At 35.0% G+C, this 113628-nt stretch overlaps 16 protein-coding genes, 1 long non-coding RNA gene and 2 other non-coding genes across 32 annotated transcripts; 11 read left to right on the forward strand and 8 right to left on the reverse strand.

Annotated features, from left to right (window-relative positions):
- The first annotated feature begins 943 nt into the window (after positions 1-943).
- LOC121266320 (trafficking protein particle complex subunit 13) lies at positions 944-14268 on the forward strand. Its single transcript, XM_041170113.1, has 12 exons — positions 944-1445; positions 1557-1641; positions 1768-1898; positions 2034-2136; positions 2796-2810; positions 4424-4569; positions 4789-4984; positions 5449-5523; positions 5772-5888; positions 11992-12036; positions 13156-13254; positions 13767-14268. The coding sequence occupies exons 1-12, from the start codon at positions 1159-1161 to the stop codon at positions 13785-13787; spliced, it is 1320 nt and encodes a 439-aa protein (XP_041026047.1). The 5' UTR covers positions 944-1158; the 3' UTR covers positions 13788-14268.
- A 581-nt stretch (positions 14269-14849) lies between these two features.
- LOC121266321 (stem-specific protein TSJT1-like) lies at positions 14850-16366 on the reverse strand. The gene is made up of 4 exons (XM_041170114.1): positions 15985-16366; positions 15597-15837; positions 15347-15467; positions 14850-15203 (listed from the first exon to the last, which is right to left on the reverse strand). Exons 1-4 carry the CDS (start codon positions 16194-16196, stop codon positions 14986-14988), a joined length of 792 nt encoding a protein of 263 aa, XP_041026048.1. The 5' UTR covers positions 16197-16366; the 3' UTR covers positions 14850-14985.
- An 8477-nt stretch (positions 16367-24843) lies between these two features.
- On the forward strand, positions 24844-26352 carry LOC121266323 (CBS domain-containing protein CBSX5-like). Its single transcript, XM_041170116.1, has 2 exons — positions 24844-25296; positions 25412-26352. The coding sequence occupies exons 1-2, from the start codon at positions 24959-24961 to the stop codon at positions 26229-26231; spliced, it is 1158 nt and encodes a 385-aa protein (XP_041026050.1). The 5' UTR covers positions 24844-24958; the 3' UTR covers positions 26232-26352.
- An 844-nt stretch (positions 26353-27196) lies between these two features.
- On the reverse strand, positions 27197-30407 carry LOC121266322. Its single transcript, XM_041170115.1, has 3 exons — positions 28372-30407; positions 28064-28154; positions 27197-27593 (listed from the first exon to the last, which is right to left on the reverse strand). Exons 1-3 carry the CDS (start codon positions 30313-30315, stop codon positions 27403-27405), a joined length of 2226 nt encoding a protein of 741 aa, XP_041026049.1. The 5' UTR covers positions 30316-30407; the 3' UTR covers positions 27197-27402.
- Positions 30408-32758: 2351 nt separating this feature from the next.
- LOC121266326 (E3 ubiquitin-protein ligase AIRP2-like) lies at positions 32759-37265 on the forward strand. Of its 2 annotated transcripts, none has more exons than XM_041170119.1 (5): positions 32759-33266; positions 34296-34452; positions 34546-34612; positions 34716-34950; positions 36761-37265. In XM_041170119.1, exons 1-5 carry the CDS (start codon positions 33187-33189, stop codon positions 36969-36971), a joined length of 750 nt encoding a protein of 249 aa, XP_041026053.1. In that variant the 5' UTR covers positions 32759-33186; the 3' UTR covers positions 36972-37265. The 2 variants fall into 2 exon arrangements, with proteins under 2 accessions (XP_041026053.1, XP_041026054.1); XM_041170120.1 differs by having other exon boundaries at positions 32764-33266; positions 34302-34452.
- A 518-nt stretch (positions 37266-37783) lies between these two features.
- LOC121266325 (sphingolipid delta(4)-desaturase DES1-like) lies at positions 37784-40427 on the forward strand. The gene is made up of 2 exons (XM_041170118.1): positions 37784-38102; positions 39391-40427. Exons 1-2 carry the CDS (start codon positions 37944-37946, stop codon positions 40207-40209), a joined length of 978 nt encoding a protein of 325 aa, XP_041026052.1. The 5' UTR covers positions 37784-37943; the 3' UTR covers positions 40210-40427.
- A 115-nt stretch (positions 40428-40542) lies between these two features.
- Positions 40543-43334, reverse strand: LOC121266328 (tetraspanin-19-like). Of its 3 annotated transcripts, none has more exons than XM_041170121.1 (6): positions 42994-43334; positions 42299-42398; positions 41900-41980; positions 41645-41749; positions 40954-41087; positions 40543-40768 (listed from the first exon to the last, which is right to left on the reverse strand). In XM_041170121.1, exons 1-6 carry the CDS (start codon positions 43149-43151, stop codon positions 40666-40668), a joined length of 681 nt encoding a protein of 226 aa, XP_041026055.1. In that variant the 5' UTR covers positions 43152-43334; the 3' UTR covers positions 40543-40665. The 3 variants fall into 3 exon arrangements, with proteins under 3 accessions (XP_041026055.1, XP_041026057.1, XP_041026056.1); XM_041170123.1 differs by having other exon boundaries at positions 40944-41087; positions 42994-43333; XM_041170122.1 differs by having other exon boundaries at positions 40896-41087; positions 42994-43329.
- Positions 43335-43947: 613 nt separating this feature from the next.
- TRNAV-UAC lies at positions 43948-44020 on the forward strand. The gene has a single exon. It is a non-coding gene; the product is annotated as a tRNA-Val (tRNA).
- A 413-nt stretch (positions 44021-44433) lies between these two features.
- On the reverse strand, positions 44434-52150 carry LOC121266324 (general transcription and DNA repair factor IIH subunit TFB2). The gene is made up of 15 exons (XM_041170117.1): positions 51820-52150; positions 51133-51300; positions 50227-50295; positions 49662-49755; positions 49431-49531; positions 49266-49311; positions 49123-49182; positions 48448-48516; positions 48104-48187; positions 47893-47976; positions 46405-46490; positions 45381-45471; positions 45167-45247; positions 44881-44955; positions 44434-44795 (listed from the first exon to the last, which is right to left on the reverse strand). The coding sequence occupies exons 1-15, from the start codon at positions 51930-51932 to the stop codon at positions 44661-44663; spliced, it is 1356 nt and encodes a 451-aa protein (XP_041026051.1). The 5' UTR covers positions 51933-52150; the 3' UTR covers positions 44434-44660.
- Positions 52151-56763: 4613 nt separating this feature from the next.
- LOC121266329 (allantoinase) lies at positions 56764-64095 on the forward strand. Of its 6 annotated transcripts, none has more exons than XM_041170127.1 (16): positions 56764-57125; positions 57255-57351; positions 57618-57738; positions 58401-58474; positions 58628-58704; positions 58941-58977; positions 59051-59136; positions 60316-60375; positions 60565-60713; positions 61231-61357; positions 61712-61867; positions 61951-62061; positions 62857-62967; positions 63269-63367; positions 63463-63671; positions 63717-64095. In XM_041170127.1, exons 1-15 carry the CDS (start codon positions 57033-57035, stop codon positions 63589-63591), a joined length of 1527 nt encoding a protein of 508 aa, XP_041026061.1. In that variant the 5' UTR covers positions 56764-57032; the 3' UTR covers positions 63592-63671; positions 63717-64095. The 6 variants fall into 6 exon arrangements, with proteins under 6 accessions (XP_041026061.1, XP_041026058.1, XP_041026059.1 ...); XM_041170124.1 differs by having other exon boundaries at positions 63463-63643; positions 63779-64095; XM_041170125.1 differs by having other exon boundaries at positions 63463-63643; positions 63784-64095.
- A 285-nt stretch (positions 64096-64380) lies between these two features.
- LOC121266331 (stem-specific protein TSJT1-like) lies at positions 64381-66427 on the forward strand. Its single transcript, XM_041170130.1, has 4 exons — positions 64381-64657; positions 65296-65536; positions 65719-65839; positions 65942-66427. Exons 1-4 carry the CDS (start codon positions 64452-64454, stop codon positions 66148-66150), a joined length of 777 nt encoding a protein of 258 aa, XP_041026064.1. The 5' UTR covers positions 64381-64451; the 3' UTR covers positions 66151-66427.
- Positions 66428-66546: 119 nt separating this feature from the next.
- LOC121266332 (glycine-rich cell wall structural protein 2-like) lies at positions 66547-67623 on the reverse strand. 2 transcript variants are annotated; one of them, XM_041170132.1, is made up of 2 exons: positions 67116-67605; positions 66547-66986 (listed from the first exon to the last, which is right to left on the reverse strand). In XM_041170132.1, the coding sequence occupies exons 1-2, from the start codon at positions 67573-67575 to the stop codon at positions 66667-66669; spliced, it is 780 nt and encodes a 259-aa protein (XP_041026066.1). In that variant the 5' UTR covers positions 67576-67605; the 3' UTR covers positions 66547-66666. The 2 variants fall into 2 exon arrangements, with proteins under 2 accessions (XP_041026066.1, XP_041026065.1); XM_041170131.1 differs by having other exon boundaries at positions 66547-67623.
- A 1207-nt stretch (positions 67624-68830) lies between these two features.
- LOC121266333 (putative nuclear RNA export factor SDE5) lies at positions 68831-76496 on the forward strand. 3 transcript variants are annotated; one of them, XM_041170134.1, is made up of 12 exons: positions 68831-69033; positions 70214-70791; positions 70891-70916; positions 71688-71765; positions 73584-73669; positions 73868-74112; positions 74592-74674; positions 74761-74817; positions 75275-75342; positions 75461-75567; positions 75655-75725; positions 76066-76496. In XM_041170134.1, the coding sequence occupies exons 2-12, from the start codon at positions 70224-70226 to the stop codon at positions 76183-76185; spliced, it is 1509 nt and encodes a 502-aa protein (XP_041026068.1). In that variant the 5' UTR covers positions 68831-69033; positions 70214-70223; the 3' UTR covers positions 76186-76496. The 3 variants fall into 3 exon arrangements, with proteins under 3 accessions (XP_041026068.1, XP_041026070.1, XP_041026069.1); XM_041170136.1 differs by having other exon boundaries at positions 68833-69033; positions 73596-73669; XM_041170135.1 differs by lacking the exon at positions 68831-69033 and adding an exon at positions 69060-69281.
- Positions 76497-78937: 2441 nt separating this feature from the next.
- On the forward strand, positions 78938-82762 carry LOC121266334 (monothiol glutaredoxin-S17). The gene is made up of 3 exons (XM_041170137.1): positions 78938-79275; positions 79404-79478; positions 81396-82762. The coding sequence occupies exons 1-3, from the start codon at positions 79105-79107 to the stop codon at positions 82626-82628; spliced, it is 1479 nt and encodes a 492-aa protein (XP_041026071.1). The 5' UTR covers positions 78938-79104; the 3' UTR covers positions 82629-82762.
- A 2058-nt stretch (positions 82763-84820) lies between these two features.
- On the reverse strand, positions 84821-87178 carry LOC121266335 (pentatricopeptide repeat-containing protein At4g21705, mitochondrial). Its single transcript, XM_041170138.1, has 2 exons — positions 86863-87178; positions 84821-86333 (listed from the first exon to the last, which is right to left on the reverse strand). Exons 1-2 carry the CDS (start codon positions 87103-87105, stop codon positions 85095-85097), a joined length of 1482 nt encoding a protein of 493 aa, XP_041026072.1. The 5' UTR covers positions 87106-87178; the 3' UTR covers positions 84821-85094.
- LOC121266336 lies at positions 86582-86828 on the forward strand. The gene is made up of 2 exons (XR_005940780.1): positions 86582-86706; positions 86738-86828. It is a non-coding gene; the product is annotated as an uncharacterized LOC121266336 (long non-coding RNA).
- Positions 87179-87925: 747 nt separating the features above from the next.
- On the reverse strand, positions 87926-89894 carry LOC121266337 (heat stress transcription factor B-4b-like). Of its 2 annotated transcripts, none has more exons than XM_041170140.1 (2): positions 89483-89894; positions 87926-88377 (listed from the first exon to the last, which is right to left on the reverse strand). In XM_041170140.1, exons 1-2 carry the CDS (start codon positions 89756-89758, stop codon positions 88033-88035), a joined length of 621 nt encoding a protein of 206 aa, XP_041026074.1. In that variant the 5' UTR covers positions 89759-89894; the 3' UTR covers positions 87926-88032. The 2 variants fall into 2 exon arrangements, with proteins under 2 accessions (XP_041026074.1, XP_041026073.1); XM_041170139.1 differs by having other exon boundaries at positions 87926-88380.
- A 2272-nt stretch (positions 89895-92166) lies between these two features.
- TRNAV-UAC lies at positions 92167-92239 on the forward strand. The gene has a single exon. It is a non-coding gene; the product is annotated as a tRNA-Val (tRNA).
- Positions 92240-98357: 6118 nt separating this feature from the next.
- LOC121266339 (E3 ubiquitin-protein ligase RMA1H1-like) lies at positions 98358-100917 on the reverse strand. Of its 2 annotated transcripts, none has more exons than XM_041170141.1 (2): positions 100715-100917; positions 98358-99255 (listed from the first exon to the last, which is right to left on the reverse strand). In XM_041170141.1, exon 2 carries the CDS (start codon positions 99208-99210, stop codon positions 98488-98490), a length of 723 nt encoding a protein of 240 aa, XP_041026075.1. In that variant the 5' UTR covers positions 99211-99255; positions 100715-100917; the 3' UTR covers positions 98358-98487. The 2 variants fall into 2 exon arrangements, with proteins under 2 accessions (XP_041026075.1, XP_041026076.1); XM_041170142.1 differs by lacking the exon at positions 100715-100917 and adding an exon at positions 100376-100708.
- Positions 100918-113628: the final 12711 nt, after the last annotated feature.

The following is a 113628-nucleotide window of genomic DNA, read 5'->3' on the forward strand; positions in this document are numbered from 1 at the left end:
TTTTTTATTTTTTGAATAAGATTTAATAATTAATAAATTAAATAAAAAATAATAAAAGATCTAATATTGAATTTATACAACTAATAAGTATAACTTCTATTGAATTATAAAATTTTAAAAAAATTAATAAATAATTAATATCTAACTAGTTGATATTTATCCAGAATAACAATATATTATATACCTACATATATTATTAATACATACACTTAATATGATAGTATATATCTATTTTATATATAGTTCCCACATATTAGTATATGAAATTATTAAATTTTATCGACTAATTATTATACAAATGATAAAATATACCTATTAACTATATTAACTATATAGATATAAGTAATTAGATTGCAAATTATATATTTAATTTTAAAAGTAGTATGCTTGTATTATTAGCTAATACATATATATGTATATATATAGGTGTATGTATATATTTATTAATATATGAACGAGTTTTAATCGAGTCGAGTCGAGTTTTGTCGGGTATTTATTTTCACATGTTGAGTTTTTTTTTTTTGAACGAGTCGAGTTCGATTTGAATTTAACCGAGTAGGCCATCGAACAGACTGATTCATTTACAACCTTAATAATAAACACACATAACTTTTCATAACACTTTACACTACAATATTTTTAAAATATGGGTATAAATTACCTTATAAAACTAACATCATTTTACAAAAATATATTTATTTTACATGTATTGTAAAATATGTTGTGAAATGTATTGCGTGGATTATCGATCTTTTCAATTGTGTCTTGAAATAATTATCATTTCTCTATAAATATTTCTTGTAAACAAAACGAATGTGAATGATAATTACCTGTCTGGATTCAGTTTAGTAGTCAAAGAATGGATTTAAAATATAATTTTAATGGATGGATCAAGGGGTGGTTTATTCGGAGTTTATTTATCAGAAATGGATCTGCAAAACCTGCCTTGATTTTAAAAAATAAAAATAAAAGTTGTTCTTCGAATGTTTTCCTAGTTACTACAAGATACTTTTTAAGAAAGAGAAGGAAAGAAAACGAAAGGAAAATCCACACGGAAGTTGGAAACTTTTGCTGAAACCTAGATGAATTCATTCATTCTTTTCTGAGCATATTGTTCAGCGATCTCGCATTTCAATCTTTCAGACAGAGAGAGAGAGGATGAGCAGCACTCAGGGTTCACACTCCCTGGCCTTCAGGGTGATGAGGCTCTGCAGACCCTCCTTCCACGTGGACCCTCCCCTCCGCCTGGACCCCGCCGATCTCATCGTTGGCGAGGACATCTTCGACGACCCGATCGCCGCCTCCGAGCTTCCTCGCCTTTTCGACAGCCACGTCTCCAACCCCACCGACTCCTCAGATCTCAGCTATCGCTCCAGATTCCTCCTCCACGACCCCTCCGACCCCATGGGCCTCTCCGGCCTCCTCGTTCTTCCCCAGGCCTTTGGGTCCTTCCCGCCGCCCTCTTCCCTCTCTCATTTATTTGGTTACTTCAGTACAATTGTGTTTAACTCTGTCTTAAGCTTGCTGGTTTTTTTTTTTTTTTGTTCTTTTCACAGGGCGATTTATTTGGGAGAGACTTTCTGTAGCTATATTAGCATCAACAACAGCTCCAATTTTGAGGTTAAGGACGTTGTAATCAAGGTTTGTAGCCATTCCATTAAATATACAGCTTGCAGGATATGTTTAGACTCTCGGTGTTCACTTCTCTCCGTTTTGCTATAGAAGTTGTACTTTATTCAATAATTACGCAATGTCGTCCATTAACAGGCAGAAATTCAAACAGAGAGACAGAGGATCTTGCTTCTGGATACATCAAAATCACCCGTTGAATCCATTCGTGCTGGAGGGCGTTATGATTTCATCGTGGAACACGATGTCAAGGAACTTGGAGCTCACACGTAAGTCGTGACTCGTACCTCACCATTGGGTTTTAATATAAGTGAGGGTGTGCATTTGGAAATTCGAATGCTGCCTCATTTTACCACCACCGTTAATTGACCCTTTACTTATCAATTTTGATTCACAATCTTTAGGTTGGTCTGCACTGCATTGTACAATGACGGTGATGGAGAGCGGAAATATCTTCCGCAGTTCTTCAAGTTTATCGTTGCCAATCCACTTTCAGTTAGGACAAAGGTATGATCCAATTCCACGTAACATCCAATCATTTTCTTTGTTTCTACCTTCTTTTTTCTGTTTCTTTCTGTCTATTGGTGGCCAAAAACGCTGCATTGGGAGCCCCCATCCACTAAACCTCCCCATCCCTAGTGAAGGAATCAGAACGCCGTAATGATGTGTGAAAATAAAATCATTTTAACGTGATGATGGCACATAGTTAATACCAGGGGCAAATCATTTTTAACGTGATAATGGTACACAATTGTTAAGGATATGATATAAATAATTAAATTACCTCTTCTCATTAGTTTAGACTTTTGAGACAGATTTCACATGGTTTTAGAGTAGAGGTCATGAATTCAAACATTGACTCTGTACTTCACCTATTTAATTAAATATTTCACGTGTTGGGCCTATATATTGAGGTCTCATCTGGCTCACACATGAGAGAGAGTGCTAAGGATATATATAAATAATTAAATCTACATCTGTCCTCTTCCTATTAGCTTAAATTTTTGGGGCAAGTAATGGTTTCACATAGTTAATACCAGGAGCACCGGTTGCTTCCTGGTATGTTATTTTGTATCTGACCAAGTTGCATTATATTGTTTTTTTTTTTTTTTAAGTACATTATGTTGTTTTTCTAAACATAATATCTATGAAATTCTCTTTTGCAGGTTCGTGTTGTTAAGGTATGTTGAGATTGACAATACTTGTTAAATGTAAGTTTAGTAAATCTTCCTTCCAGTCTTATGAGATTTTTCAAAACTGAACTTCTTTATATATATATATATATATATACACAAGATAATTTAAACAGAACAAGGGTTGGTTTGATATATTCCTTGTTTCAATAGGAGTAATATGTTGGGTTGACTTGGGAATGAAGTGATTGGAGTAAGTGTCATCAGCTCCGACAAGTTATTGGCGGCCATCATGATCTTGTTACACTTTTACTTTATCATTACCTTTTCTTCCTTTATTTTTTTCTTTAAATCTCTTTCCGTTTTGTTTGATGCTTCAACAAATGATATGGTGCCCCTTTTTAGTGTAAATCTAAATAAATAATTCAAGTGATGGTTGGAACTTTCTTTCTTACTTGTAAAAAAAAAAAAGTGATGGTTGGAACTTTGTGATTAGTGATTACTGCATCTGGCTCTTTGAATGTTAATCCAGTGAGCAATCCTGTTAGACAACCTGTTGCAAATCCTAATTAGGTGTCTCCCTTGTATACGTCCTGTGTACATGGTTCATGCTTATTTTTTTCATCAATAAAATTCTTGATTACTGTAAAAAAATGGCACTTTGACAACTGCCCAAATTTTGGATCTGGATTTCATGGATATAGCTATCTTGCAGCACTTGCATGCACGAACACACACACACACACACACACATGAAAGCCACATTCGGAATGAGCTCATTAGACAAATTGTCTTCATTTTCTATAAGTAATAAGAAAATTCTCATAAAAAAAAGTAATAAGAAAATTTTATTGGGAAGTAAATACGCATAGTCCAAGTACACAGGAAGTATACAAAAGAAAACACCTAGATACAAGTTAGGAACTAGAATAGGCTAAAAGCAAATCATGAAGATTATCTTCATTCAATACAAGAGCTTTTGCCCAAATACACAAAGTACTAAAAAAAAACTCTCTTAAGTTCTCCGATCAAGCGTTCTCTATCTTCAAAGCACCGCCCATTTCTTTCCAACCATAAACACCACATCAAACATAAAGGGATCGTACTCCATATGGAAACAATACGATGAATCCCCTTAAAACCTTGCCAACAAGCTAAGAGATCCACCACTTCCTTAGGCATCACCCAAGCAATACCCCTCCTACCAAAAATCTCATTCCAAAGAGTCTTAGCCACCTCACAATGAAGAAATAAATGGTCAACAGATTCACCATCTTTCTTTCACATAAGCACTAATCCACAACAAACAATCCACACTTTCTCAAATTATCCATGGTCAAAATTTTTCTAAGGGATGCCAACCAGCAGATAAATGCAACCTTACTAGGCACCTTAGATCTCCAAAAGCTCATTAGACAAATTGTAGTGCTTAAGTTGCACAGACCACATAGTTAAATGTCAGTTGACTCAGCCATGCCAGATCATCTTGTCTGGGACTGTTCTGTTGATACTGAGATTCTACTTTCAATTAGTTATGAAATTACGCTCCAGCACTAGGTGACATTCTTTGTGCCTTGTCATAAATGATCAAGTTTGTGAAATTGATCTGGGTGTTTGTCTGGTAATTTTAGCCTCTATTATAGCTGCATCTTTTACCTCAGGAAACTACATTTCTGGAAGCTTGCATTGAAAATCATACAAAATCAAACCTTCTTATGGACCAAGTTGACTTTGAGCCTGCTCCACATTGGACGGCAACAATATTAAAAGCGGATGGGCACCATTCAGACAGCAATTCTCAGACTAGGTGTGTGGCATATTTATTGTTTCAGGGAGATATTTCTTTATATTTCAGAGAGAGATTTTTGACTGCTGATGTGCCCTGCTTATTCACCCAACAAATATTTTTCCTTTATGCTATTTTTTTGGTCTGTGTCCCTAGATGGTATTTTTTCCCAATTATCTAAACTGATATTATCACCCTGTATTTCTTAATTATTGATCATTTACTAGTTTGAATTGGCAGACACACATTTAAGCAACCTGTCCTTATCAGATCTGGAGGAGGAATTCACAACTATCTTTATCAGTTGAAATTGTCATCGCATGGTTCTGCAGAAATGAAAGTTGAGGGTAGTAATATTCTTGGTAAGCTTCAGATTACGTGGCGTACAAATCTGGGTGAACCTGGTCGCCTGCAGACACAGCAAATTCTGGGCACTGTAAGTGTTCATTTTTCAAGAGAAGGAAACTTTAATTTATTTGAAGATATTACATAAAAACCTATCACCGGTCAAGAGGAATTTTGTACTATTTGTTGATTTTATTTTGTATATTCTTACTTCTAACTTTTTTTTATTTATTTGAAGAGTTTTTTTTTTTTTGTTGGCAGAGATATATTTTTTCCATTAGAAGTCTGTGCTAGGAGTTTAGGGTTGGAGCATGGCAGTGTTTTATATTCTTTTTGACATAGTAGTGCTTGGCTCTCTTATTTTTTGCCCTTTTTCTTCTTTTCCTCAGTAGGCATGTAACCATGTATCTATGACTTGCTTACATTAGGAATAGTAAAGTTGAACTCATGCTTATCAATATATGTTCATGTGTGTGCGCGCACGCACTTGTATAACTATATGTAAGCAAGTAAAATGATTGTTTCACTAATTCTGTAGACTCATTTCATTTGCAGCCCATCACACACAGTGATATTGAGTTGCATGTTACAGAGGTTCCATCTGTTATCAACTTGGAAAGACCCTTTATGGTAACTAAATCATTTTGATGCTTTTTTCTGTCTCTCTGTCCACACTAGGCATGCGCAGTTTAACTGTAGAATTTTAATTAGGCCGTCAGAAATTATTCACTCAATCTAGTGTCTGCTAGAAGTGATTTTGTCCATCATATAGTTTGTCCTTTTCATTATTCTTTGATTGTTTGTCCTGAAGATATTTTCTACCGAGTTAAATGACTTAAACTATTAGGAAGCTGAGCGATTGATTGCTACCTCTGCAGCTACATTTGAAACTCACAAACCAGACAGAGAGAGAATTGGGACCCTTTGAAGTTTTGTTGTCGCAAAATGGCTTGCATGAGGAGAAGGTCGTTAGGATTAACGGTCTCCAAACTACGGTAATGCATATAAGCTGTTGGAATTATTTATTGTTTTGATAAGTCAATCTAATAGATAATAAACTGTTGGAATTATTTTTTTTTTACAAGTAAGAGATAAACTTTATTGATGTGAATGAAATAGGAATGTACCAAGTACACAGGAAGTATACAATAGAACACCTAGATACATTCTAAGAGCGATGAACTGAGGATAAAAATTTATGAATATCATCCCCATTTAATACAATAGCTGAAAACCAAAGCAATGAAGTATGTAGAAAAAAATTCTTCAGCTCCACCATTGTTCGTTCCTTGTCTTCAAAACAACGCGCATTCCTTTCCGTCCAAATACACCACATGATACACAACGGGATCATTCTCCAAACTGCTGCCACTTGAGGACTGCCTTGCAATTTTCTCCAACAAACCATCAAATCCACCACCCTCATAGGCATTACCCAAGCCACACCAACCTTTCGAAAAATCTCATCCCACAACCCCCTCGCTACGTCACAATGTAGTAAAAGATGATCTATCGATTCTCCATTCTTTTTACACATGTAACACCAATCCAACATTACACATCCTCTCTTCCTCAAGTTGTCCGTGGTCAAGATCTTCCCAAGGGCGGCATTCCAAACAAAGAAAGCAACTCTAGAGGGTACACGAGACCCCCAAATGTTCTTCCAAGGAAATGGGGTGTGATCCTGTGCAATCAAGAGTTTATAATACGCATTTACTGTGCATTTCTTGTGATCCTGAAACCTCCATTTCAAACTGTCATGCTGTGCCAAAGTAGTCCCCAAGGAGTGTAGCAAGCTGAAAAAGTCTGAAACCATAGATAATTCCCAATCATGAATATCCCTATTAAACAGAATATTCCACTGATGCGAACAATGAGTAGATAACCGCACATCCGCCACTGAAGCCTCCTTATTAACTGCAATACGATATAAAGCCGGAAACACCCTTTCCAATGCTTGATCTCCACACCATACGTACCGCCAAAAACTGATACAGTTGCCCTCCCCTGCGACAAAGCGAATATGATTTATGAAGCTTGTCCACCCCTTCCTTATACACTTCCATAGCCCCACTCCATGCCCCCCTCTCACTTCTTTGGAACACCAACCACCCCAAGCAACACCATATCTAGCATCTATAGTTTCTTTCCACAGAGATCCCCCTTCCAAATGATATCTCTAAAGCCATTTCCCCAATAACGTTTTATTAAAAGTTTTCAAATTACAAACACCCAACCCCCCATTCACAACTGGGGCACATACTATCTTCCAATTAACTAAATGAAATTTCTTCTCCTCCCCTATGCGTCCCCATAAAAAAGCCTTGAAAAGTTTCTCAATCCTATTCGCCACCCCTACAGGCATAGGAAAAAGAGATAAAAAATAAGTGGGAAGGTTAGTGAGGGTGCTCTTGATAAGCGTGAGACGACCCCCTTTCGATAAATACACCATTTTCCATGCAGCCAACCTTTTCTCTATCTTCTCTACCACCCCATCCCATATTGCTCTACTCTTGAAAGTTGCACCTAACGGAAGGCCCAAATATTTCATTGGGAAAGAGGACACACTACAATCCAGAAGACTTGCTAGACTGCGTATATTAGGAACCACACCCGCAGGAACCATCTCAGACTTGCCAAGGTTGACCTTAAGCCCTGACACTGCTTTAAAACAAATTAATAATGCACGTAAAGTTTGGGCCTGACTCCTATCCGCTTCACAGAAAATCAGAGTGTCATCTGCGAATAGGAGATGTGAAATGATACAAGGGCTACCAGAGCCATTTCCCACCTAAAAACTAGATAAAAAACTCCCATCAACAGTAGCCTGCACCATCCTACTCAACGCCTCCATAACTATGACAAAAAGAAGAGGAGATAACGGATCACCCTGCCGCAAACCCCTCGAATTATAAAAAAAACCAGCAGGAGTGCCGTTAACTAGCACTGAAAACCGAGCCGTTGAAATACAATGACGCATCCAAGAAATCCACCTATCTCCAAAACCACACCTCTTAAGCAAATACAAAAGGACTTCCCAGTTCACATGATCATAGGCCTTCTCCATATCTAACTTGCAAAGAATACCTGGACTTCCCTCCCGCAATCTAGCATCTAGGCTCTCATTTGCAATGAGCACCGAATCAAGTATATGTCTCCCTTGAATAAAAGCATTCTGAGGCTTGGAAATAATATTTTCCAACACTGGACTAAGCCGATTAGCAAGAACATTTGAAATAATCTTATAGACACTACTAACCAAACTTATTGGACGAAAATCCTCAATACTCGAAGCCCCATGTTTCTTGGGAATGTGCGCAATAAAAGTCGCGTTAAGTGATTTCTCAAACTTTTTAAAAGCGTGAAATTCACTGAACACCCGCATGACATCACCTTTCACCACATCCCAACAAGTTTGGAAGAAACTCATTGAGAAACCATCCGGACCCGGCGCTTTGTCCTTAGCCATACTAGAGATGACCTTGAAAATCTCATCTTCATCGAAAGGTCTCTCCAAAACACTCACAAGTTGCGGATCAATTGCCTCAAACGATAAGTCATCAAGTTTCGGCCTCCAAGATACCGATTCGGTAAGAAGTCTCATAATAATGTGCAATATGACTTTCTAGTTCAGTGGGAGAGCATAGCACCTGAGTACCTGAATGAAGCGACTCAATCGCATTGTTACGTCGATGAGAATTAGCCACTTTGTGAAAAAACTTCGTACACCTATCACCCTCTTTCAACCAAAGGGCTCTGGAGTTTTGACGCCATGATGTCTCCTCTGCCAACAAAACCCTTTCCAACTCTGTCACAACCGTGGCTTTCCTCAATAACTCCTCCTCAGAGGCCCCTCCCAATAATTCCTTACGCTCTAGCTCCTGCAATTCCTCCAACAGAGTGGACTTTTGATTGTCAGTGTGACCAAAAACTTCCAAGTTCCACTTTTTCAGATCTTGTTTAGAGCCTTCAGCTTACCTGCAAGAATGAAGCTCGGAGTGCCACTAAACTGGTACGATGCCCATCAAGTACTCACCAACTCTACAGACCCGTTCACTTTAAGCTACATATTCTCGAACTTGAAATACCGACGACTCCCGTGAATGCCCCCACAATCTAAGAGAATGGGAAAACGGTCTGAGTTGACTCGAGCTAACTTTTTCTGACTTACTTCTGGATAGTGGGCTTTCCATAACGGCAAGACAAGGAATCTATCCAATTTCAACCACGCACGGCCATTAGACCATGTGTACTCACCACCCACCAAGGGAAGGTCCATGAGGTCCATATCAAAGATGAACTCAGAGAATTCCGTCATTGCTAGAGTGCGCCGATGATGCCCCGATCGTTCACTAGAAAAACGAGTAATGTTAAAATCACTCCCCATACACCACGGCACATCTCATAAAGAGTATATTCCCGCCAACTTCTCCCACAACCTTAGCCTATCTCTATCCATATTGGGACCATAGGACCCTGCAAAAGCCCAATCCCACCCATCGCTCACATTTTTGAATAACACCGAAACCGAAACCGAAAACTCACTAACACACTCCTCAATCGCCTCAACCACTCTTTTATCCCACATTAATAACACACCACCTGATGCTCCCTGAGAGGCCAAATAGGACCAACCCACATACGAGCATCCCATATACTACGCACCAATCTTCTATCAATAAAACCCAACTTTGTTTCTTGCAAACATATCACATCACCCTTCCACAATCTCAATAAAGCTTTGATACGAAGACATTTATTGCTATCATTGAGACCCCGCACATTCCATGATACAATCTTAGGCTTCATTAAAACTTAACTTTCCCCTCCCTTTCGGTCTAACCCTTCCGCTACTCCCATCTTTTACATCATAATTGATGGAGCATGTTAAACGTTTAAGTTCCCTGTCTTGTTTTGTAGCCGATTTCGATCGACTAGCTTCAATAGCCACAAGAAGGGGCCATAAATTGTTCCTCATAACCTCCAAAAGAGACCCCAAAGATATTTTGTAACTCCTCTACCTTTTTAAAAATCCAATTCGATGAGCAACTCCCATATTCAGAACTGGGAGGGAGTGTACACAGAGGAGTAAGAGCCCCCTCCTCACCAACACTGTTATTGGGAATCAAAATCAGTTCCGAGCCACCCAAGCTAATTGGTTCACCACTTGAGACCATATTTTTAAGAGGAATGCCATCCCCAGAAATTATCCCACCAAAAACACTCAACTCCATTGGTGTGGAACCAAACGGATATTCAGACTGCACCTGCACAGCCTCACCCGAAGATGAAATCCCATTTTCTAGCGCTATTGACTGCACCTGCACAGCCTCAGAACCTTCGACCACCACACACGGCTCAGAAAGCCCATTCTCCACCATCATCCCTAGTGACGAGGACGCAAAATCATTTCTCAAACTCTCAAGCACTAACGGCTCCACCGAAATCTCCCCCTCCTCTAAATCCTCCCGTCGGAACACCTTTACCGGCTCACCAGGGTGGTCGACGGAGGTCGTCGGCAGTTTCTGAGCCGGTAGGGTTGCCGGTAAGATGCTTATTGGCGCCACAGGAGTTTGACGCAGTTCCTGGTCCGATATCTTGGACCCAGAAGCTTGCCCCGACACGTCGGTTGCCACTGCCCTCCAGACTTTCTTTGGGCCTGAGGCCTGACCTGTACCATGGCCCAACACGAGACCCGTAGAACCAGGCCCACCCTTACGGCCCACGATATCCTTCAGCTCAGCCTTGCCCTTAACGCATTGTTTTAAGTAACTAATTTCGTCTAACACGATGCCCACCTTCTCCTCCAAGCCAACTAACATCCTCCATACACTTTCTTTATTTAACCCCAACAGTCTGCTGTCTTCTCCACCATACCTCGGCATGTCCTCGACACTGTTTGCGCCTGGCACCACGTCTCTCACAGCACGAGGCGGTTCCTTCTTTAGCACCTCATTGTACGATCTTGCACCTCCTGCCCACGACGATGGAGCACCTCCCTCTCCTCTGTTCTTCTTTGCAAAAACTGCCTGGGTCGAAACAGAGGATGAAGAAAGCTTCATTAAAGTATCTCCAAAGTTCCTCCACCCTTCCCCCTTCCTCCCTTCCGGAATCACAAGCAAACCTCTCCTCTTATCGCGACCAAATTCTGAGAGGGAGATGAAACTGCCATGGAGATTACGTCCCTTCCTCGCTATTAACACTGTGTCTCCTTTTCTACGAGTTCTCAAAAACTCATGAGAGTCCATTGTTACTGCACATTCCTTCACCATAGAACCCAGCCAACCCAGTGTTTCGACATCTACTGAAATGTATTTCACTACACGGCGACTACTTTCTATAATCCTCCACCACCTTGCGTTCTCCTTTCTGAACTCAAAAAGCTTCTGGTCAATGAACACCTCATTACACAACCCCATCTAAACCAACCCACAAACAATACAACCCTAATGTTTTAGTGATACGCTAATCCCCACAAGAAGGAAAAGCCATTAACGAATCACTACCAACAGTAAGGAAAAAGCCACAACGAAAACTGAAACTGTACGGAGAGAAAATATGACCCAGAAACTGCGTTAAGTACCTTTAACTGTTGGAATTATGTTCAAAGACATTTTACATTGGCAGACGATTTGCCTAATTTTTCAATTTTTTTTCACCATTCTGGATTTTCTCTCCGGTGGGGAACTCTCATCTTAGTATTCTAATGGTTAGATGCATGGTTGGTCCTTTTGCTTGAGAAATTACTTTCCCCTATTTAACTGGGCATGAACCTGGTGACTTGAGGTTGTAAGAGGCCTCTTGGAAGCTTTTTGTAGTTTGCGTCATAATTAAGATGGATTACATCAATTTAACTTGATTAGAAGTAGGACGAAGTTTAAAATCTTGTGAAAGTCCAGATTTATCAGGAAAATCCAAATATTGTCACATAACTCTATATGCACATTAGTATACCTATGAAAAAAAACTCTTATGTACGTTAGTTTCTTAATTTGAATTTATCAAAAAGAAAAAACTCAGTTTCTTAATCCCTCTTTTTAGGCTTATAGAAATGTTGATTGTCTGTGGTCCTAATTTGTGTTTGATATTGGTGTACAGGCTTTACCCCAGGTTGCAGCATTTAGTTACACAGACTTCCACCTGGTAAGGGAAACTGATGTGCTCCTTGTAGGCCACGTTAGTTTCAAAATGCAGCTCTACTATACACCTTCAGTCTTAGTTTTTATCTAAATATTGTCATGTAAATAGTTGTGTAGTTGTGAAGATTTTATATATGGAGCCATCTAGTGGAAAATGATACTAGAAAAAAATGTGGCAACTCCTTCCCCCAAAAGGGTGGGATCACTTGTTCAATCTTGTTTGGGTCCATGTTCTGTGCTTAAATGCACAACAACACAATATATTTGTATGTATATGTACGCATATTTATTTGTCTTTGTATGTTTATATATTTACATGTATTTATGCATATGGAGCCGTTTTGTACATGTAATAGAGGGAGTAGAGATTTTTTTTTTTTTTTTTTTTTTTGCAGTAGTTACAAATTATCCAGACCCAGCTCAATTGTATTTTAATCCTCACAATATTAATGCATCAAATATCATATAAACATACATGGCATGGACATTTTCAGTTTGCCACAATGCCTGTTGCTAAATTCTTTTTTTTTTTTTTGGGTTGGCTGAGAAATCCTCCCTATGGATCTGCTGTGAATTAGACACTTCTATAACATTATCAAGTACAGAAAGAATGGATGCTGTTCCTTTACTAGGAAATAAATAGCCTGGCATGCCACATAATAGTATGTGTCATGCTCCTGAGAGAGTTTTTCTAGTTCACAAATGTTAATTCAGCATCTCATTTCTTACCTAAACTTTGGCCTTTGGACCTGTCGATACTAAAAGTTGGCTCACCGTAGTTGGAAGGGTTGTATAGTCCACATGGTTCTCCAATGGAATAGATGTAATCGAATACTGTTGCTTGTTCCCCATCTCAGTTTTCTCCTTTGACCGTTCAACGGTCGCAGGGGTGTTGCCATTCACCCTGTTCCCTCTTTCTTCTTCTCCATTCAACAGTGGAGGTACCTCCTCCGTGGAGAAAGCTCCAGTAATGTTGATCAACTTAAACTGCTGCCATCAAAGTTTTCTAATCAATGTCATAGTTCCGACGATATACAATTAGGGCATTATTCTGAATAAAATTCTGCTCCATTGGTTATTTTCTCTCTTGGTTAATTCGATGAAGCTGTCTTTGCTAATGTAGAACCTCATTGCTACTAAACTTGGAGTTCAGAGAATCACAGGCATTACAGTGTTTGACACAAGAGAGAAGAGATCTTATGACCCTTTGCCAGACTTGGAGGTTAGTTAACCGTTCAGTTATTAACTTATTCCTGTATCTTTCAGATTGCTAATTGCTTTGGTTTTCAGTCATAGTGCTTAATGGAACTAGTGTTCATGATTTTCTGTTTTTAATTTCAGGTTCCTAGAATGTATTTAGGTTTTTCTTTCCGTGTACATTGGGCTTCACCTATTTCATTAATCTTAATAAAATTTTCTTTTTAAAAATCTTTTCATAAATGACTGCTGATGTTATTAAAAGCTTTACTGCTCTAGGTTGGTTGGACTGTTAGGTCCATTGCTGGAGTCCTAGGCTGGGCTTAGATGGTCAAAAACTGATTAATTCTAGGAAGTTTATCTAGGTTAAAAGCTTATGCAGTTGAACTTCCAGTCCTTGTTTAGATCACTAATTTGGTAAATCAACTCATTGTTGATGTTGTTAAATGTTCATTCAACAGTCTTGCCATTTGAACTCTATAACGCCAACATGATTTGTTGAATGACTGCTCTTATCTGTGCTCCCGAATGTTGCAGATTTTCGTGGATTTGGACTAATAGATTGGCTAATTTTCGCCTGCTGGGGTTGGTTTTGTTCTTATACTTTTGGAGGGATCAGTCTGTCTGTGACAGATGGTATCATGAGTTTTATCATCAATGGGCTTTAATTAGATCGAGCAGATGAAGACAAGATAGACACCCAAATTCTTCCCGCTTTCTGACTGTCGAGACCCACCCTTCTGAGGCTAGGACGATTTGCTGCGGTGCTTTCAAACGAATCTTTCCATTCTCACAGCAAGGACAGAATCTGTTTATAAGAGTGTTGTGACTCCATTACTTTGAGATCAAACACAGCTGTATCATCGCTTTAACATGTTAAATCTGCTCTCGCTCTCTAGTTGTGAAGAATCAAATGACTTTGTTATGTCGATTTTTTTTTTATTTTTTTATAAGTACTTTGTTATGTCGACTCATGAAGCTAAAAGACTAGCAAATGAGCTTTTCTCACTATACAAGGAACTGTTACTAGCTGTTTTTAGCTGTTTCGGGTTTTTAGCTCCTTTCTTTTTTTATGCGATTTTTGGATACGAGGTTAACTAGCTTATAGTTGTTTCCAACACACAATAATTAAACCACACTGATATTAGAAACTGGTTTCTTGCCTTGCCTTAGTATATGCAAATGGCAGAACGATTGTCCTCTTCGTCATTGGAAGTAGAGCTTAGAATCTATCCATTCCTCGACTCTTGACTCAATTTTTTTTTTTTTTTTGGTTTAAGCTGACTCTGAGTCAATTTGGTAAATGTAAAGTAATTCTTTTCTTCTTTCGGTCTATCTATCCTATCTGACTTCCCTTATGGCAAAAAACAGTTTTGTCTTTTAGACCTCAAAATAGATCATGATTTCCAACTTTTGAATCTTGAACACTTGTCATCCTCGTGGAGAACAGAACGATGTCAATGGGCCATTGGCAGTTGGGGGACACTTATCCATTTGACCTTTTTAATATTTATTGTTCTCTCTCTCTCTAACGTGAGTACCAGTTCAACAAGTTGGACAGAGAGAGAGAGACAGAGGTTGGTTTATTTTGTCAACAATGTAGGCTTTAGCCCCAAGTCATATCTAAAACATTCTTTTATCCATATAAAAGAATTGCAGGTCACTGCAACTCGCCAAGATAGACAAATGTACATACAAACGCGAATTAACTAGGAAAATAAAACAGGTGGAACTGTGGATTGATTTCTTCACGTTATTATCCTGTCCTAAAAATCTCGTCAGAATTGTGAGAGCCCCATATTGCCCAGTTGGCTTCGCTTCCAACACGGGGCATGCTGTGAATCCTTGATTGAACATCAACCTTGAAGTCGGCCCCACACATGACCCCCTCACTGTCAATCCTAGGCATTGCTTTGATTTTCATTCTTGGGTGCTCGAAGCTCATCAACCCATGCTCGCTGTGGAACATGCACCCTGCATTTCAACCCACCAAAATCGGAGGTTAGATTTTGCTTCAATGCAATCGAAAGAATTGACGGCCACGATCATTTATATAAAAATAATTTATTAACCCGGAACGTCCGATTCTTTAGGACAAAAGCACATTATGTACATACCAGTAGGGAATGGTGCAAATGATTTAGCACAGCTTGCTTTTATGACCTCTAACTTGTCAGAAATCACCACAGACCCATCAGCTGAAATACCCCAGAAGAGCCTAATTTCTTCATTTGCACCCTACACAACCAACAAAAGCCGTAAGCAAATGAACTCATGATCATGAGGCCGTCCACAGAAACATGCACCCTCCTGTACATTTTAGAAGTTTACACTCGATGTTCATTTTAGAGCTGGAGGAAGATTTACCAGTGCAGCAAAGACTGTTTTTGCCTTGTTATCGTAGATCACAAATCCAAAGCTTCCATCAAGATCTTTGAGGACCTGATCGGCTGGGTATGGACCTCGGTCACGGAGAGTCTTATAGGCCTCCATCACGAACATGGCCTCGTTTGTGCCCTTTGATAGGCCGTATTGCTTGATGAGGCTGCACAGATTGTTTAGGCTCCCCAAGAAAATGCAGTATATTTCATCCATAGCACAGAACAATCTGCAAAATATCAATTTATTAATTATTCTGCAAATCAGAAATAAACCCAGGAAAGAAAAAGATGAGATGGCTGACAAATGAAACTAGAAACAAATGGGTTTAAAGAAAGCATAGATTGGACAGAGAGAGTCGAGATCAGAGACGTACCTCTGATGAATGGAATATGGTTTCTCGGGTGGAACATAAGCAAAAGAAGTCGCATTTTCAAAGCTTATTGAGAAGGCATTGCCAGATTGAGAAACGAAGTCCTTCAAAATCTCTGGTGAAAGCTTGGCCGGCTTCACAGAAGAATTCAGTGGCGCCGGGCTATTCAGCTCCTGAGGTGGCTGAACCAAACCTTTGTTGAATATACTCAACATCTCTTCCTGCTCCTTCCAAAAGAAAAAAAAAAAAAAAAAAATCTTCCTAACAACCAATAAACTTCAAAGAGTAAACCGATCAGATACAAGAAGCCGATCGAGAGAGTTTTACAGTAGGAGGTAGGTAACAGATATTGATGCAGAAAAACATATCTTGTCCGGATCTTATATAGAGCGTGAGACATGAGAGAGGGACAACGTGTCGAAGTTATCCAAACTCATAGATCGAGGCTTGAAATTGGAACACGCGGAATACCCAGATGGAATGAAATGATTAGTTAAAGTTGTAAATTCTGCTGTCAAAATTATCTCCAAGTATATTCTGACATTATAAAGCTAAGACCTTATTTGAGTATCGAGGTGGAATTTCTTATTATTTATTATTTTATTATTATTTTATTATTTATTATTATACAATATTTTTTTAGTATTCACAAAAAATTTAAAAATACCTCACTATTTAAATGTAATTAATATTACTGGACTACCTGAGATTTATTGCTCAAAGCTGTATCATTGGGTATAACGTTATTTATTAAAAAAAAATTAAAATGAAAGGACATTCAAAAATATAAAAAAGAGAATGAAATTCTAAATTTTCTCTATATCTTTTTTTTTTATTTTTTATTTTTTCAATAAATTTAACATAATATTGCCATGTGAAGTTTCATATAATCAAAGAGGAGGATTATTCATGCAGTTAAATACTACCATCAGATATGCTTTATTAAACGTGAGAAATGGTCAAACCGCAGAATCTTATCCACAAGCAAGCATTAAAAAGGGTCTGGTCAGAGTGAGTGACAGTGTTCCGAGTCAGCAAGATCATCGTGGTTGGGTGACTTTCCTCGTGCCTCTTTGCGTGCACCTGTGGATCAAGATTTTAATGATGTTTCTACTTTGTAGATTACTTTAGAATCGAGGATATTCGGAGTATCTTATTTTTTATGTACTATATTTAATTAAAACAGTATTTGAGAGACACATTATTTTGAGAATATTTAACGTTGTTAATTGATGAACGGTTAACTTTCATTTTTCCTCTTGACACGTTCTTTTTTGCAGCTTGAAATTAGGTAATATGAGACCTTTCATAAAGATACGACTTGTTGCAATACCTAGTGTTCGTGTTTTGACACAATGCTGCACATTTGGAAGTTCCTGCAGCTTGGTATTAAAATATTCCTCGCACCATTTTTTATGTAAAGATCCCAGAAACCATGCTTAACAGAAACAGTGATATAAAGGGGCCCGGATATCAATGTCAAAAATGCCGAACAAGGAAAACAGAAGCCTCATCAATACCATACCAAACATGGGCTTGGCAAGATCCGGATCAGCATATTTCCCGTCGTGCATGCCAAAAATGGGCTTGGAAAGACCATGGAAATACACAGGAAAATGGCCCATCAGAAAATAAAGAAATTCTTGCGAATATACATATCTATTTAAGGCCCCTCAAACCAGGCCTTCAAAAGATATGTCTTTATATATCTTGAAAACATTCGGTTGGGATACCTCGTAGGACCGACGATCGACGTTCAGCCCTGGCCCGACTCCACACCCCTTGATATAATACATCCGACACTGTCTGCACTCATTTGGGAAAATGACAATTTCTCCAAAATTAAAGTGCGCACTCTGGCGTAAGGAACACATCTAACATGCTTGTTGCTTAGAGAAAAAAATTATTATTCAATTTTATTGACATCTTTATTAATCAGAAAACTTCGGTGCGACAGATAAGATTTCCTCTCTTCTTCTTTTTTTTTTTTTTTTTCAAAACACTGAGCCCATTGCCAATGCAGTGAGCCGAAGGCCCAAAACAGATTCTCCTATTACTTGTTGCAGAGTACGCTACAGTCCGGGCCCACTAATTCTCTCTCTCTCTCTCTCTCTCTCTCTCAAAATATCAATTAATTGAACAGTTCTTCTACGTCAATCGCGGTGAGAACCGTGGTGTAATCGGCTAATAGCCTAATACCACATCAGATGATATATTAATAAAGAGAAATGATATTTGCAGTCGTGAGTATGCAAGCGTCGTGCAGTCGTTTTGAAAAAAATGAATAAATATAGGATCTACATGAAAAGAAATTAATTTTTTAACAATGGACTCTATTATTTTTCAAAGCGACTGCGTGGTATTTGCGCATTTTACGACTGTATGTAGCATTACTGTAATTGAAATACTGCTCTCATCTACGGTTGGATTCCGAATGAGTTGCGACAATTTTTTTTTTTTACTTAATAATCAAATGAGTATTTTATAATAATTTTGTAATATTTTTTTAAATGTTCAAGGGTATAAAAAAATAAAAATAAAAAAACCTTTTTACTTTGTCGGGACCGTCTCGTGCTTCACCGTCGGTGTAGCACTGCTCTTTTTTTTGTTTAGCACCATAAATAGTCCGTGACGGTAATCGTACGTCTTATGGGTTAAGTTACGTGTACGGACAAAACTCTATTCGTTTTCAGCGGTTGATAGTGAGTGGCTGGTGTTTGTCCTGAAGCTGAAGGCTTTGTCCCACATGAGGCCGGTTGCCCTTTCCAAGCCTAATCAAACGCGGCATCGACGCGAACAGATAAGCTCGCTTTGTTGCTTATCTATCACCACTGTCACTACACTTATCAATATTTACCGTCTTTTCAATCTCTTTGTTTTTTTTTCTTTTTTTCCCCTTTCTTTTTTCTTCGGAAGAATGAATGCATGTCGAGTTGGCGACGCAGCTGATGAAGAGATTTTGTTTTGGGTCATTTGGCCCTTTGCATGCGCATGTGTTCTTTTTCTCATGACTCTGAGAAATGGTTATTGGGCCCTTCGGCCCTTGCTGTTTTCGGCTATCCGTGCCCTTTTTTCGGCTTTCTTCTGGATCCTCATGATTCTTGTTGTGTACTTGTAGGTACCTGACCTCGTGGGTATTATAATTATTTTATTTTATTTAATTATTATATTTTTTAAAAATTTTCATATAAAATAATTAAATAATTCAATTTTTTTAAATTTTAAAATAAAAATAATATTAAAATAAAAATTTTTAATTATATTTTATTTAATTTTTAATTTTTATCCCAATTCATTATCTAAAAAAGGCGTAGATCATGTTGCCGGTCGGACACAAAATATAAATGGTTTTCCACTTTGCAGATTAGAAATTAGCACCTTGCAGGCGGGACCCATCTAAGATATTGAGATCCATGTGGGACATTGATCATCAACCATCAACTTCACACACATACAAACACGCGCACACACGTGTGTGTATATATATATATATATATATATATAATATATATACAGATTGACAGTATTCAACACTTCTATGTTGATGGATTGAGAAAAATCGAGATTATTCGAGCAAAAATACAACTTTGCTTCTTCTTAATTGGATACGAACTTTATTTTATCATGTTGATGTTTCGATGATTCTAACTGTGGCAAGGAAATATCCAGCTCGAGGACAATGACACCGCAATCGCGGATTCACAAAAATACATACAAAACTAATGAACAGTCAATTATTAGGAGCAGAAGTTAATGTTTCCTATCACTGTATCAGAATGATCTTTCAGAACTTGGTATATATAATTAGTTGGAAAAAATGCAACTAATTATATACCAACTTATTAATGAGAACAGCAGCTACATGTGGCTCAAGATAACCCAAACGTAGGTTTGGGGAACAAGGGCGTGGACCCCAATATCATATATTCAAAGATAATACCAAGTAAATCATCATGATCCTCAGAAAATCTTGCGGCCGTGTCTGGCTGATCAAATAAAAGTTGGTTTCGTTCAGGAATATCTTATATAGTATCCCTGTCTTGGTTGTTGGCGAATTACAATATCTATTGGTGTTATGTGAATGAATTCAAATAGTAATATAGAGTTTTGCTACATGCTTGTAACTTTAATTTTGTCAAGTAGCTTAGCTTGAACGTCGTGACATTATTTTTTCCTTTTTTGCTGTCTCTCACACGCGAATGCGCATTGACAAAACGTAGACTAAGGGAGAAAACAAAATATTTAAATGGACGTGGGTTGGAAATGGTCAAGGAAGTCGGCCGTCGTACGTCGTGGTTGTCTGCTTTCGTCTGTTTCAATCATGGGAACGACATGAGCACCATTTCTCAGGCTGGGCGGCTAAATAGATCAGCACCAGATATTACTAGTTCATGCACTGTTTTTTTATGGATCTATTGCGATGGCTGCCTACCTTTTCTAAAGTTTTCCAATAAAGTGGGCTTCTGCCGGAGAGAATACATGCATAACAGTCATGCATACGTTGTTCAAGCCCCTTCCCGGGCGCCAGCAAATGCATTTATATATATGTTTACAAATTCAAAAGAAAGGAAAATATACACATATATGGTACTGTAGCATGCACGTGGCGCTATTAGTTTCAACTTTCTGCTGCTCTAATTTAAGCTAGATAGAATAGATCAGGATCGATTAATACATATATGTCCGCAAAGGCGATAGGGTTTGCTCAATACTAATTATATATCGACCTATATATATATAAGATCAGAAGCCATGCGGATGGAATTGATCATCACTACTTGGGATTCTCCTTGAAAATGATCTTTAATTTAGAATTCTTATACAACAGTGGCCGTTCTGAGATTGTAGATAATTCGTACGTCATGACTGATCGTGACAGCCTTTTTTTTTAATTTTATGAATGATCATGTAGAGATATATCTTCATTCGATCGATAGTATAACTACTGAGAATATTGACCGCGTAAACAATATTAATGGCTGTAGGCGTAAAAATAAATTTAAAAATTAAAATCTCTTACCATTCAAGATTATATATATATATATATATATATATATATATATATATATATATATAGACTACTGCAAAGACGGTGGAATAGATTTCCCCATTAATGGACAGAAATTCAATATTTCGTACGTGGAATTAATTTTATTTTATTTTTCGGAAGTAATTAATAAGTTGGTGGAAATTAATGTCGCTCGATCGGAGAAAATAAAATGGTTGAGAATCACTGTATGATCTAGATGGTCTATAATTATATATATATATATATATATATATAGACTACTGCAAAGACGGTGGAATAGATTTCCCCATTAATGGACAGAAATTCAATATTTCGTACGTGGAATTAATTTTATTTTATTTTTCGGAAGTAATTAATAAGTTGGTGGAAATTAATGTCGCTCGATCGGAGAAAAGAAAATGGTTGAGAATCACTGTATGCTCTAGATGGTCTATAATTAGGAAGTTTGTTTACCCTTATAAATAATGGCATCGATTTCTTTCATTACTCTCAAATACGTATATACTACACTGCCCATGAACATATATATATATATATATATATATATATATATATATACTTACTAACAGTACTTGATTCCAGGAAATAAGTTGTACGTACGTATCTATTTCTGCAAAGCTTGGAGCTGGGGATAGGATTGTGGATTATTTGACCCATTGTGTTGTAGATTATAATAATGTGAAGTACTCATGCATGCATGGTTGAGAATTTTCTCTATTTTACTTAAAATTGATCATATTTCTTTAGTAAAAATAGTGAAACTGATAATATTTCTTTGTTCATTTTAATTTAGGTGAAATTAATGTTACTCCTGTTAATTTTATACAAAGTTATAGATAATATATATCCAATTAATTACGTGAAATGGAGATAATCTTATTTCGTATCAAAGAGAATTCCAATAAATGCCTTTTTTTTTTCTTTTTTTTTTTTTTGGATTCAAGAAATATTAATTCCTTAAAATATAATCCTAATGTATTGATCTACTCTTTTAACGTACAGTTTCATTAATTACATAGTTGATACGTAATTCAATAAATAATAAATTTTCTATTTCATTTTAAATATGTAATATTAATTAGTGTTTTCATTTTACAATTTAATTACTAATATTTCTTACAGATACATCGAACAAATTGAAAAGTTAGAAATATACAGCTCCATGCTCATGCAACAAGTCGATCAAGGGCACGTTTGGAGTTGCATTAGAAATCTTAAAAAATGATTAAATAGCTTTAAAAACTCTTTAATGAAAAAAATTAAATTATTTGGATATTGCATATTAAAGTACTTTTTACTTTCAGATAAGTTAAAAAGTACATTTAAGAAAAAACATCAAATGTGTTTTTTCGAATAATTCGGAATGTAATTTAAATTTTAAAAAGATTATCAATGGGTGAAAATATATAGCCGTATAACTTTCAGATAATTATAAATTTCAAATTGTTAACGATATGGTCTAGGGGTGATACCCGCTGCTCACCCCTAATATGGTCATAATTTTTTAAAAATCAAATGATTGTCATTCTTACATCATAAAACACTTTTTTAATTTGTTTATAAACAAATGTAACATATTTGAAATTTGAAAGTACTTTAAACTTATTATTTTTGAATAATAAATAAATTTTTAATAGTAAAACTTATTACTTAAATTATAAATTATAAATTATAAAATTATAAGCTATATTTCCTATTGTAATTCCAAATATGCACCAAATGGTCAAAAGAGTAGTACTGCGCGTATGTTGCAAAACTTTATATGTAAGTACTTTTGATGTCAAAGCTTCTTAATTAATCAAAAAATAATATGATAGCATCATATATTCCCATAAAAATATATATAAGCTTTTCCTTTTTGTTTTTTGAAATTTTTTTAAGGAAATTATTATCCATGTCCCCGTGGGCCGTTGGCATTAAAAGGACGTAAATGGACCAATAGGAATCTCTGCAATATATGTGGCTGAAGTTTGCTGATCAAGTGTTGCCATGGAACACGTACGTACGTGCAGGTCGTGGTTGTCACAATCTCAATTCTAAATATATATATATATATATATATATATATAGATAATTCACAACCATGCTTATATATAATATACGGGAGTATATGCCTGATGATTTTTTTTTTTTTTTTTTTGGTGTCACATTCACATCACATGAATGCGTACAGTTATTTGCTGAAAATATCCCCCAATTCCATAAATGAAAATTAATGACGATCGAAGAATATTAATATTGGATTCTTGGTTTTAATTTTTTAGAAATAAGGAGGAAATTGGGTTAAGATTCTTGGTTTTAATTTTTTAGAAATAAGGAGGAAATTGGGTTAAGATCATTGGTAGTTGGATTGGTACTATATTTGCTTTTAAAATCTTTACCATTTCCGGAAAGTATGGAAGGAAAATTATTATATTGGGAAATAAAAAATTGAGGAATATTAAAAAATATCTCATTTTAAGAAATGGATAGCTCCGACTGTAATATCACTATAAGAAAAATGAATATTTGTGATCAGATTATTTGTTATGAGAATGATTATTTATGATAAAATATTTATTTTTATAATAAATAATTATTTTTACAATAAATAACTAGTCATAAATAAATAATTTTTACAATGAATATACAACTAGTTGGGCAAACTATAACAAATTTTTTTTAATTTTTATTTTTGCGAGCAAGTCCATGTGATCTCTGTATAATTTTTTGTGGATATAAAGCTAAAATTTGCCGGTATCATGCTAATACGCAAGGGCATATATATAGAACTTAGAGACATCATTTTTAATTACAAAATGATATGTCGTAAATTGCAAATTAATATTAAAAGATAAGTTATTAAAAGTATATTTATTGCATGACGTGAAATTCTCCCAATTATGTTGGTATCAAACTATCACTTTTGTAGTATATGTTGTTCTTTTTTAAAATGTAGATTCTCTAGATTTTATATTCAAATCATTTGAATCTAGAATGAGAAAGATAAATACTAAAGTGAGTATTACGAAAATACACACATAATTCTAGATATTAACAAAATATGCTTGATCTGTTTATTTTTCTTTTTACATTATAAACTTATAAATTGATATGATTTCATATGTTACGTTAGATCTATTTACAATAAAAAATAAATTTATAATCTAACGTACCACATTAATTTATTTTTATAAAATCTTTTTTTGGCTCAAAACATTTTTCTTTGGATAATAGAGATCTAATTCCAATAACACATTAATCAAAAGGAAAATGATAGACATATAATACATTTTACAATCTTTTATATAATTATATTTTAAATGAGAGATATTTGTATAAAAATAATTTATAAAAATAATATAATTTATACAAATATTCTTATTTTAAAACATAATCATATAAAAAATTGTAAAAAGAATTAGAGAAATATTTTAGTCACAAAAAAATTACACAATAATAATCTTACAAATTAACATGATTTGATGTGATTTATCATATTATAAAATTATTTTTTTTATTATAAAATAAATTTAATAGATCACATAAAATTATGTTAATTTATAAATTTATTTTTATAAATCTATCTGCGTCATTTCTTAAAAAATCATACTCTAACCAAAATGGCTTGCTGTACGTACCCCAGTTGCATATGGAAGTACGCAATTAATCCTACTTTCTCCGGCACCTTTTAGCTTAGAATTAGCTGTCTTCGAGACCCGTACGCACCTAACCGGAAAACGTTGGGCGCCGCTCCACTACACGGTCCTTGATGAGCATCGTACTGTACGGTGTGACCGTGGTGACCGGCTATTCCCTGTAAGGACCTTCTATATATATCAGATGCCAGCATCAATGCTTCAATAAAAATAGGCTGTCCTCTCCATCTCCATAACCATCTCTCCAGAAACTTCTGCGTTTTCACCGTCCAGCTCTTCGAGCTCTCTCTTTTGAGCTTCTTGTTTGTGCATGGCAGTGAGCATATTTTCCCGGAAGGTATTCGATCTATGTCTTGGAAAGCCTGCCCTTAGGAGCCTTTCTGTTTCCGCGACAGTCGGTGACGCCCTGTCGGTCCTGAAGAGGCTCGGCGAGAGCTATTTGAGCTTGTGGAGCTGTGACCACGACAAGTCTTCGAGGATCTCCGATGATTGCCGATGCGTAGGCAAGGTTTGCATGGTAGACATAATCTGTTTCCTCTGCAAAGAAGAGAACCTAAGGTCCCCAGCCGCCGCGCTTCAGTCGTCGCTCTCGGTTCTGATTACCAAGACTCCTACTGGGATCGTTAGGCATTTGGAGTCCCACGCAAGGTTTGTTACCCATGATTCCCATCCTCAAATATCCCATCTTTTTCTTTAGACAGTTGTGGGAGATTTGGTGTCTGCTATATGACTAATTTGATTTTTTCTTATGATAAATGTGCAGCTTAGTGGAGGCTATAGATCTCATACTTGAAGGAGCACAGAATCTTGTGATACCAATACCAAGTCAAAGCCGGAGGAAGAAGCTCCTGCAGAAGCCCTCCTCCAAGTCCACCCTCCACAACAATCGGGAATACTGCTGGCTCACCCAAGAAGACATAATACGCTACCTCCTCAACTCCATTGGTCTTTTCTGCCCCACCCCCATCAACCCCATCAACACCCTTAATGTAATCGACCCAAAAAACATCCTCGCCGTCCAGTACGACGACCCTGCATTGGCTGCATTGCCCCTCATCTCCCAGTCCCTCGTCAACCACACCTCTGTTGCCATCGTCGACCTAGACGGCAAGCTGATCGGCGAAATCTCGCCGTTCACGCTCAATTCTTGCGACGAGTCTGTCTCGGCGGCGATCGCAACTCTCTCGGCGGGTGATCTAATGGCATATATAGACTGTGGTGGTCCACCAGAGGACCTAGTGCAGCTGGTGAAAGACCGACTGGAAGCGCAAAACTTAGAAGCGGCTTTGGAACTAATGGAAGAGGAATCGACAATCACATCATTGTCGCTGTGCTCGTCTTCGTCGGATGAAGAGTCTGGGTCGGGGAGGAGTAAGTCAGGAGGGTCGTATTCGGCGAGGTTGGTTAGGAGGTCAGAAGCAATCGTGTGCTACCCATGGAACTCATTGGTGGCGGTGATGATTCAGGCACTCGCGCATCGCGTGAGTTATGTGTGGGTTGTTGAAGAGGATGGGAGTTTGTCTGGGATTGTTACCTTTGCAGCCATGTTGAAAGTTTTCCGGGAACGTTTGAACTCGTTATAAGAAATAACTCAGATGATGAGAGCTCACAAGTCAAAACTGCAAGATCACCATAGTAGAGTTTGACAAAGAATCTGAATCCACAATGTTCTCTGCTATAATCGAACATTTGAAGTTTGAATAAGGTTGTGCTCTAATAACAACAATAAGCTTTATTCCTGAATTAAAACAAAGTTACAAATGGTATTCCACAAATAACGAGTTGTGCCGAGTCCGAGTCCCTACTCCTTAGACTTGGACTTAAAAAGTGCAAAACGGAGTCGGTTTCGAGAAATATTAGGCAGGGATAAGTAACAAAATGGAGCTTCAATCGGGCCATAAGGTGATATTATTCATTCAAAAAGTGCCCGCTTAACATCTCCTTCGACAAACCATCTAACATCATAGCACAATTATCTGCCACGAGATACTTATCAGGAAGATGTGGTCTTCAACGTGTATACGTGACAAGCAATCGCGATTAAAGAACATCAAATCTGATTTACCAGTCATCCCTTTGTGTTATTACATTGGATCACGCTTTTTATTTTTTATTTTTTAAAAAAATTTTTATCTGGACACTGCATTGGGATCTAATCCTCTACAAAACTACCATAGACCTTGACCTTGTGCTTGTAAGTTGTCAGGCAAACAATAAATAAACCGCCTACGCAAACATTATAATGCAAGCTGAAGTTGCTGCTCGTCAATTGTAAAATAATATACACGCTTTGGAATGCAAATGGATGCAGCCGCGGGGCAATTCAGCTATGAACCCTACGCTTAAGAGAGCAGCCGGCTGATATAAACTGACCCAAACAAAAACTTCATTCCTACCAAGTTTGATCAGCGACACTACAAGCTTTGCGATAATATATCATCCACCGTTTCCAGTGAACTTACACAGAATGGAAAAGCATTGGTTGGGAATGAGAAAAATAAGGTATGGATCCAGTGAAATCAATAGCTCGAGTGAGCAGACACTGAGCAAGAAAAACGGGTTTCTTTCATATTATTACATCAAAGCTATTCATAATACGAAAAAAAAAAAAAAAGGATATAAGAGGCTATCCATCATGCATTTTGCACCCTAATGGTGGAGAAGGGACAAAACTGGGAAAAGAGAGACCAACTGTTGATAATAAATCTAAACACAGAGTGATGCAACAAAGAGCAATATGAGCTGATTCTTTCGTCAAAAGTGCCTAAAATTGAGTTCAGATACACATGTTGATAGGGCTTCTCTTACTTGGAGATTGTCGGAGTCCATGTGGAGTGCATCTTCATATAGCCTCTTTGCCTGCTGCAGTAATTTCACTTTCTCTTTACTATTACGTGGGCGTAAGCGAGATCTTTGCTGCAAAGCCACACCCCATCTGAACAAAGCTGAAACTCGCAAAATGAATTAAATGAGAATCTCACACTTGGTCAAAATGATGTCTGAATTAAAAATTGGAATGGCAAAAATAAGCTCTGTGCTTCTCTCTACTGCATGATTTCATGTATCATCCGGCAAAAAATGAATGCTCTATGCTTTCACTTCAAAGCATTTTTATGAAAGCAGAATTATGAAAATGCAGCCAAGTATGAAGATACAAAACCCATCCATTCAACTGTTAGACTTGTGTGCAAGTTTTACCCTGGTACGTTGTCTCATTTGTAGTTCAAGGCATTGCATAGTTGTTATCATTGTCATGCAACACATCTATTTCATAATCTTTACAGTACCAACACTGTATGATGACAATAGATTCTGTCTATGCCAGTATATGCAGAATTTGCAATTGAACCATGTAGATGCAACTGAAATAAATATTCACATCACGAACCCAGTTTGACTGGCAACCAAAACTTACCATCAGGTGCATAAACATTGCCTTTGGACATCATAGCATCAAATTTATCAATTGCAGCCAAGAATACTTCATCGGCCTCAAAAGCAGCTTCCTGAAAAGATTTATTTCAGAATTAAAATCCAGCAGCACACTTTAAAGTTTAAATTGATAGTGCATATCAAATCAAAATGTAACCAAAACCAACCTAACAATGTAGTAATGAAAACTTATGTCAGGTTAGGAAATATATTTCTCTAACTTCCACACCTCATTCAGCTGACAATATGAGGACTCCAAAACTCGAGTTTATACTAAAGAAGAATGCCTACCGGTCCAATATCCGCAATCAATTGAGCACGGAAGGAGAGAGCAAGACCCCAGTTGTATAGGGCTCTTACATCATTCCCATCAATAGATAATGCCAATCTATATTTTCTTCCTGCCTCCACGAGAAGTTCTTCACACTCTTCACACACATTAACAAGGACAGATGCAATTTCATCCTTGCCAGTGATTTGATCACCTAATCCCTTGAGTACTCCATTTCGCTTCTCAATAGGAAAAGGACCACCCCCCAAAAGGAGAGCTCTCAACTCACGACTCATCTTCAATTTTAATTCCCCATGAAGAAGATAGGTGTTGCCTAATTGGCCCACAGCCAACAAACTCACGGGCTTCATAGCTATGGCTTTGGAGAGTAACTTGGCAGACCTGTACAATATGATCTCAGCACACTCCTTATCACGTCTACTCCTTATATACTCTTTTGCTTGTTTCAGAAGCTCATTAGCTTCTGTAAAATACCTATCAAAGACCACATCATCAGAAACCTTTGGAGATGAAAAGGAATCAACCTCACTCTCATTTGAGGACAGCTGGTCAGCCATATGAGAATCGTATTCATGATTCAAAATTTCTTCTCTAGATTGGAACCTGTATGTCTCATCGTCATTCATTTCACTGTCGAGAGAAGTTCGGTAAGCTCCATTGGATTTCTTGAGCATCTGTTGTTGAACAAAGGATGCTTCAGTTCCCAAACGTTTCGTCCTAACTCTAAACTCCTCGGAGTTAAACTTATTGTGGGATTCCCACATCTCGGTTCTGTTATCATGGCCCATCTTCAAAGAGAAAGTTTGATTATTTGTAAATCGCAAACTGTTATTCCGGTAACTATACTCTTCACTTTCAATAAATCTTTTACCACTGCCACCAATCTCCCCTTCATTCATTTTCCCCACCTTTGAGTCAATTTTTATTCGTCTACTACCATTCTCAACAAAAGCTGATGAATCTTGAGACACACCCAACTTCCCATTTCCTTTATTACCATCAACTAAATTGAAATCACTTTCTTCAACTGCAGAAGTAGATACATTCACTCGATTTTGATCGTTTACCAATCTCTCTACGGTCTGTCGCTTAATGTTATCTTTCACTTTATTAGGCTTGGAACCAACCGAGTTCTCCCCAAAGAAACTTCCAACAGACTGCAAGAACTCCAACCCAACTTCACCAAGCTCTTTCTTCCTTCTGCTTGGCTTCTGGTTCTCCACCAACAAAACATTAGAGTTCCCCGCGTTATCTATTGAAGCCTTGGCGATGTTTCTTGCCTTCGAAGCCGATGAACTAAGCGATTCAATTTCATTTACATAACTTTCCAAATCACTTACTGTGATTTCATTATTATCAATAGCTTTTTGTATATCATTCTTTAAATTATTAACCTTGACATCAAACCCGTAAAAAAAATCCACCAAGTTACTCGATTTATCAGTATAAACCGTATAAATCTCCTCTTTTACCCTTTTCTTACCACCATTTTCACTCACCTCACTGAATTTTCCGGCACGAATAAACCCAAACGAAAAACCAATAGCAAAAACCAAAATTGAAGCTGGAAACATAACAGTCGAAGAGACTCTAACTCTAGAAATGGCTAGGGCGCACACAAGCCCCAAAAGGAACACGAATATGTGCTTTCTATCTTCAACTTTAACGGAAACCAGAAAGTTTCGAAATTGATCCGACTCACCATCGCATTCCGAGTCGCCGAAGATTCTAAACTCGTCCCACCCGCCGTAATTCGCTGAGCCAGAAGCACAACTAGCTCTTACAGAGATGCTCTTGTGGGCCACGTGAAGACATTTTCGGCGGGAAAAACGAAGACTTTCTCGGCTTCCTCTCGAAAATAACGGAAAATCAAAGAGAAAAACTGAGGGTGCAAATTGAGGATTCGAATAACTGATGGGAATCGCGAAAATTTGGGTTTCCATTTGGGAATCGATCGGAAACGAAAATGTCGCACGGACAGGCTCACCTCTTACCGCTGCAACACCAGAGCAGGTGGACAATCCAGGCTTATTTACAGGTCCAGCTATGAACCGGGGTCATTAAATTTGAGCTAAGGGCTGAGAATCAAGGCTGTGGGAGCCTCATTGACGGCCCAATTTCAGTAGGCCGAGAACTCAAACCAAGCCTGCCCAAAGTCCAGGCTGGGCTCAGACCGTTGGAACCCAGTGGCGATTTCTATACCCAACCCAAAAGTTTGTAAAATGATTTTTTTTTTAAATATGGTTAGTTGAATGATACTAATTAGTAAGGTGGGTGAATGTGATTAATTATTTTTATTTCAATATGTCATTGATATATATATTTTAGGAGCGGGTAAGGATTGCCGGCTGAGTTGGAGAGCATCATTTTTGTTACCTAACCCATACCATGCTCGCCGGGTTTCCGGCCCCACCTACTATCTTTTCCCACTTATCTTTAATCCTTCCACAATTACAAACCAGAAATTAGAATAATCTTCGCTTCAGATTCATTGAATCCCACCTTCTTCCTTTAAAACACGAGAAATGATACGTGTGTAACTGCTATTCATTTTTTTTAAAACTAAATAAATATATAATTTACGTAAAAAAATTAATTTTTTAAGAATATATTTTATTATTTTTTAAAATAAATATACGATATTTATATAATTTATAACTTATCTAATATTATTCAATTTTCAGTAAAAAGATTCAATAAAATTCATATATATATATATATATATATATAACATATAGTTGTGTAAGATTCTGTCCTGCACAAAATCAGTTTAGGTGATGTCTGTTGGCCGTTCAGACAACAATTTTTTTGGGAAAAATCATTCGTAGACTTTGGAATTATAATTATATATGATTGCCTCACACTCAATAATTACCAATGATAAAAGCAATTAGAGATGTTAAAACAGGATTTTGCAATTATGAATGAGTAAATGAATGTTGTAGGAGTATCTACCATCTTATCTTATATTAAAAATAAATTGTAAATAATTTATAAATTATAAAAAAATTATGATTGAGCATATACATGACATAAAGTATTTAATTATTATTTTTTCCTTTACTTTTATTTACGCTTTTTTTTTTTTTTTTTGGTGGAGTGGGGTGCAAATATCTAAGCAAAAGATTTGATATTTATTATTTTGTGGGTCTCTGTTATAGGTTTCCAGTGGGCTTGCTAGGTGATTGATGTATTACATGCTGGTACCTCATACGTCTTTTGTATGTAAATTTGGAATATGAAAAAGTGTTCACACCTGATTGGCTATTTGTCAATCTCAAACGACATTATACATGCATGTGATGTGGCAAATGGCAATGTACATCGGAATAAAAAAAAGGGAGCAGAAAAAACTCAAAAAGAGATTGACGTGCATGCATAAAATTTGACACCATGATATCATAATGACGGTTTTATCCTCCAAAGAAACAGAAACTCTTGGAAATTCCATACCATTCTGTCGATCTGTGAAAAAATATTTTTATTTTATTTTTTTATTCGGGAAGAATCTACCAAAAATTCATTGATTTGGATTCAGAAATGAGTTGAAATGGCTTGAAATAGGTTGAGATGGTTTGTGAATAGTATAATAAAAGTTAAATTATTTATTATATTTTATGTGGAAATTTGATAAAATTTTTTTGAGATTTGAAAAAATTGAATTGTTTATTATATTTTGTGTGAAAATTTAGAAAAGATGTAATGATGAGATGAGATGAGTTGAGATAGATTTTAAATGCAAACGAGGCCTAAATTGTATCACACAACATGATGGTATTCATCCACAGTCATCAGTCCCGTAGTTTATTTACTAAAATAGTTATTCTATTTTTAAATCGGCATGTAAAATGCACTTCATATTATTTAAATGATAAAATTTAATTTGAAAATTTTAAATTTGAAAATTTATTATATTAAATCAAATTTCAACACGTAAATACTTTATTAAATAATTCTATACATTGGCTTGAAAATAAATTTTTTCTTATGAAAAATATTTGGGGATGAATTTCCCTCTACATAAATGGATGCAAGACATTAATTAAAATCTGATAATAATTGAAATAATTTTAATAACCATTAATTGGTGTTAATACAAAAACAGATAAAGTTAATATTTGAATTTATAATTTATTTAAGTAAAATGGAAATAGATGGATGAAGTGAGCTACAATATTTATATTTTTTATTGTTTTTTGCACAATACTAAATACAAACAAATTTAGTTGATAATTAAGCATACATATTCAAGTCATTGTCGTAAATAAAATGGAATGACGGGGGCAAACTGCAAAGTGTATCGAAGGGGATGGTGTGATGATCATCACTATCGGACTGCGTGGAGCGAAAGCAACCGAAAGAGAAGGAAAAAGTGGCAGACAAAAAACACACCAGAGAGAGAGAGAGAGAGTGGATAAGGGCGTCACGGGGCTCGCCATTTCGTGCATCTCTTTGAAGCTCGCAATTTTATTTATTGTAATTGCTCTCTATTGAGGCTCCACGACATCCGTCCAGGTTCCACGTGTCCTCTCTCTCTCTCTCCCCCGTCTTCGCTTTCAAGAACAGAATGGAATAGAACTATAGAAGCCACGGACCGCAAAACACTGAAAAGGAATTCCTCCAGAGACGACTCTGTGTGTGTGTGTGTGTGAGACAGAGACAGAGACAGAGACACTGAGATAGATAGAGACTCGGGGGGGTTTTGGGGCTCAAATTAGGGTTTTTGGTTTTGAGAATCGGTTCTGATTCTGGGTTTTTTCTCCCCCCCCCCCCCCCCCCCCCCCCTCACACATCGTGAGTGAAAAAAAGTCCAGATGTATATTGCTTCTATGAGAAAATCATTCAAGGACTCTCTCAAAGTTCTTGAAGCTGACATTCAGCACGCCAATACTCTGTAAGTTCATGAGGGTCTCTCTAAATTTGGTTTCTTTGTCCTTTTTTCTTGTAAAAAGTCTCATTTTTGTCATTTTTAAAAAAAAAATTGAATATGCATGCCATCGGTTTGAATTTGTTAGGTGCGTCGTATGAAATGTGAATTTAATGTTCTTGGGTTTTCTGGTTCTTACATTTAATTTTTTTATTTTTTAACAACTACTTAGCGTGTATATTAAAAAAAAATGTGATTTTCTAATGGATTTGAATCTTACAGGCCAAACTCTCTCTCTCTCTGAAACACTTCGGTGGAGAGGAGTTAGCCTACTTTTTTAATTCCCCACATGCAAGTTTGGTTCCTTTTTCGCTTGAGTTGGGTTTTCGATTTTTTTTTTTTCTTTTTAATTTCCCACCATATGTTGCTCAGAAGTCCGAACCGTAGCTTGGTGTTATCTCAATTTTTTAGTTGGTAAGACACCCATCCAAAGAAAAAAAGGTTGGTAAGATGATGCTAAGGATAACACTTCTTTTGTGATATTGAACCACATTTTTTGCTCTCTCTCTCTCTCTCTCTCTCTGTTTTTTTCTTTTTTTTTTTGGGGGAGGGGTTTAATGATGCCAAACATCGAAGCTTTTATATTTATGTCTTCACATTTTCTTTATCTTGATAACATGCGTTTGTAAGCCCATGTGGCCAATGGGTTCCACCAGTTTGGGGAGCTGTATCATTGATCTTGATGTGCTTAAATTATTAAATGAGTCAGGTTACGGATTGTATTGTCCAAACTCCAATGTTTCAATAATTCCATTTTCATGTTTTTGTAATGATTGAATGGGCATTTATCTACATAATTGGGTGTTTAAAAATGATTAATCTAAGTTGTAGAAAGTGGGAAGCTGAAAATTTTAATGGCATGTTATTTGGAATTGAAATGCTCGATACGTCTCACTTGGGTGCCTCATGAGTTTCTAATGTTTGTGATGACGTTGCTAGCTTAAACTGATCATCCATTTTCATCTTTCTATTTAAATTCTTATCCTGCAATGCAAGATGCAGTGCGTCAGATTTTCCAAGGGAGTATGATGGTGCCTGCCTTCAGATGAGGATGTCATATAGTCCGGCAGCACACCTGTTCCTCTTTCTGGTCCAATGGACAGACTGCCACCTTGCAGGAGCCCTTGGACTGCTAAGAATCCTCATTTACAAGGTTGCACTTGTGTTCCTTTAAATGGGATTTATGCCTTTGCTCATTGTCCAATCATGGAGATGGCTGACCTCCGCACTTTGCCTTATGCTTCAGGTTTATGTGGATGGCACAACCACCATGTCCACTCATGAAAGAAAAGCAAGTATAAGGGAGTTCTATGGTAACTTCTGGAGTCAGCATATTTCAAATTCGGGTTTGGAGTCATTAGCTTGCCTAATTTATTCCCTATTATCTTTCTAATCTGTGATTCTTGTTGGGATCAGCGGTCATTTATCCCTCGTTACTGCAACTTCAAAGAGGTGTTACTGATACAGAAGATAAAAAGCAGAAGGCAGTTTGTGTGGAGAGGTATCGAAGAAGAGATGATGGGGAATATAGACAGTTCTCAGATGTAGACGATGAAAGAGAGGAAGAATGTGGAATATGCATGGAAATGAATAGTAAGATTGTATTGCCCAACTGCAATCATGCCATGTGCTTGAAATGTTACCGTGAATGGTACCTCCAAGTTTCTCTCTATCTCTCAAGATACTTTTTCCTTGGTTCTTGAACTCAAAACGTTCCACAATTTATTTAATCTTGGTCTTGGGTAAATAGTTAGTAGATAATACTTGCTATGTGATAATTAGTATATAATATTTAGTACCTGCAAATGAAGTTAATTAAGGATGCACTGGACAATTCATGGACTTGGGATCGTTTTTTTATTATTATTAATTTTGTATCTAATACTAGATAATCAGGTCCAGCAAGCCCCTTCTTCATTGATTGATTGCCCCATTTGGAGTGATATACTTGTACCTAAATGTTTGGTGGAAAAGACAATTGAGTAATTCAAGTAAATGATCAACCACGATCAGGACTCGTTGTGGTGAAGTCTTAACAACTTAAACAGTTACAAGCAATATAAGTCTGTCTTGGATTGAGGTATATGTGCATATGCATTAATGCACTCTGTGAACATTGGGTTGTCACTGGATTATGTTAATGAGATAGATGTACCTGTGCATGAATATGAATATACAGAAACATCATTTTTTTTTTTCAATTGGTGCATATGAATATGCAAGATCATAAACATTATGTGCATATTAATTGTGAATGGGGTGGGCCTGTTGTTTTTCTTTCTGCCAATAAAAATTGAAGCCGTGATCTGTGTTTTTATTTTTATTATTCTGTTTCCTGATATTGGAAAGATTATGCCTATGATGTATTAGGTTTGAATGTGGGATGCTTGGAGTAATTCATTGAAGTGTGCTAATTATATATATATATATATATATATATATATATATAGAGAGAGAGAGAGAGAGCGGAAGGGAATGTGAAAAATCTAACTCGTACAAGGTTTAGTGCATTTCATGGTGCTGTGCTACTCTATTGACTTAGTTCCTTGATTCAAAGGATAGTAGCCCATTCCACCTGTCATCTACTTTCCCCATGCCTTAATAATACTAATTCCCCATCTCCATCTTTGGCTGTCTCAAGACATCTGTACATTGCCAAAACTTCAAAGCTTAAATTTTACAATTTTCCACAATCTCCGGTTCATTGCATTTAATAGCAGAGTATGCGAGATTCCGATAGGAAGCATTTGGAATTTGGTTTCTTAAATTTCTTTTTTTTAGGTATTTTAGGGACTGAATTTAGGATTATCAGCATAAAATTGATATTTGACTTTTACTTCGTTGACTGTGCCATCTGAAGATACAATCCAGTAGTCCTGAATTTTGTGAATTGTCAAGCATCGCGTGCAACCATGTGTGAATTCTGAATTTGAAATGAAAAGGGAAGGAAATATATGTTGCAATGGAGGTCCCCGCACAATTTAGCTTGTCAAATGTAATGGTTAAATGATCGCTAGGGCTCTAGCATCTTGTCACAGAAGCTTCTTGTTCCTGATGAAATGATCTTGTCAATTTAGATGTCTGGCTTATTATGTTTTTATTTTATCTTCAGACAATTCGTTTTTACTTAGATTGTCTGTCTCACATACGATTTTTTTTCTTAAACACGTTAGACTGGAAGGAACAAAATCATAATAACTTGTTTATGTGAACTAACCATGTTGGCGCTGGAATGCTGCATTTTGATATTGAGTTCCTTTGCAGGTTGCAGTTAGTTTCTTGTTTGTGTATAGCTCTTGTCGTTTATGTGGTTGTAATGCATTTCTTTGGTTGTCTACCTGTATTCTATATTGGCTTTTGAGTAATCTAGCTCATTTTCTGTTGGTCCATGCTATAAACATTTGTTTGTTTATTATGCAATCAATCTAAATAAGAGTAACGATCTGTTGCATTTAATGCAGGCGATCACGGTCGCAGTCATGTCCCTTTTGTCGTGACAGTCTTAAGAGAGTGAACTCGTGTGATCTCTGGGTATTCACCGACAGCAAGGATGTAGTCGACTTGGCAACGGTAACGAGGGAGAATCTTAGGAGGCTTTTCATGTATATAGATAAGTTACCGTTGATTGTGCCCGATACTCTTTTTGATACTTATGATTCTCACCTAAGGTGATGAGTATAAAAAAAAAAAAAAAAGCAAGCCCACTTTCCCTTGTGGTCTCTAAATGAACAGGTGTCCCTTTCTTCTTGGTTTCATAAGGACCATAATTTATTCGGCAAATTTAGATCAGCTGAAATTGCAGTGCTTTCTTCCCGCTTCTGATCAGAAGAACCCAGCCTGAATTATGATGGGCTGGTGCGTGAAGTTTGAGAGTCTTCTAATTTGGAGGGTTCATCGATTGTATTTAAGAACCATTTGTATATGTCTGTACAGCTTGAAGCTTGCTTATAAAGAAGCATTTGAAAATGTCTTTTCTTGTTGGATGGCTTTCGTTGTTACACCGATGAGCTTCCTGTTCTTTTCTTCATGGCTTGCTTTGCATGTAATTTTGCAAGCGAGCTTCAAGGTGAATGCCTTTTTTCAAACATCGGGATAAAAATGATAAATCACATATTAATTAGATTGAGTTGTTTTTTATGCCGAAGCATTACGTGCGTTTACATGGAATGCTGAGCTATTATTGGCCTTTTCTTCTGTTTTTTTATGGCTTCTCATTAGGACAACCTGTCAAGCCTGCAGTGACTTATTTAGAAAAAAACTTATGTTATTGATAATTTTGTAATTATTTATTATTCTCTATTTATTTGTCCATCATTTAGCGATATCAATGTATGTTAAATGAAACATTTAATTTTTTCTTTATATTATTAAATATTTGGTAAAATAGGGCTCTTAAAAAAAAATACACATACATAAATAATATACAAGGAAACAATGGATATGTTATTAGCTGTCGCCAGAAAGCCACTAATCCGTTAAGCTGTACGACCCACGTGAATGGCCAATGGGGTCCAAACGAAACGCTCCTCTATGGATTCTTGTCCGCACGGTCGCAGCCTCACAGCTCATTCATTCGGATTCACCTTCAAATTTTTGAACTTGCAAAACAAGTAAGCGTGAGGAGGAGAGGGGAAGAGAGAAGAAATGGGGCGCAAAGGGGAAGACCGAGCGGAAGGGGTAATGGCTGCAGACTTCTTCTGGTCGTACACGGACGAGCCCCACGCTACTAGGCGCCGCCAGATTCTCTCTCGGTACCCTCAGATCAAGGATCTCTTTGGCCCCGATCCCTGGGCTTTCCTCAAGGTTCTCTTACTCTTCCTGTCTGTTGTCTGTTTGTGTCTGTATCGCTCTGTGCGTATATTCTGTTTAAATGTGATTTACGCGGTTGTTGGATGCTTCTTGATAACTTTCTTTTTCTTTTCTTTTTCCTTTTATGAGATAGATGCTTCTTGATCTTTGGATGTCGGTTAAGGATTGCATTTTCTTGAAATGACTTGTGCGGTTTGGCCGGTGTTGTTTCTTAACCGCTGTCTTTTAAGTCCACTTTTTCCCCCTTAATAGAGAAACTCAAATTGAACTTTCTTGGTTTTGTTACTTATGCCATTATGTCAATGCAGGGTTGTGCTTGTTTGGATTATATTTAAAGGTTTCTGCATTCTTCACGATTGGCGAAGCACTTTTAATATTTGTTCCTAATGTTTGATGACTTCTCAGGAATCCGCATTTTTTTGTAATTGTAAATTTGGATCTGATTTCGTTAAATTCTATTCTAAGTCTCACATTTCCAGCATTAAACTTCCTGTTAAAAATTTATGTTTGGTGAGGTCCGTTTGCTGATATAAACTGATTAATTATGGATTCTAAATCAGCTATCTATGTAATCTTCCAGATTCGATAACACAGTTAATGCATACTGGCATCTTCTGTTGATTTGCTCTCCTATCAATGAATTTGAATGACACCTGTTTGTATTTCATATTCAATTTTGAAGTACAAAAAGCAATTTCGTGATACGATTAGAATGCATTATTCCTGCTGGGGTAGGGGTAAATTTTTCCACCTTTACCTCTGTTGGTTGGGCCGAATTCCGGGGTCATGCTGCTCAACCCTATGATATTGACAGTGTTACCTTTGTATTCATCAAAGTCTAGTTTCATGCCTTTGAGGCTGTGTAGAAATTCCAAAAGCTACTTGTCCATATTTGAAATTAAACGACATTCTTTCCTATGAACAATCTTCTAAACCCCTGTGGGTATGCAGCAAGAAACATGAAGTAGCAAAATTATTGGCAATTGTTGGAGATGAATATGCTCTCATGTGTTGTCTTTCGCCACTGGATATCAAGATTTTCCCAGTTTGCTTTTAAGGGAATTTCAAATTATGAGAAACTATTATTAAAAGCAACTATGAAGAATATCATGACTGTGTTTTGGAAACCTAGTTTTCTTTCTGGTGAAGGACAGTTTTCTGCCTGTCCTAATTTCATTATTTTTGCAGTGGTAATTTGATGTGGCGACTGTTCTGCACTATAGTATTTCAGTTATTGATATTAACGATTCTGTTTCATGTCCTTGTAACTGTGGTGCTGTAGGTTTCCACAGCAGTTCTCCTTCAGCTATGTACTGCTACTTTGCTCCATGATGCTGGTTGGCTGAAGATACTCATCATAGCCTACTTCTTCGGATCTTTTCTCAACCATAACCTTTTCTTAGCCATCCATGAACTCAGCCACAATCTTGCCTTCTCAACTCCAGTCTATAACCGTTGGCTTGGGATTTTTGCCAACCTCCCTATTGGTGTACCCATGTCTGTCACGTTTCAAAAATATCACCTTGAACATCATCGCTTCCAAGGAGTAGATGGTATTGATATGGACATTCCAAGCCACACTGAAGCCCATCTTGTGACAAATGTTGTCACTAAAAGCATATGGGTCGTCTTCCAACTCTTCTTCTATGCTCTCCGGCCTCTCTTTCTGAAACCAAAACCTCCTGGTTATTGGGAGTTCATCAATTTATTTATTCAGATAGCCCTTGATGCAGCCATGGTTTACTTTTGGGGCTGCAAATCTTTTGCCTACTTGATTCTTTCCACATTCGTTGGGGGTGGATTGCACCCAATGGCTGGTCACTTCATTTCAGAACATTATGTTTTCAAGCCTGACCAGGAGACATATTCTTACTATGGCCCCCTGAATCTTATGACATGGAGTGTGGGATACCACAACGAGCACCATGATTTCCCTAGAATTTCTGGGAGCAAGCTCCACAAGGTGAAAGAGATTGCACCAGAGTATTATGAGGATTTAGAGTCATATAAATCTTGGAGCCAGGTTATATACATGTACATTATGGACCGAGCAGTGGGTCCATTCAGCCGAATGAAGAGGAAGGCAAATAAATCTGAATAGGTGTGTTTAATCTATACTACTGGTTCGGTTTTTTTTTTTTTGGGTTATTCCCTGGATTTGTAATGGTTATTGCCAGAATTAGCTATTATTTGTATCATTTTTGTGGAATGATATAGTTTTACGATGAAAAGATTGAGTCATTTTTTTTATTCATTTACAATGCAGAAGTCCTGATTTACTGATTTATGTGCCAATTAGTGGATCATATTTATACTTTATTCTCTCTCTCTCTCTCTCTAACACTCACAACTACACGTTTCACTAACTTGAAAGATTTTACTGAAAATAACTTGTTCGGACTCTAGCAGAAAGAAAATAAGCAAGCATCAGCAATAAGAACAATAGCATAACATGAATGTGTTACTCATGCATAGTTACAGACATTTATAAAAGCCCTGGAGGGCGCACATACAATCAATTTTTCATACTCGCTTATAGCAGAGTCTCCACTAGCTTTCATAAATTCCTCCTAAACATCAACTCCTCAGCAAATACGACACTGACAGTTGCATCTCTCATATGTGAACAACATTTGACACTGCTCCCTTCACTTGTTTGCCTGAGAAGGACAACAAACGAGACAATATAAAAGAAAACATAAGCCAAGAAAATCCTAAAACCTCGTTGAGAAAACAAAACTAAAAAAAGTGAGCTATGGATTATGGAAGTTGAGAAAGAAAACTAACATTCCAGGTGCTACTATTATTGGTGGCAAAGTGCGGGTCGGATATAACTTTAACATACGGTGGCGGTTGGACTTTGTTATTTACGAGCGGAAGCCTCTCGGGAGCATAATCCTCGTCAGTATCATAGTTATAATAGGATCCCTGATTTGTCCCAAGAGTTCTCAGAGCCACGGCCAGCAGAACTGAAAGTCCCTGCAGGTGAAGAACATGTACACAGGTCTAAGGAAAAAAAATTTTGAACCAGTTGACATGAAAATGGCACACGAAAAAAAGTCTCAAAATGCATGTTGGTTTCACATTTGCCTTTAAACGTCTACATAAAAAGCCTGGTTGAATAGGTCTCCTGCTTTTGCTTTTGCTGATAGCACTAAGAAATCAAATAATGCAGTAAGACTCGGCTTTTTTTCTTAAGAACTTAAATTAATGCTCCAACCCAACTTCCATTCGACTCAGATTGCAGATTCGATCAAAATCATTGGTTAAGATAACTGATCCGATCAATTTTGGTTTAAGAGTTCATTAATACTTTCACCCAAGCTCAAAGTCAGCATGTCAGAAAACTCACTAACTTAACTGATTTATACAGACAAAGTTATCAGAAAATTCTCATCCCAACACATAATAGAACAAATTAATCTCAAATTTTTTTAATTAAAATGGAATGATAGCAGTGATCCAAATTCCTTTCCCTAACATTTTTGCTGCAGCTTCTTGTTAGTATGCAAATTGAAAGAACAAGTTAATGTTACCTGTGTTAAGGTGAACAGCAAGCCTATCCATTGGAAAATATCAAAGTTTGACTTCACAAAATCTTCAAAATCATGTAACCTCCCAGTTGGATCCTCTGGCAAATCCTGATATAGTGTATCATAGCATTTCAAGATAAGAGACAAATTTTCGCATGTTAAATTTGGAAAAAAAGAGGCCGAGAATATATTATATATATATATATATATGGAAAGAGAATATGGAAAGAAGTAGGATAGAAATGAAGATAAAATCACCTTTTCCCAGTCAGAATTCAGGAGCATGTCTGCTGTCATTGCAATCTCCAATAGGAGAAGCAAACTGATGATCACCACATACTTTGTTCATTTAAGGCGAGCAATATTGAAGATACACGAGCCATAGACACGTATTTCAAATTTTCAATTTTCAATGCTTGTGAGTAGCATGAGTGCAGCAAACGATGGAATTTTTAAAAAAATATATATATATTTTTAAATGTTCCTGAACACTCGGAAAAGAGAGAAGACTGCTAGTATATTGTTCTAAATCTAATATCAGAAAAAGAGTTCAGAAAGTATACACATATATATGATGTTTTCAGGAACAGGGACCCATTGACATCCACTTCAAAAACATGCTATCATCTGCAAAGGATATGAAGTTTAGAAGGATACAAAAGAAAGGCAACAACCATTGGCACTATCGGCAGCAATGTGGCCTAGACAAGCTATTGCACCCAAGGCAACACCCATTCCAAGAAAACTGTATATGAACCTGCAATTTCAACAGGATATACGTTTTCAGTAGTCAAAATGTATTGAACAAATTTGTCTTTCTGAGCATAAGTTTACCAAAATATTGATCAGGTTTCATGTTATTTAACCACGGAATGAAGGGAGGGAAAACAAATCTTTTTTTGATAGGTAATCAAAGATATTATATTCATAAAGCCCAGGTATACAGAAAGTATACATGAAGAACGCCTAGCTAGAGGTTACAATAGAAAGAAGAAGGTCATTGACACTTAGTGCCTTACAAATTATGGCCCCCGCCCATAAGAACAATGACTTAAAAAAGAAAACTTTTAGCTCATCGATTGTTCTCTCTTGATCTTCAAAACTTCTAGCATTTCGAATATGATCATTATGGGGGTGATAATGAAGCTTCAAAGGAGCAAACAGAGTGTACTGCTGTGCTCTTTCTAATATAAATACCCGTAAATTTCTTCTTCGAAAACATGGCTAAAGCAAGAACGGACGGGGGATGACTTATTTAGTTTCAAGTAAATAAAAAGGTACTATTTCTCTATTTTTTGAAGAATGAGTAGACGGGGAAAGAACTCTACAATGACAAAGAGCAGGTACCTTACCATGGACCAGTAGAACTATAATCAACATATGATGAATCTCTCTGCCAAACTCTAATCATCCAACAACTATACAGAATCATCGCAATCCCAATAATACCCATAACGGAATTCGCAAGTTTGAGCAATGACCGTAGGCAAGTCTTGGCAATTCTTCCCATTTTTTACAAACCCAGGAAAATTTTCAGGCACTCGGAGAAAGAGAGGAACACACAGTAGTTAAGAGTTTACAACCAACCCTCGCGTCATACAAATTTAGCCCACTCAATATATGAAAAACAGACAAAAGACAAAACTCTTTTTTTTTTTTTTTTTTTTCTTCTTTCTCGACAAGTAAAGCATTTATAGATAAATACACAAGTTTGGTAGGGTGGGGTTTCTTGATCATAAATTTTAAGAAACGAACATATTGTTTTTCAAAGTTTTGATATGAAAGCAATTCCATATCACACATGTCATATGCCACTGTGTCTGCCTCAGAGATATATTCAAAATATGGATCTTATAAATATTTTTTGCAAGGCTATTATACTTTTAAGTTGGTGTGTAAATTGTAGAACATATCATCCTCATCATTTCAAATTTAATTTGTATAAATTTAATATTAAAATTTATCTTTTTAAATTAAATTAAATTATTGTAATAATTTATTATGTGTTTATTCTTATAAATAGAGTTTTTAGTATCTTAGTACGAGATATATATTGGGGAAGAAATAACGAGAGCCGCGCCGGGGTGGTAGGAAATTTCTTAGAAACCGTCTCTATTATGTCTTCTTATGGGTTGGTCCTACAGGATTTCCTTTCGGGGAAACGAACCATTGACATCTCTATCTTGTCTTGAGGTGGAAAGAAATTTCTTTCCTCTCAACTCCTGTCGAGGTGGAAATGAATTCAAATCAAATGATGTTTAATTTTTAGATTATTAATTAAATGTTAAGAAACATGAACCATATCTGTTGCTGTGGTGTAGTGGTTATCACGTTAGTCTTACACACTAAAGGTCCCCAGTTCGATCCTGGGCAGCAACATTCCTGGTATGTTTTTCATCTAAATTTGCAAGTGGAAAGATACTTTTTATTTTTGCTGTCGGGAGTTTAGCTACTTCAGCTGTTGTGCTGGCCAATAAGTAATAAGCCTCCTCTGCCATTTATCACCCCTCATTGCCCCTCCACCTTCCTCGGTCTCTGCTTCTCTTTCACCATTAATGGATTTTCTGCCCAAGTAGCGAGGTTCTTAGGTTTTTAGACGTCCGTCGCTGAGTGAATACATTAAACATTTGCTGCCGAATGCTGGCCTAATGAAAACAAAGATTAGTACTGTGATTTCATGTTTGTCATGTTTCAAAATTTCAACCATCTTTAAAAGGCCATGCACATGTCACGACCATCTTACAAAAGAAAGATGAGTGCACAGAAATGATAAAAAAATGCTCGAGATAAATGGAGAAAATAAAATATATATTTTACAATTTTAAGGGGAAAAAACTAAAAAAATATATGATACATGGAGATCCTTTGATTCAACAATTCTAATTAAAGAGGACATTATACTCCCGTGATCTGTATTACAAGAGATAGGCCACAGCATGTTCAGCTGCCTGTTGCTCTGCCTGAAATCGATTGTTTCCTGTTATCTTCATCACGGATGGATTAAATAATATCCGAGCTACTACTTTTGACGGCGTAAATGTTCACGCATATGGCTGTGTATTTCTGCTTTGACTACTATACGCATGCTTTTTGAATCTTCCCATAGCAACCCATTCCACTCTCGTGCGTAATCACAAGCAGCCTCGAAGACATCCTGCATGACATAAGATACAATCAGATACAATATGAGAAAATGTAGTCGTTGCATGTCACTCATTAAGGTACCAAATTATTAGTACCCTTGAAGGAAATTCATCGTAGTAATGTGCAGGACTCATCTCAACTCTATTAAGATCTGATTCCCACAGCCTAATCTGTCGAAGACATCAGAAAACAAAGAAAATCATGGAAAATAAACAAACAAATTTTTAGGGCTCTGTTCATAGATAAAAGAGCACTGCCAACTCCAAGATCAAATAGAATCACATAATTTAGTCGACAAGAAAGGAGCTTAAATATATATATATATATATATATATATAATATATGTTAAATACAAAGATGAATACTGAGAAAAACTGAAACCTGATCCGTGACATTTTCAGGTACAGATGGTATTCTCTCTGCTACACGAGGATGGGCATTCTGCTGAAGAAAGGTAATTATCTGCAAATATTGTTCAGGAGTTAACCCAGAGAGGCTCAACTTGCATAAATGGATCCATGTAGCGGGTCTAAAGCTTGATGAAGTTGAGTTGTAAACTAGAGGGCATTAGAGCAGACTAGAAATCTACACTTGCCTGCTCTGCTGCAATACCATTTTCAAAGGCATTATATAAACTTTCTTTTGTGATTGCTCCGACTATAAGATTAGGAAGTTGATACTCTATCCTGCATATGCAAGCACAGCATTTTTCATCTAAGAAAGGATTAAGAAAATATAATAATGCCACCTGGATAGCAGGAAGATGGTAACAATAACACCGAGCTAGATAGCAGTAAAGAGAAAGTCTACTGTAAAGACGATATAGGCATTCAAGACATGAATTCCATGACAGATACAAAAGAGAAATACTCGATTCTTTAGATATAAAAAAAAATATCGATATCATATGGAAGAATTGACATAATGTTGGCACTTTGTCAATACTATTGGTCTGTTTAGAAACATTTTCAAATATGAATGAGTTCTAGTAATAAAATATTTAGAGACCTGTTTAGAGCAGTATGTAAAGAATTCACTTTAATGTTCACCATTCAGATAACCCAATTCCACTTGATATGAGAAGCAACTGGTTCCCGATTTTCAAAGAATCACTTCAACCAAAACTGCCATATATGTAATACAAAAGAGGGATCACTTGAAAATCACAAACTACTGATTCTTATGCTTATAATCTTTATGGTGCTAGTCTTGGATCTGAATAAAAATAACATTCTGAACTGAGTAGGTGGTTCTATCGATGTCAAAGTTGGAAGATAATAAAAACAAGAAAAAGGTTCTCAATGAAGTTTAACCTTCAAACTTTTCCAAAAGACTAACAAAGTAAAATATCAAGCCTTTCACCAAAGAATGCACCTCTCAAGGTTCTTCACTGAGATAGTTTTTCTTTTCAAATTCCTTTTATTTTGTTACTGCTTTATCATGTTTATGCACCTCCCCATTATTTTAAAAGATAATAAGTATCTCACAACCACATCAAGGCCTCTCCAAAAGTCATCTTGACAAATTCAATACCCACAAACAATTAGCTCGTTTAAGAAGAAGAGATTGACTAAAAAAAGAAGGCCAACAAGATTCTATCACCCAATTGGCTTACATACCTTGAGAAAAGACGTAGAACTTCAGAGTGCAACTTTGAAGAGGAGTACGCATACAATCTAAAATTTGTTTCCACGACCACAAACCCCTGGAAAAAAATAAAAAAGAAAAAGAAAAAAGCAAGAGATGGAATATGTATTAACAAACTTATAGCTGCTATACACGCGCGCACACACAATTCTTAACTGGGGAAATATTGCAGAGAAGGAAGACAGAAAGAATCAGAAAAAAAAGGTGAGACAAAAAGACTATTATTACAATCTAAACAAGGAAAAGTATTAATCAAAGTCATGACAGGTGAACCGAAGATTGAAATTGACAGTCAGAAGCACTCAGATGAATCACTCCCTGAGTGAATAAAATAAGTTAAAAAAATCCGATTTATCCTACAAATGACAGTTTTCAGGGCTGTTGACAACAAAACAACCCAAAAATCCAAAATTGCTCAACAAGTGATAAGGGTATGTTAAATAATGCAGGCATATAAATGTGACAGCCAAAACCTTGCAATTAATGGACCACTATATTTCATGATACCAATACCATGCAGATAAAATAATTTGCTTGTTTAATGTCCAATTTAAACATACCAACTTATGCTTGTTTTTTAACATATGACCTGTAATGACCACATACTAATTTTTTTTTTTGATAAGTATGACCACATACTGAAATTAAGTTCCAATTCAGCTTTAGCTGATAGTAATTACGAAATACTACAGAGACAAAAACCTAGGAACTGTTAGTTAAGAACATCCAAATCCTGGTTCATATAGACATAGAAATTGTTATGAAAGAAATTGTCATGAGATATCTTTTTGACAGGAATTGTTATGAGATATCTACTCCCACCTTCTTCAAGAAGTTAGCAGCATTGTTTGTGGTTTAATTTTACAAAAGAACTGAAGAGCAGAAACAAGCAGTTCTTCTGAGGCTCCATCAGAAAATAGAGCAAAACTTTGGCTAGCTCCTGAAGCTAGTGGGCCAAGCCAGAAAGAACAGGTGTGCACATTTTTTATTTTGATCGGCAAACAAGATTTTATTGATCATAAGAATAGTCAAGAGCCCAAGTACACGGGAAACAGGTGTGCACATAATATTACAGAGTCCAAGCCAGCAAGAGTATAAAGGCTTGCATTATATTACCTTTGGCATGCACAAAAATGAAAATACCAATTATGTTCGCTGAAAGACTGATTTGTCTTCCCCTCAGGAGTAAGGCCATATACCGTGGGGCAGTGATATCACAAACAAACAAGAGTGAAGATAGGAATAAAATGCAACCCCCCAAAAAAAAGAAGAAGAAATCAACTGCAGATTTAAAAAGTCTGAATCTATGGACTGACCAATAATTCAGGCGAATAAAATGCAACCCCCCCACCCCCCCCCCCCCCCGAAAAAAAAAAAAGAAGAAGAAGAAATCAACTGCAGATTTAAGAAGTCTGAATCTATGGACTGAACAATAATTCAGGCCTTCCCAGAAGACATACTTGTTTCCGTGATGATGAATCTGTCAAGCTTACTGAAAGATTGGTAGCTAATTTAGTAGGTATAAACCAACTCTCTTTCCTGCCCTGTAGATAAGCCAAAAATCAAACCTATAGGAAAGCAATACTCCAACTATCATCTGAGGGATCATTAAGATTTTTTTTTTGATAACTAATAAAATATTCTACACAAAGAAAAGAAGAACTAGAATACCTGCTGGAGTTTGACCAATCCCAAATCTGTGAGGTCCTTAATCAAACTCCTCTGAATCTCAGTCAACGTGTTACTATTATACGCCTAAGACATAATGAAGCAAACGACATCATGCCAATGAAATATCCACAATAAGCAAGAAACTTCCTAGAAAGCAGGCAGACAGGTCTCCACACATGATACAAGAATGAATTTTTCTAACTGGTAAATGTAACTCACCCTCCTGCATAGGATTGAATCCAGGGCTCACCCTTTACTATTTGTTTATCATTGGGTTAAAAGAACATTGTCGGAAAGATAAGAAAAATAGTTAAAGCAACCTTTCAACAAGGCATATCCAATACCTTGCCAGTGACATGAAAACTGAGCTCTAGTAAGAATGAAATCAAATCAGCTGGATCCACGCCTCGGTCCTGGAACAAAATTAGAAAAAACAGATGTAAAGTGAATAACAGCATCAAGCAGAAAAATATGAAGCTGTGTTATCCTACCTAGTCAAACTAGAAATAAGTAGTAGAAGGCAAGTACCTATTTCAAGAAACACAACACAAAATATCATTGAACTTCCCTCTATAACTCATTCAAAAAAAAAAATACAATGATCCTTTTGGGAGTAAAATCTTTTGAGAAAAAAAGGTCTACTTTGGGAAGCATAAAGGACAAGAACCAAGAGAGACAAAACATCCTAACTTTGGCTTTGTTCTCAGAAAAAAAAAATGGTTACAATTTTTTAATCAAACAGGGAAATTGTGAGCATCTACTATGCAAGACTCTAGGGTCAAATGTTTCGTTCGTTGATAATATAACCATAAAATTTCTACAATCATCAGTAAGCACCATTAAAAAAAAAAACACACAGAGAGAGAGAAAGAGAGAGAGAGATTTGGTGAGAAACCAATTCTAATGATGCTGTTGACAAAATTTCTGAAGAGTGTAGACGAAACACATATACTTGAGATGGGGACCTACCAAGGGAAGTGGGAAAGTGAACTATGAAAAGAAATCTCACTATCTCATACCTCAGAATTAGAGATGTACTCTCTGATGATGTACCAAAGTTGTGCGTTTGTGTCCATCAGCTATAATTTGTACAGATAAAAGATATTTCAATTAAAACACATCATAAGAAGTGCAAGCAGATCATGATTCATATGATGCATACCAAGAATTGAAAACCACTTTCAGTTAATCGTGGAGCTTCCTTCTCCCTGTAATAATGCACATACACATCACCATACCAAATATGAGATACAGCATACTTGTGTATACACAAAAGATAAGCATACATACGATTACAATAGATTATATTGATGCAAGAGAGAATGACCTTTGACTCAAAAGGCCTCGCTGGAAAACTTTCATCATAGAAGGGCTTATATTTAATGGCCTTTCAGCTTGAGCCGAGTTTATAAGTTGGAGCAAAAAACACTAATTTAACAAAATAGAAAATAACAAGAGTGTAGTCAGTAAAATGAACAATGAGTAGTTGCAATCACAAATTTCTTAAAAAACATGGGAAAGTAAACAGACAATGGAAACATATAGACGAACTTAGCACCTCCCATTGTGCAAGGGCATAAACCTCAAGATCCTCCAAGCTTGGGAGCCTCACTGTTATGTCAGAAGGCATTGGTTCCCTTGGCAAAACCTCACTGTCATATTAAACGATGTAGTCATATCCCAAATAAAGTTAAAACGTCTTGAACATTGCAATAACCGAAACATCATTGACTGCATGATCATGTTTTTGTAGTTTTTTCATGACATTAAAAAACTGAAATAATAGGCATTCAAATTACACTTATACAGCAACTCTAATAACCTATGCATTCCGATGTCATAAATTAAATACATTCATAAGAAAACACCGCAGCATATGATGAAGTAAAATAAAAATAGAATTAACCTAGAATTGTTTCCTTTAAAACTCCATATTGGAACTAATAAAGATCATGTAATCTCTCCACGAGTGACTTATAGAATACTTGAACCATCGTAGATCCATTCCTTTTTCTGTAATTAGTAGACTCCCAACGACCCACAATCCAAAGAAAAGAGCAAGAAACACATTCATCAAAGCTAACTAATATAAGTAAAAGTTACAGGAATGAATCTAAACTCACCCAAGTGTTACAAGCTTTTGGAGGTTTGTCTGAAATGTTGGATGAATTCTGTAAGTTGTTTCCCTTCTCCTGCCAGCAAAACATCAAAGTTCATGGTAAAAGGCCAACAGAATATGGGCAGATTCAAAACTGCAGTCCAGTAATCCAAACATGAATATTAGAATGATAATAGTGATGGCAGAATGTCATCTCAAATAATGTATAAAAAATGTATGGCCTTTATACCAAAAACAAAAACATACAATATTAGTAATTAAGAGATTGGCTAGATGTAGCATTTTGGAAGTTCCAACAATATGCAACTAAAAGCCAAATATACTTTTAATTCTTAAAACTTTTCGACAAAAAAAATGAAAGTGGAGAAAGTTCAGAGGTACTCATTATGAGGTGGAATGAAAAACTTAATTCCAGTCTTATCACATAAGCATGTACAATAATATTGCATAGCATGAAGTCATTTCATCCAGTGCCATGCAGTCCACAGTAGAACCCAGGATCTTGGAAAAAACCTCAAAACTTGAGTATGTTTTCTATCCCATATTCCCATAAAAAAGTATTGCAATCGGATGGGCAGGGGCATGGATGCCTGCTCAAGCTAAGTCAAGCTTCAAAGATATGACAGCCTTGTTGCAAGCTCCATAGGTGTTTTCTAGTGCAGAAAATAATTTTATGCTAAGGGAGGCAGTATTTCCGAAGAGAGTCATTCCTCATTTCCATAGCTCACATCATACAACCATTTTGGTTGTCGTTGCAGTGAAAAGTACTTTAAAAAAACGCTCTTTAAATGGTTCATCTCCTCCTCACTCTATGTATTTTATTTTTAATTCATCTTTTACACCTTCAAAGGAGCAAAAGGATTTCTTACATACATACTTCAATCTTTGTACAAAATAGAAAGCCATTAACCTGTCAACAGTCTCAGTGAATATCCTTAATTGAATCAATCTATCAATTGCAACTCTATGCTTTGAGGACCCATCTGGAAGCACCCACTCCTCCATTGACTTGGCTGTTATTGGAACATCAATGTACAACGTTTGCAAAACATACTTCTTGGCCAGAGGTGGCAGTGACCTGAGTACCAAAGGAAAGCCACAAATGCTATCACAATATCTCAGAGAACTAACTTATTAAAAAAAATATCTCAGAGAACTAACTTAATGCAATAAGTCTCTAGGACTTCCACTGTATGTATGTAAACCTAAGTGATGCTGAAAATTGAACATATAGCATCTCAGAGTTTTTTTTCCTTCCAGAAAAAATCAATATCAATATTCCATCACTAGGAATTGATCTTCAAGCAATTTAGCCAAACTAAAAATCTAGAAAGGAAATAGATATCAATTATGATAATTTACAACAAAAGATCACTCCGAATAAACCATCATCATTGACGAAGAAGCAACTAGCGTACAACGATGCATTTATTAACAATTAATTAGTCCAGCGGTATTATAAATGAGGATGAATAACAGGAAATGACATATAATTCATAAGAAAAAGGACACGTATATACATACATTAGGGCATAAAGGATAGAAAGAAGTAATCATAAAGAAACAGGAGCAGTATAGGAACAGAATGACTGAGGACCTGAGAATGGCTTCGCAGATGAACGCATTCTCGTACAGTTTATCCAGCTTCATGGCGGGCAAGGAGGACACCATGTCCATGAAATTCTTCGCGATTATCTTCACCTGAGGCATTTCGAGTTCGATTCCTTTTCCGTTTTATTTTTTCTATTTAAATTTTATGTTTTCCTGAATCCGACTACAATCTTAGGGCTTTCGGCTTTTCGATTACAGAGCTTCAATCAAGCTAAAGATTCAAAGACGTAAACATCTCCGAGATTTTACAGGGAATTCACTGCGAACGAATTGCGACGTCGTTTTATTACCTCGGTGGGTGCTCCTCCGAACAGCGTGAGAATGTCCCCGGGCCTTACGTCACTTATGGTGAAGGTAATGAATACTTTTTCTTTTTTCTTTTTTTGTAATGATACTAATGAATACTTGTACATAGTTACCAGATTTGCAGAATAAATGCTTGTGTAACGGCGCAGTCCGATGTCTGTGACCATTCAATTTTTGTAACGAGGTCGATTCTGAAGGGTGGATGATGTGCATGTGCCTTGGCGCCCAGTGGGGAATGAGCATGATGATGTGCTTGTGCCTCACAATGTGAAAAATAATATTTTTATTTTTTAAAATTGAAACAAAAATACATCACATTTCTAAATTACTAATACTGAATGTACAATTTTATTCTTCATATTTTTAATCGTAGGTGATAATATGTCGTATTTCAAGTTATGAATCACTTAAATGACAATCATTAAAATAAAGAGGAGCAAATATAAACAACACCAAATCCGACGATCTGATATAATACTTCAGAATCTTGTCTTAAAATTAAAAAAATAAATAAATAATAGAACCCTCTCTTCTCGTAGCTAGGAAAATTAATTGCGGCTCCTCAATCATTGGATCGGTTTTAGGTCTTGTTTATTTTTACAATATATCTTGTCTCCTCTCATTTATGTTATCTCATCTAATCATTACAATTTTTTTAAATTTTTATATAAAATAAAATAAATAGTTCATCTTTAGAACAACCAACTGATTATAGGTGAAAAACAGTCCACCAATAACAATTAGACACGTAGAAAAATGGAGAAATATACACTATACAATACAATCAGATTCTTACAATACAATCACAAGGAGAAAATCTCAGCCTAGTCTACGTGACTCTAGAATCTTTCAGTAGATGAGCTGATTTGGTAGAATCTTGCTTAATCATTTGTGAGCTGGAGATGACCTGTTCAATAGAAACAAGACATTATGGTTTCTCATTATGTTTGGCTTCCCACTAATGTGTGGCCAAATGATTCTCATTATGGTTTCAACGATATATTGTCATACATAAGTAGCACAATGCAAATTGAAGAACAGCAGCACTAACTAAGAGAAAAGCAACAAAAACCTAGAGGACTAGAAAAGCTTAACTGTGAATAATACGTTTTATAATTCACCCAAAGAAGCCCAAAACAAGAACCGGTAAAGAAAAATGAGAATCCAACCACAGTGAATATGACAAACACTTCAGAAAGAAAGAACCAAACAGAATGGGATAAGAACGTCTTCATCTTAACTCAATCAGTAAGAATCAGTCAAAATGTTTGAGATAGATATTAAAAGTTTAGGGCGTAGATTTCTTTCTACTACTTGCATGTTGTCATCTAACACTGAAGAACTAATAATCCATCATCTATCAAGCAATTTTACATAACATGCACTCAGTATTACAGTGGATCCTGCCTACGATGCATTAATTCAACTACACTGACTTCTAAAAGCTGGAGATTCCAAGAAGAGAGAGTTTGACTACATGAATTTCCGTTGAAAGAAGCGGCAGTTCATTCAAGACCGTCGAGGGTGCTCCACGGTGGTATCATTGCTCCTGATGCATTTAGAGGGGGAACTTTTCGTAAAATCTTTTTTTTCCTTTGAAGTTCAGTTGATCTAAACGTGTTAGAAATTTCCAAAGCTAAGCAAAGTTGGCCTATGCGCCCGGGTGCTCACCGAAAGAACGCCAGAAGGAGTGAAATGGGTAAACATTTAAACATTAATGGGAAGAATTTACCGGTACTAAAATAAATAGAAATTCAAGAAGATTATACTATGAACGAATAAACAAATCGAGCCAGGTACAATACACATTAGCCGACTAGGTTTGCAAAATGTACAGGATCGATGTTCGGAAAGAAAACACAGAGACAGAACTGAGAAAAGAGTCTTACATGGAATCTGCATCAGCTTTGCGTACTTATTCGTGCACTTGTTTCTGCAAGGCGACGCCCACTATTGCAGAATCATTTTTTCTCACTCTCCCCTCTTTCTATATGTGGTTAAGAAACAGAGTATGAAAATTGATGCAAATAAGCTATGGAAGAAAATTGTATCGAAGAACAAACTTTACCAGACTGCAAAATAGTGTTAAACAGATTTTCAGTTTGTTATGGCAACTGGCATAAGAAATAACTACTTCTAACTAACTTGCCGAGCGTACAAATACATTTGATTATACGTCACATGCCAGTGTGTAAAGACTGGAAGGCTGGGAAAGAGGGAAATGGAAAGAGTTGTAATTCTCTTGGGGGAAGTGGCATGATGAATTGCCGAAGAAAACTGAAGAAAAGACAAGACGTGGCATCAGTTCCATGTTCGCTCGTCAGTGATTCAAGCGAATGTTCGATAAAAAGTTTTTGCTCGATTAGCCGTTCGAGCGAATCTTAAATATAGAATTCGTTGGACTAGCCGCTCGAGTGAAGTTTGGACAGAGAGTTCACAACATTCATTCGACTAGCCGCTTGAACAAACTTTAAACATACAGTTCACTTAATACATGGCTCGAGCGAGACATCAAGTAAAAAGTTTGCTGGACACCTTGACTGACAATTGCTCGAGCAAAATACCCAAGATTTTACTTTGACTAAAGTTTGGACTCTTTGAAATGGGATGACATATAAAATTCTCTTATCATCTCGTCATTACACGTTTTTTAAATATTCATATATAATATAATAAATAATTTAACTTTTTTAAATCTCAATTCATATTTTTTAAATATTCATACATAATATAATAAATAATTTAATTTTTCTAAATCTCAATTCATATTTTTTAAATTTTTAAATAATAATAATATTAAAATATAATATTTTAAATAAAAAATAAAAAAATAAAATTCTCATCTAACTCCAAACCTGCCCGATACTCAATCCCAAGTATAAATAGAATAATCTGCACGACTTCCTATTCCTATGCATGGAGAGAGGTCAGAGCAGTTGTTTTTATTGTGTTTATGAGACAAAAACCTTTGAAGATTTGCGCAACCAAATATCATTATTACATTATATATGATTTATTATTTTTATTATTCTATTTAAATAAATATATAAATATAAATATGTATATTTAAATAAACTAATAAAAATAATAAATTATATATTAATGTGTGGCTTAAAGAATGAAAATTATAATTTTTCTTGTGTGAATGGTCCCTGACTCATCGGAAAGAATCTCTCCACCATTATTGTCCAAAATATTCATTATTCAATCTGGAAACAAACAAAATATACAGCTATGCTCCACTAGAGCGGTCCCACAAACCAACGTGGCACTGTGAAATTTCAAATTGCGATGTAAATTTTGGTCGTTTATGGAAAAGTTAGGAGTTGACAAGTATAAGATAGAATAGAAATCATATTAAGTAGTAGACTGTGTAATTATCAAATAATTCTTTTAAAAAATATAATAAATATGAAATTTATATAAAAAAATTAATTTTTTAATAATAAATCTATAATATTTTTTAAAACGATTATATAATACTTACACGCTTCACAACTCAATGTAATATTACTTTAACTATAAAATACAATTTTTATTGAGTATTTATTATGAAAAATATTATATGTATTTAAGAAAACATTATGAATATTTACTTTTTTTATATATCAGTTATTAATATGATAAAAATTATAAATTATAAATTTAAATAAAAATTGATAAAATGAGTTTTAGAAATACAATTTTAGATATCGAAAGACACCCTTAATGAATAAATAATTTCCATTTATTTATCATAAAATTTAAAGAAGTAAAATGATAGTATGTTCATGATTTTTCTTTCTCATTTTGACTGTTTATATATTTATTTTTTTAATTTTTTAATTTAATAATTAAGAAAATGATTATTAATGTATTATGTATTTTTTTATCTATTAAAAATATTTAAAGATATTAAAAAAAATATAGCACTTGGCCTAAGAGCATCTTTAATAGATTAGTTAAAAGTTAAATCTATTGAATACTTAACTATTAGAGAGTAAAATATGTTCACAATGAATTTATTAAATTTCAAATATTTAGAATTTAGCTCAGTAACTTTCAAAAATTTTTTCAAATTTAGAAGCTACTGTACATATACAAAATATATATTTTATTAATTATTTTTCTCTCCCTTTCTTTTTATCATATATTTTATTACAATTGGTATATTAATTTGAATTAGTGATATATTAATTTAATAAGAATATGATTATTAATTAATATATAATAAGTAGAATAGTAAAATATGATAAAATAAAATAAATTAATAATTAAAAAAATTAAATAATTTTGAAATTATTAATTGTTTATTATTATATAATGAATAAATAGATAAAAGATTTAATATAAATAACTAAAATTAAATATATTTTATATTATTTTATTATTATATAATAAAAAAATAACTAATATATTGTAGAGATTTATAAGAATAGAATAGAATAAAATAATTAAAAATAAAATTTATCTTGTATTCATAAAAAAAAATATCCTTTAGTTGATGAATGAGAGTGGTCACCGCTGGCCGGCAGAATTCAATGTTGGGTCTTATTTTCCAAATTAAAGCATCCAATTAGACACAGAATCAGAGAATACAAAAATCTCTGGCTCAACACATGTAAGTAGGGTCTGGTAGTTCCCTGAATTCAAGAAGATTATTGCACTGCTAAATCTGAGTATCTAGTCGTATCCCCATCACGTCAAAAAATCAAATGGGTTCTGATATCATCAACCGGCTGTGAGGAGCCGAGGGAGTGCTGTGACATGGATTTTTTCCCCGGCGGGTAACACAAGTAGTCAACTTTTACAAGTTCGTGAACCTCGAGGAGTTCCTCCTTCAATTGGCTCGTTTTGTCTCCTTGAACTGGGTGAGCGTTTGCGACTGTGTGCGCTCGTGTGGTAGCAGAGAAAATGGAGTATATGCTACTATGGAGGATGTTACCTCTGCTGACGCTGGGCGCATCTTTTTTGTTCCTGTTCTACGTCCAGAACTACTCTTCCAAGGTTTCTGGTCATATTGAGTAAAACCTGAGACAGTAGTAATTTTTTGGAATGGTCTTTGGCTTATGGAAATTTTAGTATCTTCATATTTCGAGTGAATCTTATGCTGATGGAGTTTGACATTCCATGTGGCAGTTGCCTCACAAGGATTGCAGCCTTCTTCCTTACCAGCGGTATTGGATAGCCAGCAAGCGTATTGTGACACCACAAGGGGTCATTTCTGGTGCAGGTCTGTTTAATTGGTATTAATCTAGGAAAAATTGATATTCATCGTACTTTTAACCATATGATTGATGTATAAATAAAAAAAAATTAACAAATAGTTTTTCAATCATTTGATTCCCATTGAAGGAAGGAACAAAGAAGGATGTTGGTTAAAAGATTATGATTCATGAAATAGCATTACTGAACTTTTGTTAAACCAATATTTTTTTTAGGCTTATCATTTAACCACTTAGTTAATGCAGTTTTCTTGATGAAATCTGTAAATGGCAGTTGAAATAAAGGAAGGGAAGATTGTATCCATTGTTAAAGAAGAGGATAGGCAGTGGAATTCCAAGGAGGGACATGTAGTTGATTATGGAGAGGCTGTTGTCATGCCTGGCCTGATTGACGTGTAAGCCGTGAATGCTCTCTCTTCCTTCTTGTATATTTCTTCACCTTGAAAGCATAATAAATGGTTGCATAGATTTGGTGCCGTATTTTGGGTTGTGTCTGGCCAAAGACATTAATTTGCAAAGTTCTTTGTCGAATTATACGTGACATTTTTGCACTGTATTTTCATTTACATTTTGGCTCAGAGTGTAAGGTACTTCAACTTTGATTATGTCAAAAAGCAAAACAGAGTCCATTCAAATGTTCTCCTTTGATTAGTGTTGATTATAGAGCCAATGATAAGGCCACGTCGAACTGGATTGCTCTGAATCAAAGTTCAAACATCTGAGAATCCTGTACAGAAATTGTGTTTCAGATGTAACCTTAGCCGAGCCCTTTCAAATGTATTTATTATTTGATGTACATATCTCTTGTAGCAAACTCATCCTACTCATTACGCAATGATATGAAACCCCATGACCAGGGCACCGATGATTGCATTAAACCCTATGCTATATTGTTGGAAGTTGTTTATCATGTAATTCTTTAGTTGGGCTGTAATTTGCAGTGCATAAGAGGTTAGTCAATTTGATTGTATCAATAAGATAACTTGCTTGCAAAAATATAAATAAGATATTATTATTATTTTTTTAATGTGAACTTCTTTGGTTTTGTTCATGGAAGGCATGCACATCTTGATGATCCTGGAAGAGATGATTGGGAAGGATTTCCATCGGGGACTAAAGCAGCCGCTGCAGGTATGGCAATCTCCCTCATTTGTACCTGTGTTCCGAAGGTCCTTCTGTTGGTTATGAATTTTTAACATGATTTCTATGCGATACCAGAACTTTTGACCCTTCAATATTGATCTCCTCTGTTCTTATTTTGCATCATCACTGTGTTTTCCACAGGCGGTATAACAACATTGGTTGACATGCCTCTGAATAACTTTCCTTCAACCGTGTCTCAAGAGACTTTGAAACTCAAGGTACCAAATGATGAGCCAGAAATTTTGTCTCAATTACATTCCTACACATCACAAAGCCAACTATTTCTTTTAACTTTTATTTTTTTCATGTTCATTTGTGTGAGTTTCTTCTGCTGTCATATCCCATCCATCTCTTTTTATTTAGAAATGAAGCTGCGAATTTATATGAGGTTATAATTGCAGATCAGTTCAGTTTACTGCTATCTAATTCTGCCATTTATGCTTCTGCTTAACAGATTGAAGCAGCAGAGGAGAGGATTTATGTTGATGTTGGTATGCTGTTGAATCTATAAATTAGCCTAATGAAAATTCAAGGACTATTGTTTCTAAACTATGCGACCAACAGGTTTCTGGGGAGGTTTAGTTCCTGAAAATGCATTCAACTCAAGTGCTCTTGAGGGTCTCCTAAATGCAGGTGCTCTTGGTTTGAAGGTAATCTATTTCAGAAGTGCTGTTGGTTGTCACCGATCATTCTTACATAGCCTGCATAGAACAGGGTTACTGTTAGTTTATCAATTCGGTAGCACTTGCAGTATTAACAACTCGCAAACTCTAAAACCGTTTATCATCCTAAAATATATCAGTTGTTCTCAGCCACACAAAAACGTGTGAACCATTATGCTCAGTTTTTTCCTCTTTATTTCAAAGCATGCGTAGGATTGGGTAACTTTTCTTAGATCAAGAACTAGGGGGAGAATTGCATTCTATTTTACTAATTGGAAGCCATTTTTCCACCACAACCACGCTGTCACTTTTGGATATCTCAATTTCGATCATGGTGCTTGTGTTATTCCGCCAGTGTCTTTTTTGTAATTGCTAGAGATGCATATGTGTAATTGCTAGGATCATGGTGCTTGTGTTATTCCACCACTTCACACATAAGTGTAATTGCTAGAGATGTATTTGTTGCTTTCACGGCACTACACATCCTGCTTACATTTGAAAACGTGGATGGAACAAAGTTTACACTGGTGATAATATTTCCCTATTTGAACAACAGAACCTCCAAATCCTCATTTCTTCTGACTCTTGATTTTCCAATGTTAAATTTAGCATCCTCACATATAATTACTTTCAGAGTGTAAGCTAATTTAGCAGGCTTTTGAGGGATTCATGCATAAAGTATGATTGTATCACTTCCCCCCTTTCTCTATCAGTTTATTTAGTAACCTAATCTTTCTAAGGTAGATGAAATAAAGCTCTCTAGCAACTAAGGACTGCAACATAAGATCTACCGTCAATTTGTGGAACCTAAGTTTCAGGTGTGGTTCTGTGTTGCTCTTGAACTTATAATAGTATCAACTACCTGCTTTGGCATGATAACAACATGAATTGATTTTTGCCATATTCTACTTAGCCAACTTGCTAAAACTGGTTCTACAGGGTAAAACTGGAACATTTTGTAAATATCACATCATGTGGGTTTTTTATTCATCGTCATCTTTGAATTTCTATTGATAAAATACGCATGAAGAAGGCTTATTATGCGATGAAAATACAACAACATAAAGTATGCATGTATTATTTAGATCATCTTGACTCAAGATTTTCTGTTTCTGATAAGTATTCTATTAGAGATCATCTGATAAAGTTCTCTGTGTTTCTTTGTAGTCCTTCATGTGTCCTTCAGGGATCAACGATTTTCCCATGACAAACATCAGTCATATTAAGGTTTGTTTCCTGATACTCAATCCAAATGTTCATACAATAGTCCAACTGTTCTTTTTATCCAATTATACAATATTCGGTCATGATACAGGAATAATTGTGTAGGTTGCCTTTACGGCTATAATATAAGCTTGCATGTATACTCACTATTTTAGCATACTTGCATCAGATTTACAATTCTTCATTCCTCAGGAGGGACTGTCTGTACTGGCAAAATACAGAAGACCATTACTTGTACATGCTGAGCTTCAACAAGATTCTGAAAGCCACTTGGGTATTAAAGAGGGTAGTGATGATCCTCGTTTGTACTCAACTTATCTTAAGACTAGGCCACCTTCATGGTAAGATATTGCATGTGACTTTGTGAACAAGTAATCAATCTATTGAGTTATTGCTTGCTATGTTCTTATCCTCCAGACAAAAGTTTTTATGAAATTAATTTATTTCTGGTGGTTATACATATTGGTTCTGTCAATCATCCATTCTGGCTTGCACCGGGACATAGTGCGTATGCATTCTGCTTCAACCTGGCATACGAATCACGAATCAACTCATTTTGTTTTCGTTCCATGAGTAATGTTAAAACATTCCAATACCTGATGTATTAGCCACAATATTTCACAAATAAAAGCCATAAACACATAGGATCCCTAGTTTTGACCACCTTTTTTTGGCACCAGTAACTACTTTCTGAATTTTCAGGCCCCTTGAAACTGAGAAAAGTAGTCATTATTTTTCTCTCCAGTAATTATCAAAAGGAGGTACCTTTAGCATTTCAGGGTAATCATCTTTAGTTGGAGCGATCTCTATCAATGTCATTTTACATTATTTGTGATATCGTTCATTATTCCAAATCAGGGAGGAGGCAGCTATTAAGGAGCTTGTAACTGTCACAAAGGACACAAGGAATGGTGGCCCCGCAGAAGGAGCTCATCTTCACATCGTTCACTTGTCTGATTCAAGTTCTTCCTTAGATCTTATTAAGGTATCATACACGTAGCTCCAGTGGGGCATAAATATTACTGAAGATGCCAAATTCTTATTGACCTTTATACACATCTACTTTGGCATAGACTTGCACCCATGACAAGATCAATAATCAGAATTATCTGTTCGTCTTTTAGTTTGAAGCCTTTTTTACTGTTGTTCTCTTCCTCATATCAACTTCCTTCAGTGGATCTTCAATTTCAGCCAACTGAGAATGGCTACATGAATTTTCTTAGAGCCATTTGCCTCTGTTAATCCTTTCAAACTTTACTTCTCTCATGGAAAGCAATACTTGTAAATGCTTTTTTCTTTTGACTGAGAATGTTAGTCTCATTTCTACATTTTGTTACAGGAAGCAAAAGGTGGTGGTGACAGCATAACTGTGGAGACATGCCCCCATTATTTGGCTTTCTCAGCAGAAGAGATTCGGGACGGAGATACTCGTTTTAAGTGTTCTCCACCCATTCGTGATTCAGCCAATAAAGAAAAACTATGGGAAGCTTTGTTGGTATTTTCCATTCCATATGACTTAAATTCCATATTTTTACTATACACCACATATGATTCTACATGGTTTTAATGTATTTTCAGGAAGGACATATTGATGTGTTAAGTTCTGATCATTCTCCGACACTGCCAGAACTCAAGTTGCTTGATGATGGCAACTTTTTGAAGGCCTGGGGTGGCATATCGTCTTTGCAGGTTGGTGTGTTTACATTTAGTATAGATAGATAACTTGTCAAAATCTATGGATACCATGGGACTTGACTGAAGAATACCATAGCTTGCAATTGTTTATATAGGATGCTACTTTGAGGGACTCATCTTAGAAGTTGCAGCAAGCTTTTCATGCAATTGATTGAGCACTGTACCTAGCTACATCTTTGGATGAGGGAGGTTTCACGTTAGTGAGCATGGGACCTCATTGTCCTGTTCTGTGTGCTTGCATGGTTTTAAGTTTTAACAGGGAAAAGTTACCACACATAGACAGCTGAGGAAGCTTGTCTATATGGTAGATATATATATATATTTTTTATTGGTATGCATAATATTTGTCTTTATCTTGGAGGAAATTAAGAAGAATAACAAAATAACGGAGACATGAGAACTAACTGCTTGGATATATATGTAGAGGCCTAGGTGTATCATAATATGTTTAAGCATTATGATAGCCAAATCTATACATTGTCCTTTAGATACTCTATCATCCAACTGAAAGGCGAAGTTGTCATTTCTAATCCCATTTGATGCCAGAGGTTGAGGATTATATTATGGCCATTGGACAATTTGTTGCCCATAATTAGGCATGCTCCATGGGGGAATATTGAAATGATGTACTTTTAAGGGACATAGAAATATACATTAAACTCGTGATTTCGAATATGCAGAGTAGTGTAATAAGGAAAGTATGCTCCAATTTCTTGGTTCAATTAGTTTGACAGTCTTTCGGTCCTTGGTTCTAAGAAGTAACTGCCATCCTTTTGTGAGTATCTGCAGTTCATTCTTCCTGTGACGTGGTCATATGGGCAGAAATATGGGGTAACTTTGGAACAGTTGGCTCTATGGTGGAGTGAGCGGCCCGCCAAATTTGCCGGACTAGAACTAAAGGTGATATTACTAATTCTTTCATATTCATCATTGTGATTTAAACATTTAGGAATAAATAAGCATTTTGCTTTGTTTGTAGCCATTAACATGCACATAAATGATAAAAAAAGAGCGACCTTGGAGAAGTCATCAATTTGACCTTTATATACTATCTTAACGTTTCTTGAAGTGACATTATTAACAAGCTCAAAACAGTGGCTTGCTGGAATCAGTCCAGTACATGCAGATTAGACAATTTTGTAATATTTCCTAACAATTTCTTGCCCAATCATAGTGTGTGAATTTTGATTCTATCATCTAGGGTGCAATTGCTGTGGGAAACCATGCAGATATTGCCATATGGGAACCAGAAGTGGAGTTTGACCTCGATGATGGCTATACTGTATACCTTAAGCATCCTGTATGTCTATGTTATTTGTCTACTATCAATTCTATTATGCATACTCAGATTATCTTCTAATACAGTACTTACTGCTGTGAACTTCATCCATATAGAGTATCTCTGCCTACATGGGATCAAAACTATCTGGAAGAACGCTGGCAACTTTTGTAAGAGGGAACCTTGTCTACAAAAAGGAGGAGCATGCTCCTGCTGCGTGTGGTGTTCCCATCCTTGCAAGATGAAAAACTTAATTTACTAGTTGCTCTTGTATGTAACTGATTCTAAATCTCAATGGTATGTGAAGTTTTCATCTTTTTACTAGTTGCTCTTGTATGTAACTGATTCTAAATCTCAATTGTATGTGAAGTTATCATCTTTCTCCAATTATGGATTTTCTGACAATCCCTTCAACTTTTGTCCATTACCTAGCCTAGTTTCAGTCGATCGAGGGTGGACCAGTTACTGTTGGGTGGGGGGCAATGCCATTGGCGGTCCAAACAAGGGAGTCTTCATCAACCAGAAAATTTTATTACAAACAAGGGAGTCTCGTCGGACTGTACCTAAATTTTTAGTGAAATGAAGTCACTTCTAATATGAGATCAGTGAGAGAAGAATATTAAGATCGTGAAGACAAAGATGTAGCAACTTTTGCATGAACAAAACAAAATTGTCGCATCCAAAAAACAAGTGTTTGGTCTCGCATTAAAAAATAATAATCATTATATAATGACTGAATTCGGTAAAAATTATTGCTGATTTCGATAAATATATACTTCAATTATTTTGCTCTTTTTTTTCTTCTTTTTTTTTTTTTTTTCTTTCTCGAGAAGCGTTATTTGAGTTCGTCTTTGTTATCTTCGATGAATTTGTCTTAAACCGACACCTGAAGCATAAACCAAAAAACTCTAATTGGCGTTATGCAAGCCTGCATGCCAAGCCAACCATGCACATTACACGTATCACCCGAACGACCCTTGTAGCTGCCACATGCATGCATACCTCCCAACACAGCACTCTTGCAAGCATAAGCATCCGGAAAGCTCAACGACATTCGGTGCACCAAATTCAGCAAGCTGGGAATTCTTGGAAGTATTGCCTGGAAATGTTGGCTGTGTTTGAGAAAGCAATAGGAAAACCACCGGAGGAGCTGAAGCTTCCTTCGATGGGGACGTTAGAAAATATGAAATCTAGGCAGGAAATAGCAGAGATTGTCCGGTCATTGTGGCCGGAGTCTATGGTCATGTACAACCTTCCAAATGGGAATTTTATGGCCATGTCACATGAAAATGAAAGTCCACTACAGCCCAGGTATTAGTTACTTGTTAAATGATCTTATTTCTACTGCTATAGTTTTGTGTGGTTTCCCCATGTCTGATACGTTCGAATTGCACCAAAAACCAAGTGAAGTCGCCTTCAAATCTTTTTTTTTTTTTGAAGTTCCAACATGTCTACAAATTGCCCCCCCCCCCCCCCCCCCCCCCCCCCCTCTTAAATACATCACAAAGCCCTTAAATCCTGAAATCTTATGAAATTCTGTGCTTTATAAAGACCCTAAACGTTTCTATGTCCTTCACAATTGGCCAGTAAATCACAAAAATTTCTCAATCTTGTTCAATATATATGCTAACTTTACATATAATATATATAATATGGTACTACTCCATATATTTAGAAGTAGAAGTTCCACCGTTCATATAGACAAGTAAGTACAGGGGCAACATGTAAAGCCAACTTCTTGTACGATTCCTAGCTATTAGCTGAAAGCGATATTGAGTGATTTTCTTGCTTTTAAGTGAATTCCGTGTGCTGAAGTCAAGATTGAACTTTTGCTAGAGCTACTAAAAAGCCCTGAAATTAATTTATAACCTAAAAGAAAGCATATATGAAATTATGAAATGAAGTGCGTGCATGGTGCGCTAAACTGTCCCTCATTTGCATGATGATAGGTCTAACGTAGTAAAAGACGATATCTTCTGCATTTTCAATGGGATTCTAATGAATACTCCTGAACTTAGACGACACTATGGCCTTTCAAGACAAGCTACAGAAGCCATGATTGTAGTTGAAGCCTATAAGGTTCTGAGAGATCGAGCACCCTATCCACCTGATCAAATCATTAAAGATCTCGAAGGAAAATTCGCATTCATTATCTTCGATGCTACATCTGGAAGACTTCTTTTAGCCAGGGTGAGCTCAAGCTAGCCTGCTTTTATACGTTGGTTTCTGGAATTCACTTGCTCCATTGATTTTGGAATTTTTTTTCTCATACAAAATCAAACTTTGCGATAAAAAAAATGCTAGCTCGTGAAAGGAAAAATATTTCTACCATTTTTTTTTTCCTTCCGAACAATTATTGCTACCATTGTTAGGACCGTGAAGGACGCGTAGAACTTGAATGGGGAATGGGCAGTGATGGGTCCTTGGTTTGCTCTAATGATCCCAACCTTATAAGAGAAGCCTGTGGAAAATCTTGTGCACCTTTTCCTCCTGGTTAGTTCAGCTCACTTTTCCCCCCTTCTCCATCTTGGCTGCACAACAAGCGAGCTTTATATGCTGATCAAAAATTGGCTTTCGTAATGCTATGACATGCAGGATGCATTTTCATGAATGGAAGTGGGCTTTTGAGCTTTGATCATCCACTTCACAGGGTTAAAGCAATTGTTCGTGAAGACGACAATGGACACATCTGTGGAGTTATCTTTCAGGTGGACCTTTACACACGGCTACCTAGCATTCCACGCACAGGAAGTGCAGCGAATTGGGCAGATGCCGCTGTCGCTGAGAGCGAGCAAAGATCTTAAGATCATGCAAGCTGGTGCGTGGTGAACATTATCAAGCTTCGGTGTAATAATCACTGAATACTCTGGAAATCATGTGTTAGTGGGTTCGTGCTTGATGAAGAAATGGAGGACCATTTCAAACGAATTATCATTTCGCGTAGTGACACTTCAAAATCGTAAAAGCCTCTCTGTATGTTGTTTTCTAGAAACGCAAGTTTCAGCAATGTTAGTTTGTGTGTTAAAATGGCCTGTTTCTATAAATAATGCGTAAAAATGAAGCTGATATCCTTTATTAGTAGTTTCTCATATATTTTTTTCACATCTATAGGTATACTTCTGATCCTTGATTATACGCTTCTTAATCATGGTATTCTGACTGGCAATATATTCCAGACACAATATCAAATATTGGGTGCCATTAGAACAGATCGGTCTGAAAGTTTTATTAAGGTGTGTGTGTATATATATATATACAGCACATGTTTTATTGAAGTACGTCCGCCCTGCAGCTGATCAGCGGACTTGCCCCAGGTCCACCTAGCCTGACTTTGGGGCCATGGCATCTCTCATGTGCTTTTGGTCACGATGATCGAACTTGTGCTCTACAATATCCTCGCCATGGCTTTCATCTGTGGACCTCTTTACGCCATTATGGTCCTGATCATGATCATGATGGCCGTCGCCTTCCTTGCCGTCCTTGTGGTTGCCATAATCGAAGTACAATCTCATTGAACCGCATCCATCACCGGGACAATTAACCGGTGTGCACTGGAGACCACCCCATCCAATACCACCGATAGTAAAACCAGGAATTTCGAACGATGGGATCCAACCGACTGGGCCACCGCCATAACCACCTCCACTTCCTTGGCCAGAGCCGGAGCAGGAGCCGGAGCAGCCACCAGAACCAGAACCACTGCCCCCGCCAGAACCGGAACCACCTCCAGAACCTCGTCCACCACAGCCGCTCCCAGTGCCGGAACCACCTCCACTCCCTTGGCCGGAGCCGGAGCCGGAGCCGCCACCAGAACCAGAACCACTGCCCCAGCCATAACCAGAACCACCTACAGAACCTCCTCCACCACAGTCGTTCCCAGTGCAGGAACCGCCTCCACTCCCTTGGCCAGAACCGAAACCACCTCCAGAACCTCCTACACCAACCCCAGAACCCTGAACGGTACCAAGATCAACGACGGAACCAGCAATATTCCCACCAGCAACGCCAAATCCAGGACCTGAATTGACACTAGCGCTGCCAACTCCTCCAACGGCGCCGCCATCACCGCCGCCTTTTCCCCATGACCACATTCCTCCTTGGATGCCATGGCCTTCTTGTTTATGATCAGCTTCTTGATCAGGCTTGGGAGGGGGGAATCTATAAGCACCACAAAATCCCAAGCTAAGAAAAAATAAGTAGGCTACGTAAGCACATTTTGCTACTGCCATGTTGTTGGGCTATATAATATATTCAATGCTTCACTCCCCTCTTGGGGTCTACTACATATTTATATGTCGACTACGTACCTAGCTACATGCATGGATGGTTTGGTTTGGAGGAAAGTGGCGCAAAGGCTGGAGTTGATTGTGGAAGGTCGAAATCGCATGCATTTATTTTGTTACGAGAATCAGGTACACATGCATGGTGCTTGTGTGAACAAACGCCCGTCATCTCAATTTGTTAAATTAGTAAATGCACAAGGGATCGAACCCTTTATGCATGCTTCCCTCTCATGAGGAGCAATTCTGTTTAGAGTAAGCGTGGTCTGATCAGGCCGAACACTTCGCTACTCACTTGTTTTGTGTTTTCCTGATCATCGTGATAATCTTCTACAATTAATTCTTTTATTGGGGTCGAACCCTCATATCCTCTTGTAAATAAGTTTTTAATTATCTGATGATGATAATGACTTAATATTCTTCATGATCAATCTAAAACAAATGGAGGTGCAAGTTGGTAGGTAAAGTAAACTTTCTCTATTTACTTTATGACCGGAGACCCAAATGATAGCAAATCAAATCCCACAACAAGATAAAACTTAACGGGGTTTGTCCAAACCCTAGCTTGCTGGGCCAAAGCCCAATATGGAGTACACGATGTAGACCAAGACGTCGTCTGTTTAAAAAATGAACAGATTCCACAATAACTAGTCAGTTGTCACGTGCTTTCGATGATTCATAATCTTGTTATGAGGCTTGACCGTTCACTACCACCTCAATTCGAGTATATTATTTATATAAATGATCTGTGGCCTAGAGATTTTAGAACGTTAAATTTATTCTGCTTATTTAGAATTAGAACAATGTTACGTACAGTTAAAATACGTAATTGTCGGATAATTATTTTAAAAAAATTAAAAATTATTTTTTAAAAATTAAATTTATTTTTTAATATAAATTTCGTATTTACTCAATTTTTTTAAAAAATTGCGTGAGGGTTGCATATCACTGTTACGCGAGTCAAAATTATATTCAATAGTGCTAATTATATTCGATAGGCAAAGATCACACAAATCCATCCGTACTTTCAAGTTTCAACCGTTGGATGAAGCCAGAAGAGATCGGACATGGAATGAAACTTCCTAAAGCAGTATCCTATTGGACTTATAACCTTGGAATTGTCATTAATAACGAAAATAGCATTGGCAAACTTAATGAAGAAGTCGCGTGGAAGAGACCGATATTGGCTACGAGGTAGAGGAAGGCATCAAGATCTGGCCATGCGGCTCAGACAGTGCTCAGAGGCGCCAAAAGCATCTCCCTCCCGCTTTATTTTATTTTACTGTATTGTCGTATTATTTTTACTTTTAGTTTTTTATTTTCAGTCATTGCTTTTTTTTTTCGTCCTTAAATATCGCAAACTCGGTCTCACACATTTCGTCGAAGACCCTCATTTCGTCTCTCACTGTAAGTGCCTCAAACTCTCCACTCTTTGGACTGAGTTCTGTCTGTGAGCTTGAATTTCGATTTATCTTCTTATAATGCTCAAAGATTGAGAAACTGATGACGTTTCTAATTGCTACTAGTAAGAGCAATGAGTTTTAAAATTCACGAGGAACCTCCGAGCGGAATGCATTTTTTGTGTTACCAAACGCGGTCGTGTTTGTTCTTGCGTCGGAATTTGATTCGATTGGGATACTAGTGAAAATTGATAGGTTGATTGAATCACCCTTGCATTGATCTTAATACCGGTCTTGCTCTCGCTGCATTCTTGTTCTGATTGTGTGGTGCCGATTCACTGAGGTGGTTTGGCTTTTTAATTAATTTGGTTTCTGTTTGTTTGATTTCTTTAATTATCCATTTGTTTATATGCGGAAATATATTGATATCTCTCTCTCTCTGGCTCTTTAGTCTTTGCGTTTAATGGTTCTGCAGAATTATTTGACTGTTTGCTGCTATGGTTAAGTGGTTCGATGCTTAATTATTGAATTGAAATAAACGCAACAACCGAGCCGCGAAGAGTGATAGTTTGTATTTTGATAACTTTCATTTTATCTTTTTAAGAAAAAACTCTGAATGATTACTTTGTCATTCTTTTGCGTAATATTGATGCATTTTGTTATGCTTATCGACTCTAATATTTTCTTTTTGATGATTTGCACTTATTATTATTATTTTTTTTTAAATGTTCCGTGCCAAAGTTGGTTGAAGACCATTGAGAAGTCCTTGTTGGAGACACCGCACACTTGTGCCTCTAACATTGACGTCGTCCTTCCCTTGATTAGATTCTTTCGTTTTATTATTTTAGGCTCTTTTTTTACTTTGAAAGCATGTATGCATTGCACGGTACTAATTGTTTGTTTACCTCACCCATGGAAGATGAAAATTCTAGTTGTATATCAAATTGAGATGACGGATCAACATCTTTTGTCTGTTGATTTTTGGTAGTTAGCTGCGCATCAAGTTATTGATGCACCCTTTTCTTTTTGTTAATTTTCTAGTGAGAGATACTTTTTCAAACCTCTCAACTGTGGTTTATGTTCTGGTGCAAGTTCACTAGTCCTCAAGTAATGAATATAGTTGCCTTCCGGATTTGAATTTTGTAATGTTGATTAAACTCTTTCTGAACCTCTTTTGTGCTGTGAAGCTTCACTGGAATGGAAGCATCTGGCTTGAATGTGCCACAATATGACGATGAGGAGAAGGCACTGAAGGGTTTGCTCGACGCATTTAGTTCTACATGTTCTCTTGATGAAATAGCTTCTGCTTATTGCAAGGCTGGCCGAAATGCAGATTTGGCTGCTGAGATTCTGTATGACATGCAGGGAAGTGGCTCTACATCTACTGCCAATGCATCTAATTTTGAAGTAAAGGGGGAAGAATCTTCAGAGTCATCCTGTGGTAACTTTTCTGAGAAGTTGGGTCAAGAAAATGGAAATCCTAGAGCTCCAAAGCAAAAAAGTTGTCCAGTTTCTGGAGGTACTGTTTCAAGCATTCTTGGTAAGGACTATATCAGGTCCACATCATCATCAAAAGGGTCTTATAGGATGAGCAAACCATCCAAACCGGACTCACCGGTGATGCCGATGTCTGAACTTCCTGAAGTTGAAGCTAAGTTAGGTTCTCCAGTAGATGATCCAATGCATTGGGACATGGAAGATTTTCTTTTCAAAATGCTTGGGGATGGGTTCAAGGTGGATAGGAATGTGATCCGAGAAGTTATTGGTAAACCATTTGTTACATCTAATTTTATTGATGTTAATTTGACAGAATTGTTTAGACTATGTCTGTGGCCACTAACCAGGCTTCTTATTCAATATGCAGATTATTGTGGACCTGATATGCCAAAGGTATGCATAATATACTGTTTATGTTGTTTTCACTTTAAAAAAATCCTTTATTTTGTGATAAATTTCAATAATAAGTTACTAGAGTGAACTCTGTTATGCTTTTGGAGATGTTCATACAGTTTGTTGACATTAAGTGCTGCTGATTTCTTCAATGAAAAGTTAATAGAGGAAATATTGTTGGCGGTTTATGATACTTTACTGAATAAGTCTATTTAAACTGAGAAGATCCTAGCACTTCATGGTTAACCCAATTATCCAAGGGTCTGAATACTGTGAAGTACGGGCCACAAAGCGTCAGCATTTCCGTGAAAAATTTATTATAACATCCTTAGCAAACTAAACAGACGGTGCCCGTAGGCAATAGGTGGCCTTTATGGAATCTCAAGCATGAATAAGATATAGAGACTAGTAGTTTAATGAAAATGAAGTGAGGGCTTAAGGTGAATACTGAAAGGTAAATAATGGGACAAGTATCCCTATTCGAAGAGCTATCACTCCAAGAAATGGAAATGGTGCTCTAATAAAGTCTCTCTGAAATAAAAGAGATAAGTTATATGCCCTTGACAGACATCCAATTTAACTGTTGTAGTAAATCTAGATGGTAAATCGATTCTGCAAGTGATAAAATGTAGTTTCCTTAGTGCTGTCTATGTCATTTTCTCATCCACGACATTCTTATGATACATGTAAGATAAAAATCAAAAATAATAAAAAATAATAAAAAAAAAAGCATCTCTAATTACAAATTCCTTTTTCTCTCCAACTGTTCAGTGCATGGAGAAATTACTTGAACTATCAGCAGCAAATTTAGGCACAAGGAACAATCTTGTTATTGAATCTACTGAAAAGGTTAGTATATTACCAGTAATTTTAGAAAGCAGTGGCCGTTTAGATTATATATGCTTCCTTCTTCAGTTAGAAACTGATGTAATGCTATAATTAGTTACTATAAGTTTTAAGAAACTGGCGATCCTTTTTTTTTGCCACGTAACTAAGCTTATGCGAGTCAAAGGCATGAAGTATTTATTGGAGTTGATATGACATCACGTAAATGAGATGGTCTGAAATCAAATTGGTTTTGCATTTTCAGTATTTTGCCAGAGGAACATTATTTTCAGCTTGATTAAATATTTAGCATTTTATTTTGATTAAAGCGAAAGGAATTTATTGTGAATATTTACTTTTCACAGGCTGGAAATTTTTTATATTTGCTCATTGCATTGATTATTTTATTGTAAATGGTCAGTTCCTCTCTATACTATTGATGACAACATGGGAAGAGATGATGACTTTTATATTCATGTCTAATGGAGTTATCCATGTGAATAGAGAATATACAAGAAGAAAATAGATGATAACAATTATATCTTTGTCTAATAGGATTGTGCATGTGAATGGGACTTTTCAATGTGAACTGAAAGTTTTCATTGAATGCAATATCTTCCGTAAAACCTTTGGCTTGTCATCAAGTAGCTATATATAACCTTGGTTGGAATATATAGAGTTATAATTTGGCTAGATGAGATGTCGATTGGGTTATGCTGCAGAGGCTGTTTATCTCCTTTGTTGTTTGAGGATCAGTCAAAAGTCCCAAATTTTGGAGGCATCTGTTCATTTGCAATGTTTTAGGTTATTGTAAAGAGAGTAAGCCATATTTTGAACATGAATCTTTGAGAAGAGAGGCTCTTTTTTTTTTATAAGTTTTTCAGCATTGTCTAGGGTGTGAACTGAGGGGCACCAAACTGATGACCCTGCCTCCTGGTTTCTCGAAGAGTGGACCCAACTGAACCACACAAAGAGAGTAGGTCTAGTTGGCTGTTGCGTGGGAGAAACATAACGAAGAGATGAATTTTAAAATGAAAAAGGAGAAACATGAATATTAAAAAATAAAATAAATAAACTCAGGGAAATTAGAGACTAGATTAAAAACAGATTCAATCTTACATCAAAACAACAATCAAACTAAGTAACAAACAGAAATGAAAGAGGGAATGACTGAATAGGTGTGGGCTGAGAGAGAGTAGCTTTGAGAGAGTGGACGTAAGTGGTGAGAGAGGGTGAAGCGGTGAATAGAATGGCAGCTACAATGACAATAGTTGGGCTTTGGGATTGTGACGTAGAACTGGTGGAGAGTGAATCATACTAGAAAAATTATAACCCTTGGTGACCATCGGGCTCTAATATTTAAAGGATAAAAGTAAATAACTAAAAAAATCTAGTGCACGTAAAAAAAACTAAAAGAATACAATATATTTAAAATTATATATTTATAGCTATTGTTTGGTTCATTCTGGGTGAACCAAGCCACTTTGACTGAAGACAACCAATAATCTTTGGTTTGATATACAAGCTGCTGGTTCTGGTTGGTCCCTGTATACACCCTAGTGTCATCGTGTTACAGATGGTGAATGTTTTGCATGCCCTCTGCAAGGACTGGATGGTTTGTCCTGAAAAACATAGTTCCTTATTGTTTCTTTATGAAATAAGCTACATTGCTTTATGTTAACTAACGATCTTGCTTAAATTCAAATATTTGCGTTCATGTAACGCGCACACACGCGCACACATGCACACACGTTTGCTATTAAGACTAGTAATTTACTGATAAAAAAGACGAGCAAGTTATTGTGGTTTATCATACATTATGTTTTTTCTTGCTTTTTTGAGTTCATCTTACAGTTTGCAAACAAGGGTCAAAAAGCTGAAGTACCTTCACATCAAGGAAAGCTGCAATATGTAAATCATCCCAGAAGGTTTGATTGTTTCCTTTACATCCCTCAATAGCTATTGATATACCATTCTGTTTTTACTATTGTAACTTCTATTTTAAAACGCACGAGGTGGGAGTTCTATTGCTATTTAACTCCCCTCAACCCCATGCTCCAGGGGAAAATTAGCTATTTATACTTTTTCTTCTAGGTCTTGCTTAATCTTTATTTGCATTAATCCAGCAATGGAAATGGAGCTTCATCTATAAATGAAGTAGAACCACCTGGAAAAGTTGAAGAGAGAAATGGTCTCCAGAAGGAAGTTTTGGTTGCTTTATTTAATGCTCCTGGGAGACATGATGAGTTTCCTAGAAGAACAACAAAGGCTGTGAAGAGATATGCAGCACTTGAGCAAGTGGTGGATGGACCTATAATAGATGACCTAGAACACAAGAAGACTCTGACATACTTGCGGAAAGATAATGATGGTATGTACTCTATTTTCTAGGAACTTGATTTCTTCATTGTCCTGAATCGAGTTTGTAGAGAGGTTTAAAATATTTAGAAACACACTCTAATTTTTTGTGGGTTACAGGAGTCATATAAAATTTTGGAAGGATGGCCAAGGAGAACTTTTTAGTGGGTCAAGGAGGGGGAGGGAATTTTTGGAGGGGGAGGGGGGGCATAAAGAAATTTTCTGATTTTTTTTTTTTTAAATGGGAAGGGTGGAAAGGTAATTTTCAAAACTTTGGGTACCCCAAGTCTACACATGGCAAAAGAGAATGGTCTGTGGAACAGTTGATATGTTGTTAAATGTTTGGGAAACATGAGGCATCATTTTGTTAGGAGAAGTGATGTATTGCCCTCGCAGTTTCATTCACTGCTACAAAAACAGGTCTATTCCTGTCACATGGTTTTTTCGAGTCATATTTTCCTTTGTTTACTAGAGTTTGTCTCTCAATTGCAGATATAGATGATGAGGATAGCTACCAAGTTCTTCGTAAAGCTGTGAAGGAGTATCGGGGCACCATGAAGGAATACTATAAAGCTGTAGGTCACCACTTAATAATTTCCTTTTTTATGCCATCTATTTTATCTTTGAACATTACAAAGTAAGGACACCATTTGCTTCTCAGGCTCTTGATGCATTTTCTGAGGGTGATCGTGTTAAAGCAGGAAAACTTCTAGATCAGGTAAGAATGCCATCTTGACTAGAGTAACAGTGGTTTGATGAGACTAGAAGCACTAGTGTTCTATTTGTTCTACTTCATTTAATATCTTTTGACTAAACACTGTTGCAAATTAGCCCTATTTGGATTCAGATATGAGTTGAGATGGTTTTAGATGAGTTGAATAAAATATTGTTAGAATATTATTATTGTTTTAGGATTTGAAAAAGTTGAATTGTTTATTATATTTTGTGTGGGAATTTGAAAAAGTTCTAATGATGAGATGAGATGAGTTGAGGTGAGTTCTGAATCCAAACTTAATTGTGATTGTGGCTCTTATTTTCAGTTACATGGAGATTTTTCAGATATCTATAATGTATCTGGACTAAAAAATAGGAGTTCTAAAAGGAATGCCACATGGTCGAATGCCCTTACTTGGCCAATTTTAAAAATGTTATAACAAATGCTACGGAAATTGCAGGGACATTTTTTTCATGAGAAGGCTTGTGAAGCAGATGAAGAATCCAATAGAAAAATTTTTGAATCTAGGTGATTTCCCTTTTCTTTACATTGTGTGTGCATTTTGTCATATCATCTGTTTGGTTGGATGGAGGGTTACACAAACGATCCATATAATTGTAATTTACCTCTGTTTGTTCATTATCAGAAATGATGAGGCACAAGATGAAATGACGCTTGACTTGCATGACCGTGGTGCCAAGGATGCAGTACGCCTTCTGAAATGCCATCTTTCATCATTTTCAGGCATCCCATGTAAGTCGGTATTCTCTCATTTGTAATTTTCTATCAAATTGTTTACAGTAATTGAAATAACTGGCATTTCATTGTCGTTCCCTTCAGCATTCAAGTCCCTTAAGGTCATTTTAGAGACAAAGGATGAAGATGCCACAAAAGGATCTCGTAGACGACTGGTAAGAATGGCTGATTTTTTTCATCTTAGTTGGATAATGCTTCTCCAATTAACAACTTTATAGGGCTAAGGTAATAATATGTGGAAAGAAAGTTCTAATTCTGTGAAATTCAAAAGGCAGTTCAGGAATCACACCTGAATGATTTTTTGTAGAATGGAGCATTAATTCACATTTGAAAATGTTGATTGAACTATCCAGGGTTAGAATTTCCCTACTTGTGAAGCATCTTTTCTTTCTTTTGCCTTTCTTTTTTATTCATTATTTGAATTTTTAAGCACCTTTGATTTTCCTTCACGGTCCCTGGTTCGATCCGGTAACTATCCGGTTTCATTTTGGATAGGTTATGAAAATATTGGAGAAGGAATCCATTGCTTGGACTGAAGAAGAAGAAAATGCTGGAACAATATTAATCCACTTGAACAGTATCAACCGAAAACGTTTGAGTTTTGTCAAAAAATAATGCCCCAAAAAAATCATCTATTCATATCAAGGTAAAATTATCGATTCTTGAAAGGATGAGCACTGTAAGCAATAGAGGCTATACGGTGGTAGAGGAAAAAAATTTGTTCAACAGTTTGAGGGCCTCGCGTGTTTATTGCTGGCCAGTTCTTCGTTGGTCATAATTTTATGAAACTTTTCCTGTTTTAGCCTTACTGTTGTATGTAAGCTACTAAGCAATGCTGCAATGAGTAGAAAGTTTCTGAAATGTGATGACTGTTTTAACGTGACATTTAGTATTTTTCATCAAGTTTTGGCATGTAATTTCGTTTACCTGCCTTGTCTTTACCTTTTATTTTTTAGGTTTGCTAATCATCATCTCCACATACCATACACTATATTTATTTTTATTTTTATTTTATTCTTCTTAAACTAATTGATTTTTTCTATTTATCATATATATACCACACAATTGGTAAGAGAAAATTAAAAAAAAAAAGTGTATTGAGTGGTGTGAGAATGATGAGTAGAATTGTTATTTATTTTTCATTATTTCAAGAGAAATGTTAATCCCAATTAAAGGGCATACATAATTTTGAAACAAAAATATATTAGTGTGTAGCAGGTTACCGTTTAATTTGAATTAGGAATTTAATGCTTGAAGAAAAGCACTACTAGATTGCTGTATAATTAGCAGCAAAGGCAGTGAATATTTTCATACGTTCTGATAGCCAATAGATGTTGAGTTTGATGTTTAGGGATAACATTCTCTTGACCATTGTGAGGTCACGCCTGAATTTCCCTATTAAACCCTCACCTTAGGACTAACCAATAAACATATTTGAAATGCATTGTCTGATAACTTTTTTTTTTTTTACCTAAACTGATTGTCTGATAATTTACTGCCTCTCTTCTTAAACTCCACATCAAGATTGAGTTTAAGTATCACCAAATTACACATAGTTGCACTGCCGAGTTGCACAACTTATTACCCACCCCGTGGCCCTTTTTGGTGAGATTATTAAAAAAAAAAAAAAAAATCAAATAAACGTACCTGCATTTTAGTTACGAGCTTTGCTACTTATTATTTTTACACATTATATACTATTTTTTTTTTTAAAAAAATTGTTTTTGGATTTTATTCTTTTTAAACTAATTAAATTCTTCTACTCATCCTTTATATACCACATATTTAGTAAAAGAAAAAAATTAAAAAAAAATGTGATGTGTAGTGTGTGAGATGATGAATAGAATTTTTCTTGAGATACTATCTTGGAACGAAATTACTTATAGATGAATATTACTAATCACACTGTAGAAGTCACGATCTATCACACTCATTATCATAATTTATTTTAAATAATTTTTCATATTAATAATTTACATTATCCAGAGCTTTATAATTTATTTAACATAATAAATCACATCAATTTATAAATTTGTTTTTATAAAATTTTGATGAGCCCAGTATTTCTCTCTTTTTTCCGAAAAGGAAAACAAATTAGAGGTAGATTTCGGTTGCATTTAGATGTTGAACTGAGTTGAGTTGAAATGATAAAATATTGTTAGAATATTATTTTTTAATATTATTATTATTTTGAGATTTGAAAAAGTTGAATTGTTTATTATATTTTATATTGAAATTTAAAAAAGTTGTAATGATGAGTTGAAGTGAGTTGAGATGAGTTTGGCTTCCGAACGAAACCTTCATCCCACACGCACGAGTGCGTGCACACTATTTAAGACACGTGTGAGAGGCTAAGTGCGGTAAGCACAGCCGTACCAGCTCACTTTTCCCGATTATGGGTGACAAATCATGTTTTCGTATTGTGTTTGTGTTATGTCAAGTTATAAATATTTGATTATATAGATCAATTCGTACTCAATCCATTAAACTAAACGTGTCAAACTTCTAAATTTTAATCCAATCCATTTAGATAATGGGTTGTATTGTGTCATATATTTTAACCCGTTTAATAATTAATTAAAAATATCTTAACACGACACGATTAATTTAAACCCATTTATTTCATGTAAATGGGTTAAATTAAAATGTATAACTCATTTGACCTGATTAACATAATTTCACATAAAAGTTAAAATTTATATTTATTAATAACCGCAATATCTTAAAAAATATATATTAATATTTTTCAAATTTTAACATATAAGAAAACTAATATTAAAAGAGCAGTGCTACCGCTCCAAGTGACCGCTAAGCCAAATTGATATTTTTATTTTTTTTTCAATTTTTTTATTCATACTTTTTTATCATTTTAAAAAAATATATAAAAAAAATCAATACACTAATAGCCACTTCTTTAATTATTCAGTAAAGAAAAAAATTAAAAAAAATAAAATACATGAGACGTCAAAATGAGAGGATAAGTTAAATGAGCAAAGTAGCATTTTTTATATTACAAACTATATAATAACAAATATGAGAGAATAAGTCTAAAATTATAATTCTAACAATAAAAATAATAAAAACTTAGACATATTGGAAAATATTAATATTACAACTTAATAATAATAAAATTTTAATTTAAAAATAAATTTTAAACATGTCAAAATGGATTAAATTTCATGTTAACATATTGATTCATTTATAAATCGTGTCTAATCAATCTATTTAGACCCAAACTTATTAACATTAAATCCAAACTGTATTGAATTCGTATTAAGTTTACTCCTACTCCCGACTGGTTTAGCTGAATCTTGTTATGGGAGTCAGACACGTGTAGGAGGGACCCACAAGCAGAATCCTGAACGCCCTCCACTATTTTTTCAGCTACGAAAGGAGCGACAGGCCCAAACTTTGCGCGCGTCTTCTAGGGTTTGGGAGGTGACTGGTAATCCTACTCGAGCATCAAAGTTTCTATCGCCATTCCTCTTTATCTCTCACACTCTGCGTGCGAGTTTTTTTGCGTTTTAGCCAACTATGGGTGGGTCGGTAAAGGACGTGCACTCAAAGGCGGAGCTTGATAACGTGGTGGGGAGTGGCGCACCGGTTATCCTACACTTCTGGGCTTCATGGTGCGAAGCCTCCAAGCACATGGACCAAGTCTTCTCCCACCTCTCCACCGATTTCCCTCGCGCCCACTTCCTCAGGGTTCTTTCTTCTTTCATATTTTTTTTTGTCCTCTTTTATAGCTTTCAGTGTTTTCCCAATTGTATTTTCAGTGGTTTACCATTGTTTTCTTTTTTATTTATTGAATTTTTTGGTCAAAATTATTGTAGGCTGAAGCTGAAGGGCAACCTGAGATATCTGAGGCTTATTCGGTTTCTGCGGTGCCTTTCTTTGTTCTCTTTAAGGTTTGTTGATGTACTTTTCTCATTTTAATTCGGTTTTTTTTCGAGGTCTAATTTTTGGTTTTGCAGTAAGAAGGCTGGAAGGGTATGTTGGATAATCATGATATATATATATATATATATATATATATATATATTTCTTTTTAGGTTTTTTTAGAAATTATCGATTACAGAAGTTGATATACGGGTTTTGGATTGTATTCCAGCTGTTAGTTTATTGGGACGTATTTTTAAATGGTATGTATTGGTATCAGGGATATAAACATTGATGATAACGCGTTGCGGTCATCTCTAAATCTTTGCAACTAGTATTTGCTAGTGTTCTTTATTTATTTATTTTTTCTGTTGGATGGTTTGTCTTACTATGTCAGTGTATACTTATAAGTCGGTGGTCAAAGTGTCAATATCTAGTTTATGTATTCTAACAGCACGACCAAGTATTTAGAAATTGATGAAGAATTAGTAAAAGACTGTAGTTTGAGAATTTTAGTTTGCAATACAAAAGTTTGTTAACGTTGATAAAAAAATGGTGTGTGATGATGCTAGCAATTTTGTGGGTTTTAGATTGGTTGGAAGTAGACCAGCAACTTAAATTCTAATGAGATGGATTTTAAAGGTGGTATTGGATGGATTTTTAGAAGTTAGTTTGAGTGAATACCCACGACAGCATCATCTGAGGAAGAGGGGACTGGTGGTGTGTGATGATGCTAGCAATTTTGTGGGTTTGAGATTGGTTGGAAGTAGACCAGCAACTTAAATTCTAATGAGATGGATTTTAAAGGTGGTATTGGATGGATTTTTAGAAGTTAGTTTGAGTGAATACCCACGACAGCATCATCTGAGGAAGAGGGGACTGGGGATTTACGACAGGAACATGGAACTAAGATTAGATTATAGAAGTTCCATGCCATCCCTTTTAACGAATGTAGTTTAATGCGATTTGGGAAGACATTTAGATAGTGAGATTTTTGATAAGATATGGAAGTGAATTCCTAATGGAACATGAAGAGCACTTGTGAGTGGTTTGGGTACGACACCATCCATTTGGTTGGGGCAGCTGAGATGCATCTCTCAGAAGATGCTTGAACCATCGGGTAGAGTTTTAGTTCTACGGGAAACAAGGGGTTGGGGTCGGGCTTGGTTTATTTTGGGTTGTTTTTCATGAGCTTTTTGGGTCATTAGGGGCTTTCTAATATGGGCAGGGTGTTTTCTTGTATACATTCAGTGTACTTGGTTACTCCTATTGATCTATATAATATTTTTACTTAGATGCTTGAACCAATCATAAGATCATGAATCTGAATGTTTCTATTGTATCTCGAGTAGCTTGTTGAAAAATTCATAAATATCCATGACTTTTAGTAACCAGATTTGGTGACAAAGGTTCTTCCCATCTTGTACATGAACTTTGAACGTCCTGAAATGGTGGTTGCCGGTTGGTTAAACACCCCCACCAAAAAAATGGAGTTTGGTAGCTTTGTCATTATTGTAGAAAAAAAAAGTAATCGGTGCTGTTTTTATTGCAGTATGCTTGGAAGTAATGATTATGACTAATAACTATCAATTGTCATATTATTGTGTGGTTTGATGGGCAGCTCTCTCTCTCTCCCCCCTTAATTATTATTGAGCCATTGCATGTTTTGCCTCCAGTTTTTTTAGGGGTGTGTTATTTGAAAAATCTGACTTTTATCTGTACTGATACTCGGGCTGTGAGATAATTTAGCACTTTATGTTTTGATGTTCTACTTTTTGTAACAACCCCCAATTTTTGTAACTGCATAATTCAACATCACTGTATCTAAATAATCTTTGTTAGGTGGCGTTAATCTCCATTTAAGTTTAGGACTTATGATTATTCTCTCCCTTATCAAATACTGTTCTTGTGGTAAATCCGTATTTTAAACTTGCTTTCTGTGTCAGGATGGTAAAACTGTTGATACCTTGGAGGGTGCAGATCCATCTAGTTTGGCTAATAAAGTTGCTAAAGTCGCTGGTCCAGTTGGCCCTGGAGAGCCTGCTGCTCCTGCCAGTCTTGGGCTGGCTGCAGGAGCTACTGTCCTTGAAACAGTCAAAGAGTTTGCTCAAGAAAATGGCTCTGCCAAAGTGGAAAACCAAGGGAAACATGGCCTCGGTGATGCATTGAAAAAACGTCTGGAGCTGCTGATTAACTCTCACCCAATCATGCTATTCATGAAAGGAAGCCCTGAAGAGCCAAAGTGTGGATTTAGCCAAAAAGTTATTGAAATTTTGAAGAAGGAAAATGTTAATTTTGGAAGCTTTGATATTTTAGCTGACAATGACGTTCGTGATGGTTTGAAGAAATTTTCTAACTGGCCGACATATCCACAGCTCTATTGCAAAGGGGAGCTTCTTGGTGGATGTGATATCGTAATTGCAATGCATGAGAGTGGTGAACTACAAGAAGTTTTCAGAGATCATGGGATTGATACTAATGCTTCAAATGAGGTAAAAGTGAGCGAAGCTGGAAGTGGAAAGGGTGGAATCTCCGAATCTACTGGACTAAGTTCTATCTTAACCTCTCAGATTGAAAACCTGATCAATTCAAGCCCAGTTATGCTGTTTATGAAGGGAAAACCAGATGAACCCAAATGCGGTTTCAGCCGGAAGGTAGTTGAAATCCTCAGACAAGAAAAGGTGGAGTTTGAGAGTTTTGACATTCTTTCTGATGAAGAAGTCCGTCAAGGGATCAAAGTTTATTCAAACTGGTCTAGTTACCCACAGTTATATATTAAGGGTGAACTCATTGGTGGATCAGACATTGTGTTGGAGATGCAGAAAAGCGGGGAACTGAAGAAGGTCTTAGCTGAGAAAGGTATTGTTCAGAAGGAAGCTCTTGAAGATCGTCTGAGGAAGTTGATAAGTTCTTCACCAATAATGCTGTTTATGAAGGGTACCCCAGATGCTCCCAGATGTGGTTTCAGTTCCAAGGTCATAAATGCCCTACGTGAGGAGGGTTTAACTTTTGGGACCTTCGATATATTAACTGATGAGGAAGTGAGGCAGGGGCTAAAGGTCCTCTCCAACTGGCCAACTTTTCCCCAGCTTTACTATAAAGGCGAGCTAATAGGAGGCTGTGACATTGTGATGGAGCTGCGAGATAACGGAGAGCTAAAATCTACCCTATCTGAGTAAGGATTGGTTTTATTTTTGCAAATAATGCGGGACATCTTTTTTACCCAAATTTCCGACTCTGTTCGAAGCCGTGCTTTTGACATCATACGTGTTTTAAACGTTTGCCTTACATATATCTTATTAATGTTCGGATACTCTTTATATGTTGTCTTTTTTGGGTATATTACTCAATGCTTCAATGTCTGAAAAACTCTTGCATTATTTGTGCAAATCAAAAATGTTACGAAGGTTGATAGTTGTCTGCAAAACATCCGACCTTTTCAATGGAGAGTAACTTGAGTAATTTTATGTCTTGCAATTAGCCTGGCGGGTTTACACGGGTTAGAATATAATTTGCTTGGTGTGATAAATCTTACAACTGAGAGTCAGGGTCTTTAGACTCTTTACGATGGACGACAATCAAATGGGAAGTTTTCTTCTATTTCCTGTTCATCCTGATTCCAAAATCTCGATATGCATGGAACAATTTGTACGGTTGTACCCGCCAAGGACTTGCCATCGAAAGCACACCAAGAAGCGAGTTGCTTGCTGGCAACATGTCTTTCTGCCGACATATCTGGTGTGCGGATTTTGTATTTTGCTGTGTTTGGTTGTAAGATTCAGTTGAGTTCAGTCTAATTTTGAGTTCAATCTAATATCTAAATACTCAACTCTCAAATTACTAAATTTATCTCAACTCAAAATCTCCTTACACGTGGAACTCATAATATTTTTCAACTTAATACATCTTTATACGTGAGATTTATAATTGTTTTCAACTTTTCATAAAAAGTATTAAACTTATTTTAACATCTCAACACGTTTTAAACTCAGTTTAGATGGATTCTACATAACTCATTTTACTATTTAACTCACTACTATTTATAAAGAATTGAGCTCAGCTCAACATCTAAATACAGTCTTAATCTCGAAAAATGTTAAGAAACCGAATGGTGCATCGATAAAATGCGGTGCATTTCTTATTCATCTTTTTTTTTTTCGGAAAATGATTACTAAATATGTTCATTAAATATGCCTACTCATATATATATATATATATATATATATATATATATATATTTTTTTTTTTTTTTATTTTTTTTCTAAATGGTTAAAGATGTTTTAAAAATGCTTAAAAAAAAAAAAAAAACTCATTTGTACTAATGTGCACACTTGATGGCACATTTGGTAGTCACTCTAGCATTATTTTTTTTAAAGAAAATGTAAGTATGTTTAAGGGTGCAAATCGATCGGTCTGATCTGACGATGGACTGAACATTTTCGATCCATCATTTTTCCGGACCGGACCAAACCAGACCGAACACCCATAGGGATAGGACCGAACTGTAGCTATCGGTCCGGTCTGGTCAGTCCATTCAGTCCCGCCTAATTACTTTTTTCTTTTCTTTTTTTTTCTTTTTTTAAATCAATTAATAAAATTTTTTATTTAAAATACTAAATTAAACTAAGTGACTTATTAATGTGGATTATGTAACAAACTCAATAAAAAAATATTTTTATGGTCAATGATAATAAATTAAATAAAAATTACATTATTAATTTATATAATTACTATATAATTAACCAATTGATATTATATATTATATAATATATATAAAATATTGTTAATTTATAGAATATTAACAAGTATTAATAACATATTTAAGATTTTATATTGTTAATTGTACAATTATTATATAAATAATATATATTTTTTTATTCGGTCCGATCCGGGGTGAAAAAATCGTAAACCAGACCGAAACTTTTCGGTCCTCTAAAACATGGACCGAGACCAACCGGTCTCAATCTCGGTCCGGTCCGGACCAACCATTTATCACCCCTAAGTATGTCCCATGATTTTGTCCTCTTCTTGCTTTGACCACTCATATATTTAATTTTTTTTTTACTTAATAATTAAAAAAATGTAAAAAGGACCGTAAAAGGGGCCCCTAAAATCTTGGAAAATGATCTACACATGACAACATTGTTGGCAAGTCAAAAGAAATCTATAGATACCATCACCTTGAACATACAAACGACGAGGCTATTTTGAACGTTTGGGATGAGCGGTACATTTAAGAAGGCAGAGTAGCAGGCGTTCAGCCCCTGGGCTTGCAGCCTGCAACTCGAGTAACTGGGGCTACCCTAATTCCAGGTTCTTGCATAAACGATTTCATCTGATTTAATTAGTACTTCTTTATTTAGTTTATTTCATGGAAAAGTGAGTGAGCGAGGGCGAGGCACAGGAAATGTTCGAAACAGAGCAGAGGACTGGACTTGATCCAGAGTACATCAAAACTCTATAGTAGAATGTTCTACAGAGCACTATAGTGAATGTTTGCTGTTCGAGATTCCTTTGATGAGAAGCAAAGCAGAGCTAGAATTAGGTAATTTAACGCTTTTTCAACACTCTGACCTCAAATTGAGCAAATAAACGGCCTTCAAAAGAAAATCAGCCATTATGTTCCAACAGAAGCAGTTTAAAATTTAGGTCTCCCTCGTGCCAAGAATTCTCTTCGTTTCTTCGTCTTCATCTATCTTATCAATTTTCATGCGTTGCAAAAGTTTGTCCACTTCTTTACCATCTCTAACATGTGCCTTGATGAGAGCATGATACATCTGCCTATTCACTGGGACTATGGTCTGAAGCGAGCTCACAAAAGCTTCTACATCTCCGACACTGCCTTTCTCACCAAGCCAAGACAGTATCCCTGAAATTACCTTTGGGTTGGGCTTCCATCCTTTATTCTCCGTGTGTAAAGAGAAAGCTACTTTCAAGCATTCCATGGCTTTCTCCATCTCATCCTTACCCAGGTATCCAGCTGCCACCAGGCTCCAACTGTTAGGAGTAGTAGCCTCTCCTTTCTCCCTCAAGTCTTCGAGCATGGCTTTTGCTTTCTCAAGTAAACCCTTTTCAGAACACCCAACAATGACCGTATTTGGGATTCGAAAATCGTAACAGTTCCCAGATGATTCCCACTCCTTTATTACTTTCTCAGCTTCTTCAAGCTCACCAAGCCTCACAAGAGACTCCAGCATAGTGATAAAATCCCTGTTTATGCATCTCTTACAAGCAGTTTTCTCCAGACCCCATAATCTTAAGACCTCATCCTTCTTCCCTAGTTTGGCATAAAGTGAAATTAGCTGGTTGAAGCCAAGCCCATCTTTCTCATCCAGCTTCTGTTCTGATTTCTTCAGGGCATCAATTGCCTTATCGGTCAGGCCAGCTTTTATGTAGAAATTAGCAGCAACAGCGTATGTATTCCAATCCATGACAATATAAGGTTGGCGTTCCATCTCTTTTAAAATATTTTCCATTCCCTCAAGATCAGATCTCACACCGTAAGAATTGATGCATATTCTGTAGCTGAAGTTGTCAGGGGAAACACCGTTCTTCTTCATCTCAGTTAGCACGTCAGGAATCTTCTCGTGCTGCCCAACATTTGTGTAAAGACACATAAGGTCATTGTAAGTGAGAGGCGACGAAACAAAACCCATCTCCTTCATTTTCTGCAAATGAGAGAGGGACTTCTCAGTTTGGCGCTGACGGACATAGCAATTCAGCAGAGCACCATACGTCTTATCAGTCTTATGTTGATCCTTCAAGTTACTGAAATAACTTTCTGCAGAAAGAAATCCACGAACCCTGCCTATGAGATCCAACTGCACCGCATGTTCAACCGGAGAAAATATACATATAGCCTTTTCGTTCATCCACTCAGAAACCTGCACCACAAATAAGGTGAAGATTACTGACTTAACCGCGTTAATCAGCAAATTGTTTCTTGATTAATATTACGAGCACATAAAGGAAGAGTCTCGTAAAAATCAATTAGTACACACAGAGTCCTTCAAGATGAACAAACTTAATAAACACAAATCAATAAATTACCATACAAAAACCAAATAATGAACAGTACAACAATTGAAATTTGAAACCTTTAACCTTCATTAAAAATACTGGAATTGGACAATAAATTGGTTTCTGGTCCCCTATACACAATTACCCTCCATTAGTTAAAAAGAAATTTAATTCATATTTCCGTTGCCCCAAACAGTTGAACTAGCCTCAGACGGCTGAAGGTTTATTTTCTGGACGGTTAACTAAAATTTCTTTTCGATCGGTGAAGGTTAACTAAAATTTCTAACTCTGAAATATCTTTTATTTTCCCACATTTTCTCAGCAACCAAACAGACACTAGCACAAAACTACTCCCCCCCCCCCCCCCAAAAAAAAAAAAAAGCAATTGCAAACCTCAAGGGCCTGAGAGAACCTCTTGCGCTTGCGAAGATCGCGAATGATGCGATGAAGCTCCGCGATTCGGACCTTGTTTCCCTTCTGGACCCAATCGTCGAGCTCCGGTACGACGCTTAAGCCAGGGCTTCCAAGGGGACTGAGTCTCGAGTACAGGGTCGGCTTGAGACTCCTACTCGTGTAGTACGATCTTGTTGTAATCCCACTACGGATTAGGGTTTTCGAGAAGAGCTTTGGATCCATTGGCTAAGGGTTTTAGGAAGACGTTAGAACCAGAGAGACAGGGAGACAGAAGAAATGGCGAGGAATGGAAATGGGGAAGCTCAGTAGGGTTTAAGGTTTTGAATATCGGCTTCCAGGTTGGGCCGATCGAGCCCATTATCGAATACGGGCTTGAGTTTCTGGGCTCAAAGTATCGGTTGAGTCCCAAATAATTTTTGTTTCTTTTTTTCTCTCTCTCTCTGTTTTTTTTAAAATTTATGTTAAACGATTTAATCAAAAAGTCGGAAAGAATACCAAACAAATTAACAATCATTTATTTTATTTTATCCGTTCCAAAGTCGAGACAACACTTTTCGAAGATATAAAAAAGAAGCCATTTTCCTCAAAATTGCTTGACAATGCCTCAGCAAGCTTAACAACAAAAATTACAACACTCTAACAGAAAATGATGACAAATAGAATTCTACATTATTTGGAAAGAAGAAATCATTACAATTTTAAACGATTTGAAAACATTTCACCAATTATGTTTATTTTATGACATAAAAATTCATTTGTGAGTTGAGTTTTGCTTTCCATGTTAGACCGTTACAAATTCTGTTAAGACCATTCGATGTTTTGGTTCTATATATATAGAGAGAAAATATATTTGCAACTATGAATTATACAACTATCATGTAATCGTTTTGAAAAAGATGAATAAAATATGGAGTCTACGTAAAAAAAAATTAAATTTTTAATAGTGAACCCTACTCATTTTTAAAGTCGGTGTTTACGCGCATATATATATATATATATATATATATATATATATATTCATTCCCCATGAGATAACTAAAACTGAAAAATAATTTCCACCACCCAATGATATAATACAAATTTTCTCTAAGTAGGCTATATATCATACAAATTAGCATTTGTTTGTCTCAGACCCTCTAATTACAAGGCCTAGCTAGCTTCTAACTTTGTTCTGGTTGTTGTTTCCCCCGGCCCCATGTATTGAGAGAGGCAATCCAACAACTTTAATTCCAGTGCTTTGAAATGGGCTATTTGCATCTGCAATTCCAACTTCTCCCTCCTTAGGTCCTTGTTCTCCTTCAGGAGTAGCAGACGATTAGTCTCCTCCATGCAGGCAGCAGTCATCGTACTGCTCTCTTCAGAAGCCTTGAGATATGCTGGAAAGATACTTGGCTCGCTCTTCTTCCTAGTGATCTCAGCTAGCATTTGCCTGCACCCCTTCTTGAACTTCTCGTGCTTGAATTCCCACCTTTTCGAAGATGTTTTCTTGAATCCCTGCTTTTTTTGGGGATGAAAGAATTAGCAAATTAATAAGCCAAACCCAAATTAAGACACGTACGAGATAATAGATAGCTTTCATTTTGTTCATGTGTCTTCGCTTTCCGGCTCATATACGCAGTCTCCGATTTAATTCCATGGACACAGTCTCATACTATGGATGCAACTATCAAGAACTTTGTCTAAGCTTACAACTTAAATTACCAGAACTTAAGCCCGTAAGTCTTGGACACGTTAAAAACTGTCTCCCCTTAATTTTGTCATTGCACTGTACCTCCAGTTGTAAACAAGCAACTAGTGTAGGGTGAACTTTCCCTTTCTTCTCTTTTCTTGGCAGTGTGATTATCTTGACTTGTTAAAAGAAGAAAGAAAAAAAAAAACACATTCTTTTAAGACTAGTTTGTTTTTACAATTAAGATAAAATGAGACAAGATGAGTTGAGATTAAAATAAAAAATTTAATAAAATATTGTTAGAATATATTTGTTTAATATTATTTTTGTTTTGTAATTTAAAAAAGTTGAATTGTTTATTTTATTTTGTGTGAAAATTTGAAAAAATTATAATGATTAGACGAGATGAGATGAGTTAAAAAGAGTTAATATGAAAACAAACGAGGCTATTTCCCCGTCCTGGCTCTATTAATATTAACTATGACCAATAAAATCGAATATATCGTTCATCACATCATGATTTGCTTTCACCCCATATTATGTATCTTTGAAAAAACGAGTATTTTTAGTTTTAGCAGCTTGAAATTAAAGTGCATGTATACATCACACATCCGATCGTCTTATTTCAAATGCTAAGAATAAGGGTAGTGCATGCGACCATTCAACGACGTTTACTGGCCGGCTAGCTAGATTCCACAAGGAAGGGAGAAATTCCTGGCGACCATTGAAATTCTCCACTCCAGATTCTAACCTAGAGTAATTACTTCTTTTAAGAAATTAAGCAAATATAGGAAAAATACCAAATGTATGATCAAAAACCACATGTTGATAAACTGGAATAATGGTGGCTGACCATTTACTTTGAAATAAAAGAGGAAGAGACAGAAACCCATGCATAATTTAGGAAGAGACAGAGAGTATACTGCTTACATAGGTATTCAGCTGGCGAATGAAGCTAGAGAAGTTGTTGTGCTTGAAGTATTTAGGCAACAAGAGCTCCGAGAACTCTGCTGGAGACCAAACAACAAACCCAGTTCCCTCCGCATTCCATGACACGATTCTCTTGCCTGCACGATCATGATGATGATCATCTGCTCTTCCTTCTTCTAACAAGTCATAAGTCTTTGACAAAAAGGGAGCTGGGCATCGTGATCTCGGAGATTGGCTTGAGCTAGCAGTACTCTTGCTTGTGCCCTCCTGCTCCATGGAGTGCCCAAATACCGTTCCTCGTTCCTGACCTTTCCTTATATATATATATATATATGACGTACCCTCTTAGCTAGGAAACTGCTAGTGCCGTGTACCGTGGACAAACTTCACGTACACTTTTCTTTTGGTCTCTCTCTTCTCTCTCTTTCTCTCTCTCTCTGATCTCTCTCCCTTTTTTTCTTCTCTTTCTTTAGTGCATGCAACTTTCTTAAAGGGAAAGAGATCAGGAATGTAGTATCCTAGTGACTGGTCATTTGAAGTTTGAAACCAAGCTAGCAATGGAATCATGGAAGTTCCATGAATCCGGCATCAGGCAGTGACAAGTGGCACCTACCAAGTTAGTAAGTAGCTAGGTCTATTTTACTTTATTGATAGTTTTGTTTGGTAATATAAAATCACACTATTTCATCTTATCTTATCTTATTTTATATTATATAATTTTTATAATTTTTTTAAATTTTAAAATAAAAAAATATTAAAAAATTATATTATAATAATATTTTATTCAACTTTCAAAAAAACATTTGATCTCATTTGATCTGTCAAACCAAACGAGATTTAGAAGATTTTACTCAACATATAATAAATATAAGCTTGTCTGAACCCAAATTCAAACTTCAGTAAAATCATTTTATTATTATTATCAAAATTGAGTATCTCGATTTTTCTTTTTACTAATATATATACTGCCTCAAAAGAGTTCCTTAAGACACATGCATATACAACGTACGATTTCAAATTCATGATTTATAGTATGTGAAATGTTTATCAAATCTCCGTTGTTACTCGACTTTCCTCTTGAGGATGAATTGGGCTAATTAATTTTGAAATCTTATTATTCTCAGTGTCCAAAGAAAAAACCAAGATTAAAGAAATGAGAAAAACAAAAGCAAAATATATAAGACCAAAACAAAAAAAAAAAGGATTGGAGCAGGATTTGGGTGCATTGAATTATTATCCACTCTTTTGTCACCATAACAGTCACCCGACAAGCTCAAACATGCAAGGGAATGGAAATTCAAAGGAAGGGCCGCGAACTCTGACCCAGTTTTGCAAGAGTCTAGATCGCAAAATCTGTCTATTCCCAATATGTCTGCCATGCCACTATTCTTATCGTGATGCAATAATTAGTCGATGCCATCTTATCTATTTCATGCTAATGAGGCACCGAGAACGGTAGTAATTTCTACTCACATGCATGCAAATACATAGGATGTCTCCAAGAAATAAATAAAAAATAAAAAATTACATATGAAAAAAATTTCTAACTTTTTTACTCAAATTTAAAAGTTTTGAGTAGAAAATAGATAGACACATAAATTAAGTTATACAATATCTATTGTTTATTGTTTATTTATTGTGTATATGTTTATATATCTTTCTTCTATTTGAGATTTTTAAATTCAGACAAGAACGTGAAAGTTCGTAGATTAGTGATGGTGGGCCGTGACTAATTCAATTATATAACCAATGCATGTGCATGTTAATGGGGTCACTGTCACTCATCGCGTTAATCATGAATTAATTAGAATCTCCCAGAGACCTGAGTTGTTGGCAATTATCTTATTGATATGACTCCCAAAGTGGTCAGGTGTTGGCTTAACTCTAGAATATTGTGCAAGACAGTCCACTTCTTCTTTTTTCTTTTTTAACGTTTTAAGCCGAAAGGTTTTCCACGTTCAAGGTACGTTCTGATCTTCGACAATGATAATAATAAATTAATAATAGTAATAGTAAACAACCGTATACTACAAAGAAGAAAATGCCAAGTACGTTGTTTTTGTTTCGATTTTTTATACATTTTTGTGTTGATTTACTACGGTCTTCATTTAGAGATGGTTCGTGCAGGTCTATATAATTATGTGTAAAAAAATTAAAATTACAATAATATCTTTTTTTTCTTTTATCTTTATTCATCAATCACTTAAGACAGTAAATAAAATTTCTTTAGTTTTTTTCGCCTTTGAAGATTTTTGTATCTTTCCTTATTTTTTAAAGTTATATATCTTGCACGCTTACGTACGATTGAGAGATCAGGAATGTCACGTGGTTGGAAGTGGAAATCCAAACCAAATAAGCTGGCACATAGGATACTGTCAGGATTTAAGGGTTAGTTCTTACTGGATGTTTCGAGTCTGTCTAAATATAAGTAGCTATGACGAGAAAATAGTAATGTCGCATATTAGATTGTACAATCATCGTGTATTTTTTTTTTTAAAAAATAAGATTCATTATTAAAAAAGATAATGTTTACATATGAATTTCAGATTTATTATTTTTAAAATATCATTTATCATAGAAAAAAAAAAAAAAAAAAGTTTAAGATCGATATGCTTGCTTGTGTAATGCATGTAGATCCGATTCTAAGAACTATTAATTTATCCATAGTTTTCCCTGTCACCCAAGTTGCTGTGGTGTAGTGGTTATCACGTCAGTCTTACACACTGAAGGTCCCCAGTTCGATCCTGGGCAGCAACATGTTCAGTTTTCTACAACCTTCTTCCCTTCCCCTACTCACCATTGTTTTATTGTGCTGCCGATGACTATCTGAATGATATATGATATTTGAATGAACGATCTGCTATAACCAATCTCTGCGTGATTGGTTATAACTTATAATTCTAAAGAAATTAAGCATTATCATGTACATGTTAAATTGATATTGTGGATACTGTAACTATGATTCGGTGAAATTTTTACTCATGAGTTTTTGTTTATATGGATCTGAATAATTCTACTTATATCATCTTCACATATCACACACTGCACTTATTTTAATTTTATTTTTTATTTTTCTTATAACAAATATATAATGTATGGATGATAAGTAGAACAACTCAATTAATTAAATAAGAATAAAATAAATAAATAATAATAAAAATATTAATATTAAAATATATAATGTGAGTGGTATAACATGATGAGTAGCATCTCGTATTGATTCTGTGCGCCAAGGCGTTGATTTATCACCTTTGCTTGCACGTATAGTGGGCTTAGTCCATTATTGTTTCCTTAGTATTGAATTTTCGGCTGGGCCCTATTCATTGAGAGTTTGGGCTTAAAAAGTTATATTTAGTGGAGTGGGGACTGCAACTCAATGGATTCGAGAGATCGAGAAAGATCGAGAAACAGAGTACAAAACTTGTAAACAACTCCAATATTATCTAGTTATCCAGCCTACATATGTCATGTCACTGCCAAGGATTCTCTTATAAATTCACACCTGATTTTATTCCCATCCATTTCCTCGCATCTTTGAGTCACAAAACTTGTCTAAATGATATTCTTACAATTACTAATGTCTTGAGATGTTTTTACATAACATGTTTTGTCCCCTTTTCTTGCCTCTTTTTTTTTTTTTTTGAGTTGTAATAAACATACAATATTTTATACAATACTTTTTACAACACATTATAAAATAAGAGTTTTTATAAAATGATGTTAGTTTTATAAGATATTTTACAAAAATACCCATCTTTTAAAATATTGTTGTATAAAGTGTTATATAAAGTATTGTGTGTTTATCATATTTGAGACTGACAATCATACTTCCACCCCAAAAAAGGAAGGGGTCGCGTGGCTAAAACATAGAGTGGATTTAAATGGGTCGGTTTGTAAGTTTCAAACTTTTGATCATTCATCATATAAATCGCATGCACACTCGAGTTCAGATTTTACTTCTTTTTCAGCAGCTTGCTCTTTGGTCAGCGAAAACAATTTCTAATTTAATCAGTGGGCAGTAAGTGGACCTCAATATCTGTCTCAAAGTGGCAAAATATAATGGTTATGATCACATCATGAAAGGGAATATACATCCCAATTAGTCAGAACGCATGCAAAGTCTTGCTAGTTTGTTTTCTTCCAGCAGCTTCCGATCGAATCTGATCATGCTGCAGAGCTGGCAAAAGGAAATTCATAGAGAATGACGTTGCGGCTGGGCTGGGCAGCCAGCACAGAAGCAATTATCATATCATTATCCTTATCAGTCGATGGTAGCAAATGTAAACACGGGTCATGTATACTGTCTCATTGTTCAACTAGGTAAATTGGGAGTCCGAGTCAATGTATCAAGCATGCCTAGAGTTTTGTAGAAAACAAAGAGAATCCAACAAATTATCATATCATTATCCTTATCAGTCACCGTTTAGAGAAAGAGACGTTGCATGCTGAGTCATCCCACAAGTCATCGCGGTCTTTTTGTATTTTTGGATAAGGAGAAGTGACTACATAAAAAGATTTTATAAAAATAAATTTATATAATATGTTAAATTTACTTTAAAATAAAAATAGATTTACAATTTAATGTATGACATCAAGTCACGTCAATTTATAAATTTACTTTTATACAATCTTTTATCTATAAATGGTTATTATGATGTATCATTGGGATATTCACGGTGCGTTGATTTTTCTTTTAAATCACAAGAAAGTTTAGATAGTGAGTTGAGTTCATGAGATAAAAATTAAAAGTTGAATAAAATATTATTATAATATCATTTTTTAATAATATTATTGTTTAAGATTTGAAAAAGTTGAATTATTTATTCTATTTTATGTAAAAATTTGAAAAAATTATAATGATTAGATGACACCTATTAAATGAATTAAAAGACTTTTTATATCTAAACATAATTGTCAGGTGCATAAGTGTCATGTTCTGATGAAACTTTGGCCCATCCCCCTAGGAAAAATAGCAAATCAAATATAAACCAGAAGCTATTTGTTAAACATATTTATGCAAGCTAGGTTTAGTTTTAAAAAATAAACCTTAGTACGTGCCATCATGTAGTGCCATCAAACTCACATTAAAAAGGAACGTTCCTTTTTAATGCTAACGTAAAATGTGGGCAAATGTTTCTTCTCCAAAGACAGACGTGGATCTCAACCGATAATCAATGAGGATATTTCAAGAACTCGTGACAAAGAAAAATGGAACTGATCGAATTAATAAAAATATAATAAATTGGGAAAAAAATAAGTCACAATTTTTTTTTTTTTTTGGTTCAAGATATCGACGAATCAGTCGAATATTGATTTGAAATCGATTGAACACGTACAACTTGAAAATAATGAAAACGACACATGATCTAATAAGAAATGAAAAGGTCCAATTTTCTTAGAAATTATTAATGTTGATCTGTTGGACCGTCCATGTATTATATATGCATAATTTTATATGAATCTAAAGGGAAAGTGCTGCTAATTAGCTCCTGTGGAAATCAAGAACATTGATTACTGGCCACTGGGAGTCACCATCCATGCCATCTGAAGTTACCGTTGTAGGCTTTATATATGTGGATCTTCCAAGATAAGATTAATGTTAGTTCATCTATCATATTTTCTTTCTACAAAAAAAAATTACATAATAAAACAGTCTCAATACGTCTAAAAAGCCGTTGCAAGAATCTGGTTTAGAGAGCTTCAAGCCAAAAAAAAAAAAAAACGATAATTTGGATATAGAGATGATATCATCTCATCATTATAATTTTTTTAAATTATCATATAAAATATAATAAATACTTCAACTTTTTCAAATCATAAAATAATAATAATATTAAAAAATAATATTCTAATAATATTTTATTTAACTCATATCATCTCACTATCTAAACAAACTTTAAAAAAGAAAAGAAAAAAAGAGACAAAATCTCTGCCAATTTGGATCAGAAATGGAATTGTGGTGGATATATTTTCAAACGCAAACATCAAATTAAAAATGCATAAATTTAGCTATATTTTCTCTTTTGAAAAGTAACCGAAAGAAACGGAGAGAAGTCAAGAAACTTGAACATGGTGGGACTCAAAATGAACCCATGAAAATAGACTCAAGTATTTCTTATTCACTATTCAGACTTGAGACTACCTTGGAAAAAGATTGATGCTGAGTTCAGACCATTGCTCCCTCTTCCTCCATCTTAGTCATAAAGCCATTACAGTAGGCAGTGAATTTATTATTATTTTTAATCATAGAGATCAGCATTTTATTCATTCGAGAGCAAATGGAGTGTATCTTGTATTAGCAGGGAGATCCTTCAATAATTGGCAAGGAATAAAGTTGGAGTGTTAAAGCCAATATATGAAACAAACCATTTATTGAGAAAGAATAATGTTATCCCTTCATTTTGACTGTCTATGCATTGATTTTTTTTTTTTTTTTTATTTACTAGTTAAGAAAGTGATTATTTGTATATTGGTATTTTTAAAAAATATTTAAAAAATATGAATAAAAAAATTAAAAAAGTAAATTTTGTCTAAAACGCACGCCAAACTGTTACTGCTGAGCAGTACCCTACCAGTTCCAGCACTCATTGTAAATTCTTTATGGACACAAAGAGTTAAGGAATTAATATTTCTTTTTACGTGAGCTGATGTGACAGATTTTCAATTAGTGTATCAATAAAGAGGCTAACAAAATAGGAGTCTTCACATTATCTTTAGAGAAGGGCTCACTTACAACAGCATCAAAGTTGATTATGATCCGCCAGTCTAGGCGAGCTTCCATTATTCATTTTTCTTTGGTTGGAATGCAAGAAAAATAAACATAACCCAAGGATCTTGATATCTGATAAATACGCAATATTATTCGAAAATTCATACAGATAACAATAAATTATATGATGCATATTCTTAAAACTCAAGACAAAAAATTACAAGTATCAATCCAACAGAATGTTGCAATAGAGAACTTGACAACCTTCTGCTAAATGCTGTACAGGTATAGATATAAGGAAGTGCATTTTGTAGCGATGCATAAATTCTAATGTGCCCGTGAAGTTAAAGCCGAGGGAGTCAAAGGTCAAGGTGGATCAAAATTCCAAGCATCCGACAAGCATTTCATTTTAGTACTTTTTTGTTTTTTGTTTTATATGTTTTGTTTTACATTTCGGTGTGAACGCATTTGGTTCAGATCTCTGGGAAGAAATGGGACAGATTTTTTTTGAGTTCTGACCCATTGGCCTTCAATTTTCTTTTTGTCGGTGGTGGACCTGTAATTATTTCTCTAATAATTCCGGTCCCATCCTTTCATAGACGGAATGAAGCCTTATGGACCATATAATTATAGCCAATCGTCAACTTTAAGTATTGACTTAAACAAGAAGAAAACACGGGAAAATTAGATCTCACATCACTCGTGCTTTGATTCATTTCTTAAGCTGGCTACAACTATTTAAAGTTCACCCTATATAGACTGAGGCAACGATGTTTTGAAGATCCATACATCATTTACCCAAATTGGCGTGTGAATATTGGTTTTATTTTTGTACGTAGCTGTAGACTGTTAAAATCTTGGTGTGTGATCATAGAGAGCCTTTTCATAATGAGGAGTTTATAAGGCTTAAGGAGGTAACCTAGCAATGAAAATGCCGCCCACAATAAGTAAATTTGAGAGCCACGATAAGCTGCTAGATTATGACAAGTTTATATTCGCAGAAGCTTTGTGACAGATGGAGTGCATCTAATTATCAATGGATAGATCGTATAATTAGTGGCAGTAGTTGAGTGAAAAGGTGCTTTGTGTTGTAAGGAAATTATGGCCGCATAATATGTCAACCAAGGAAGATGAGAGAGCAGAGCGTGTCCCTTCACCTTCTCTCATTTGGGGAACGAGTTTGGCCACCAATCACGATTTCATTTGCTGCTTGAATATAATGGGTGTTGAAGTTGATGGAAAAGCTTTGATCCATAACGCATATTTCCTGTTTCAAATGGGTGGATTAGTTTCGCAGCTCTAAATTATAATAAATAATAAAATCTTTTTTTATTTTAAATTTCAAAATGAATATTATTTTAAGGAACCATTAAAATAAAGGTCTTGAATTTGAATTAAAATTTGAAGGTAAGTGATTCAGGACTATTATAGCATGCGCAATTTCAATTTACCTGATTTACCAAAATAAGGTAAGAGATATTTTGGTAGTAGGCCGGTAGCCTTGGACATTCCTTGATTAGACTCCTGCCTGGCAAAAGCAAGTGCCGCAAATCTTTCAATTAACTTGCACAGTTGGACAGGCATCGAAAAAGTCCCATGGTTGGTTGGGAAAGTACATAATGGATTCTTTCTAACATTACTGTCTTTTTTAGTTCCCAACCGATGTTTCTTTTTTATTTTAACACATTATTTAAATAGATTTTCTCACTATTTTTACTCAATAAAAATTTATGAGGTTTGAAATTAAATTACTCAATCTAATTTTAAAAAATCAAAATAATAAAATATCTTAAAATATGGTAATTTAATTGTATAAAATAATTTTATTTAATAAATATAAATATAGATGCACGGTTTACAAATAGAATATTAATACACACAATATATTTTCATAATAATGTTATAAGATAAGAGTATTTTTATAAAATAATGTTATTTTTGTAAAATATTTTACAAAATTACTCCTCATTTAACACATTATTACGAAATATATTGTAAAAAATATTGTGTACTGTAACTTATCCCTCCATTTCGCTATCTTGAGGGAGGATTTCCTTCCATGCAATACTGCTATGATCAAAACCCGAGAGAAAGTTTAATTAAACCTTCAATTTTTTCCCCGCTAAAAAAAATAAAAGACATTGTCCAGACACGAGGATGAAAAGCTAAGTTAATGCTAGAAGCAAATCTAGTATATTACTGATATAAATAGTATTATATTCACATTCGTAAGCTTCAAACTCTTTCCAAATTAGTATACAACGAAACGTGGGGGATGGTAACCCAAACTACAGAATCAGAAGACTATGAGGCAAAGGAGAAGGCAACAGAAAAGAAAAAATGAAATTCTGTTCAGAGACTTGTTCGCTTGCATCTCCTGCCTTCTCAACCTAGGGCTACTTCTCCCCATTAGTTGATATGAGTTTGGATATGTATACAAGTTTGCTGAGTTCCCAAATACCCTCGCATAAACCATCTCCCCGAACATGCCAGCGACCGGATGCTGGAAACCTGTACTAGTTCCTCCTAGATTAAGCCATGGAGATGTAGAATGCTCTTCATGGCTGCCATATGGATTAGAGTCAAACTGCTGACTTTGATAAGGATTCCGATATGGAAGCTGCTGACCAGTATTATGCATGGCAGAAAGCAGAGATTGAACGCCGCATGCGGCTGGCCTAGGAGGTATCACCATACTCCTAAGGGGTGCCTTGCCTTCATCTTCAGCCTCGTTTAGGATTTGGCCCCGGCCGTAGAGCGGGACCATGGTAGTATGAGATATGTCAGCCTTACAAACTGGGCACTGAGGGTGCTCATCAGGGGCAAGGGTTGCGCTCTGGACGTGGAGCCATTTGTAGATGCAAGACCAGCAGTAGAGGTGGCCGCAGAGAGTGACCACTGGCTCCTTTGCAAAGTCTAAGCAGATGTTGCAGTCAAAGCACGCATTGGTATTTTCCGAGTCTGTTGCTACACCTTGGATAGATTTCCATTCCTGGGCATAGTAGTGCTCAAAGGCCATCGCTTGTCCTCACGACTTGCTTTAGCCACCAAAAAACCCTCGACTCTGTTACAGATAAGAGGCATGAAACAAGTTTAGTGCTAAGAATTCCCAGATCTGAATAGGTTTGCAGAGAACTAACAGAAAAGAAATAAAACTATTTGGAGTATGTATAGCTGGGAGTCTGGGACTTAGAAACAAACAAATGCACCAAACAGAAGGGTCGCACCACGGGAATTAATTTTTATGCTAAAGGGGCCAAGAGCCCAAGACCTCATCACCTCATCCATCAAAGGAATAAATAAAGTAAGAAATTTGAAAGGAACTCGAGCTCTAATCAGATACGATACATGTAAGGGTTTTTTGCTGAATCTTGATCATCCGTGCAATATGGAATATAGAAAACAGTAGCCCCGCTAAAAGTATTGGCGAATCTTCTAGATCAGATTTCGGAGAGGCACAGAAATCAAACATATTTAATAATTTTACCAAGAAAATAATGCACAAAGCTTCCGAGAAAAGTCCAACTATCCAGCTAGCCGCCCCAACAAGCATAATTCAACAACTAAACACTTCGAATGGTCAAGGAGCAGCCCACGAATATATTTTAAAGAAAAAATCTATTCATTATCTATTTTTTCATCAATCTCAAAAAAACTATTTTAAATAGTTATTGCTAACCAACATAAAGAAACTGAAATTATCCTGATCCCAACAATCCCCAACGCTTTGTTTGGCTAGAGAACTCTATATCAATGCCCAAAGTATAGGGTACGGTGATTTGTGCCGACTATAAGAAACAACGAATAGATCAAGGCAATCAGGGAAGCAAGTCCCGTTCTCATTTGATATAATAAGAGAGAACGAGAAAAAAGAAGAAGAAGAAGAAAAAAAAAAGAGGCTTCCATTTCGAAGTAAAGAACGAGCGAGCATATGATCCCTCTGGCTATGAACTTCAAAATATCAAATTCAGGGATCAAACAGGTGTTCATTGAACAAAGAAAAGCTAAAAAACAGGCTTACATAGACCCTAAATCATCTTTAAAATGTAAGACAATACAAACCCAACACGCGCTTGTTAAACAATTTCTTGAAATATGTTAGTTTACAAATTCCCAATGATAATGCCTACAATCATTTGCCCTTAAAAAAAATAAAATATAACCGTAAATATGATACCCGTTACCTCTCTGTTAGGTTTTCGAGAAAAAAATGGTAAATTGGGCGAAAATCGCAGGAATTTTTTAGCAAAAGAACCCGCTTCGTATAACTTTCCTCTGTTTTTTCCCAGAAACCAACAAAGGCCTATGTTACAACGAAAATATAATCCCACACAGCCAAAATCCCCTCTAAATGAAAGCAAACTCTAAACGCTGAGAACAAAAAAAAAAAAAAAAAGCAAACTCTAAACTTCTGGAACTCCGAGATAAGAAAATCGAAGTCACAAGATTCTCGTTTCCAGCAAAAGTAGAAAGCGTAATGGACATTGGACAGGAAAATAATATAAGAGATTTGGCATACGGACCGGAAAAAAGGTCACGGGATCAGAGGCACTGTGCCTTGTTCGGATCTGACAGAGAGAGAGCCTCGGCGAAGTTTCGATCGATTCACAGGGAGGGAGAGGGAGGGAGGGAGGGAGAGAGAGAGAGGGCGTTCCAAATTTCCAATGGGGATTAGCTGAGCTAGCATCTTTTTATAAGCGAAGGGTGTACTCTTTCTTTTCCCCGCGCCGGGCCCCCGCTGACGTGAACTCCTCGACTGTCTTATACGCGCCTCGACCAATCGGATCTTCCCTGGAAGTGCCTACACAACCTGAACACTCTCGTTGGAGTATCTAAAATTAATAGATATTTTTAATGAATGAAGAAAATTTTAATTTTTGATTATTTTATTCATATAAATTTTTACATTGAAATAATTATTTTTTTATTATATAACAATAAAACAATATAAAATAAATTTAATTTTAATTATTCACATCAAATCTCTATATTAATTATACATTTATTCATTATATAGTAATGAATAACTAATAATTTTAAAAATATTTAATTTTTTAATTATTAATTTATTTTATTTTATCATATTTTACTATTATACCTATTATATATTAATTAATAATCATATTCTTATTAAATTAATATATCACTAACTCAAATTAATATACCAATTGTGATAAAATATGTGATAAAAAGAAAGGGAGAGAGAAATAATTAATAAAATATGTATTTGATATATGTACAGTAACATTCAAATTTGGAAAAATTTTTGAAAGTCACTATTTAGAATTTAGCTAATTCATTGTGAGCATATTTTGCTCTCTAATAGCTAAATACTCAATGGATTTAGTTTTTAGCTAATCCAATGAGAGTGCTCTTACTATTCACACAACCTTCACATATCACACTTTTTTTAATTTTAATTTTTTTTCTTTTATCAAATATTTAATATATGAATAATAAATATAATAATTAAATTAGTTTGAAAAGAATAAACTCAACAAAATTTATAAAAAAAATATTGTGTGTGGAGGTTGAGGAGGTTGTGTAGCATTGCTCTTGTCAAAATGACTAATTGATGACTTCAAAAAGAATAATGATAAGATTACTACCTTACTACTATCAATTTACTATTTATTTGTATTCTATTTTTTTAATTTTTTATTTTACTTAATGATTAAGGAAGTGAGTATTAGTAAAATTATATTATTTTTTTAATTTTTTCTTAGTGATTAAGGATGTTAAAAAAATACTTAAAAGAAAATGATAAAAAAATAAAAAAAATTTGAAATACACTTGAGTAGTAAATTGGCAATAATATAGTAGTAATCCTATAAATACCCCTTTAAAAAACGTATATTTCATCAACAACTCTTGTGTTTTGATGGTTTCAAATAATTTTTTTTAAAGAGTAATGTACCCATAATTTTAATTTTTATCATCTTTTTATTATTTTATGATGTAATATTAGATGATTAGAAATTATTTATTATATTTTACTTATAAACCTATCATTTAATGCCATATCATGAGATGATAAGAAGATGGTAAAAAAATAGATGATGAGTATATTTTCTCTTTTTTGAAGGGAAGATTCTGCTCAGCGCACTTTCATTTCATTTCATCAATTTTTAATATTTATAAAATAATAAGAAAATTAAGAATAATAAAAAAGTAATAATAGATACAATCATGAATTGTGCAAACATTAAACATTCATTCTGAAAAAACATAAGATTCATCATTACAAAATTAATTTGTTCATACGTATCTCATATTTTCTCACTTTTTTAAATGGAATGCTCGACGCTTGCATAAAAGAAATATGCTATATTTATTCAAAATAACTAAAAAATTTAATTTTTTAATATTAAACTCTACACTTTTGTTTAAAAAAAATACGTTATACTTATACAACCTATAATTATATCTAACATTATTAAAATGTCACTACGGCGACGTGAGTTGGTGAAATTTGGTTGTCCCCGAAGTGGCCAAGCTCGGACCATGCAGGGTAGCCAAATCACGAGATACTTTAATCAGCCAAAACATGCATTTCATAATAATTTACAGTAGTACTCGAAGCGTTATAGGGAAAAAAGAAAACCCAAATCAATTTGAAGTGTGATACAGGATGACTCATGCTTTGCGTAGCATTTTTATTGTTTAATAATCTTAAAATAGATATTGAGAGATGGTATTGTTGATAAAGCTGATTATCTTGTTTGAGTGCCCAAAATATCCTTTTATTTAATGCCAACACATGCATTAAAGGAACATGGCTGTTGTATTTATCAAAACTTTGTAATAGAGAAATGTTACCTATTATTTTTATACTATATATTAATATGTGATTAATTTTTTTATTTAAATACATATATTTATGTATCAATATGTATGTATTTAAATAATAAAATGAAAATAATAAATCACATATTGATATCTAATTTAAAAAATAATAAATAGAATTTTTCTAATATTTAAAACCAATTTAAAGGGTTTTCCTTCTAGAATAAGTGGTGGCACGCTCTCGCTAGTCGCCAAAAATAATTTAAAACACAAATAAATAAAATAAATAAAAAACAGGAGTTTAATGAAGTAACGGCGTGTTTCGCTTTTCCAGGAGGAAGACATCTGCGCCACTATCATTACCGTAGGATCGAACTTTATCTAAACCTTCTGATTCCTTGGCACGTGGGGGGTACGTGGTGTTCTAATCTAGAAGGCCGATCGAATTGGTTGAAATTATAAGTTGCCAACATGATGCAGGGCTGTTTGTCAAATCTCAGAGCACTACGTACGTGACTCTGTCCCCCACTGGCCTCCCTTCTGACTCTGAATCCGAATAATATAGAGTTGTGATAAATACATAATATTTTTTACAATATATTATAAAATAAAAATATTTTTATAAAATGATAGTAATTTTATAAAGTATTTTATAAAAATACTTTTTTTTTAAAATATTATTTTATAAAGTATTGTATAAAATATTATGTATTTATTATTTTCCATATATAAATGCACTGCTATATTGCTCAAAACAGGAAAACAGCTTCGGGGCACATGATGCGGCTGTGCTCGGTTAATACAAAAACACATTTGGTACACGAAATTTCTACAAGTTTTAAGTATCATGGCATTTAATAAGCTAGGTAGGATATTAATTCCTTGACCATAACCTTGCATCAGTCCAAGTCTACATTCACCGTTTCACAAGCATGAACTCCTTGGTATCTTGCACCCGAAGTAATTAAAAATAAAAACAGTTTTTATCTTTTTTTTTTTTATAGAAATTTTTAATTTTGAGTAATATTTGATATAATTTTAAAGTGTAGAAGGGTGTAGAAGTTTTATCAGTCTTAAATGGGAAGTGTCATATTTTAAAGTCTTTAAAAATAATATGGAGGATACTTCTTCCGCTCTTCACATGATCGACATTACAACAAATACAACCTTTTGCTGCGATTTTTATTTTCAGTGATGCTTATTGGCCGATAAATTACAGAAGTTGCCTTTCATTTATATCCTTGGCGTCGAGTAATTGTATTGCCGTCAATTTGTTCCCTTTTACGGCGAGACAACTGCGCAGCAAAAAAAATCTCAGCAAAATGTGAGTTATATGTGACGGCTTCAAAGGCCGCCGTTAGTAAATATATTTGCTACGAGACAGTTTTTCCGCAATATCTTTATCACCCATTGACGTGTCTTAATTTATTAAAGTTGTGGCAAAAAAATATTTGCCGCGAAATTTTTTGACTACACATATACTGGCCTAAAAAATTAAAAAAATACTAGTAACTTCAATTCAACTAATCACCGCGACGCCTGGAATTTCTTGCGGTAGTTGTTAATCGCCGCCAAAAGGCATAGGAGAGAGAAATGTTTTTGCGCTATTTCTTGATGCGTCGACAAAAAAATGCCGTTATAACTCATTGTATATATGTAAAGGAAAATACTACTTTGCCTCTACTTGTACTGCTTCATTTGATCGTTTGACCAAATTTTTTTATTTATTTAATAATTAAGAAAGTATTTTTAAATGTATTGAATTTTTTTTAAAAAAAATATTTAAATATATTAAATATTTTGCCTACGGACCTTGTACGGACGTATATTTTGCCTACTTTTTGCTTGTAGTCACTTGCCCTGATACTCTCTATCTTTTCTGTGAAATTATTGCTGCCGCTCCTGTCACTGTGAGCCTGCTGTCGTGGCATCGCGTCGTCGCCAGTAAATAATGCTTCTGTCTCTCATTTTTTTACCGTCTTTTATCTCTCTCTAAATAATGATTTAGATTTAAAATGAATTGAGTTAAGATGAAATGAATTGATATAATTTATAAATAATAAAATAAAAGTTAAAATATTTTTTATATTTTATATAAAAATTTGAGAAAGTTATTTTAAGATTTAAAGAAGTTAAATTATTTATTATATTTTATATAAAAATTTAAAAAAATTATAATAATAAAATAAGATGAATTGTGTTAAATTTTGAATACAAACGAAACCTAAAAATCTCACTTCGGCACTCTCTCTCCCTCTGTGATTAATTAGCCTGGCTCTCTCCTTCAACGTAAATACTTTGTGTATGGTATATATAAGCATATATATATATATATATATATATCTTATCTTATATATAATAAGCGGCTATAAGCAGGCAGGAGCCGTATAATTTTTATTCCAATTTTACCCCTATTTTTATATTCTTTTTACGGTTATATCCTTCAATTTATATATCTTCCGAATTTGTCTTTGTTTTTAAATTTGTTTTCCTATTTTTGTCCTCATTTTTTTATACATTTACTATCTCTGTCCTTCGTTCTTCTCATAAGCAAACAGCTGTTTGTTTATTACTTTTACCATTTTTACCCTTGCTTTTACATTTATTTCTCTTCCGTATCTCTATTGTATATTTCTGCTTTACTGAATTTACGGTCTCCTGATTTTTTTTTGCTCATCTTTTCCACATCTTTCTGGAATTCTTCCTCACTATCCACGTCTTTCTACTTTTCCACCGCTTCACAATATTCATCTTACTACATTTTAATAATATATTTTACATTTTTTCTTTGTCTTATCTAACACTTTTCTGGTATTTTTGGACGAATTTTTGTTCTCCCGTTTTCGATCGGTTTCTAGATTTTTTTCCTCTTTGTGTTTATCGGATTCTAGATTTCTCTACCATGTTTCCCACCGCCTCACCGCTTGCTTTTTTGTTATCTTCATCAGATTTTGAATTAATTTATATTTCTTTACAGTCTTCGATTTCCTTTACACCGCTTTCACCGCCTATGCCACAGTATAAAAACAATTGTGTTGTTTCAATTTTTACGGATATTTGCAATCTCATAAAATCACAAATCTAACTGCTACTTTTTGAGTTCTATATTTCATCCACTCCACTGTTTCATCTGTGAATTTCAGAATATATTAGGTATGTTCTTATTTGCTTTCATGTTAAATTAAATACGCTTCTGTTAATAGAATTCTTAGACAATTATGGCTTTGATATTTCTGAATTTATTGCTTCCAGTAGTTTCCATGCATTCATAGATATGCATCTTAGAAAAAAAATTTTCAGTTGGAAAAAATAAATCAACAGATGCACATGGTAGTTGGAGTTGTGCAGAGAAATAATTTGAAAAAAATATTACTAACAAAGATGTTCTTACGTAAGAACAAACCTGTTCTAACCAAATGTAACTAACAGAAATTAACATCTATTCATTCATGTACAGATTCACAATTGATGAAAAAACAAATAAAGGAAAATCGAACATGTGAACTTAGATGAAAAAACAAACAAACCAATATCAAACATGTGAAGATCTGTTCAAATTTATAGAAAAATAAACATGCCAGATTATATACAACACATATTGGTCAAACAAAATAAAAGAACTTGGAAAAAAATACTTCATTAACAGAAAAACATAAAGCTAACAAAAATAACTGTCTACATGTTTTGATGGAATATAGACCTCTCTGTGGTTCCATACTTAAACTTAAATGCGAACTTTCCGAAGTTTATCTGGAATAGTACATGGACATGCATATAAACAAAAACAAAAAACCCATGTGAAAAAAAAAACAAAATGTAATAACAAGTGTAAATAGATATGAAACATATCTATGTACAAGTGTGCCTAGATAAGTCTAAAACACACCTACTTTCTACATGAGCCTCAAAAAACAAGGATTTATTTACACATCTCATAAACAAAAACAAAAAACCCAATTGAAAAAAGAAGAAGAAGGTAATAAAATAGATCTGGAACATATCTATGTACAAGTGTGCGTAGATAAGTCTAAAACACACCTACTTTCTACGTGAGCCTGAAAAAACATGGATTTATTTACACATCTCAGATATTTGCTTCCAGATAACAACTCTAATAAATAAATGTATACGTTCTGAGATGTTTGAAGAGTTGTTTGTTCTACATAGATCTAAAAATTTTTAACTTCTGCAGACATCTCTGAATCCATATCGCAAATAATAACAAGTGTAATAATAAATAACCCCTCCAGGGATTTACAAGACTCTAAAAAAAAACAACTTCCAAAGGTGCACATGTTCTACATAATTTAAACATGTCACAAAGAAATAAATGCCAACATATTACATGTCGCCCCTAAAACATATCAGAATTTATATTCCAAATAATAATTAATGTAATAAATTTATCTGCACAAAAAGAAAAAAACACACATGAACTACATCTATTCTTTTACATACAAATTTACAATACAAGAAAAAACAAATGAAATAAAAAAAACAAACATAAAGTAATATACTGAGTTGTCAAAAAAAAAGGGAAATCTGAACATATTTTCAAACATATCAGAATCTATATTTCCAGATAATAACTAATGTAATAAATTTATGTGCACAAAAAGAAAAAAACAGAGATGAACTACATCTATTCTTTTATATACAAATTTACAATACAAGAAAAAACAAATAAAATCAAAAAACAAACAGAAAGTAATATATCGAGTTGCCAAAAAAATTGTGAAATCTGAACATATTTTCAGACATATGAGAATCTGTTCCAATCTACGGAGAAAAAATAGCAAATAAAACAAAGAGAAAACAAGAATCATATATGAACACGGTATGTTCAGATATATGAAGATGTCTTCAGAAATAAACCCACTTTAGAAAAAATATACATCTCCTAAGATCTGTGGGAAATGATTAACATGTGTTTATTTACCTACACATGCAAGATATACGAAAAACCACAAACATGAAAAATGAAAGCCCAAAAAAAATTAACAAATAAACAAGTAAATCCACTTCACAAAAATTACACAGCCCAACTCAAATCTACTGGAAATGAAAAATATATGCTCATTTATATTTACAAATGCACGATGGAAGAAAAAAAAAACTTGCAAAATACACAAGAGCAGATAAAAGAAAAGCAACAAATCATTACAGAGAATGGAAAAAGTAAAGAAAAAAAAATCGTGAGATATGAACACGATCTCTTCAAACATTTGAATATGTATCCAGATCTACACGGCAAAAAAAAAAAAAAACCCCACTGTAAAAAAAAATAAACCTCGACTCGGATCTGTAGGAACAAATAAATTAACAGGAAAAAAATTATGAGAAAAACTTGAAGGTTGGCTCGGATCTGAAGATTTGTACATCTACGGGGAAATAAAAACTAAACAAAAATATTTACTCGATTCTGTGTGTAGAAAACGGAAAGAAAACAAAAGAACTCCAACAAAGCAACCAAAACATTAAAAAAAAAAAAAAACCCTAAAAGAGATATAAAAAGATAAAGAGATAGAGATAATAGAAATAGCCTCTATAGCCGTGTGGAGAGGCTTGTATTGCAGGGAGAGGAGAGTCAGATCTCTGGTTGTTGGGATGGCGAGCGACGGTTGGAGATCTCGAACCGAGAGGAGGCCTAGGAGACGGGAAAGGGACGAAAGGAGAGAAGTAGAAGAAGAAAGGTGAGAAGAAGAAAGAGAGGCAGAGAGATGGAGAGAGACTTCGGAAAGGCGAAATGAGAGGAAGAATGTGATAAGGATGCATTTATACGGCTGCTATTAGATTTAGGGTTTTCTGCTTCTCAAAACGGCGTAGTTCTAAATAGGGGATGGGTAAAATACCAAAAAAAAAAAAATAAAATGTATACAATAATAAATATTCTCAAATTTATTAATAATGTTTATAAAAATATAAAAACAAAACATACCCTATGAGAAAAAAATAAAAAATGAAAAAAAAAATTTGCCAAGTTAAAAAATAGAGACAAAAATAAAATTTAAATATTAAATAAAATAAATAAACATTACATGTTCTTACCCCTATATAAAACTGTTATTATTATTTACAATTAGTCACTATTTCTTCTACATTTACTTGATTTGATTTCAATATTAGACATCTTTTTTCCCTTTTTTTTTCTTAACTAGGATATTAGGCATATGTTACTAATTACGTGGTATTTCTTTATGCTTTAAATATAGATAATTATTCTAGCATATATAACTGTTACGATTTAAATATAGATAATTGTTCTAGCATTCAAAATTTAAGATCATAACATATATGTCGAAAAAGAAAACCCACATGTCATATAAAAACAATATTGACATTTCAGACTGAAAAAATCTTAGAATTAAGACTTTGATATGTCAGAAAAAGTTTAACACAGTATACATATGCGTCACAAACAAATAAATGTTCACGCCTTATAAAAATTTTATACCCACATCTTATAGTTAAAACATCTAAAATTTTAAATTTAAAACAATGAAATTCAACTTAAAATTCAGATTAGCTATTTCATACTCATAGCATAGAAAGGTTAAGTATAAAATAACAGATTTATACTTATAGTTTTTAGAATTTTTCTTAAGTCTTTGCAATACATGTTATAAACATATTATGCATAATATTTATAATTATACTATGACAACTTATAAAATGTAAGTCGTAACTTTTGAATGTATGCGACAGACTTCTATAACCGTCGAGCATTCGAACTTAAGTATCAAAGGAACTGAATGGATTTTGCTCCTATTATAACCAGCTCTATTGATATTAAAGTTTGCCATCTTGATGGAATAAATAAAGACATACATTTGACAAACTGTGTTGTGAATTGCCAAGACGAAAAATTCAAACAAAACCCATTCAACTACTTCCACAAGTAGATAGAAATGCTCGACGATTATAAAAGTCGGTCGCGTATGCCTCAAAGTTGTGCTTCATTTCTTGTAAGTTATTATGTTATAGTTATAAACATTATACATATCACATGTATGATATGTATAATATGTATTGTAAAAAAATAAATTATAATTATATAATTAAATTATTTACCACTAAACAATTTCTGTTAAATGAGAAAAAAATATAGAAAAATATATATGTATAGGCAAAGAAAACAAAAAAAATTAAGATACTGTGGAATTTTTATTTTAAATCTAACAATTTTCCATCATTATATAATTTTTCTCCCTCACTTTTATAATTAGATAGTCACTTATTATAATTAAATTTGAATATAAAATATTATTACATTATATTGTAATATGTTTGTGTAACTTTATTTAACAAAACACAAAATATTATTACAATAATTATGTAATCTTATATAATATATTTCTTTACAACAGAGATATTGCTGTTGTCACTTCCTGCTTCTCTTGCTATTCGTTGTTCGCCTATATTTCCGCTGACCTTTTATTTGCCAGTATCTCCAGGTATGTATTAATACTGTTCATACAAATAAATGTTATTTTTCTATATCTTATAATATTTAATCCATTTATTCCTACAATGCAGTTTACAAATATGTGAAATTGTGATTATTAGTTAGAACTTCTCACTATTTGCTCTATCTGTCATAAAATTTTTATTTATGAACAGTTCAATTTGATTTTAATATTATTTATATCTTTTTGCTTCTATAATATTTATTTATGTTATAAATGTTGATAATTGTACTATTTAGTTTTTCCATTCTTCCTTCTGTGCTTTGTATGTTTATGTATTTAACAAATTGTTATTAATGTCTTATTAGTTTGTAAGGTTGCTGAGCATTTCTACCTTCTAATAAAAATGCCAATTGGTAGGTCAATCTTATTTAAAAAAAATTTAATTATTTATTAAAACTTTTGTAATTAATTTATACCTAACATTATTTAAAATTAACTTATGAAGAATATGGAGAAAATGCTACAAAAAAAAATTGGTACAATGCCCAATCAGAGGAGAAGAGAGAAGAAATACGCCGAATGAAAAAACAAAGGTATGCTGAGCTAAAACAAAATCAAAATAAGAGAAACCAAATAGAAACAAGATCCCATCATATTTTATCTTACACTTCAAGAGATGATGGAATTGTTTCTATAAGAGAAATTGGATCTTCTTCAAACGCTCACAATTCTGACAATACTATGAATACAAATATATCTGCTCCTGAAAGGTTAAGGCCTTCTACTTCTAACAGTATTATCAGCATTCCAACAGGTAATACTTCTTTTAGAGGAGTACTGAAAACTATCTTTTTAGAGCCATACCATCTACCATCAATTACTTTATGCCAATATTGTGGAGTAAAAAGATTTCATCATGAGCCAAATGGATTTTGTTGTGCTGACGGGACAATAGCATTAACTTGTAGTCGGATTTCAGACGAGTTTTATCAACTGTTTACTTCTGATTGTATTGAGTCTGAAAATTTCTGTACAAATGTACGTACATATAATAATAAATTTGCTTTCACGTCTTTTGGAGTTAAATTTGATACAAACTTATGCAGAAGAAACAGAGGAATTTACACATTTAGAGTTCAAGGACAGATATATCACTACATTAACAATCTAATCCCTGAAGATGGAAATCCTTCGTACTTACAACTATATTTCTATGACACTGAACATGAGCTAAACAACCGTATAAACAATGCAGAAAGATTAGATTCTTCTATCATTGTTAGGTTGATGAGTATACTTAATGTTAATCCATACTGTCATTTCTTCCGAACACTAAACAACATTCCAAATCTAGAAAACCATACAATCCGTATAAGATCAGATGTTGATCTAGACCAGCGTGTTTACCATGCTCCCTCAGTATCACAAGTTGCAGCTATATGGATAGAAACTGAAACATGTACTGAACAAAAAGGCCGAGATATTATTGTCTTCAACCAAGCAGGTGGTAGTCATATTGTTCAGTATTATTTTAGTTGTTATGATCCATTACAATATCCACTACTGTTTCCTTTCGGTGACTCGGGTTGGCATCAAGGAATCAAAAAAGTCAAAAGAGGAACAATATCATTAAACACTCAAACATTAGAAACCTGTTGTATTGAACATTCGAATAGTGCAGAAGAATTTCTTCGGAATGAACAAATATTGATGGAAAAAAAGAAGAAAGTGCCAACAGTTTCTTGTCGTGAATATTATTGTTTTAGACTACAAATGAGAGACACATATAGATCAATTTTATTATTATCTGGTCGTTTGCTACAACAATTTGTTGTTGACATGTACATTAAAATAGAAACATCGAGATTAGATTATTTCCGTTCAAAACAACATGAAATTAGATCAGATGTATATCAAGGCATTGTAGATAGTATTTCAATTGGAGAAACTAATGCTTCTAAGATTGGAAAACGCATTATCTTACCTTCATCTTTTATTGGAGGTCCAAGAGATATGCGTAAAACATACATGGAAGCAATGGCTTTAGTTCAACGTTTCGGCAAACCTGACATTTTCTTGACTATGACATGCAATCCAAACTGGAATGAAATCTTAGAACAACTAAAACCACATGAAGAAGCTCAAAATCGTCCTGATTTAATTGCAAGAATCTTTAGAGCAAAGTTAGAAGATTTAAAAAATGATCTATTCAAGCAACAAATTTTTGGCAAAGTTGCAGCATATGTTTACACTATTGAACATCAAAAAAGAGACTTACCTCACGTTCATTTCCTAATTATACTTCAGAGAGATTGGAGAATTTATGCCCCTGAAACTTTTGATGAAATTGTTTCAGCAGAAATACCTGATAGAACAAATAATTTACACTTATATAAGGCCGTGGTTAAACATATGATCCATGGTTCTTGCGGAATATTGAATCCAACAAATATATGCATGAAAAAAATGGCATTTGTAAAAATCAATACCCCAAAGAATTTGCACCTACAACAACTATTGGAACTGATTGTTTTCCACTGTATAGGCGTCGGTACAATGGAATCATTGCTAAAATTAGAGGACAAATTTTAGACAACCGATGGGTCGTTCCTTATAATCTGTACCTTCTTTCCAAATATAATTGTCATATTAACGTTGAAATTTGTTCTACAATTAAAGCTGTTAAATATTTGTATAATTTTATTTATAAAGGACACGATCGCATTGCTTTCAATATTATAAATGAAGAAAATAACGAACAAATCGATGAAATCAAACAATTTCAAACAGCTAGATGGATTACTCCACCAGAAGCAATGTGGAGAATATATGGTTTCACACTTAATGAAATGTATCCATCAGTTTATAGTTTGCATTTACACCTTGAGAATCAACATTTAGTATCTTTTCGTGCACATCAAAATCTAAACACTGTTTTAAACTCAAGTCTGTCGAATAGATCAATGTTAACACAATTTTTTTATAGGAATCAAATCGACGAAAATGCCCGAAATTTGTTATATAGAGAATTTCCTGAAAAATTTGTTTGGAATCCAGAATATAAAATTTGGACCCCAAGAAAGAAAAAAATTGTTATAGGTCGAATTATTACAGCTAATCCATTTGAAGGTGAAAGATATTATTTGCGAATGCTATTAAATCATATTAGAGGACCAACATCGTTTGAGAAATTAAGAACAGTTAATGGCATTGTCCTACCAACATATCGCGAAGCAGCTATT

The sequence above is a fragment of the Juglans microcarpa x Juglans regia genome, chromosome 5D, assembly GCF_004785595.1.
Source record: "Juglans microcarpa x Juglans regia isolate MS1-56 chromosome 5D, Jm3101_v1.0, whole genome shotgun sequence".
Lineage (NCBI taxonomy): Eukaryota > Viridiplantae > Streptophyta > Magnoliopsida > Fagales > Juglandaceae > Juglans > Juglans microcarpa x Juglans regia.

What these genes read in the sequence shown, in the direction of transcription:
- LOC121266320 (XM_041170113.1), top strand. Translation starts at nt 1,159, where the DNA reads ATGAGCAGCACTCAGGGTTCACACTCCCTGGCCTTCAGGGTGATGAGG. An exon ending in CACAGCAAATTCTGGGCACT is followed by an intron (nt 4,985 to 5,448) that starts GTAAGTGTTCAT and finishes TTTCATTTGCAG; the next exon opens with CCCATCACACACAGTGATAT. An exon ending in ACCCTTTGCCAGACTTGGAG is followed by an intron (nt 13,255 to 13,766) that starts GTTAGTTAACCG and finishes CGAATGTTGCAG; the next exon opens with ATTTTCGTGGATTTGGACTA.
- LOC121266321 (XM_041170114.1), bottom strand. Translation starts at nt 16,196, where the DNA reads ATGTTGAGTATATTCAACAAAGGTTTGGTTCAGCCACCTCAGGAGCTG. An exon ending in CCATATTCCATTCATCAGAG is followed by an intron (nt 15,838 to 15,984) that starts GTACGTCTCTGA and finishes GATATTTTGCAG; the next exon opens with ATTGTTCTGTGCTATGGATG. An exon ending in AAACAGTCTTTGCTGCACTG is followed by an intron (nt 15,468 to 15,596) that starts GTAAATCTTCCT and finishes TTGGTTGTGTAG; the next exon opens with GGTGCAAATGAAGAAATTAG.
- LOC121266323 (XM_041170116.1), top strand. Translation starts at nt 24,959, where the DNA reads ATGGCAGTGAGCATATTTTCCCGGAAGGTATTCGATCTATGTCTTGGA. An exon ending in CATTTGGAGTCCCACGCAAG is followed by an intron (nt 25,297 to 25,411) that starts GTTTGTTACCCA and finishes ATAAATGTGCAG; the next exon opens with CTTAGTGGAGGCTATAGATC.
- LOC121266322 (XM_041170115.1), bottom strand. Translation starts at nt 30,315, where the DNA reads ATGGAAACCCAAATTTTCGCGATTCCCATCAGTTATTCGAATCCTCAA. An exon ending in TGATTGCGGATATTGGACCG is followed by an intron (nt 28,155 to 28,371) that starts GTAGGCATTCTT and finishes AAATCTTTTCAG; the next exon opens with GAAGCTGCTTTTGAGGCCGA. An exon ending in CAATGTTTATGCACCTGATG is followed by an intron (nt 27,594 to 28,063) that starts GTAAGTTTTGGT and finishes TGCGAGTTTCAG; the next exon opens with CTTTGTTCAGATGGGGTGTG.
- LOC121266326 (XM_041170119.1), top strand. Translation starts at nt 33,187, where the DNA reads ATGTATATTGCTTCTATGAGAAAATCATTCAAGGACTCTCTCAAAGTT. An exon ending in TAAGAATCCTCATTTACAAG is followed by an intron (nt 34,453 to 34,545) that starts GTTGCACTTGTG and finishes CTTATGCTTCAG; the next exon opens with GTTTATGTGGATGGCACAAC. An exon ending in AAGTATAAGGGAGTTCTATG is followed by an intron (nt 34,613 to 34,715) that starts GTAACTTCTGGA and finishes TGTTGGGATCAG; the next exon opens with CGGTCATTTATCCCTCGTTA.
- LOC121266325 (XM_041170118.1), top strand. Translation starts at nt 37,944, where the DNA reads ATGGGGCGCAAAGGGGAAGACCGAGCGGAAGGGGTAATGGCTGCAGAC. An exon ending in ATCCCTGGGCTTTCCTCAAG is followed by an intron (nt 38,103 to 39,390) that starts GTTCTCTTACTC and finishes GTGGTGCTGTAG; the next exon opens with GTTTCCACAGCAGTTCTCCT.
- LOC121266328 (XM_041170121.1), bottom strand. Translation starts at nt 43,151, where the DNA reads ATGGGAAGAATTGCCAAGACTTGCCTACGGTCATTGCTCAAACTTGCG. An exon ending in TATAGTTCTACTGGTCCATG is followed by an intron (nt 42,399 to 42,993) that starts GTAAGGTACCTG and finishes TTGAAATTGCAG; the next exon opens with GTTCATATACAGTTTTCTTG. An exon ending in AACAAAGTCCAACCGCCACC is followed by an intron (nt 40,769 to 40,953) that starts GTATGTTAAAGT and finishes TGTCCTTCTCAG; the next exon opens with GCAAACAAGTGAAGGGAGCA.
- LOC121266324 (XM_041170117.1), bottom strand. Translation starts at nt 51,932, where the DNA reads ATGCCTCAGGTGAAGATAATCGCGAAGAATTTCATGGACATGGTGTCC. An exon ending in TTCACTGAGACTGTTGACAG is followed by an intron (nt 50,296 to 51,132) that starts GTTAATGGCTTT and finishes TTTTGCTGGCAG; the next exon opens with GAGAAGGGAAACAACTTACA. An exon ending in CAAAAGCTTGTAACACTTGG is followed by an intron (nt 49,756 to 50,226) that starts GTGAGTTTAGAT and finishes TTAATATGACAG; the next exon opens with TGAGGTTTTGCCAAGGGAAC.
- LOC121266329 (XM_041170127.1), top strand. Translation starts at nt 57,033, where the DNA reads ATGGAGTATATGCTACTATGGAGGATGTTACCTCTGCTGACGCTGGGC. An exon ending in AAGAGACTTTGAAACTCAAG is followed by an intron (nt 58,705 to 58,940) that starts GTACCAAATGAT and finishes TCTGCTTAACAG; the next exon opens with ATTGAAGCAGCAGAGGAGAG. An exon ending in CTTCCTTAGATCTTATTAAG is followed by an intron (nt 61,358 to 61,711) that starts GTATCATACACG and finishes ATTTTGTTACAG; the next exon opens with GAAGCAAAAGGTGGTGGTGA.
- LOC121266331 (XM_041170130.1), top strand. Translation starts at nt 64,452, where the DNA reads ATGTTGGCTGTGTTTGAGAAAGCAATAGGAAAACCACCGGAGGAGCTG. An exon ending in GAAGACTTCTTTTAGCCAGG is followed by an intron (nt 65,537 to 65,718) that starts GTGAGCTCAAGC and finishes TACCATTGTTAG; the next exon opens with GACCGTGAAGGACGCGTAGA. An exon ending in TTGTGCACCTTTTCCTCCTG is followed by an intron (nt 65,840 to 65,941) that starts GTTAGTTCAGCT and finishes TATGACATGCAG; the next exon opens with GATGCATTTTCATGAATGGA.
- LOC121266332 (XM_041170131.1), bottom strand. Translation starts at nt 67,575, where the DNA reads ATGGCAGTAGCAAAATGTGCTTACGTAGCCTACTTATTTTTTCTTAGC.
- LOC121266333 (XM_041170134.1), top strand. Translation starts at nt 70,224, where the DNA reads ATGGAAGCATCTGGCTTGAATGTGCCACAATATGACGATGAGGAGAAG. An exon ending in GTGGACCTGATATGCCAAAG is followed by an intron (nt 70,917 to 71,687) that starts GTATGCATAATA and finishes CCAACTGTTCAG; the next exon opens with TGCATGGAGAAATTACTTGA. An exon ending in AAGGATCTCGTAGACGACTG is followed by an intron (nt 75,726 to 76,065) that starts GTAAGAATGGCT and finishes CATTTTGGATAG; the next exon opens with GTTATGAAAATATTGGAGAA.
- LOC121266334 (XM_041170137.1), top strand. Translation starts at nt 79,105, where the DNA reads ATGGGTGGGTCGGTAAAGGACGTGCACTCAAAGGCGGAGCTTGATAAC. An exon ending in CTCGCGCCCACTTCCTCAGG is followed by an intron (nt 79,276 to 79,403) that starts GTTCTTTCTTCT and finishes AAATTATTGTAG; the next exon opens with GCTGAAGCTGAAGGGCAACC. An exon ending in CTTTCTTTGTTCTCTTTAAG is followed by an intron (nt 79,479 to 81,395) that starts GTTTGTTGATGT and finishes TTTCTGTGTCAG; the next exon opens with GATGGTAAAACTGTTGATAC.
- LOC121266335 (XM_041170138.1), bottom strand. Translation starts at nt 87,105, where the DNA reads ATGGATCCAAAGCTCTTCTCGAAAACCCTAATCCGTAGTGGGATTACA. An exon ending in GGTTCTCTCAGGCCCTTGAG is followed by an intron (nt 86,334 to 86,862) that starts GTTTGCAATTGC and finishes TTTGTGGTGCAG; the next exon opens with GTTTCTGAGTGGATGAACGA.
- LOC121266337 (XM_041170139.1), bottom strand. Translation starts at nt 89,758, where the DNA reads ATGGAGCAGGAGGGCACAAGCAAGAGTACTGCTAGCTCAAGCCAATCT. An exon ending in TTCGCCAGCTGAATACCTAT is followed by an intron (nt 88,381 to 89,482) that starts GTAAGCAGTATA and finishes CCCCAAAAAAAG; the next exon opens with CAGGGATTCAAGAAAACATC.
- LOC121266339 (XM_041170141.1), bottom strand. Translation starts at nt 99,210, where the DNA reads ATGGCCTTTGAGCACTACTATGCCCAGGAATGGAAATCTATCCAAGGT.